General features: G+C 34.7%; 16 protein-coding genes, 2 long non-coding RNA genes and 1 other non-coding gene across 30 annotated transcripts in view; 8 read left to right on the top strand and 11 right to left on the bottom strand.

Moving 5' to 3' along the window:
* Nucleotides 1-14,711: 14,711 nt before the first annotated feature.
* Nucleotides 14,712-15,768, bottom strand: LOC110604897 (G-type lectin S-receptor-like serine/threonine-protein kinase SD2-5). The gene has a single exon (XM_043952666.1). It carries the CDS (start codon nucleotides 15,733-15,735, stop codon nucleotides 14,713-14,715), a length of 1,023 nt encoding a protein of 340 aa, XP_043808601.1. The 5' UTR covers nucleotides 15,736-15,768; the 3' UTR covers nucleotide 14,712.
* Nucleotides 15,769-19,096: 3,328 nt separating this feature from the next.
* Nucleotides 19,097-44,261, bottom strand: LOC110605574 (protein STICHEL-like 3). 3 transcript variants are annotated; one of them, XM_043952664.1, is made up of 8 exons: nucleotides 40,998-44,261; nucleotides 39,697-39,916; nucleotides 38,744-39,307; nucleotides 37,817-38,399; nucleotides 37,498-37,561; nucleotides 37,080-37,192; nucleotides 20,567-20,572; nucleotides 19,097-19,109 (listed from the first exon to the last, which is right to left on the bottom strand). In XM_043952664.1, the coding sequence occupies exons 1-6, from the start codon at nucleotides 43,059-43,061 to the stop codon at nucleotides 37,100-37,102; spliced, it is 3,588 nt and encodes a 1,195-aa protein (XP_043808599.1). In that variant the 5' UTR covers nucleotides 43,062-44,261; the 3' UTR covers nucleotides 19,097-19,109; nucleotides 20,567-20,572; nucleotides 37,080-37,099. The 3 variants fall into 3 exon arrangements, with proteins under 3 accessions (XP_043808599.1, XP_021599887.1, XP_043808600.1); XM_021744195.2 differs by lacking the exons at nucleotides 19,097-19,109; nucleotides 20,567-20,572 and having other exon boundaries at nucleotides 36,839-37,192; nucleotides 40,998-43,143; nucleotides 43,714-44,261; XM_043952665.1 differs by lacking the exons at nucleotides 19,097-19,109; nucleotides 20,567-20,572 and having other exon boundaries at nucleotides 36,839-37,192; nucleotides 40,998-43,038; nucleotides 43,714-44,260.
* On the bottom strand, nucleotides 20,570-21,574 carry LOC122721214 (EP1-like glycoprotein 4). Its single transcript, XM_043952430.1, has one exon. It carries the CDS (start codon nucleotides 21,572-21,574, stop codon nucleotides 20,570-20,572), a length of 1,005 nt encoding a protein of 334 aa, XP_043808365.1.
* LOC110604983 (G-type lectin S-receptor-like serine/threonine-protein kinase SD2-5) lies at nucleotides 25,505-29,935 on the bottom strand. Its single transcript, XM_021743263.2, has one exon. It carries the CDS (start codon nucleotides 28,185-28,187, stop codon nucleotides 25,665-25,667), a length of 2,523 nt encoding a protein of 840 aa, XP_021598955.1. The 5' UTR covers nucleotides 28,188-29,935; the 3' UTR covers nucleotides 25,505-25,664.
* LOC110605165 (U-box domain-containing protein 17) lies at nucleotides 30,316-33,120 on the bottom strand. The gene has a single exon (XM_021743521.2). It carries the CDS (start codon nucleotides 32,590-32,592, stop codon nucleotides 30,439-30,441), a length of 2,154 nt encoding a protein of 717 aa, XP_021599213.1. The 5' UTR covers nucleotides 32,593-33,120; the 3' UTR covers nucleotides 30,316-30,438.
* A 1,701-nt stretch (nucleotides 44,262-45,962) lies between the features above and the next one.
* Nucleotides 45,963-49,651, top strand: LOC110604475 (ER lumen protein-retaining receptor A). Of its 2 annotated transcripts, none has more exons than XM_021742649.2 (6): nucleotides 45,963-46,240; nucleotides 46,557-46,822; nucleotides 47,519-47,634; nucleotides 48,956-49,029; nucleotides 49,128-49,191; nucleotides 49,287-49,651. In XM_021742649.2, the coding sequence occupies exons 1-6, from the start codon at nucleotides 46,150-46,152 to the stop codon at nucleotides 49,321-49,323; spliced, it is 648 nt and encodes a 215-aa protein (XP_021598341.1). In that variant the 5' UTR covers nucleotides 45,963-46,149; the 3' UTR covers nucleotides 49,324-49,651. The 2 variants fall into 2 exon arrangements, with proteins under 2 accessions (XP_021598341.1, XP_043808643.1); XM_043952708.1 differs by having other exon boundaries at nucleotides 45,984-46,240; nucleotides 46,648-46,822.
* Nucleotides 49,652-50,248: 597 nt separating this feature from the next.
* Nucleotides 50,249-53,226, top strand: LOC110605601 (protein transport protein Sec61 subunit alpha). Of its 2 annotated transcripts, none has more exons than XM_021744231.2 (7): nucleotides 50,249-50,408; nucleotides 50,570-50,936; nucleotides 51,265-51,492; nucleotides 51,605-51,959; nucleotides 52,037-52,164; nucleotides 52,339-52,474; nucleotides 52,664-53,226. In XM_021744231.2, the coding sequence occupies exons 2-7, from the start codon at nucleotides 50,593-50,595 to the stop codon at nucleotides 52,901-52,903; spliced, it is 1,431 nt and encodes a 476-aa protein (XP_021599923.1). In that variant the 5' UTR covers nucleotides 50,249-50,408; nucleotides 50,570-50,592; the 3' UTR covers nucleotides 52,904-53,226. The 2 variants fall into 2 exon arrangements, with proteins under 2 accessions (XP_021599923.1, XP_043808642.1); XM_043952707.1 differs by lacking the exon at nucleotides 50,249-50,408 and adding an exon at nucleotides 50,440-50,456.
* Nucleotides 53,227-53,622: 396 nt separating this feature from the next.
* LOC110605603 (ubiquinone biosynthesis O-methyltransferase, mitochondrial) lies at nucleotides 53,623-67,196 on the bottom strand. 2 transcript variants are annotated; one of them, XM_021744233.2, is made up of 9 exons: nucleotides 66,903-67,196; nucleotides 66,445-66,534; nucleotides 65,527-65,605; nucleotides 65,346-65,423; nucleotides 64,681-64,729; nucleotides 64,085-64,134; nucleotides 54,254-54,403; nucleotides 54,018-54,106; nucleotides 53,623-53,938 (listed from the first exon to the last, which is right to left on the bottom strand). In XM_021744233.2, the coding sequence occupies exons 1-8, from the start codon at nucleotides 67,181-67,183 to the stop codon at nucleotides 54,062-54,064; spliced, it is 822 nt and encodes a 273-aa protein (XP_021599925.1). In that variant the 5' UTR covers nucleotides 67,184-67,196; the 3' UTR covers nucleotides 53,623-53,938; nucleotides 54,018-54,061. The 2 variants fall into 2 exon arrangements, with proteins under 2 accessions (XP_021599925.1, XP_021599924.1); XM_021744232.2 differs by having other exon boundaries at nucleotides 54,018-54,098.
* A 7,347-nt stretch (nucleotides 67,197-74,543) lies between these two features.
* On the top strand, nucleotides 74,544-76,270 carry LOC110604684 (protein GRAVITROPIC IN THE LIGHT 1). The gene has a single exon (XM_021742951.2). The coding sequence runs from the start codon at nucleotides 74,763-74,765 to the stop codon at nucleotides 76,158-76,160; it is 1,398 nt and encodes a 465-aa protein (XP_021598643.1). The 5' UTR covers nucleotides 74,544-74,762; the 3' UTR covers nucleotides 76,161-76,270.
* A 2,218-nt stretch (nucleotides 76,271-78,488) lies between these two features.
* Nucleotides 78,489-81,948, top strand: LOC110605705 (nuclear pore complex protein NUP98B). Its single transcript, XM_021744354.2, has 5 exons — nucleotides 78,489-78,619; nucleotides 79,297-80,253; nucleotides 80,794-81,257; nucleotides 81,361-81,430; nucleotides 81,505-81,948. The coding sequence occupies exons 2-5, from the start codon at nucleotides 79,308-79,310 to the stop codon at nucleotides 81,546-81,548; spliced, it is 1,524 nt and encodes a 507-aa protein (XP_021600046.2). The 5' UTR covers nucleotides 78,489-78,619; nucleotides 79,297-79,307; the 3' UTR covers nucleotides 81,549-81,948.
* Nucleotides 81,904-81,977, bottom strand: TRNAI-AAU. The gene has a single exon. It is a non-coding gene; the product is annotated as a tRNA-Ile (tRNA).
* Nucleotides 81,978-85,941: 3,964 nt separating this feature from the next.
* On the bottom strand, nucleotides 85,942-87,396 carry LOC110604896 (precursor of CEP14). The gene has a single exon (XM_043952790.1). It carries the CDS (start codon nucleotides 87,258-87,260, stop codon nucleotides 86,955-86,957), a length of 306 nt encoding a protein of 101 aa, XP_043808725.1. The 5' UTR covers nucleotides 87,261-87,396; the 3' UTR covers nucleotides 85,942-86,954.
* Nucleotides 87,397-90,808: 3,412 nt separating this feature from the next.
* Nucleotides 90,809-92,483, top strand: LOC122722294. 2 transcript variants are annotated; one of them, XR_006349255.1, is made up of 3 exons: nucleotides 90,809-91,631; nucleotides 92,213-92,317; nucleotides 92,393-92,483. It is a non-coding gene; the product is annotated as an uncharacterized LOC122722294 (long non-coding RNA). The 2 variants fall into 2 exon arrangements; XR_006349256.1 differs by having other exon boundaries at nucleotides 90,815-90,984.
* A 79-nt stretch (nucleotides 92,484-92,562) lies between these two features.
* On the top strand, nucleotides 92,563-95,979 carry LOC110604457. 6 transcript variants are annotated; one of them, XR_006349254.1, is made up of 7 exons: nucleotides 92,563-92,678; nucleotides 92,795-92,916; nucleotides 93,088-93,165; nucleotides 93,637-94,023; nucleotides 94,113-94,284; nucleotides 95,062-95,481; nucleotides 95,664-95,979. It is a non-coding gene; the product is annotated as an uncharacterized LOC110604457 (long non-coding RNA). The 6 variants fall into 6 exon arrangements; XR_002486236.2 differs by having other exon boundaries at nucleotides 93,088-94,023; XR_002486241.2 differs by having other exon boundaries at nucleotides 92,795-93,165.
* A 215-nt stretch (nucleotides 95,980-96,194) lies between these two features.
* LOC110605611 lies at nucleotides 96,195-97,272 on the bottom strand. The gene is made up of 2 exons (XM_021744244.2): nucleotides 96,729-97,272; nucleotides 96,195-96,618 (listed from the first exon to the last, which is right to left on the bottom strand). The coding sequence occupies exons 1-2, from the start codon at nucleotides 97,020-97,022 to the stop codon at nucleotides 96,601-96,603; spliced, it is 312 nt and encodes a 103-aa protein (XP_021599936.1). The 5' UTR covers nucleotides 97,023-97,272; the 3' UTR covers nucleotides 96,195-96,600.
* A 2,633-nt stretch (nucleotides 97,273-99,905) lies between these two features.
* LOC110605148 (ras-related protein RABA1d) lies at nucleotides 99,906-105,631 on the top strand. The gene is made up of 2 exons (XM_021743498.2): nucleotides 99,906-100,328; nucleotides 104,940-105,631. Exons 1-2 carry the CDS (start codon nucleotides 100,108-100,110, stop codon nucleotides 105,373-105,375), a joined length of 657 nt encoding a protein of 218 aa, XP_021599190.1. The 5' UTR covers nucleotides 99,906-100,107; the 3' UTR covers nucleotides 105,376-105,631.
* A 3,125-nt stretch (nucleotides 105,632-108,756) lies between these two features.
* On the bottom strand, nucleotides 108,757-110,339 carry LOC110604387 (probable WRKY transcription factor 65). The gene is made up of 3 exons (XM_021742528.2): nucleotides 109,987-110,339; nucleotides 109,703-109,852; nucleotides 108,757-109,536 (listed from the first exon to the last, which is right to left on the bottom strand). The coding sequence occupies exons 1-3, from the start codon at nucleotides 110,121-110,123 to the stop codon at nucleotides 109,026-109,028; spliced, it is 798 nt and encodes a 265-aa protein (XP_021598220.1). The 5' UTR covers nucleotides 110,124-110,339; the 3' UTR covers nucleotides 108,757-109,025.
* Nucleotides 110,340-112,631: 2,292 nt separating this feature from the next.
* Nucleotides 112,632-113,517, bottom strand: LOC110605679. Its single transcript, XM_021744325.2, has 3 exons — nucleotides 113,339-113,517; nucleotides 113,094-113,243; nucleotides 112,632-112,997 (listed from the first exon to the last, which is right to left on the bottom strand). Exons 1-3 carry the CDS (start codon nucleotides 113,414-113,416, stop codon nucleotides 112,737-112,739), a joined length of 489 nt encoding a protein of 162 aa, XP_021600017.1. The 5' UTR covers nucleotides 113,417-113,517; the 3' UTR covers nucleotides 112,632-112,736.
* A 12,157-nt stretch (nucleotides 113,518-125,674) lies between these two features.
* Nucleotides 125,675-127,055, top strand: part of LOC110629211 — a 6,625-nt gene continuing 5,244 nt past the window's right edge. The window contains exons 1-2 of the mRNA XM_043952429.1: nucleotides 125,675-125,732; nucleotides 127,029-127,055. The exon at nucleotides 127,029-127,055 is cut by the window's right edge and continues 246 nt beyond it. Coding sequence (XP_043808364.1) covers nucleotides 125,675-125,732; nucleotides 127,029-127,055 — 85 coding nt within the window. The remainder of the gene's footprint in view (nucleotides 125,733-127,028) is intronic.

Below are 127,055 nucleotides of genomic sequence, written 5' to 3'. Positions count from 1 at the left end.
GTAATCAAGACCCATCTGTTGTGTAAATCCTTTCGCAACTAGACGAGCTTTGTAACGCTCAATATGCCCATTGGAGTGCTGCTTGATCCGATACACCCATTTGTTTTGAATGACATTTGCATTTACTGGTCGTGGCACTAGTATCCATGTTTGATTCTTCAGCAAAGCTGAAATTTCTTCTCTCATAGCATCACGCCATTCCTGCTGTTTATTAGCCTGAAAGAATGTTTTTGGTTCCTGAAATGACACGAATTGAGCAACAGAAGCATACTTCCTATTTGGTTTTGGGTTAGTTCTTAAAACCATATGATGTGTTCGAATTTGAGGAATAGGAGAAGCCATAGCAGTTACAATCTGTAAGCCTGTAGATTGTGCTGATGGGGAAAGTGTTTCTATAAAATTTTGATTGTGAAATGGGGAGAAATGCTGAACTGGAGTATGTGGTGAAGAAGGAGTAAAAGGAGAATTTGTACCTGATGTAGGCGTTGGTGAAGAGGACGATGTACAAGTTACTTGCAGCCATGTTGGATCCGTCTGTGGTTCGGCAATATTAGTGGATGCAGATAACTTAGAAAAGGGAAATTCCTTAGGGACAAACCGAACATGTTTTGCCAAGTATACACGCCCTATAGTAAAATCCAAACATCTATAGGCAGAATGAAAAGGACTTTGCCCAAGATATACACACCCAGTAAACCTGAAATTGAATTTATGCTTATTATAAGGACGTAACAATGGGAAAACACTACACCCAAAGGGTTGAAAAGACAAGTAATTTGGGTCTTTGGAGAACAACTTAAAAAAGGGTGAAGTTTTATTCAAGACATCTGAAGGTAAGGTGTTAATCAACATAGTGATGGGAGCGGGTATTAAGCGGAAACAACCCAGATCCGAAACACATATCAAGGGAAACTAAAAACATAAATATTAACTGACCTCTTGAAGCGCAGAATCGCTCACCGGTCTTTGTTCCTAAGATCTTGGAGTCACCCACGATCTTCTGCAGTAACCCTAGCTATCTCTCTAGAAAGTTTTTCTGAGTGGGCAGAAAAGAATAACGCAAGCGTCTTTTCAACTTAGGGTTTTTCTTATTTATATTCTTCAAAACGTATTTTCCATAGGAAAATAACATTTAATATAAATAAATAAATAATAAATTATTTTATTAAAATAATTATCAATTACTTAAATAAAATAATCCATTTATTATTTAAATAAAAACCCTATTATTCCAAACAACTAGGGTACTACAGGGACCGCAGGAATAAAATAAATTAGGCCACTAATTACAATAAGAACCTATGTAGGACCAACATATTCTTATTATAATTAATCAAGAATTATACCACTAAAAATTCATGATTGAACTCCTTATTTATTTTACAATTCCACAACATAATAATATTATGTTCTCCATGTTAAGATTACTGATGCTGTTATTTAAATAACTCACTGACAATTTATTTAAATAACAATACAACTTTAAGATTGTCGCTCAACTTATTTCATGTGTCGGATTCAAAATCCACCTGCAGGGTTTACACAATGAAACCTTATAAGCATACTTAAAGTGCATCATCAATCTCTAAATCGAGACATGGATTCCATCATTAATTAATATTTCACAAACACAAATTATCTTTGCCCAATCCACCGAGAATATTATTCCAATAATGAAACTCACCCTTTAATGAATCAAAGCACAAGATAACAAATGCTTGCTCATATTAAATTAAATCAAGATTAAGAACATAAACTATATTTCTAATGTCCTAGAGAATATGTTTAATAGCCAGTATAAACATCCATTCTCTATTTGGTCCAATTAGATACATACAAAATGTACTAATCACAATTATTGATCATATGCTGAAAACCAATTTATTTAATGCAAAAATCTAATTAAATACATAGATATAATTGTCAATAGAAAAACATAAAAACTATACTATTACATTTGCATGGTTAATAGTATATCTCTATCAATCTCCCACTTAGACTCATAACCATGCATCAATTATTCTAACTCCTATTCCTTCTACATGACTGTCAAAAGTCTTTGCTGGTAAGCTCTTTGTAAAAGGATCAGCCAAGTTGTTTTCCGATGCGATCTTTGTCACTACCACATCACCCCTTTGAACTATGTCACGTATCAAATGATACTTTCGCTCAATGTGTTTTGCCCTTTTATGGCTCCGTGGTTCTTTCGAGTTTGCAACTGCCCCGCTATTATCACAATAAAGTGTAATAGGCGATTGCACTGAAGAAACCACACCTAGATCCATAAGGAAGTTTCTAAGCCATACAGCCTCCTTAGCAGCCTCAGAGGCTGCTACATACTCAGCTTCCATGGTGGAATCAGCAACACAAGTTTGCTTAATACTCCTCCAAATTATGGCTCCACCTCCTAAGACAAAAACATTTCCTGAGGTAGACTTTCGAGAGTCCCTATCAGACTGAAAATCTGAATCTGTATATCCAATGGGTATAAGATCCTCTGACTGAAAGACTAACATATAATCCCTAGTTCTTTTTAAGTACTTGATTATATGTTTGACTGCAGTCCAATGTTCTCGCCCAGGATTAGACTGAAATCTGCTAACCATGCCAACTGCAAAACAGATATCAGGTCTAGTACACAGCATTGCATACATGAGGCTTCCAACTGCTGAAGCATAAGGAACTGCCTTCATGTTCTCTATCTCATCAGGTGTCTTAGGACACTGATCCTTAGATAGAGTGATTCCATGTCTGAAGGGAAGAAATCCCTTCTTGGAATCTTGCATGCTGAAACGAGCAAGAATAGTATCAATATAAAGTGCTTGAGATAAACCAATCATTCTTTTCTTGCGATCTCGCATGAGCTTGATCCCAAGAATATGAGCAGCTTCTCCCAAATCCTTCATATCAAAACGCTGGGATAACCAATCTTTGACAGAAGTCAACATACCAACACAATTCCCTATAAGCAGAATATCATCCACATATAGTACCAGAAAAACAACTTTATTACCATTCCATTTCTTATACACACAAGACTCATCATGACACTGATCGAAACCAAAAGTTTTGATCGACTGGTCAAAACAAGTGTTCCATGACCTAGATGCTTGTTTAAGCCCATATATGGACTTATTCAATTTGCATAGCAAATTTTCTTGTCCACTTGTTATGAAACCCTCTGGTTGCTTCATATAGATGCATTCATCAAGACTCCCATTTAGGAAAGCTGTCTTGACATCCATTTGCCAAATCTCATAATCAAAATGAGCAGCAATGGATAGAAGAGTTCTAATAGACTTTAGCATGACAACTGGCGAAAAAGTTTCCTCATAATCGATCCCTTCTTTTTGAGTAAACCCTTTTGCAACAAGCCTTGCCTTATAAGTTTGCACTTTACCGTCTATACCCCTCTTTTTCTTATAGATCCACTTGCATCCAATGGGTTTAACCCCTTTGGGTGGTTCTACAAGTTCCCAGACTTGATTAGAGTACATAGACTCCATCTCAGATTTCATAGCTACAAGCCACTTATCAGCATCTTTATCTTGTAGTGCTTCATCGTAACATGCTGGTTCGATATTCACTTCTTCAGGGATTCTGTCAAATGCTTCTCCCAAAAGTGTATATCGAATCGGCGGTCGTCTAATTCTCCCACTACGACGAAGTACTACATTTTGTGCAATCTCACCTTGATCTTGCTGTGGCTGTAAGGCCAGCAAGTCAATGACTGGTGGTACTACATCCTGGTCATGTTCTAGAGTGTCAACATGTCCTTCATCACCCACAGGCAATGAAATGTCAATAGCTCCAACATGTTCTTGCTCATGTAAAGTTGGATCAACATCTGCAATTTCAGTTCCAACATAACTCCCACTACTTTCGGGCTGTAGTGAAATGTTGGGTGCTGAATGTTCATGCAGAGGTCGATCTACTGGTCCACTAACATGTCTCCCACTACGTTGAGGTAATGGAATGTCAGCTCCGACCATGGATGGATCAGGTTGGTTTTTAAATGGAAAAGTTCTAGTTGGTATATTCTCTCCTCTCAATTCATACAAGGCTAACTGACTTTTGGGAATATGGTTTCTAATATAGTCTTCCTCAAGATAATGTGCATTAGTGCTAACAATGACCTTTTTATCTTGAGAACTATAAAATAGACCACCTTTCGTTCCTCTAGGATATCCAATAAAGAAGCATAAGTCTGTTTTTGAATCCAATTTATCTGCTTTCCCTTTCAGCACATGGGCTGGGCAACCCCACATCCGAACATGTCTTAGACTAGGCTTTCGCCCAGTCCACAGTTCTGTAGGAGTTTTAGGTACTGACTTAGATGGAACCAAATTCAAAATATATGCTGCTGTTTCTATTGCATATCCCCAAAACGAAATAGGCAAATCTGAATAACTCATCATTGATCTAACCATTTCCATAAGTGTCCTATTTCTCCTTTCTGCTACACCATTCTGTTGTGGCATACCAGGTGCAGACAACTGTGAGGTAATTCCTTGTTCTGTTAAATAAGCAATGAATTCCCTAGAGAGGTATTCGCCACCACGGTCAGACCGCAATGACTTGATATATTTTCCATGTTGTTTCTCCGTTACTGCCTTGAATTCTTTGAATTTCTCAAAGCATTCAGACTTACGGCGCAACAGGTAAATATACCCATATCTTGAGTAATCATCTGTGAAAGTCACAAAATACTCAAAACCACCCCTAGCTTGGACACTCATTGGACCACACAAATCAGAATGAATCAATTCAAGCACATCACTAGTTCTATTACCCTTTATAGGAAAAGGCCTCTTAGTCATTTTACCTTCTAAACAAGATTCACAGGTTGGTAGTGCCTCTACTTTCAATGAACTCAATGGTCCATCCTTGACCAACCTAGAAATCCTATCTAAATTAATATGACCAAGCCTTAAATGCCACAAATAGGTATGACTAAAATCAATAGGACGTTTTCTTTTCAATGAAACAATGACATCAAAGTTATTAATTTCAGAATTAGGAATTTGCAGTTCAGGTGAAACTTTGAGAATAAAAAGATCATCAATCATTGAGCCAGAACATATCATTTGTTTTCGAAATTTAATAACGACTGAATCATCATAAAATTCATTGAAACAAACCGAATATCCATTCTTGCTCAAACTAGAAACAGAAATCAAATTCCTTCTAATAGAAGGTACATATAAAACATCCTTCAAAACCAATGTTCTTTTATTCTCAAAATTCAAAGAAACATTTCCTATAGCTAGAACTGCAACTTCTGTGCCATCTCCCAGAAAAATGCTTACATCTCCTTCACTTAGCTGACGAGTTACCTGAAACCCCTGCAATGAATTGCAGACATGATTAGTGGCTCCAGAATCTACACACCATTGGAGTGTAGTCAACACCGCTAAACAAGTTTCAACTATCAGCATATAGAAAAAAGATATACCTTGCTTCTTCTTGGCTAACCAAGTTGGACATTGTGCCTTCCAGTGACCAGGTTGCTTGCAGTGAAAACACTTGCCCTTAGGCTTTTTCACAGCACCATCTGCATTGGGCTTAGCCTTGTGAACATTTTTCTTCTTCTTACCCTTTTTCTGGGCAGAAGAAGAACCTCGCTCAACATTAAGCACAACAGGTTGAGCTCCTTGCTTAATGATAGTCTCAGCAGCTACCAGCTCATTCAGCAATTTAGACAGAGTAAAATCCATCTTATTCATGTTATAGTTCAGACGAAACTGCTGAAAACTGGCGGGCAGTGTGTTCAAGACCATTTCTATCTGTGTAGTCTGGTCAACCACAGCACCTAGAACCTCCATGTCATTCAGAAGACTCATCATCTTCAAGACATGAGTTCTAACAGGGGTTCCCTCTTCCATTTTGGAAGTAAGAATCTCCCTCAGTGCATTTTGCTTGGCCGCACTAGTTTGGTCTCCAAACATCTCCTTGAGATTTGCTAGCATATCATAAGCTGTGTCCATCTTCTGATGCTGATGCTGCAAAACATTTGACATAGAAGCCAAAATGTAACATCGCGCCATCTCATCAGCTTTAACCCATTTCTGGTAAGCCTTGGTGTCCTCCTCAGAGGCACCCTCACCGGGTTTTTCAGGGCACTCTTCATTTAGCACAAACTTGTACTCCTCAGCAGTAAGTAAAATGTCCAAATTTCTTTTCCAGTCAACATAGTTTGAACCCTCAAGTTTGTTTTGGGTAAGGATGTTGGCAAGGGGACTGAATGATGCCATTTCTATTGTAAGATTATGCATTAAACAACAAAAAAAAAAAGCATATCAATAATAAAAAAAAATAAATTTAAACCAAAAATTGCACATTGACAACAATGATATCAAAATTCACATATGCATATCTAAACATTCATGAATAGTAACCTCGATGGGAGAATTCAACCAAACACATGTTATGCATATTATAATAAGATAAGACCAGCACATACTACTCGATGGGAGATAACATGCTTCTTAAATAAAAATTAATATGTGGGAAAAAATTATATCTAATTCATGTCCCCAATTAATTTATTCAGATGGAGAATTAAATTAATATAGACAAATTAGACTAGCTCAGTAATTATATTAAAACATGACATCTTCCGATGGGGAAGAAATGCAAATAATCACAACTAAAAAGTAATAATTAACACCCACAAATTAATTTTAATATAATTAAAACTTTAATTAAAAAAAATTTAATTAAAATTCATTATAAAGTAAATTTTGCAAAAATAATAAAAATAATGGGACCATTTTGCAAATAAAATTACACATTTTGGACTTCAAAGTGAATAAAAATATATATGGGTCTTTTAAAAAAATATAAAAAAAAAGAGCACCAAAACAGAAATTCGGCAGGCAGCAGCTTCTTCTTCACGAAGAAACCCTAGCCGCCGCCGCCACTTCCCTTCAAACTCCATGGCCGCCGTCTGAAGAGCTTCAACCGCGCCGGACCAGGACTCAAGCGGCTTTGCGACCACCGCCCATCCACTCCAGCACCTAGAAGCTCGCCAGCGATCCAAGCCAGAAAACCGATTGGTATTCTTTGCTGCCGTTTTCAAGTTCCGGACGTCAAACCAGTCTACCGGCGACGAGCTAGCGAAGGTTTGAGGCCTTACGCACCGCCTGCCGACGACGAGACTCCGGTTTCACGCCAACTCACCTTCTGTTCTCTACTGTTCATTCTGTTTCCCTTTTTTTTAATTTAATATTTAATCACAACAATTCGTTTTTCCAGATTTTTAATCAAAAACGATTTAAATTAAAACCAGTATATAAAACAACAACAATCATGTTTCAATCGCCAGAAAACATCAAACGAACAACATGATATTAATGGCAAAATGAATTTAGCCACCCTGTATGGTTTCGAAAGGCTCTGATACCAATTGATGGGAGCGGGTATTAAGCGGAAACAACCCAGATCCGAAACACATATCAAGGGAAACTAAAAACATAAATATTAACTGACCTCTTGAAGCGCAGAATCGCTCACCGGTCTTTGTTCCTAAGATCTTGGAGTCACCCACGATCTTCTGCAGTAACCCTAGCTATCTCTCTAGAAAGTTTTTCTGAGTGGGCAGAAAAGAATAACGCAAGCGTCTTTTCAACTTAGGGTTTTTCTTATTTATATTCTTCAAAACGTATTTTCCATAGGAAAATAACATTTAATATAAATAAATAAATAATAAATTATTTTATTAAAATAATTATCAATTACTTAAATAAAATAATCCATTTATTATTTAAATAAAAACCCTATTATTCCAAACAACTAGGGTACTACAGGGACCGCAGGAATAAAATAAATTAGGCCACTAATTACAATAAGAACCTATGTAGGACCAACATATTCTTATTATAATTAATCAAGAATTATACCACTAAAAATTCATGATTGAACTCCTTATTTATTTTACAATTCCACAACATAATAATATTATGTTCTCCATGTTAAGATTACTGATGCTGTTATTTAAATAACTCACTGACAATTTATTTAAATAACAATACAACTTTAAGATTGTCGCTCAACTTATTTCATGTGTCGGATTCAAAATCCACCTGCAGGGTTTACACAATGAAACCTTATAAGCATACTTAAAGTGCATCATCAATCTCTAAATCGAGACATGGATTCCATCATTAATTAATATTTCACAAACACAAATTATCTTTGCCCAATCCACCGAGAATATTATTCCAATAATGAAACTCACCCTTTAATGAATCAAAGCACAAGATAACAAATGCTTGCTCATATTAAATTAAATCAAGATTAAGAACATAAACTATATTTCTAATGTCCTAGAGAATATGTTTAATAGCCAGTATAAACATCCATTCTCTATTTGGTCCAATTAGATACATACAAAATGTACTAATCACAATTATTGATCATATGCTGAAAACCAATTTATTTAATGCAAAAATCTAATTAAATACATAGATATAATTGTCAATAGAAAAACATAAAAACTATACTATTACATTTGCATGGTTAATAGTATATCTCTATCACATAGCACTCTGCTCAATCGCATAATTCCAGTATTTTAAGGGTAAGAAGGCATGAGCTAAAAGAGTTAGACCAGTATCTACAAGATGCCGAATTTTTCTTTCTGCTGTACCATTTTGTTCATGAGTGTATGGACAAGCTATCCTATGTACAACACCAGTAGCTTTAAAATAGTAATTCAATCGTTGGTATTCACCCCCCAATCAGAATGAAAGGCTAAAATTGACTTGCCAAATTGGCGTTTGATAAGCTGCTCAAACTGAAGAAAGACATCATACACCTCACTCTTATTTTTCAAAAAATAAACCCATGTAAAACGAGTGTAATCGTCAATAAATAGAACAAAATAACGATGACCCAAACTAGATTGCACAGGTGCAGGACCCCATACATTTGAGAAAATAATATCAAAAGGCTGTTGACTTGTATGTTCTTTTGACACTAAAGAAAGACGAGACAATTTGCCTAATCGACAACTAGAACAAGGACTCAACTCAGTATCAGAAACTGATATTTTATTGTGCCTAACTAAAGCAGATATCTTGTGATAGTTTGGATGACCCAACCGCCGATGCCAATCGTCCATTGAAGAAGCTGCTGAAACTTGATTTGCCATGGGAGGTGGCCGGAGCTGAGTTAACTTGTACATGCCATCTTCACTTGGGCCTTGCATCAGTGTGTTCTTGGTGCACTGGTCCTTTATTGCAAAATAATGAGGCCAAAATTCAAAGAAAACAGAATTGTCAGTAGAAAATTTTTGGACAGAGAGCAAATTTTTTGTAATGTCAGGAACACATAAGATATGATTGAGCGTGAGTTTGCAACGGGAATTGGAAACAGAGCCATTACCAGTGTGTGAAATCTGCAATCCTTGTCCATTGCCAACCAATAATTGATCATTACCTGAATACTCATTGATGACATTCAATTGTTGCGGATCAGAGGTAACATGATAGTTGGCAGTAGTGTCAGGGAACCAGGAAACCGAAGCAGAATCAGCAATAGAAGGAGCAGTCGGGTAAGGCATTGTGTACACCATATTTGCATTAGGAGCTCTATAAGGCCGAGAAGGACAATATCTGGAATAATTGCCATTAGAATAACCAGATTGATTACCATTGTTATTATTTCTAATAGGACCACGATAAAATCGCCGGCGGCAGTTCAAAGCAGAATGATTTGGTTTGCCACAAATTTGACAAACCACCTTATTAGACTTCGAAGAATCATAAGACATATGAGCAGGAGCAGTAGCATTCGATCGAGGTGTAGGTAAAAGTGGAGCAGTAGAAGAACGCGATCGAAGACTTAAATTTGCCATTGGTTGATGTAAATTATTAAGAAGCATTTCATGTGCAACCAAATGACTATGCAGTTCAAAAAACGAAACTGGTTGAGGACGAAGATTAAGATTGGTGATAATAGAGTGAAATTCAAACCCAAGATTGCGATAGATTATCGCATTAAATTCAGCTGGAGAAAGTGGTCGTCCGGCTGCACCAAGCTCATCAGCAAGGGATTTTGCTTTCTTCAGATAAGCAGAGACTAGAGATCATTTTTCTTGAGCTCTTGGAGTTCAATATGTAATTGAAGCTGGCGATCTTGAGATACAGCACCAAATGCATTGGCTAAAGCTTCCCAGACAGCATGGGAAGAGGTAAGACCATAAACAAGAGAATATACTTCTTCTGTAAGAGATGCGAGCAGCCATGAGTGAAGCATCTGATCTTTGTTGAACCAAACCGTATATGCTGGATTTGGTATAGGGGTGGCATCTGTAGCAGATGTGGGTATAGTTTTAGAGGGAGCTGATTCAGAACCATCAATAAAACCATTGAGACCTTGAAAATTTAGAATCGGTCCAAACTGGGTTTTCCAAGCTAGGTAATTATTGTCTTTTAGTTTGATGGAAAAAGAAGAGGCAGAGGTAATAGTTGAAACAGAAGAAGAAGAAGAAGATGAGGATAAAGGAACAAGAGCCATAACAAATGAATTATAGCGGCTCTGATACCATGTACAAACTAAAGAGAATTAGGTTTTTCTATATATTTCGTATTGAATAGTACAACTCTGTTTATACATCTCTGTATACAGAGTAGTTACAAAGGATAAGTATAAGAGTGTAAGACTATCATTAGAATACAACTAATACAGCTATTTAGTAACAAATAATATAACCAATATTATCTGTAACAAGTAGAAGTAATCTTTCCTCTTTTCTGGGGAATAAAACCCACAAGCAAATCCAAACCCATACTGAGCGTTTGGTCTCTCGTTGGACAGGATTATTTGATTGCTCCCAATAGTGTCCTGATTAATGGTTAGGGATGTCAGGCGGGCGGGTTTTCATGGGTACCCGATCCGTCCAAATCCTATTAGAACGGATTTGGGTTTTTATAAAACGGATTTGGGCGGGTTCAGATTTGAAAAATTTTACCCGTTTCGGATTCGGGTAGGATTCGGAATTAAGTGATCGGATACCCATTACCCGAACCCGATTACCTATATTAACAAACTAACCCTAATCACTCATTCCATTTTCCATTTTGCTGATTCCATTTTCATTTTACCTCTCTCTCTCCCTCGGCACCTCTCTCTTCCCTTCCCTCTCTCCCCACTTCACTGACTGCCGGCACCCCAATCGGCATCGGCACCGGCGACGTCTCCTTTCTCTCCTCGGCGACGTCTCCTTTCTCTCCAGTCAGCGATATCTCCTCTCTCCGGTCGGTGACTTCTCCCACAGTCCCACTTTTCATGGGTCCCTCTCTCCCCACTTCACTGACTGCCGACACCCCAATCCGCATCGGCACCCGCGACGTCTCTTTTCTCTCCCCGGCGACGTCTCCTTTCTCTCCGGTCAGCGATATCTCCTCTCTCCGGTCGGTGACATCTCCCACAGTCCCACTTTCCACGGGTAACCACATCTCCCACACATCTGACATCTCCCACAGTATTCTCAAAAAGAAAAAAAAAAAAAAGAAAAAAAGAGTGGGTCTTATTATTTTCTACCCTGCTCCCATGTGTCCGTTCTCTGATCCGTCGTCTCTTCTTTGCTTCCTTTCCTCCGGTAACCACATGAACATTGAAAATAATAATAATAATAATAAGCATTCATATTTTTTTTTTATATTCTGGTTGTTTTTCATTTTCTTTCTTTTTTTTTTCTTAATTTTTAGTATGAATTGCTATATTCTTCATTACTTTGGATTTATGAATTGTTATATTCTTCATTACTTTGGATTTTCAAATTTCTCTTGAATGTCAGTTATGGGTTTTGTATATTGCTGATAACAGTTTTTGCTTCATTCTTTTTTAATATGTATAATGATGGTTGTGGAATTAAATTCATGTGGTGTATAAGAAAAGGAATATGAGTATCCATATCTTTAAATTTTTTATCATTGAATTGAATTAAAAAAAATTGGGTTCGGTGTATTGTTAAACGGATTTGGAACGGGTACGGATAATAAAATTAAAATACTAAACAGATTTAGGATGGGTTCGAAAATTTTATATATAATCGGATTCGGATTTGGGTACCCTCAATTTCACGGATACCCTACCCGTTTACATCCCTATTAATGTTCCATGATGTGGGCAGCTTTGTCGTAGGAGAGTAAAGACTTTGGGCTTGTTGGAAGCATACAAAGGATAAGATGATCAAAAGCTGCAGAAGCATAACAGCTTTCAAAGGCCACACAGCCATGGGTTTGTGTCTTCAGAGTCCATGCAGATTTTTTTCTTTTTTTTTGTTTTTTTTACAGAAGTCATGCAGACTTTGACTCGCATCACTTAGGTCGCTCTTACCCGACTCACAAGTGATGCCAACACGTAAAAACTTAGAGGAGGCTGTTTAAGAATTAAGGGTGAGATCGAGTAGATCATATTCAATTTATTAAAATATTTTAAAATTTTGAGTTGAAGCTCAAATTTTAATATTTAATTTAAAAATTAAATATTATAATTAAATTTAATTCAAATTCATGAAAAATTCATTTAAAATTAAATATTATAATTTAATTTAATTTAATTCAATTTAAAAAATTTATTTAAATTAATAACGAGTTTAATTCAAATTTAAGTTTAAAATCTCAATTAAAAAATTTATTAATAAAATTTAATTAATTTAAATATTAAAATTTTAAAATAAAAAATTAAAAAGATATTTTAATAAAATTAAATATAATTTAATTAAAATTTATTGTAATTAAAATTTTAATTTAAAATATAATAAAAGTGAAATTTTTATTTATAAAAGAGTTTCGCTCTTTTATTTTCATAAATTTTACTTATTTTTATAAATTTTATTTTTATAAGTTTTCGATAAAAACGTTAATTCAGTAATTTTACGTGGAATAAAAGTCGTTGATTCAGTAATTTTATAAAAATGATTAAAATTTCTTTTAATATTTTAACTTCAATTCACGATAAATGATTAAAAATTTTTTTATTTATTTTTATTATTGAGATTTTAATATTTAAATTTTTTATTTTTTATTATTTAAATTTTAATTTTTAAATATTTATTTATTTATTGATAACATTAAATATTATTTATTATTAAATATTAATTATAAAATTTTTAATTAATTATATAAAATATATTTAATATAAAATCAACTATATAATATTATATTTAATAATTAATTATTTAAATATTTATATTATATGAAAAAATAATTAAATTATATATAATAAATATATAAATTTATATATAAACAGTTTATAAAGAAACAGAGGAAGTTTCTATTTAAATTATATAATTTTAATTAAATTTATATAATTTTATTGTTAGTATTAATAAAAAATTTTATATAAAATTTATTAATATATTATTATTGATTATTTAAATATTATTATTTGATTATTCATATATTATTATTTATTTTTATTCAAATATATAATATATATTAAATTATTTTATATTGTATATAAATATAAAATATTACATAAAATAAATATATTAATATAAATATAATCAATTTAAATTATATAATTAGATATATATATTATACTTAAATTGTATTAATAGAATTATATTGATTTATATTTAAATTATATAAAAAATTTTAATTTATAAAACTAAATAAATAATATTAAATAAAAAAATAATCCTATAAATAGGTATATAAAAATATAAAAATAATAATAATAGTAATTTATTAAGAGATTTAATAATTTAAAGAGAATATCTACGTAAAAAGATATATAGTAATAAATAAATATATAAACTAATAATATAATTATATAATTAAAGAATGAAAATATATAAATTAATAATATATATATAATAAATAGATTAAGTGATTAAAAAAATTATAATTAATTCATTGAAATGGGTATAATCAAATCTAATCGAACCTCTTAACGAGCTTGCTCGATGAGATTTTAACAAGTATGTTTATGAATATTTTAATAAGTTTACTCAACGAGTATCTTAACAAATCTATTTACGAGTCTCTTAACGAGTCTGCTTATAAATTTTTTAACTAATTAGCTCGTGAGTCTTTTAATGAATTAGCTCATAAATTTTAACGAGTCAAATACTATTGAGTTTAAATTCAGCTCTTTTAATAAATGAGTCTAAAAATTAAATTTGGACTCAATTCATTTAAAAATTGAATTGAATCCGATTGAATTTTTATCGAGTCGAATTTCGTATAGTTCACAAATAGTTTAGTGCGATTAACGCTGTATTAAAAATGGACAATAAAATTTAAATGTTATAAATAACTTTTTTTCAATATTTAAAAAATAAATAAATAATGTGATTTTTTTAAGAAATAAATGAAATGGTGAAAAAAAAAATTGAAAATTGATCATAAACTAATATTGTATAGTTGGAGTAAAATTTTTTATAAATATTTAATTTAATTCATTTCTTTTCTATTGAATTTCTCATTTAGAATGGAATTTATAAAATTTTCACTTTTAGAGTAGTCTTTCTCTACATGCCAAGTTGCCAACAGCAGCTCCAATTGAGACATTGAAAATCACCGATAAACACAACCGATGAATTTTTTTATAAAACATCCTGCACTCCTCAACACAGCTTTTCGTTTGCAAGTTAATGAGTCGGTTCTAATTTCCAATTTATAGAGAAACATACAGACGAAAAAACATAAAGCATAATAACAAAAAGAAAAAAAACAACTCATTTTTCAAGAGTCTTCTTCACCTGGGTCCTGATAGAAATGATGGCAAGATTTCTGTGGCAGTAGTTTCCAACTCTGTCTCTCTTGTTACTGCAGCCAGTATCGTTGGAGTATGCATGTTGTAATCTAGTTCAGCTTCCACTTCCATTGTCCCTTCCAAAACCTTAACCACCATTGACATGGAAGGCCTTTTCTTGTAATCTCTTTGCAGACACCAAATTGCAAGCCTCATAACCTTTACAACCTCTGAGCTATGTGATTGCATACTCTCCCCACGTCTGTCAATCATATCTATCAGGCCATCGTCCATTGCCTTTTTCATGAGAACAGGGAGTAAATGCAATAACTCCACTGGCTGAGACCTGTCCACATTTTTTCTTCCACATACTACTTCCATTAGTACAACCCCGAAACTGTAAACATCTGCCTTCTCTGTCATGACTGAACTAATCAATTCAGGAGCAATATATCCGGGGGTTCCTCGCATTGTAGTTGCGACCCGGCTTCGATCCCTGTCAATCAACTTAGACAAGCCGAAATCTGATATCTTCGCATGTAGATTTGCATCTAACAAGATATTTTGCGGTTTGATATCTAAGTGAACTATTTTCTTTCTGCACCCTTCATGGAGGTAGGCCAATCCCTTGGCTATGTTTAGAATAATTGTCTTCCTACTAGGCCAGTCCAAAGGAGGTTGTTGTGGCTGAATACAGAAAATCCATTTGTCCAAGGATCCATTGCTCATGAACTCATAAACTAAGAGCCTGTGCAGCTTTTCGACACAGAATCCAATTAATGTCACCAGGTTTTGATGATGAATGCTACCAATAGTCTTGACTTCAGCTAAGAATTCTTTCTTCCCTTGGCCTGAGGATTCTAGACACTTTACTGCAATCTTCTGTCCGTCCTGCAAACTTCCTTCAAAAACTGATCCAAACCCTCCTTGTCCAATCTTTTTCTGGAAATTCCCAGTTGCTATTTTCAGTTTTGCATAAGAAAATCTTATGGGCATTCCTGATATTTGATCCAAGTATTCTTCCATTTCTTCAGCTCCATCTCCTTTTTTCCTCACAAACATAATCCTACACCCAACTATTACACCCACAAGTAGGTATTAGATAACAATACAGCTGTGATTAGTTATTGTAGATAAGTCTCTTCTGTAACTGAATAGCTTAGAGTCTTATCCTTTGTATTCTATAAATACTTATAATTATAGAAGTAATATACATCGAGACTAATATTCTATAACCATTTACATGGTATCAGAGCCCTATTAGGTATCAACTCTTTCCTTTCTTCTGTTTTTTTTTTTCCCTGTTCTCGTTGTCTTCGTCATGTCTTCCAACACAACATCCCCTTCTCATCCTGCCGAGTCTTCCACCCAACCTGCTGTTTCCAATTCTTCTCTCCATCCATCTTTTGGAGTTTCTAATATTAAAAATTATGTCAATGAAGCTCTCAATTTCACCAACTACCTTCTCTGGCGTTCTCTCATTATTCCTGTTTTACAGGGTTATGATGTGTATGATCACGTTGATGGTTCAGTTCCTGCACCACCATGTGTATTAACAAATTCTAATGGTGAATCTAAACCAAATCCAGATTTCTTATTATGGAAACAAATTGACCGTCTCGTTTTATCTTGGATTCAGGCTACTCTTAGTCCTGATATATTGCGTAGTCTCATCAAACCAAATGTTGTTCTTACTGCTCAGCAAGCCTGGGAAGCTATCGAAACTCTGTTTCATGATCAAGCTCATGCAAAACTTCTTCAACTTAAAGCAGACTTTTACAGCACTGTTAAGGATAATTCTACCATTGATGAATATCTTCAGAAATTAAAAACTGTTTATGATTCACTCTGTTCTATTGGTCATGCTATTACTGAGGATGACTTAGTTATGCAGATTCTGGATGGTTTGCCTGTTGAATATGAAAATGTTGTCATCAATTTGACGGGAAAGAAACCTCTTCCTTCTTTTGCGGAGACACGTACTTCTTTATATCTTCAGGAGTTGCGATTGCAAAGTCGCGCAAAGAAACAATCTCAGCCAGTTCCAAATCCGGCAAATTCGCAGACAGCGTTAGTTTCTACTGAACGCAATTCTTCTTCCAATCAACGAGGCCGTGGAGGTCGAGGTCGTGGTGGCCGTAATTCTGGTTACTATAATAACAATGGTGGTGATTCCTATGGCAGAGGGGGTCGTGGTGGTCGTTCTGGACGAGGAGGACGTGGATATTATTACAATCAATCATCTTCTATGTATCATCCTGGATCCAATTTTTCAGGTTCATACAATGGTGTGCTTGGTCCTCGACCCACTGGTTTTTCTTCACAATATGCTGGTTTTCCACCTCAATCTGCTGGTTTTTCTCAACCCACACAGTGTCAGATTTGTTTAGAATATACCCATATAGCAAGAGATTGCCCACATTTTACTCGTTCTGGACAATTCTCGGGTGATCGTTCCTTTGCTGCGGTTCAATTTCCTGAACCTGTGCATTCTGCGTGGCTACCAGATACAGGTGCTACTTCCCACATGACACCTAATCCAGGTATACTGTCTTCGTGTCTTCCAACTCCCGTTTCTAATACTGTTGTGTTTGGTAATGGACATTCTCTTCCTGTCACTCATATTGGTTCAAATTCTTTTCCATTACCTAGTCGTGATTTACTTTTAAAAGATGTTCTTGTCGTCCCTTCTTTAACTCATAATTTAATTTCTGTTAAGAAATTTGCTCGTGATAATTCCTGTTCAGTTGAGTTTGATCCCAATGGTTTTTGTGTGAAGGATCTCAAGACGCGGACTCCACTTCTCAGTTGCAGTAGTCCAGGGGACCTTTATGAGTTCTCTCCTTCTTCATTTTCGTCTTCTTTGTCTGGTGGTTCTACGAGTCTGATTGCTTCGGCAAATTCATTCGAGTTGTGGCATCGTCGTTTAGGACACCCTAATTCTTCCATTTTGTCAAAGTTATTTCGAACCTCTAGTTTTAATAAAGTGTCTTGTACTGCTTGTCGATTGGGCAAGCATACTAAGTTGTCGTTTTCTCATTCTCATGTAAGAGCTTCGGCTCCTTTTGCATTAATTCATTCTGACGTTTGGTCTTCTCCTGTTTCATCTTTTAGTGGCTATCGATATTATGTGGTGTTTATGGATGATTACTCTCGATATGTGTGGTTATATCCTTTAAAACGAAAGAGTGAGGTTTATAATTATTTTGTTTCATTTGTGGCTTTTGTGAAAACCCAATTTGGTGTTTTGATTCAGTGTTTGCAGTGTGATGGAGGTGGCGAATACATTAGCAATCATTTTCAACAGTTTGCTTCTAATAATGGTATCCGTGTGCAATTTTCTTGTCCATATACGCCACAGCAAAATGGCGCGGCTGAACGATTACATCGCACATTAATAAATATGGTCAGAACTTTGCTTACTCAATCCAATTTATCTTTGCAATTTTGGGTGGAGGCTGTGCATATGGCGGTACATTTACATAATATTTTGCCTAGTGAGACATTACAATTTAAATCTCCTTATGAACAATTACTGGGTAAACCGCCTTCTTATACTCATTTACGAGTTTTTGGCTGTTCTTGTTTTCCTAACATAACAGCAACAGTGTCTCATAAGTTGGAAAATCGCTCAATTCATTGTATTTTCCTTGGGTATCCTGACACTTACAAGGGATTTCGTTGTTATAATCCGAAAACTGGCAAAGTGATTATTTCTAGACATGTGTTGTTTGACGAACATCAATTTCCCTTTTTACAGTTCCAGCAACATGTTTCTGCACAACCAGCAGCTTCTGTGCAACGTGGCTTCCATCTTCCTTCATTTCCACGGCAAGTACCATTGTTACAAAGTTGTTCGAGTAATAATAGAGCTCAGAATCAGCAAGCTGTTACCGTACAGGACTGCCGTTCTCCTGTTCATTCAGAACCAACGGATACTGGAAATCAGTCATCTGCGGCTCATTTCGATACCACCAGTCCTGCTGTTGCGGATTCTACACCTATTGTTCCTAATGAAACAAATAATGCCTTGACTCTTTTTCCTGCAGATTTGGCAATTACAGGTACCTCAACTCAGACTTTGCATCCCATGCAAACTCGTCTCAAAGATGGGATTCGAAAACCAAAGAAAATTTTCTCCTTGACTGCTCATGGTGATCAGAATCAGATTTTGCCCGAACCTAAAACCTATACAGAAGCTCAAAGCCATCATGAATGGAGGAAGGCGATGTCTACTGAATATGACGCATTATTGCGCAATCAGACATGGAAGTTGGTCCCTAAGCCATCCAATGTTAATATTATAGGTTCGAAGTGGGTGTATAAAGTGAAACTTCGATCCGATGGAACTCTCGAACGGTACAAAGCCCGTTTGGTTGCACAAGGATATGCTCAGAAGCCTGGATTGGATTATGATGAAACTTACAGTCCGGTTGTCAAACCAACAACAATTCGGACTGTACTTTCTCTTGCTGTTTCGAGACAATGGCCGGTGCATCAACTAGACGTCAAGAATGCTTTTTTGCATGGGGTTTTGAAAGAAAATGTCTATATGAAACAGCCACGGGGATTTATACATCCTGATTTTCCAGAATATGTATGTCAGCTTCAAAAGGCTCTTTATGGATTGAAGCAGGCGCCGCGGGCGTGGTTTGAGCGTTTTACGAATTTTTTGAAAATGATTGGTTTCAAAGGAAGTCGTGCGGATTCCTCGATGTTTGTGCTGCGTGAGGGACACCACATGGCTGTGTTATTACTTTATGTGGATGATATAGTATTGACAGCATCGTCCCAAACTTTGATGAGTCGGCTATTACAGGTTCTTAAATCGGAATTTGCTATGTCTGATTTAGGAAGTTTGCACTATTTTCTTGGTATATCCGTAAAGCAAAATTTGGATGGGTTGTTTTTGCATCAATATAAATATGCAACGGATTTATTAAAGAGAGCAGGAATGGAGATGGCTAAACCTGTGTCAACACCAACTCTTAATGAGTCCTTGTCTTTGTCATCAGATAGTGCTTTACTCAGTGATCCACAACTATACAGAAGCCTTGTTGGTGCTTTACAGTACTTGACTTTTACTCGGCCGGACATTGCTTTTGCTGTTAACCAGGTGTGTCAATTCATGCATAATCCAAGAGAGAAACATATGCTTGCGGTAAAGCGAATTTTACGATATGTCAAGGGGACTGTACATTATGGTTTGCAATTTTATAAGGGTGGTTCGCAGACTTTAACAGCTTATTCTGATGCCGATTGGGCAGGTTGCCATGATACTCGCCGGTCCACTACAGGTTTTTGTCTCTATTTTGGTAAAAATCTGATTTCTTGGTCTGCCAAGAAACAGCCGACTGTTTCACGATCAAGCGCGGAAGCAGAATATAGAGCAGTAGCTAGTACGGTGGCTGAACTGACTTGGATTACTAGTTTATTGCGTGAGCTTGGAATACAGCTTGAAGAGCCACCTGTGGTGTTTTGTGACAACATTAGTACTACATATATGTCAGCTAATCCCATTCAACATGCACGAACTAAGCATATTGAATTGGACATTCATTTTGTACGCGAAAAAGTCATCTCTGGACACCTACAAGTTCATCATATTGCAAGTACTGATCAAACAGCTGATGTGTTTACTAAAGGACTTTCTGGGACACGTTTTCGTTTACTAAGAGACAATCTATGTGTTATGCCACACATTGATTGAGGGGGGATATTAGATAACAATACAGCTGTGATTAGTTATTGTAGATAAGTCTCTTCTGTAACTGAATAGCTTAGAGTCTTATCCTTTGTATTCTATAAATACTTATAATTATAGAAGTAATATACATCGAGACTAATATTCTATAACCATTTACAGTAGGAAGCTTCCAACAGTTGATGCTGCTATTATTTTGTAACGCATAGCTGATGTAGGAGAACCTCTTGCTCCACCCGCTCCATTAATTACTTCTTGTCCTGGAGCTATTCCAATCCCGCTGTAATTGGCAATTTTGACGAAGGCATAGGACTGCCGATTATTTCTTTGGTCTCCATCATATATAAGTGAAAGAACTGGTGAGGGTAGAAAACAATTCCCATGTGAATAATTGTGGAGATGCTGAAAAAATGCAACTTCGCAAGAACAGTTATTCAAGCATGCTTCTTTACAGCTCTCCATGTCTGTTCCTTTAAGAACTGCGGAGTCAGGGTCGACAAAACTAAAATGGTAGACATCTTTATAGGGAACAAGAGATTGAAACTGGGGAGTTCTGCATAGCGTTGGATTTATCTCTGCGCATCCAGGAGCAGAATAATCATCTTTCCCTAATCCAGCAGGACAGGAGCAGTTTTCCCCTTGATTTGAGCAGAGCATCAAATTACCGCAAGTAGTTGGATATTCACATTCACTCATGTGCTCAGCCAACATATCATCAGTGAAGAAAGAAGAATCATAAAGAATGAGATGTCCATTTGAATTAAATTTCATGAAAGGCATTGTTATTTCATTACTATTGGCGACTGTCTTGAAAGGAAATGGCTTATGAGGTGCAGATGAAGAGAAGTATAAAGAAAGAGGACCTGTACCAGTTGTGGAGTGCATTAGTTCGATGCTTTCCATGTTCCCGTCGAAAGCTAAATATCTAAAATACATCTGAGGGACATTAGCTTTGTAATAGGCAAATAGACCTTGAGATGTAACAGAAAGATAGAAGTTTCCCTCAGACATATTGGTTTCCGAAGCGTAAGCTGACAGCCTCTGCCCTTTCACCAATTTCTGCCCAAGAAGCAGTGTATCCGTCGGATAATCAAAAGATTGCCAGACAGTCTTATTATTGGCATCATGGAGCACGAAGTTTCCTGTTTTCATCATCTTCATGCCCACCACAGATCTTTTTGATGTGTTTGTAGACCAAACCAAACTCCCATCTGCATCTGTCAGCACTAAATTTCCATCTGCAAGAAATTGTAATTTTGCATCCGCACCAACTGGTTTATTTCTGTTAGCTACCCATACATTCGTAAAGGAAGTAACGTCATCCCCAACTATCTTAACTATGGCAACGGCAAAAAAGAAGGAATCGTATTCGTCATTAGTAGAGTAAAATCCACAGGCAAAACCACAGTTCGAACTTGTGTTTTGATGAGGGTCGAAATCACTAAAAATAAATTTCTGCTTTAAAATAAAATTTGTGATAAGGATAAGCAGGGTCGATCCTCTAGACCGATAAATAGATTAATTCTATTCAATGAGATAAAGTAAAATAAACAAAATAAAATAAAATGGGGTTTTGAATATAGAAGAATAAATAAAATCAATTTAAAATAAGAACCAATTTAAATTTAAAAGAGAAAATTAAGATGAGACACATCCAATTAAAGGAATAATTTTGGTTCCAGTTTTTATGAGTTGATCACAGATACAAAATAATCTCAATTTAATTAATAAACCAGTTATAGATATCGAAGACGTTTCAGGCTCCTAAAATTTAATCCAATTATTGCATTAAGAATTAAAAGTAGCTAATTCTAACTAATAAACGCGAGGCGCTCGGTTCATTTAAGTTAGATTATACTATTCCTTAGGAATACCTTACGCAACCTAATTCACTACCTATTTCAGTTTAGTTAAACAATTACGGATTTAACTAACCTAAATAGAGTTTACCGTTCTATTAATTGAGCAATGGCGCAAAATGATATTAAGCAATAAACACAAAAATAATATAAATACTAATAATTGAGAAAATTATAAAATTACATCAATCTCATAACCCGTTTAACTGGAACTTTAATTATTCTCTAACTGAAAAGAGGAATTTAGTTACACAAATTCATGGCTAAAAATAGGAGATAAAAATAAGATGAGACATCGGATACATCAGAATGCCCCTTTTTATAGTGCTTTGTTTGTCAAGTATGTTTGTACCCATAACGCAGTCCATAACACAGCTCATCTAGAGTATTCTTTTATGAATTTGATTGTGGCCACCTTTTATCTCAGAATATAGATTCCAAATTGAATTTTTCTTGTTATCATCTAATTTTATCAAGATAATAAAATTTAAACAAATCAATATGTTTTAAACGAAATCAAACTCAATATCTAGATATTTTGTAATATTAAATATGCATAATTATGCATATTATCAGGTTTGATAAAATATTTAGTCTTCTATTGAACAGAATTATTCTGAGAGGAACAAAGGGTGATAGAATAGATAGATTACGTATGGACCATGATGTAGATACCTGTGCTGTGGGAAGATAATGAAACTGGGCATGTTGGAAGCGCGCGAGGGATGTTATGATTACAAGTTGCAGAATAGCATTCCAAAGGCACATACCCATTTTAATGGTGATGAAAATTCTACAATTTCTGAAGGAAAAAGGTGTGGATTCTCTGATTAGTACTATTATGTTATGTTCTTTCAGCAAGTCCAATTTTGTACAAGAAGCCTGCATTCCAGAAGAGAAGTGGCTTATTCAAACGCTTTTGTGTGGACTTTGACTTAAAGAGGTCCTTGGAAGCCCTACATACTTTTAATTTCTGGGAAGAATGGATTTTTCTTGCATATAGACAAACTATCTTTTTCATTCTGAATTATTTTTCCTTTGGTTTAGCATTATATTCTTGGAACGTAGGCAAGAAACCAATGACAAGTTTATGCTGCGTGGACTTAAGAGGCAACTTCCTGGAATGAAGGATAACTACTGGGCCCAGGATTCAAGCACTCACTCGTTTTAGAGAATTCATAACATTCAATTTGTGTTAACTTCTTTTCTTGATCCTAAATTTGAAACGTACAGATTTCTGGATACAGAGAAATACGTTTCGTATTCTATTGGACAACTGCTACAAAGTGATTTCAAAATTAATGAAATCTGAAGAATGACAAATTTGAGAAGAAGGTTGAATATTTATACCTATGTACTGCAATAGGAAAGCTTACATAAGATTCTCTTTTTTTTTAAGAAAAAAAAAAAAGATGAAAGAGAAGAATTCAAACATATAAGCAGCAGATCAGTACTGAACATAGATTTCCTTTTGAAATCTGTCAATACAATTTTAATAAATATCCCAGCTAAAGTAATTTGATATACGGGCTTTTTGTAAATTTGGGGTCGGGGCCTTTTTTATTTGCGATTTTGGGGTTGAGATTAAAGTATTTACCATTTTGGGGTTCGGCTGCCACGTGGCAGCCGAAAAGGAAGCCTGGCGCCTCTTTGAGAGGCGCCAAGCCCTGGCGCTTCTTTAAGAAGCGCCAGGAGCAAGCTGGCGCTTCTTAAAACTTTTTTTTTTTTTTTTTTTTTTTATTTTTTATAAATGTAGTCTGGCGCCACTTAAAGTGGCGCCAGATTTTTTTTATTTTTAAATTATTTTTTTATTTTTTAATTATTAATATATTATAATAAAATATTTATATTATATTAATTTTTTTATTTATATTATATTTTTATAATAATAAATATTTTTTATAATTTTAATATATTAATATTTAAAAAATTTTATTATTAATATTTAAATAAAAAATTACTGGAATTATATTTCAGGATTATAAAATTGATATTATGTTGCGATTAGATGGATAAATTTTTTTATTATTTTAATATATTAATACAATAATTCTGTAATTAAATAGTATCAATATTTTTATACAAGTTTAATGGTATTTCATAATTTTACAAAATACTAAGACTAGTTATAAATAATTATTATATTTTATAAAAATATTTTTAATATGTAAGAATACTATAAAAATTCAAATATTAGAATATTAATATATTTATTATTAATATATTTATTATTTATGAATATTAATATAGAATATTTTTAATTTTATAAATATGGAGGCGTGGCGCCGCTTAAAGAGGCGGGAGCCTGAGGCGGCTGGCGCCTCTTTAAGTTACTAAAAAGTAAATTTTTTTATTATTTTAATATATTAATACATTAATTCTGCAATTAAATAGTATAAATATTTTGTATATGTTTAATGTTATTTTATAACTTTATAAAATACTAAGCGTAGTTATAAATAATTATTGTAGTTATAAATAATTATTATATTATCTTATTATTAGATGTTATATGAGAATTAAGTTATTTATAATTTATTAAAAAGTTAATTAATTAATCTAATTCAAAGTAAATTAAAGCAAAAATTTAAGTGTTCAGACTACATACTAAATTAAAAGTAAATTTAGTGTTCTCTTGGTTTTAAAATTATTTATAACTAGTCTTAGTATTTTGTAAAATTATGAAATAACATTAAACGTGTATAAAAATATTGATACTATTTAATTACAGAATTACTGTATTAATATATTAAAATAATAAAAAAATTTATCCATCTAATCGTAACATAATATCAATTTTATAATTCTGAAATATAATTTCAGTAATTTTTTATTTAAATATTAATAATAAAATTTTTTAAATATTAATATATTAAAATTATAAAAAATATTTATTATTATAAAAATATAATATAAATAAAAAATTAATATAATATAAATATTTTATTATAATATATTAATAATTAAAAAATAAAAAAATAATTTAAAAATAAAAAAAGTCTGGCGCCACTTTAAGTGGCGCCAGACTACATTTATAAAAAAAAAAAAAAAAAAAAAAACTTTAAGAAGCGCCAGCTTGCTCCTGGCGCTTCTTAAAGAAGCGCCAGGGCCTGGCGCCTCTTAAAGAGGCGCCAGGCCTCTTTTTCGGCTGCCACGTGGCAGTCGAACCCCAAAATGACAAATACTTTATTTTCAACCCTAAAATCACAAATAAAAAAGGTTTCGACCCTAATTTTACAAAAAGCCCTTGATATACTAGGTCAATTGATTCCAGTTCAACTTGAATAAGAACTAAAGAACTATTACACAACATAATAAACAGGACATACATAAACTAAACAGGTGAAACAAGAAAATTGAAAGCATGAAATTTCTCAGCAGGACTTTGTTCTTCATCTGGGTCCTGATAGAACTTCTGGCTCTGGTATAGTTGAGGTGTCTAACTCTGCCTGTCCTCTTGATGCTGCCAGCGTTGTTGGACATTGGATGCTGCAGTCTACATTAGTTTCCACATCCATTGTACCCTCTAAAACCTTAACCACCATTTCCATAGAAGGCCTCCTGGTAAAATCACTTTGCAGGCACCAAATTGCGACCCTCATCAACTCCACAGCTTCTGATCTATGCAGCCACATATCTTGACAGCTTTTATCAACCATGTTGATTAATCTATCCTCCTCTACCTTTTTCATGAGAATAGGGAGCAAGTGCACGCACTCCTCAGGAAGCGAGCTATCCAAGATTTTTCTTCCACAGATTGTTTCCATGACTACAATGCCAAAGCTATAAACATCCACCTTCTCTGTTATCACAGAGAGAAACCATTCAGGAGCTAAATATCCAGGAGTTCCTCGTATCGTTGTTGCCACTTGGCTTTGATCCTTCTCTATCAACTTACACAAGCCAAAGTCAGATATCTTTCCACGAAAGTTTGCATCCAACAAGATATTTTGGGGCTTGATATCTAAGTGCACTATTTTCTGTTTACAATCTCCATGAAGGTAGGCCAGCCCTTTTGCTATGTCCAGGATAATTGTTCTTCTAGCCTTCCAGTCCAGAGATGGTTGCAGTGGCTTCTCATGGAAAATCCAATTTTCCAGTGACCCATTGCACATGTGCTCGTACACTAGAAGTCTATGCAATTTTTCTGCGCAAAATCCAATTAGCCTCACTAGGTTGAGGTGGTGTATGCCTCCTATGGTCTTGACCTCAGCTAAGAATTCCTTCTTCCCTTGGCCAAAAAATTCAAGACGCTTCACTGCAACTTGCTCTCCATTCTCCAGATTTCCTTCAAAAACTGACCCAAACCCTCCTTCTCCAAGCTTTTTCTGGAAATCATGAGTTGCTATTTTCAGTTCCATATAAGTGAATCTCCTTGGCATCTCTGAAAGTTGATCCAAGAAATCCTCCAAACTTTCCTCATCATCTTCTTTCTTTCTAAAACCCAAAAACCAGAAAAGGCCAGCTATAAGGCCGACCAGAAAGAAGGTTCCAATAACTGAACCTGCTATTATTTCACTGTGAATGGATGAAGAACCACCACTTTTGCTCCCTCTTTCTTTTGAAACTTTGATGAAGGCAACCGACTGATAGTAATATCTTCGCGTTCGACCACGTATAAGTGTAAGAACTGGTGATGGAAAGAAACAATTCCCATAGGAAAGATTGAGATACTGAAATAGAGCCACCTTACATGAACAATTTTTCAAGCATGCCTCCTTACAGTTCTCTATGTCTGTTCCTTTAAGAACTGCAGCATCAGGGTCACTATAAGTGAAATGATATACATTTTCATAGGGGAGAAGATATTGAGATTGTAGATTGAGGCACGTGGTTGAATTAATCTCTAAGCATCCTGTTCTGCCTCGAGCATCTGTGACATTATCCAGAGCAAACCCTTTTGGACATGAGCAACCTGCATATGAGCAGAGCCCATAATTACCACAGGCTGTTGGGTAATCACATGTATCTAGAACATCTGATAAGGCGTCAAACGATTCGTATTTGTTATCATCATAAATCATGAGATGCCCATCAGGTTCAAATTTCATATAAGACATGTTTGCATGATCAAGAGGGCTTGTAAACACTGGATTTGGGTTGCTAGACCAGGATAGAGAAATAGAACTGGATGTATTGTAGTTCAGCTCTATGCTTTCTACCATGGCAGGAGCTGAGAAGTTGAAGTACAATTGGGGGACATCAGCGTTGTAGAAAGCAAATAAACCATGAGAAGTTACTGAAAGATAGAAGCTACCCTCAGACCAATTATTTCCTGAAACGCTAGCCACAAGCTTTCTGCCTGCCTTTAGTTTCTGCCCAGGTAGTAATGCATCAGTTGGATAATCAAAAGACTCCCAAACAACCTTGTTTTCGTTATTGTAAAGTACAAGGTTTCCAGTTTCCATCATCTTCATACCTGCGACAGACATGTTAGATGTGCCAGTAGACCAAATCAAGGTTCCATCTGCATCTTTCAGGACCAAATCTCCATCTTGAAGTAATTCCAAGGTTGCATTATTTCCCACTGGCTTATTTCTGTTCGCTACCCATATCAAACGGCCAAAAGACAAAATTTCTTGTCCAGAATTTTCACTTTTTGATATCTTGGCTAACGCAATGGCAAAATAAGTGGGATTATTTTCCCCATAGTAGGAATAGAATCCACAGGCAAAGCTAGCAATGGATTCAACAACTGATGTCCCTTGGCTTCTGGTTGTTTTAGCATTTGGTTTCTCATTCAAGAGAATTATTCTAACAGAACTAAAGGGAGATGGCAGGGAGAGGTTATTGTTGGTCCACCTTGCAGGTACTTGTGTTGTGGCATGATATTGAATTTGAGCTTGTAGGAAGTATCCGAAAGATAAGATGAGCAAAAGCTGCAACTCGGCGAAAAAGGAGTAGAAAGGAGCCATGAGTTTTGTTAGCTAATGAAAATTTATTTCAAAGGAAAGCATATCGATGGTCTTCTGCCCGTTAATTTCTATGCATTCTGCAAAAGAAACAAATTTCTATGACCTGATTCAGCCAGCTTTTCCTGCCAGTCATTCGAGGTTTTTTTTTTTTAAAAAAAAAATCGACGACTTTGACTTGGAAGTTGGAAATTAAGCATCCAATCCAATCTAAAGGTACCAAGAAAAAAGAGACACAGGCTATCGATTCAGTCCTCACAGAAGACTTGGAAAGAAGAAACCTGAGGTTGAAGTCCTAGCATTTTAATTTCATCTCAGTTGATTGGGTTTTAATAGTTTAGTTAGTGTATCTTCGTATAAATCTCTAAAGAAAATTCTCTGTTTGAGCAACTTCTGCTTCTGCTTTTGTTCTGTTATTCAAAGACATTTCTCTTCAGCAGACTGCAGTGCATGTTCTATTTCATCCTTAATTAGGCCCATAGCAATAGTATCAGGCTTGCACCTTCCCCATTGTTATTGGCCCATTTCTGCAATTCTTTCAACTCTTTAAAAAATCAACCAAATTGATCTAACGCAAACCTTTATCAATGGCAATCTGTGCCTGACAAGTTCCAAATTTGACTTTTTTTTTTTTCGAAATTGAGATCCGGAATTGAGGAGTAGAACACTTAAATTTACTCAGATGTATTTACTGTCAGACTAAATCTATGAATCTATGAGTACAAATTTGACTCTCTATTTATTAATTATATATTTATCATTTTTATGATAAAAATTGTTTAAAAGAAAAATTAAACTCCCATTATATAATCCACTAATTATTATTTAACATATCAAACCTTACTCTGAATTTTTTACCCATTTGTTGCATCACAAAGCTTAATGTGCCAATTGCTAACATAGTAAAAAAAATCTCAAAGCCACCACACTTGAAGTCTTCAACAAACAACAACACTATATACATAAAGATTATTGAAGACAAGATGAGGCCCCATATGCCCATTTTTCTTCCCATGGGTTGAGTGATGAAGACGAGCTATTCTTGAAATAGAAAAATGGGAAAGAGAAAAAAATCAAAAGGAAAAGATTTGACAAATTAATTTTTTTAACTAAAATAAGCAAATTGTAATTGCTGTACTTCATATAAGCTCAACTACTAGCCCATATATATTTATAAACTTAAAAATTTTGCAGCCCTAGAGTCTCTAATCATTTCATTGGAAAATGGTCTAACTGTGGATGGCTGGATGCCATCAGTTGTGGGGATACCCCACAAGACAACACATCACCATTACCAAAACTTCCAATTACAAGAAGATTCTGATCAATCTAGTCCATTCACTAGAAAAGGAGACAAGGCATGGGTTACCATGTCATTCATTCTTGATAAATGAAGATTATGGAGACATGAGCATGACGATATGGCACTTCCCTTCTTTGGTGGTAGGGATCTAATAAGGCAAAATGAGTAGTGACACCTCATTAAAAACTAAATTCTTGGTTCATTTATTTCAAACAAGAAGAAGAAGAAAAGGAAAGTAGGTCAATCATTCATGAGACCACCACTAGTTCTCTTTCTTCTGAAGAAAATTCCATTCCTAGAAAAAATTTCATCTCATTGCCTTTCCTTAGAATCCCTATAAAGTAAAGTGCTTTCATGAGTTAAAAAGAAAAATGAAATGAGATGCCTTCTTCCAGAACTTTTCAAAAAACAGGAATGCTGATGAAACTCCTTTTTGACCTACTAGATTTGATAGATGATGCCTCTTTTCTCTACATTTCAGTTAAAAACTTGTAGAATCTGGCCAATCCCATTTGTAATCTCATCAATTGGTAAAATTACATGTAAATACTTCCTTACTTCTCAGGAGCCTGTTTTATTAGCACTGCTTCAGAAATCAGAAAAAAACAAGATGCATGAAAAACCACCATTGAATATGCTTTCTGAATACGCCAATGGAAGTCCGACCAGCATAATTTTGGATGAATTTTATTCAAGTTTGCATATCAATAACATATGTTCACATTGAATCATTTGTGTTTGGGTGGTCTAAATTACTGGACATTACATGTATCTGAGCTAACAGCTCAATAACACTGGTCATTCTTGCAAAAGAGGAGAGATATGGAGTTTCAGTAAAACTTTCTCTTTTACCATCTAATTTCAATGAAAGAATTTGTAAATATCACCAAGGGAAAAAAAAGAAGGGATACATATAATCATGGTAGACAACGAGAAGGCTGTTTGTTACCACTACAAGACGGGTACTGAGATGGACATGGCCACTGAAACATCACCAACGAAACTTGAATCTCGATTTGTAGCAGAGTTGCCAGCAAATGCATATCCAGCACCTAATCCGCCAAAATGCAAGGCATAATTCTCACACCTTTGAAACACTCTAGCAAGTGATGCTGCTTTTCTTCTTGCTCGCTTTGTACCTGTGAACAGCAAAGTCTGCAGCAAACCAGCCAATGCCGGTGCACGGAGTACTCTCTCGGTGGCAGCTGCCCCGCCACTCCTGCACAACTCAAGCAAGGCTGCAACAGCATTTTCTTTCCCTCTTGGAGTCCCACACCGCATCATTCCTATTAGTCCTGCAACAGCCATTTCCTCCCTACCCACTGCTTCTGCTCCAATTGGCTGCCTCACAATCAAAGCCAGTGCTCCTGCTGCTTCCTCAGCAACCCCTTCATTTCCCAGAGCCCCTACTAGTGCTGTAACAGCCCCTGCCTCAATCATTTTCACACAATTTTCTGTATGAGTTGACAGATTAAACAATGCTGTGACTGCATCCTTCTTCCCACGCGGTGTCCCCACTCTCAACAGTCCTGCCAGAGCTTCCACAGCCCCTCCCTCATCTGCTATTCTCTTCTTGTAATCGTGAACTGCTGATAGGCTGAACAACGTTGCTGCTGCATTTTCCCTTGCCTCTGTAGTGAGTCCAAACATTAATACTTCGACAATAGATCCTAAGCACCCTTCTTCATCCATAATGCGGCTTTTGTTCTTATCATAAATTGAAAGATTAAGCATTGCTGTTACAGAATTCTCTTGCGCCACTGGGTTTGAAGATGATAGCAGCTGGCAGAGATGGGGAATCGCCCCAGCTTCAGCAATGAAAGCACGGTTTTCTTTTCCTGTTTTTGCTAACAAACGGATCTCACGAGCAGCAATAGTCTTTGCACCTTGAGACCCATTTGCCAGTTGTTGAATGAGAAGGGTCGCTGTGGCTCTGTTAGCTTCTATCGCAGCTTTGCTAGGCAAAGTTGCAGCAAAAGCCTCTGCAGATGAATCTGTGTTCTCCGGGGGCTCGCAGGCGATTCCATGAGCAGTGCACCATTGTACAATCAAATTCCTCAAAGCCCGATTGGGGACAAGACGGGTGTTGGTGAGCATTTGCCCTGTCTTGGGGCACGTAGAATGCCCATCCTCCACCCATCTAGATATTGAACTTCGATCATATGTCTGTCCTGTAGAAACGATCACTGGATCTCGCATCAAATCCAATGATATTGGGCAACAAAAATCCTTCGGTATGGTGATAAAAGTGTTTGCAATTTCTTGAGTAATCAACCTTTTTCTTGGCTTCTTCATGCTCCCAAATTGCAATTCCACCTCATTTGTTTCAAACCCAAAAAGCAAAAACCTGCAATACCGTGTTATTGCAACAAATCCATTAAGCACCGAAGCCGACGGTTCAACATCTCCTTCATGATTAACAATCTGTTCCTCCAAGAACTCAATCTCGGTTCTGCAACTCTTGGCATCCCTTATCCCCAGACTATCTACAAAGAACGACCTCAGCTCCACCAGGCCAGGAATCCTCCCATTCTCAAACTCATCAAGAAATGAAAAGAGCCTAACCCGCAAAGCTTCATCATTCTTGTCAATATATAACCTCGCCTTCCTCGTCTGCTTTTGCATAAGCTCAATCTGCTCCCTGACATCATCGCTCAATTCATGATCGTCCAATGGAAAGACGTCCAAAAGGGTGGATATTTCCTGATTCACATCATGAAAATGCCCCGAAATGGACTGGTTCTGTAGCAGCAGCCATAGCTTGCTCGATTCCGCACAATAATTTAGCAATATCTTGGAACGGTACAAAAGCAAATACAGCTCCTTAAAACAAACAACCGCTGTGGGAGACAAACAGGTACCTGATCCAGAATCCCTCAAATACTCCAACAAAACACCGAAAAGCTCAATCTTCCGAATCAAAGACCGCGAATTCTTTCGCTGAAAGAAAAACGATGTGCCCGAGAAACAAGACACCAGCTCCGTTGACACCGATGCCAGGGTTTCTACAAGGGTGACATCGGATAAATCAACCGGAGCCAAGAACGCCTCCAACGAAGGAGATCTCCGCCGCCGTAGAGACGAGAAAATTGCAGCTGATGCCATTAGAAAGCGCTTGAATCAAATGACTCCAAAATTTAGATCTAATGTAGAGATTTTGAAGCAACAAAAGCCTGTTTATCTGTTTTGAATTCTATATGAGATCTCCTGAGCTGCAAAATCTCCTCGTACAAGGAAGTGTCCGCTAATGTTTGAAATGAAAAATGAAAAGAAGGGGAAAAAGAGAAAGAACAAAAAAAATGGCTTACTCTTCTTCTTCTCTTCCTGATTATTGTTGTTGGGGTTGAATCTATATGGTCTATACAAGAGAAAAGATGGGATTTTTAAGAGAGAAATGGCGAATCCGCGTTTTGGATAGACGGAGAGAGAGAAGGAAGAACCGAAGAAGAGAAGTAAAAGGGCAAAGGGACTGAATTTCCTATGACTTCAGTTTTTCTTTTCCTTTATTTTTTATTTAATTTTTTTTTCTCTCTCTCTCTCTCTATCTCTGGAGGAAAATTCAATGCAGTTTTCGAGAAAACGACATGTATGGCTTTCTCTGATTATCATCCAGGTTCCTGTCCATTCGTTTCTTCTCCTTTCTTCCACTCTACTGTATGCAGACGCAGAGAAATTTATACATAAATTTTCTCTTATTTACAAAGTTTCAATCTTTTCGGGTTCTTCTTCCATATCCCCTCAGATTTAGCTGCCCTTTTTAGTTTTAGGAACCTCCGAATATTTTTTTTTCAAAAAAAAGTCTTTTTTTATTATTATTAAGACAGAATTAGATGGAAAATGCGGAATTTATGTACATTACTGTTGTATTATTTTGTTTTTATAAGGAATTACAACTCATGATTTGTTGTTTTAAGATAAGCATAATCTGTAATTAGCAAAGTATTACGTGTACATAGAAGATAGATACAAAAGGTGTATAATCACCGTACATCCATCTCTATACTGTATTATCATTACACTTTTATACGTATATCCGAACGGGATACGCTTTTTGCTATTGTATTGGTCCTATTTTTCTGCCTTTTATATAATTTAATTAAAAAAAGGCTCTAGCTTTATAATGTTGGTAGTTTTATTATAGGTATTTTTTAAAAAAATTAATAATGTATTAAAAATAATTAAAAAGTTATTATTTTAAGTATTTTAGTGAAAATAAAGAGAGGAGAAGGGATGGCATTGGATTTGCTTGGAGGGTTGACTAAATGAAAATAAAAAGCAAAAGGCAAAAGGGCATGGGGAGGTTGGACCCACGCGAATTTTAGGGCGCGTAGAGACTTGAATGAAAGATTAATTAAAGTCCAAAGCACAGTACTCTCTACCTGTCAGTGGCTAATTTTTCCAGTTTGACTAAAAATATTGTCCAAAACACAAGTTGACTTGACCCGCTTTTTTTTTTTTCCTGATAATAATAATAAGCTTAGCAGAAAGAAAACTCCAAAACGCAGAGCATTTAGCATTCACACGCGCACATTGTCGGGCTTCGTTTCGGTGACAGCCTGTGAGCATGGACTTCATATTGAGACCCAGTGATGGCCCTCCACGTGTACTTTTTTAAGTTAGAGAGGATCCACCGGATAGTTGGTATGCAGCCGTCCCTTCAGGGTTTGGGGCAGAACGTCTTTATCAGTTAGGCCGTTAACGTTGAATTTATTACCGCCTATTTTCACCCACCCTCAGTCTCGCCCTCTCACTGATTTCTGTTCTTTTTTGTTTTTCCATATAATCTATTAATAATTAATAAAATATTTAATTTTGAAGATCGTTCCTTGTGATTTAAGGATGATCAATGGAGTACACGCTTCCACCTGTCTTGTGTTCAGAATTCCCTTGTTAACACGTTGCAGGCACGCGAATGGTAGGCGTATGAAATATTTGTGACGGCTAGGATGACGCCACGTAGCGCGGTCATCCCAAAGACAAGTCAAAGAAAGGGACTTGACGGTGACGATAAGACCACCGAATTTGTGTGGTGTTTCACGATGGAGTTTCAGAGCAAGACTCCAAAAGAAGCTCGTGATACGACCGCCATGTGTAAACGTTGATTGCGTACGGCTAATGCCGGCTGTTACCGCGTAAGCATGGCTGGCCATGGATATGAAACCTTCAAAAGCAAGGCATTAATTCTGCATTCATGTAATAACTGTGAACTCTTTTGTTTTTTAAGGAAAGCTATCTTGTTGATTAGGAATAGAGGAGGGTTTTGTGGGAAGGGAGGCTAATCCTTTAGCTCATAAGCTTGGTAGAAAGTTTTTATTAGATATAATTTTTTAATTATATATAGTGTATTTTGAGAAAAGAAATTAAATGGTTGCAGTAATATTATTAATAATTGATAGGTAGCATATATGAAAATTATCAAGCAACTTTTTTAATTAACTCTATAATAAGAATCGTTTCTTATCCACTCATAATTTTTTTACTTTTATTTTTTATTTTGATCATATTACACTTTAAAATTTATGAATTAAAATTTTTATCAATAAATTATATAAAATTATAAAAAATAATAAATAAATTAAAAATACTATAAATAATAATTAAAATAATTGTAATTTTTTTAAAATTATAATATTCAATATTATGTTATAAAAATTATGTATATGTGTATGAAAAAAATATTTTTTTTATTTTTTAATTATTAAATATAATATATAATAAATTAATAAATTTTTATTTTATTAATATAATAAATTAATATATACCTTATTAGAACAGTAATAATTAAGTATATTTTATTAAATACTTAAAATATATTTTTTAAAAAAAAACATTTATAATTTTATTATTGCATTAAAAAAGTCAAGAGATGGATTAACATACAAACCCTTAAGCACCTTAATTGCTTGATTTAGCCTATATATCCCTTTGTAAGTGCACCGACCAAATCCTGTTAGATTGCCATGTTTTTTTTTTTTTTTTTTTTTTTTTTTGAAAGGTTAGATTGCCCTGTTTGATTGGAGAGATTAAATAATAATAATTATAATTATAATTATAAAGCCACAGTTATAAGATTTTGCATCTTATGCTGACACAATCTAGTAGCTCTCTAGGTTTTAGGTTATTACAGTTTACCTAATCCACTGGTTTAATTCAAAAATTTGTTGGTTAATGATAAAATTAAACAAATGTCTACCTGCTACCTTATCCCTGCGCAGCTCTAAGTTTATAATTGTATAAAAAGCCATGATTTACTGCTTTCCTTTAATATTTTAAAAAAAATCTATATTATTTATATTTAATATCCAGAAAATAAGATTTACGGTACATGTATAATCTTAGATGGAGAGAAAAACGTTCATTCTCTTTTATTCCTTCTTTTTTCGTCTGCTAGTGATTTCTAATCGCCTTTCTTTTACAGTGCCACTTATCTCTGTTATTTAGATCCGTACGTAAGGATGTATCAGAGTCTCTCTCCACGCCAAATCGTCATTTAATTCTTCCCGATAAGCATGTAGACAGGGCTACAAAGTGATCGGGCTTGCGCTTCTTCCTTATATCACATCACCAGACTAGACTTCCTTCAGAAGGGCTTGCGGGCAAGGTCAGTCCGACCTGATTTTTTCAATTGGGCTGAGACGCACAAATGTGAGTTGGTTTACTTTAAAATAGACTTGATGGGCTTTGAGCCTGTCTTTTTCATTAAAACCTGACCTTATTAAATCAGTCCAACCTGATTTCTTAATTGGACTAAGATACGAACCGATTCACTTCAAAATGGGTTTAATGGATTTTAGACTTATCTTCTTTGTTAGAGTTTAGCCTTGTCCCAAATATAACAGCCCCGACTGTCATCACCCTATTTATGTACAACATGCCACAGTCCTTCTATTTTTATTTATTTATTTTTCTTCTTTGCTTCTGTGTGAAGCACCTTCTAATTTACAAAGGAAGATGCACCTTCCATTCCAATCTTCCAAAACCATGGGCATAACCACAAGCTTCCCACCAGAATAATCGGTTGGCTATGAAAAATTAGCATCATAAATAAATAAATATATACATATAAATAAAAAGATAAGTCTTTTTGCAAAGTTGACGCTTTTGAAAAAGGAAAAAAAAAAAATTATTTTTCAGAATTCCATCGCTTTCCGAATTCAAAATGGCCAACCACGGTGACTAATCGTACTTTATTTATAGACTAGGCCAAATCAAGTCAATATTTTTAGTATTAATTTACTGAAAATTTTCTTTTAAATAGTTCCATTTTTAAAATACAAATATCTAAATATTAATAATAGCAAAATTTAAGGAATAAATAGTAATTCACCAAAAAAATAGTGTCTCTCAGGTATGAAGGAGGAAAAAGAGAAGAGGCCTAAGATTAGTTAATAACATAAAAGATTGCATGAACATAAGAAAAAAAAATCATTAAAAGAAACTACACTGTCCAATACTTTCCTACATTAATCTCAATGGTAAGAAATATTACACTTATTCAACAGGAAAAACATATGTATGAACCACTAGCTATGACCTAACAAATGGCAATAAAATGTCTAATTACAAAGTAATAATCAAGAAGTTTCTCTCTGAAAATTCATCTTCTACCTACCTACCTTGGAGATTTTGAAGAGAGGCACTTCCCACAAGACACAAGCTTCAGCAGTGAATTTGGTCTTCTTGTACTAATTTTCAAACGAGAAAGCTGCATACAAGCAATTTCTTCTCATCAGAACACGTCAAAATAAGTGTTTATCTTGGGAATTTCAACAAAATGCATACAACATAATCAGGAAAATCCACTTTTGCAGGCAAGTAGCTTTTAATTTCTTAAGTTGACAGAAAATGAACAAGAAGTTCACACTGATGCTTTTGCAGAATCTGAAATTGTAACTAGCATCTTTACAAAAGGACATGGAAAACAATAATTAGTCATTTTCTCAAGCACAAAGGTGAAGTTTAGGAAAGTCACTGCTATTTGATATCGTCCAAAAATCCTTCCTTTATTACCTTTCGTCGGGTTGCTCTAGATGCTTTCCAGCATAGCAAGCTTCGTGATCTAGGTTCTAGTCTCCTGTAATACATACAACCAATCAAAGAATTATGGGCATACTCAGGAACACAAGAAATGTCTCATTTGAATATACAAAACGAGCTTTCGCACTTGCATAATCTTTCGGTATAAGGTTAACTTACTGAAGAGATATATGTTCTTAATACTATTTGCTGGAAGAGCTCCAGTTACCTTTTTTAGCTAATTTAATTTGTTAACTCCAAATTTTCAGAGATGACTTGACAATCTGGGATAAAAAACACAGAGAGTACGTACAAATTTTCTTGTTCAAGCTTTTCAGCTATAGAAACCGCTTTACGATTGGACCATCCAGTTTGCTGTGTACAGCCTTCTGCTTGCTGAATTACATGAGCAAGGGAAACTTTGCTTCGCACAAGGCTCTTACTCGGACTTTGCTTACCAAGTTTCCTTCTTTCTGACATAGAATCGACGCTACATGTCTCATATGGAACTGCTGAACCTCCCACTCGTGCATGCTGTAAACTTCTTTTACTAGATTCTGCATTGTTGTGAAGTCCATTACCCTTGATTTCCCTGGGAGAAGCTGGTATTTCGACAATTTCACTCCTCCCTGCATAAAGAGATTCTCCAGCCCTAGGCATTCTGCTTCCGGTAGTAGTCTCTTGCTCTTGAGCCATCTGAGATGAAACCTTCCTTGAAGCTGGTAACATAAGAGGTGCATGGACCATACCACTTGTGTCTTTATTTGATTCACATCTGATTTCAATGGTAACTGGCAATCCAAGAACAGAGTCAAATGCTTGTAAAATATGCACCCTAAACTTCTCTGCCTTCAATTTGGTGAGATGTGAACTGAAAATCAACTGCACAGTTGGAGCTGCAAAATGGAATGATTAATTTAAAAGACAACAAGTTACAGTTATTTATGCGACAGATATGCAAACACCAATATGATAAGAACAATAAGGGAAAAAAAATTCAGTACTCTTTCATACATACACACAGAAATATGTCACAGTGAGACATCCCATAGATCAAATACCATGACGGGAAGTGGCTGGAAAGATATGGGAATCAAGGGAGGCATTAAAATAAAAATAATGACAATTTTTGGTAAAATAAAATGAATGACATGATTTGAAGAGTGAATATGTACACTAAATTTTGATTCTGTTGAACAAGTCATGACTCAATTAACTGCATAATGTACATCAAAATTACCTGAACCAAAACTGACAGAGATGAGCTTTCCTTCTCGGTACAAGAACTCTCTTATACAGTTAAACTGAATCTTCCCAAGTACCTCTAACCAAATTTTCTCACATCCTTCACGGCTTTTGGCCGACATTTGCCTGCCATTCACCCTAACTGTGTCAGAAGATAGAGCAGATGTCCACTGAGCAGCCATCACAGTTTTCCCATTTCTTTTTCTCTCCATGTTAGGCCCACCTGATGCAGCATTGATGTAAAAATCACCAGAAGTTCTAGCAGAGTGATTCTCCAATCTAACACGTGTTGACAAGCTTCTCTCATTATTAGGCATCTCAGCTAGTTCACAATCTTTCTTGCCTACATCTCTTCCATTTGCGTTCTTTAGTTTGATAGGGCTGTGATTAAAACTAGTTTCCGTAGAAGAACTAGGCAGCATGTACTGTTGATCAGGAGCAAGTTGAAGCAGTGCAGCTGTTAGCCACATCAATTTGTCATTTGACATTCTAAGTTGTTTTTCAGCCTCTGACAAAGTTTTCAGAGCTTGACGCAGTCTTTCCATATCTTCTTTGGACACTGGAATCAATAAATTTGTTTTGTCAGTTTCATAAAAAGGATGATAATCAAATGCGCACATTCAGCTCTTTTCCTTTTTATTTGTTTATTTATTGGGGGAAGGTGTAAGAAGATGTATTCAACAAAGGCATGTAAAAAGCTACATAATTTCACAAGCCCAAATGTGGACATGAATGACTCTTTACAAATCAATTGAGGAAGATGAACCATTTAAAATATCAAATCAAAGCAAATATGCATAAATTTTCAAAGGTGAGGAGAAGGAAAATGTGACTGATATATTGGCTAGAACACCTGTAGAAGAAAAGCACACAAGGGATTAAATGATTAAACCCCTCACATTGCAGGCGTATATTCAATTAATTGTCGCTAAAAGTTTTTTAACTCACACGGTCTTTGTCGAAAAAACTTCCTTCTATGTCTTCCTTTAGTGAAGTCATAACTACCAGCAACAATATCAGTGATAATTGTAGCAAGCTGTGACATTAAAGCTAATGGCTCCACCCCAGTTTCCATTATCACTCTTAAATTCCTCACAGTGTTCACCGTGTCTGCAGATAATGCTAAATCAAGAAGATCCACCAATTTTTCATCAGAGATAAGCCCAACCTGTAAAAAGGACCAGCAAACTGTATTCAATGGCCATGATACTTGGACTTGATACAAGTATATGTCCAAGAGTCGATACTTGCCTATTTTTCAAAATTTTCATTTCCACTAATTTGAAGTGCAGAAGTGTCATACCAATGTCCAAGTATCTGAAATGAATGCTTCAGGCTAAAGTAAATGCAATATATGGTAAATGAAGACTTGGTCATCAGTCTGGATGGCAAATGATGACTTGGTCATCTCTCTGGACCGAGATCATCATCTTCCATTCACGTGGGAGAGGGGAATTTATTGACCAGAGAAGGGACATCTGGTAGACCAAAAGCATTAAGCTACCAACTATAAAGTCCTTAAAGGGCATTCAACAAAAACATTATATAAAGCAACAAGATTCCATGATTCTAAGAAGCTCATAATCCATCATGAGCAGCATTAAGACTTAAAACCGACAGGCCTAATGTGTTTAGAGGCAACAACAAGAGGCAGCAATAATTGTATTAATGCAGCAGTCATGCAATGATCAACGAATCAAAAGAGAAAGAATGGCTAGTGGGGTTGGGATAAGGCTTGAGCTCCTACTTTAGTAAAAAAGTTAAAAGAAATCATTAACTCTGGTGACCGAGATTATATTATCTAGTCTTTAGCTTGCTTGGTCAAGTATCTTTATCCAAAAGGTGAAATTGAACATATCCTACTTCATCAAGAAATGATCAAATATCACCTGTCTTGAGAAACCTTAGAATTTGAACTGCAGTAATTAAATTTATAAAATATGCTGAGTTGCAGTGCCTTGCAGTTCAGGTTGGTATATGTCATTTGCTTTAAAGCGTAATATTGAATTGGCAAAATGCTAGAAAATTGATAAAATTCCAGTTCAAGGATTAAAAATGAGAAGTCAGAAGCTACATCAACATAAGCACAAAGATTCACCGATCATGCCGAATATACATAAAATCATGCATGCACAGCAGGAACTATTAGACAGCACACTAAAAAAATCTGCCAAAAATGTTGACCAATCCATATGAAATCAAATCTTTTAAAATTTTAGTTCCAGTCATAGGGTTGAGAAAAGCCTTACCAATTCTTGAACTACAGGAACAGATATCTTCAGACCAAGCAAACTTAGTTGTTCTAGAGTCATCTCAGCATCCCTCAACGATCCATCTGATCGTGATGCAATAAGTTTTAGTGCATCCTTATCAATATCTATATCTTCATTGGAAGCAATCCACCGCAAAGTGTATACAATATCTGCATCTTTCAGCTTTGGGAAAAAAAATTTCTGGCACCTGGATATAATTATATGAGGCAAAACATTAAGACTTGAGCAGACAAGGACAAAAACTACACGTCTGGGTGCTCGATCAATGACCTTTGAAATGGCACTCCAGCAGTCAGAGGACAGAGTTTCACAGTCGTCAAAAATAAAAACTCTGAACTGCGAGGGCAGATGAGAAATAATCATGTTGTCAAGCAGATCCATAATGCTCTCAAAATCAACATTACTGACTGGACCAACTTCCATTACATTTCGCCTCTTACCCGTATCATGTGCTATGCAAGAACTGCAATAGCCACAAGGCTTGGGGTGTTCTAAAGATCGACAATTTAAAGCCCTGGCAAATATGCGAGCGCATGAGGTTTTTCCAGTACCATGAGGCCCATAAAGCACATATAGCAACCCAACCTTCTTTCTCATGACAGCATTGGAAAGAGCTTGTGCTACCAGATTCTGTCCCACCAGATCTCTGAAAGTTCTTGGCATGTATTTTTGAGTCAAATTTTGATGCCTGCAATTGTGGTTTTGCCCAAGCTTGTGATGATCACCAGATCTAGCCTCAGAAGCAAGGTCAGAATCAAAATCTTTTTTCAGTAAATGATCAGCATATATACCTAGTTCTCCAGAATAGTCATGCACCCAACCAGCATTATCAGGGCTTACTAGGGATCCTGAAGCCTCAACTAATAGAGGCAGCACCTCTGCATCAGATTTAGTATATGAACTTGAATGATCAGATGCCACAGGCACATTCAGGCCATCTCTCTCATGGGAAGCCATGCTACCTTTCCTTAACCTTGAGTCTGACAGACCACAAGACAAACTTCTACCAGCCAAGTCAAGGAATGTTTTACTCCTATGATGAATCCTTGACCAATTCCATGGAATCCCGCATCCATTTCTAGGATCTCTTGAGAAATTTTGGTCCCCAAATTCTTCTTCTTCCATGTGGTACCTTCGTCCTGCTGAACCCTGAGCCAATGAATTTGAAGCAACAGATATTTCATTCTGACCACCAAAATCTCTAGAAGATGGAGTTGTCCTAGTTCTTCTGGCACCTCGGACCTTCTGCCTTTTCATTCTATTCATTCCAACATACCCATGAATGCCTCTCTCAGGTTCCTTACTAGTTTTCTTCTGTTGAGACCGTCTTCCATTAAGATGGATGTTAGAAGATGCCATATCACTATCCATTGGTACCTCATTCAGCTGCTCAGAAAGGGTTTTAATATGAAAATCTTGACTATGCCTTCCCTTTTGTATACTCTTTCTAAATTTAGAATCCAAATTCCCCAAAATAACATCATTAACCAAAACATTAACATCTTTGTTGCATATAGGGTCCTCATCACTACACAAAAGATCAACACTATTGCTCTTCTGACAAGATTCATCTCCCCTTAGTCTCCCGTCACCTCTAGCTATACTCTTGCTACTATAATCACTAATAGCTGCTGTCATATCATTTCCCCCAATAAGCTCACCAGGAACAACCTTTGATGGTGCTAAACTAGCAAAGTGTTTTGAGGTACCTGACAGCCTCCTACCTTCCTTTTGACTATCAACACCAACTGACCTTGTACCTTCCATAATTGTGGCATCCTTGTCCCCTTTCTTGGGAAGTAAATCAACAATAGAAGGTGAGTGGCATGAAGGAGGACTGGCAGAAGGGTCCCTCAATGATCTGGACCTCTGAAGAACAATGAGGTCTCTCATTATTGACCTATCAGCCAGTATGGGGCTCTGTTTATGCATATGGTTTTTCAGATGAATACAATTGGTTAAATGGATATGATTGCGAAGATGATCACTGATATGACCATTTGCTTCCTTGAGAATCCTATTACGAACAGCCTTAGTCATGATCAGAAAGTAAATGCATATGGTAGCAGTATCTCTTGCCCGTTAACAAAATCAAGCAAATTATATTGCATTTTCCATCAAACTGTAACAGGTTCAAATCTTCAAGTTAGGCAACTAACCACTAAAAAAACCAAAATTCAAGATTTTAGAGATCCTCCAAAGCATTTATTTGGAAGAGTAGTGACCAGTTTTGCAATGATTACACTACAAATCCCCTAAGCTCCCACCCGAGTCCAAAAATAATCATCATTACCTCCAAAGGGCAGAGATCCATCAGTAGAAATGCAGCACTATTCCAAACCCATGAAACTAAATTCAAAATCTCAAACTTTTTTAAAGGCCCACACAGTAATATCATTAAGTCCTAATACTAAACCTCCCAGCTTCAATGCATAAGATTAATGGCAGAAAACCCTTCACTTCAATATGCAAATAATGTAAAAATAAGCAGCGAAGCACACCCAACAAGCAAAGGCTCAACCTTTTACCTTAAGGCACCAAAAGGGCCGAACTTTTGACAAAATGATCACAGAATGAACAAGATTTAGATAAAAAGAGCATGCTGCTACACCAAAAACAAGGATGCCCAAAGAGCTAAAACGAAGAAGCAGCAGCAGCAGCAAGAAAGATAAAAGGGAAAAACTGTATTCACCTGAAAATTCCCAAAAAGCAAAAACGGTCCGTTCAGATCATTAAGGCCACCAGATTAGATATCTCTCTCTACCTCTCTAGTCTCAGTCTCCGCCACCAACTTTACATGAACTCCCGAGGAGAAGAGTTGCGTTTCATAGAAAATGATTGTCCGAAAACCCACTAAGCAACAGAGTCCATTCTAGAGAGCCAATAAGCTATAGTGATATATAGATAAAGAGAGAGAGAGAGTTCCACTCATTGCTTTGTGAAGAGTATGCTTACTGAAGGAAGTGAGATCTGAGAGAAAGAGAGACGCATGTAAAAACAGGACACACAGAGACAATAAAGCGGTGTCTCCTTTTGTTTGAGCATGCATGTGCAAGAATTGGTAAAATATTTACTAGTTTTTAAAAATATATATACATTTTTACATATTTGGAACTCTTATCTAATGTTTTTTGACATAGTATAAAATAAGGGAGGAAAACTGAAAACTGAGATTTGGAATGGCCGAATGGGGGACCAAAAGAGAGAAGAGGATCAGAGTCCGTTCTGTTCTTGCTCTATCCCTCTGTTGAACTAGCCGTTTTTTTGGTACTCTTTTGGCTCACTCATTTAAAGATGATTCACACACACACACACAAAATAATAAATGCCAGGTGGTTGCAGATTTGGATTTCTTTATTTTTATTTCTCTAGCCGTTTTTGAGAAGTTATTCAAAAGAAATTTCAAATTAGAGGAAGAAAAAACAAGGTAATGAGAGGGAATCTTGACTTGGTTTCACTCTTTTAGTAGTTGCTTTCTTTTTCTGGGTCAAGACAAAAAGCCCAGCCTGTGGTGCACTGTGATTTTTATGTTTGGAACATTCAAGTTCATGCACATACATAAACACAGCTAAATTTGAATGAGCTCAACAAGCATTGAGATGGGGACGTTAAACAAGCTATTAATGTCACAATTAGGACCAAGTTATTGTAATATGCGAAATGAAGCTCAAGAAGAAAGATTATGAAAAGCTTTGTTAAGCTAAAGATAGAATCACAAGTACAGAGTTAAAGTATCTTGAAAAGGTTGGCAGTTGGCACTCGCACATGACTGAAGATGAAGCAAATTCCAAGATTTGCAATCAAATTATATATAAAAAGAAACTAATTGATCCATCCACAGTAGAATTTAGGAAATTGCTACTCAAGAGGTGATTATATCAATGACCCTTTTTCCTGAAAAAAGGCCAAAAAAGGTAATGTATCATTGAAGAGAGGTTCACAGTCACGTGCAGCCGTTCAGTTGATGATAAATGATGACATATTTTCAATAATGTTCTTGAATCCGATGATGCTTACTGATTCCATTTTCTAATGGGTTTGGCTTTTTATCCAGTTCCATTGATTCACCACCAGCTCTGCTGATTCTGAGCTCACCTTGCATACACTTTACCTCCACCCAAAGAGAGAGAGAGAGAGGGGGAGAGGCAACAGGCAGTTTTGGTTTCTGCCCAATCAACTGCATATGTCATTCCAATTCCAACTGCCAGGTCAGAAAATTTTCCCACTTGTACATTTAGGATGTGTAACAATTATGGCTCTAGTTTTGCCATTGGGATTGAGAATGGGTTGCATCCATATTCAGTCTGAATCTTGTTTATAAGAACTTGGGTTATCATACTAACTGCCTATCAGTTACTCGTTATTTTTTAAAAATTTTATAAACGTTTTTAGCTTTTTGTATATATATATATATATATATATATATATATATATTATTAGTTATATTTAATAATTAAATAATTTATATATATATATATATATTATATTAGTTATATTTAATAATTAAATAATTTTTAAATAAATAAATACAAATAATATAAAAAATTATTTTTTTAAATAAGCTGAAAAAATTGATTGAATTGTTGAGGTCGATAAACCGGATCAGAACCAAGCAATGGCAATTGGTTCCACATACGTGGAGGCAAAACACGTTTCCAAGTGCTACCGCCCCATCATCTCCTTCCCCCTTCTTATATACTCCACCTCAAAATTAATTAAATAAATAAAAATAAATAAATAAAAACAATAAAAGAATCTTTTTTTTTTAAATAAGCTGAAAAAATTGATGAATTGTTGACGTCGATAATCTGCATCAAAACCAACCAATGGGCAATTGGTTCGACATACGTGGAGGCAAAAGCTGTTTCCAAGTGCGACTGCCACTGCCACATCATCTCCTTCCCCCTTTGTTTTACACTTCACCTCAAAATTAATTAAATATATAAAAATAAATAAATAAGTAAATAGGAGCCGTTCCCCAATCCCCAGTTCATCCCTTCACGTTTCAATTCAATTTCCTTAGCTCTTTGCTTCTATACGCCCCTCTCTCTCTCTCTGTGTCTCTGTCTCTGATATCTAATAAATCCAAAAATTAGGGCAACAAATATTGTTCTTCTAGTTTTTCACCATGAATATCTTCAGATTCCTCGGTGATATGACTCATTTGATCAGTATTTTGATTCTGCTTCTTAAAATTTACGCCACCAAGTCTTGTTCAGGTAACAATCACCGCCGGCAGTGGCCTTTCACTTGCACTTTCAGGTTCCTGAAAATTTTGTGGGAAACTGGAAGAAAATGAGACGGAACATTTGAATTGCTTGTCGCGACATATAAACCTCATTTTCGCATTTCATATTATTATTATTTTTTTTTGAAGGAAAATAATAAATTGTATTGGGGTTAAAGTAATATCTGTGCTAGTGAAATTTGTAGTTTATGTTGTTGCAATTGCTTCGTGAATTAGGTAATTTTGATTTCATTATAGAAAACTGAGAATTCCTATGAATTCGATTTTTTTTAATTTTCAATTTTTAGGGATTTCGCTGAAGACGCAGGAGCTGTACGCTCTGGTGTTTTTGGCGCGGTACTTGGATCTGTTCACAGATTTTATCTCCGTGTACAACAGTGTAATGAAGGTGGTGTTCATAGCGAGCTCTCTTGCAATTGTATGGTGCATGAGAAGGCACCGTGTAGTGAGACGCTCGTATGACAAAGAGCTCGATACTTTTCGTCATTACTTCCTTGTTGCTGCATGTTTGGCTTTGGCTCTATTGGTGCAGGAGAAGTTCACATTCCTAGAGGTGACTTTTCTTGAACAGTGATCTCGTACATTCAACTTTTGTGTGTGTGTGTTTTAGGGTGGGGGGGGGGGGGGACTTGGAGCTATGCTGGAGTGCTGGAGTTAGCTTGTGTAAAAGAAGAATCTTTTGTGCTTCGAGGTTTCATATATGGGACATGTTGCTTGAGTGCATTTGATGGTGTTTGTTGCATGGATAACCATAGAAGAATCAAGGCCTAGTAACTTGGTAATCCCATATGAAAAATATTAGCTGTCTAAGAATCATTCCATAAAAGATAATCATAGTAAAAGAATTTGTATAAAAAGTCAACCAATTACGGATCATTGGTTATGGCTGGACATTCCAGCTGAACAATTTTGAATTAGCCACTTCATTTCATTTAGATGTCAAGAGTAAGGGGTGCTTCTAACTGAATATATGAAAAATAAATTATGGTCGGTGCACATGTATGCCATGCTTGACAGGAAGTAATGGCTTTAACAAACTAACAATAGCTTCCTTTAAACATCTTTCACTTCCTCTCATTTCCTAATGATTCTCCGCAGCAGAGACTTGCTAGTGCTGTTTTATAATTAGCAGCATTCAATTATTTTACATGCAGTTGAGAACACTGGTGATTCTATGTGTTCTAGCTCTCTCTTTCATTTTTTAAATTACATAAATCATCTGCTTTACCTTTTCTCAAAATTGTTGCAGGTCTTGTGGGCATTTTCAATATACTTGGAGGCAGTAGCGATTCTTCCCCAGTTAGTATTACTCCAACGAAGTGGAAATGTGGATAATTTGACAGGGCAATATGTTTTCTTTCTTGGGTATGTATATGCATACTTATGGTATAAAAATTGGTTGCTATAGAAAATGTTATAGGAGTCTTAACCATCTTTGAGTATGTCTGCAATGTGCATTCTGCATTCTGCTTTGTGTTTCTTGTCTTGAAATGCTACTGGAATTGTTTATTTGCCGATCAAACCGTTTAAAGGCAGTAATATACAAACATGAAGTTTCTTTCCTATTTGAAGCATTTCTAGCTAATACTAAAGCCACTCTTTTAATGGTTTACATTCAAAATTTGTGGTTGATAAATTTCATTTTTTGAATGATCATACACACTTAAACATGCTCATGCCACCATATGTTAAACAAATGCCTTTTTTATTCTTGTATACGATGTGGTTAGAATATCTCATCTTCAATTTCACTGCGAATTGGCACACAAGATTTTACTATCTAATATTTATAACGTTTGCTTATTTATGTATAATTAGTTTCGAACAGGCTGAACGGTGTAAAAATGATCCCATTAGTCAACCTCAACTAGTTTAGGATTAAGGCTTAGTTGTTGTTATTGTTGCTGGCACAATCTTTGAGATCTCCCTCTCTATTACACCCCCCCCCCGAGAAAACGCCCTGAATTAGGCAACAGGGACCTTATCTAGAGTTCTTTTTTTTCCCCCCCAGAAATTCTACTTTGTGAATAGGTTCATATTGGTTAGATGAATTCCTTGGCAGGGGTTTAGAATTGATAACGTTGGTGAACTTGCAGAGTCTATTCATGTGATATTCTTTTTGTTTTACAAATATCTTTTCTCTCCTTGGTGCTATTAGCATGGAGATGGTTAATTAGCTAACTCTGCTAGATGCAAGGGTTAAACATAATTGAGAGAGAGTGGCGATGGTGAGCTTTGTTTTCCTTATGGCGGTGGAATTTTTGGCTTCCTAACTGAGCCTGAAACGGAAGGGAACTCTTTCCTTCTTATTAGTTTTCTGGATAATAATTATTTTCTATGTGGCATGCTCAAATGGTATTTTCCATCTGTGGTCTCTTCCACATAGAACTACAATTCACAATCTTTCTAAACAGAACAGAAGTCCTAGGGGAAAAATGTCTTTATAAGGCCATTAATTTTGAAGGAGGATTGTTGAAGGTTGGTTATTTTAGAATTAAGTCATCGTTATCTTGAATTGAGCAATCAATTTTTGGAACTTAGGCATTAAAAAATGTCAGTCTCTCTCTCTGGGGTTTACTTTAAGTGGTGCAAGAAATTCATATGCATGCCTTTCAGTGGACATGAAATGGATATATACCCACATTTTTTTGAAGATTAGTCACCAAATAATATGTTGTGTCTGCAGGGCTTATCGTGCTTTCTACATCCTCAACTGGATCTACCGCTATTTTACAGAGACACATTTTAGTCGATGGATATGTAAGCTTATTAAGATCAAAATAAAGAATACTTTCCAGCATTGCTGCTTTAAGTATATCTATTCTGACTTCTCCATTTATTTTTGTTTTATTTCTCAGCCTGTGTATCTGGTCTCGTCCAAACAGCTCTCTATGCAGATTTCTTTTACTACTACTTTATTAGGTGTGAATCATAATGCTTCTACTACTTTATCTTTGTCTTACACTCGTTATGTTGATAATATGACATTTTTCTTTTCCTTTTCTTTTTCCCCTCAGCTGGAAAAATAATTCAAAGCTTCAGCTGCCAGCTTGAGCCAGGCATCAATATGAACCTTCAAACTTCTTCAACTAAATCGCTGCTAAATTTAAGCAAGGTGGCTGGTGTACCATTTGTTCCAGTTGACATTGTATGAGACCATGAGAGTAATGTTACAATAGTTTTGACTAGGCTGGTGGGTTTGGTTGGAAATCCCATATTTATAGGAACTTCTAGATTAGATGAAACACTCATGTTGATGTAAGGTGCTAATTTTTTAACAGTACCAGCACCCTTCTGACGTGTCTTAAGATGTTTATTTGAGAAGGCAAACTTCAAATTTGACCGACATTTGATTGGATTCAATGAAGGGACATTTAATTAAGTGATGTGCATTTGCAGAATAGTTCCGTTCCATTATTTGGTTTTGCAAAATAGTTTCATTAGCCCCTTCTGAATGCCTTGTCGATTGAGCAAAATGACTGCATTATTTGGTTGACTGCAACATTTGGGACATTGTTTAAGCAGTTTACAGCTTGCAACAATCTAGGATCATTTGGTTTACTGTCCAATTAATCAACATTACCATTAGTATTGTATGAAGAATGACACTCTCCAATCTAATTATGTTAATTGAGGAGAGAAATTATCCCATCTCTTGGTTACCTGTATGACATTATGTATTCTTCAATTTGGACTGCAGTTATTATTAATATTTTAGTACTCCTTGCTGGGAAGGAAGATAATTTCTTGAATTACTTGTCAACCGACTAAATTTAGCAAAACATTAATAAAATTATATCTGTGAAAATTTAAAAAAAAAATCATTATTTTAGTGTTTTTATCTAGGAAGACATTTTAAAAACCAAACAGTCCAGATCCAGGCTGAATAAACACGAGGAAGGAGGGTGTTTAGTTAACAAACTGCATAACAGCCGATACACGTGTCATGATTTTATTGGCCTTTAAACGTGGCAGGTTGAGCCAAAATTACTGAAAATAAGATCAAATTAGCCTTCTTTACACTTTCCCGCAAGTGAGATTTATTTTCCCTCCCTGTACTCGATCTCTCCGTCCCCATAATAAAATCAAGGTTCAATTCTCCGCTTTCCCACCCTAAATCCACACATCTCAAACAACTCGTAAGTTCTACATTTTCTTTTCCGGATAATCGATCTCAGGTTTTTCAAGTATTGGATCCTTTAGATCTAGTTTCATTTCTCTTTGTAATCACTTTTTTTTTTATGTGTGTGAATCCTGTTCAATTTCTCTGGATTTTAACTCGTATGGATCTGTTTTGTAGGTTGTTTGATTTGAGTAGTTGAGATGGGAGGAGGATTTAGAGTGCTGCATCTGGTCAGACCGTTCCTTTCCTTTTTGCCTGAAGTTCAGAGTGCTGATCGGAAAGTTCCTTTTAGAGAGAAGGTCATATATACTGTTATTTCTCTCTTCATCTTTCTCGTGTGCAGTCAGCTACCACTTTATGGGATACACTCTACCACCGGTGCTGATCCATTTTATTGGATGCGTGTTATTCTTGCATCCAATCGTGGGACTGTAATGGAACTTGGGATTACTCCCATTGTTACTTCTGGATTGGTGATGCAATTATTGGCTGGGTCTAAGATCATTGAAGTCGACAACAGCGTTCGTGAGGATCGTGCTCTCCTGTATGTTCTTATTTGTAATTGATTACTTCGAGTTTGTGTAGTCAATTTCTTTGTTTTTTTTTCTCTTGATATCCGATCATTTAGAGTTCATAACAAAAACATGGGGTATTATCAATTATTTTTATATTCTTTTTTTGTCTACCGGAAGTAAAGATTTATGCTGCTGTCTATCTTTGATGCACATTTGAAGTTTTGTTTATAGTTTCAGCTATGATTTGCATGAACATTCTTGCTTTTCTTTTACGGGGGGGGGGGGGTCTGCAGTAGGCTTTTAGCTTTTCAGTTAAATTGTATGTAATGCATCTTATTCCTTTGGCCTCTTTTGCAGAAATGGAGCCCAGAAGTTGTTGGGCATTCTGATAGCTGTCGGTGAGGCTGTTGCTTATGTGCTATCTGGGATGTATGGTAGTGTCAGTCAACTTGGGGTTGGAAATGCGATACTTATTATCATTCAACTATGCTTTGCTGGAATTATTGTTATCTGCCTTGATGAGCTCCTCCAGAAAGGATATGGTCTTGGTTCTGGAATCTCCCTTTTCATTGCTACCAATATTTGGTAGGCTTCATGCTCTTTTTTCCCCACTGCACTTCCAGCATCATTTTTTGGGACTGTGTTGCGATCCATGAAATTTTGTTGACACAATTATTTTGTCTTGGTATCCATGCAGTGAAAACATAATATGGAAGGCATTTAGCCCTACAACTATCAATAGTGGCCGTGGAGCTGAATTTGAAGGTGCTGTTATAGCTTTGTTCCATTTGCTGATCACCAGGACAGACAAAGTCCGTGCTCTTAGGGAGGCTTTCTATCGGCAGAACCTTCCAAATGTTACCAATTTACTTGCTACGGTCTTGATCTTCCTTATTGTCATCTATTTCCAAGGTTTCCGTGTGGTTTTGCCTGTGAGGTCAAAGAATGCCCGTGGGCAACAAGGCTCATATCCAATTAAGCTTTTCTACACCTCTAATATGCCCATTATTCTCCAATCTGCTCTTGTTTCCAACCTTTATTTCATCTCTCAGGTATGAATCATTTTTGTCTTGGGTGGAAGCTTGTTTTTGTTGTTGCTAAGTGTATAACAATCTGTGCTACTATACAGTTGCTGTACAGGAAGTACAGTGGAAATTTCTTTGTCAATCTGTTGGGGAAGTGGAAGGAATCTGAATATTCAGGTGGCCAGTTTGTTCCAGTTGGTGGTCTGGCCTACTACGTCACTGCTCCAGCAAGGTGAAGTAGCATTTGTTTCCTTATCATTTATTTTTATTGTGTTTCTTGTTTGACAATTGTTGGAGGTGGGTTTGATGTTAGGTCCTTACTTTTCCCTTTTTTTTTTTTCCTTTTTGGCTATGCTCCGTCTTGCACTGACATCATGCTTTATCTATCATTTCATCATTATTGCAGCTTGGCCGATATGGCAGCCAATCCCTTCCATGCTTTGTTCTATCTGGTTTTCATGCTTTCAGCCTGTGCTCTATTCTCAAAAACTTGGATTGAAGTTTCAGGGTCTTCTGCCCGAGATGTGGCTAAGCAGCTTAAGGTATATCAAGATAGTTTCATTATCTTAAATGCATTTTGCTATGAATTGATCCTGCTTCCATAATTTTCTTTTCCAATGTAGTTATAAAATAAGTGTTCCTTAACTTGTTGAGGTGCTAGGATTAATCTATCAGATATAGACACGCCACATTTAGTGTTTAAATTTGTTTTATTTATGCTGGTTCTGCAGGAACAACAAATGGTTATGCCAGGACATCGTGATTCAAATCTACAGAAGGAACTGAACCGCTACATACCAACAGCAGCTGCCTTTGGAGGAATGTGCATTGGTGCATTGACGGTTCTTGCTGATTTCATGGGAGCAATTGGCTCTGGAACAGGGATATTGCTTGCAGTTACAATCATATATCAGTACTTCGAGACTTTTGAGAAGGAAAGAGCCAGTGAACTTGGCTTCTTTGGCTTCTAAATCAATTAGACTGTTTTAGGTGATGGTAGGCGCCTAGGTGGTCCTCAAGGTTCTGGCTGTTTTAGTGGAGAGATATAAAAGGATTGACCCTGTTAACCCAAAATACCTAGGGATGGAGAATATACCGAGTTAGTGACTTCATTATTTCTCCTTTCATGTGACCTTCATATGTAGAATCACCTTCAGGAAAATGATTGGACAAATCTTTGGAAAGGCACCGAATGCAGTCCCATCTGTTATTTACTGTTCATTTGCCCTAGCATTTGAGGGTTGATAATTTGAAATTACAATTGAGAATCCATCAAACAAATGTTTTTGGAATCTGTCTTGAATTCTTTCTTGGTCGTCTTTTACCAAATTTCATTCTGAGTTTTTGTGACGCGTGCCGGCGCAGAAATGTTTTCACGGTTGTTTGTGGATGACCCGAGCCTTGTACAATTAGGGTATGGTTTTATACCCCTTTTTTTGGGTAGCGCAAAACCGCCATTATATGTTCTATCTACGAACTCATATTTAGATATTCAAATTACCGGGGGATTAAATTTGGAACAAACTAGTAAATTCCATAGATGTTGATGCATTGGTATGGGAATGGGTTTTTGATGCCATTTCTGTGCCGAGGAATCGCGAAGCCGAAAGCCTTTCTTCAGACACAACAAAGAGTACAAAACTCTAATGTGCAACGAATAACGACACGTTGTAGATTTGACTAGGGCAGTTAAGCATCGCGTTCTGACATTTTTTGCTCTGAAATTACAGTTAAGCAGCGCATATACAAGTGATTAATTCTTCGTTGTAACTTGTGAAGCAAAATCTATATTTTTAATCAATCTTTCTTATTGTAAAATTTGCTCTATAATCTAATCAAAATTTCTAGAAATTACACTTCCAGAGTGCAAAAAGGAAAAGCACAGTTGCCTAGTGATCTCTATTCGCCACCTTTGTACCAAAAGCGATAAAATTTACGCTGATATCATCAGATAGAGACCATCGTCCGGTCAAGGGGTTGTAAACAAATCCAGCCATTTCTTTGACCTGGGCAAAAGCAGGAGGACCAAAATTACTACATTTCGCAGTGATAAAAGAAATGAAAGAACACAAGTAAAAGTCTTACGTTGATAAAAGCACGTTGTAGGATCAATACTAACTCTTCAGGAGTCAGGAAACTTGACCACTGGTGCGTCCCTTTGGGAAGCTGCATATCTATTATTAGCAATTCTATAAAGCAATACACTAAGAATAATAATATCACAAAATCATAACTTTGAAGCAAGACCAAGCACAAATACAAAGCATATGGCCTTCAGTAACCTAGAACACAAGAATGCAGATACAAGTAAAGAGTCGTACCCAATGGAGAAGGTACTCTGCTGCAACAATGGCTGTTGCATATGATCTCATAGATCGGTTAATTGTTGAAATCACAGTAGCACCACCAGGATGAGTTAATGCTGACAGAGACTTGCAGAATTCAGCAGGATCTGCTACGTGCTCAATTACCTTGAGTGAAAATTTATGAATTGACAACAAATTTAATGCATTTCAAACCAGTTTGAAACATGTTAAGAGGCAAAGTTAAGCACACTTGTGTTCCACTTCCTAGTCTTTGTAGTTAATAGAATACGCTTGGACAAACTACTCCACAACAATACACAAATCTTTATGCATCAAATCTTAGCTGATCTTTTACACAATCTCAAACGTAAGTTTGCAGCTATCACAACGTCTTCCTATACAACTTTTGTAAAAATCAACAACCAACTTGAATATTACATAAATTGAAGTATAAAAGCATCATTAATATGACTCGTACAACAAGTGAAAAGGATTTCATTTTGAATATTGCAACATAACCTCTCAATTAAAAACAAAGTTCCCTTACTGTCCCCAACATCATAGCCCAAGCATTTGACGCAAGATGACCTTGAAATTCAGAGATCATGGATTGGCTTGCTGAGGCAAGTCAGGGGTAAATGATGGGAAAGAAAGTTCGAATGGAGAACTTTTGGCTGGGAAGGTGTCACATATTATCGAAGGAATAAGAAAAGAAATAATTGAATGAGTAGATTGGAGAGAAACTCTGTTGAGGGAACGTTGAGAAAGTTAGTTTGCAGCCTAACTGATTTCTGTATAAACACCAGCTGAAGACCTTTATCAGCGAGGATGAATAAGAATTCAATAATTCTCTTATACAAATAGAGGCCCAAAGACTGATTTTATTGGGGGCCTTAAAACAAGAAATTACAAGGTTTACTCTAGAAGGAAAAAGAAACTGATGGAGCCGTTGAAAGAAGGAGAGCAAGACACTTGGCAAAAGTTTGTTACGGCAGGAGATTCCATTCCCACTTTTAAGGAAGAGAGGGAGGAGAATGAAGGCATCTTTTTTGGAATATTTGATTTTTGTCTCGAGAAGCATTTTTCTTGCTGACTGAGAGAGGCACGGCTCAGGTGAGTTGCTACACGGGATACTGATCCTGGTGGCTGATTTTAGTCTGGTTATTTTTCTGTGTTCCTCATTGTATTACCTTGTTTCTGTTGAGTATTTTGTCTTTCGGAGTTGGGTTTTGAGTGGTGAAATATACAAATAACTCTTATATTTCTCTTCTTCACTCCTTTACTCTATCATTTTTTGTCCGACCTGTCGGATCCTCATATGACTAAGACGAGAATGGAAAACAGGATGGAACAGGTAGAGGGGAGTGTGGAACTATTACAAGAAGCAGTGGCGGCGACTAAGCTGGGTCAAGATCAAAGTCGAGCAGAGCTAGAGCAAAGATTCAGCAGATTGGAAAGCATGATAGCTTCTCTCGTAAAGGGAAAAGGGACCGCTGAAGTAGGGGTTTCCTCGGGGCAAACTCCAGAGCAACAGTTTCAGCTGAATACTTCAGCCAATAAGGCCATATCTCGGCCTCTATTGTTGGAAGATGCATTCTCAATGGCGAAGAAGATGGAAATGCCGGATTTCGATGGGACAGATCCTGTTGGCTGCGTAGCACGATCAGAACAATTTTTCGAGATACAGAACATTCCGGAAGAAACCAAGGTTCCTCTGGCCTTGGTCAGTATGGAGGGTGCTCCGTTACACTGGTTGCGGTGGTTGCGGCAAAGAAATCCATTACTCACATGGGAATAACTTAGGGAAGAGTTTATGCAGAGGTATAGTGAAGATCTCTCAGAAAACCCTTATGAGCATTTGAGGGCTCTCAAGCAAGTTGGTACCGTGGTAGAATACGTGGATGACTTTGTGGCTCGGGCATCCCTAGTTCTGGATGTAACGGATAAGCAATGCCTGGGATTTTTCTTGAATGGATTGAGGGAGGACATACGGCTGCGGCTGCAGTCGCATGAGACCACCGACCTATATAAAACGATGAAGTTGGCCAAAGAGATTGAATGGCAGCGTTCATCATCGAGCAAGGGGAAAAGCATCACGTGGGGAGCTAATGTGATGAGGCAGAAGGGTTTTAGCCAAGGTTTGGGCCAGGGCACTGTGGGTCCTCAGTTCTTAAAAGGCTCGGGTGAATAACAAAACCAACAGAAGTGGGATGGGCTACCTTCTAAGCCCCCAAATAATACGGCCCATTTAGGGAACAAAACCCTAGCCCAGCCTTTTGGTGGAACCAAGGCGCCGATCACTCCCGTCAAGTCCAGAGGTTCTCGACAGTACTCTCATCAGGAGTACCAGGAGATGAGAACGAAAGGATTGTGTTTCAAATGCCGACAGCCATACTCTCCTTTGCATGAGTGTCCAGGCAAAACATTAAGGGCTATCATTGCTGCGGAAGAAGAGTTATTCACGGAGGAGAGCGAGATAACCTAAGTGGATAAACAAGAAGAAAGAGTGATGCTGGCAGAAATTGATGAAGCCAATTTCTGTAATATGGAGTTACCGATGTATTCGGTGGGTGGAATCCAAAGGCCGAAAACGATGAAGTTCAAGGGCTCGATAGGGGCACGAGAGGTGGTGATACTCGTGGATAGTGGGGCGACACAATTTCGTTTCAATGGAATTAGCGAAGCAAATGGACTTTTCCATTACAGAGACTCTTGTTTTCAAGGTGAAGCTAGGCAATGGGTGTCGGGTTCCTTCGTCAGGACTCTGTGAGTAGGTAGAGCTAAAACTCTCAGATTATAAAATTGTAGCAGATTGTTATCAATTTCCCTTGGGAGGTGTAGATGTAATTCTCGGAGTTGCATGGTTGGAGACTTTAGGGGATATCCAAGCCAATTGGAAGAAATTGACGATGAAATTTCAGTCGGGAAGTCGAAAAGTTTGTTTGCAAGGAGATAATTCTCCGGTACGGACACCGGCCTCACTCAAATCAATCAAGAAAACTAGCAATGTGGATTTTGCAGCAATTCTGTGGCCTAAGGACATTCAATTATCCACGGGAAATATAGGAAGTCATCTTATGGAATCCCAGAAGAAGGAATTACATAAAGTCCTTGGCAGCTTTGCCAAGGTTTTCGAAGAAATACAAGAGTTACCACCAGAACGACAGTCGGATCATTGTATTCCTTTGCAACCGGGTTTGGGTCCAGTGTCAGTAAAACCCTATAGGTATGGCCATACACAAAAAGATGAGATAGAGAGATTGGTGAAGGAGATGCTGACTGCTGGAATTATACGGCCAAGTTCAAGCCCTATTCTATTGGTAAAGAAGAAAGATGAAAGTTGGCGAATTTTTCTGGACTACCGGCAGCTAAACAAGGCGACAATACCAAACAAGTACCCAATCGCAGTTATACAAGAGTTGCTTGATGAATTATTTGGTGCAAAGTATTTTTCTAAATTGGATTTGAAGTCTGGATATCACCAGATTAGAGTTGCTGCTCCAGACATCCACAAAACAACATTTAGAACCCATTCGGGTCACTACGAGTTCTTGGTGATGCCGTTTGAATTGATGAACGCACCAGTGACATTCCAAGCTGTTATGAATGAAATCTTCAGACCATTACTGAGGAAGTCAGTGTTGGTGTTTTTCGACGACATACTAGTTTATAGCAAAAGTTGGCAAGCTCATATGTCACATTTGGAGCAGATGCTAAGAATCCTTCAGGAACAACTACATGTGAATGGGAAAAAGTGCTTAATAGGAAGGACCTCTGTTGAGTATCTAGGACACATGATATCTGAGAAAGGGGTGGAGATGGATCCTGGAAAGGTTTCAGCCATAGTTCGATGGCCAATACCGAAATCCATCAAAGCAGTCAGGGGGTTCCTCGGGCTTACGGGGTATTACCGAAGATTTATAAAAGGCTATGGAGTATGGTCAAATGGCACAACCTCTCACTGGGTTATTGAAAAAAAAGCATAGTGGTTGTTTTCATTGGAACGAGGAGACACAAAGAGCTTTTGAAATGCTTCAAAAAGCCATCATCTCAGCGCCTGTACTTGCAATGCCAAACTTTCAAGAGTCTTTTGTGTTGGAATGTAACGCATCCAGAATGGGAGTGGAGGCAGTACTTATGCAACATCACCGACCCATTGCCTATTTCAGCAAAGCCGTCTCGGTAAAAATCATGGCTCATTCGACATGTGAAAGGGAACTCATGGCAGTGGTTATGGCCGTTCAACATTGGAAGCCTTATTTGGTGGGTCAGCGAGATCAAAGGAGTCTTAAACATTTGTTGCTGCAAAAAGCAAATACTCCCGCTCAACAGTACTAGGTTTCAAAGTTAATGGGGTATAACTTTATGATAGAGTACAGGATAGGACAATCCAATAGGGCGGCAGATGCCTTTTCACGAAGAGAAGAGGAGATCGAACTGCTTGCACTAACCCTTCCTCAATGGGCGGACCGGGAACAGATAAATGAAAAGGTGAAAAAAGATGAAGACTTGAGGAAAATCATTACAGAAGTAGAGAAGGGGAGCACCAAGTATGAGAATTTCTCTCTTATACAGGGACGATTGTATCACAAGGGTCGGTTAGTGATACCAGCCAAATCTCCTTGGATTAGTAAATTGACACAGAATTTCATTCTTCTAATCAAGGAGATCACTCTGGGCCTATCGGACATACCGACGGGTGGCATCAAATTTCTATTGGAAGGGAATGATGGCAACGATACAAAAATTCGTAGCTGCCTGTTTGGTTTGTCAAACCCACAAATATGAAGCACAGAGCCAAGCAGGGTTGATACAACCACTTCCAATACCAGGAAATATTTGGGAAGACATATCAATTGATTTCATCACAAGACTGCCGCGTTCACATGGGTTTGACTGTATACTAGTAGTGGTGGATCGTTTATCTAAGTTTGGCCATTTTCTTTCTCTTCGACATCCCTTCAATGCGAGGGGGGTAGCAGAATTATTCGTCAGGAAAATAGTTAGATTATATGGAATTCCAAGGTCAATCATCAATGACAGGGACCCTCTGTTCTTGAGCAATTTTTGGGCTGAGATTTTTCGATTACAGGGAACTAAACTGAAGTTCAGTATGACCTATCATCCTCAAACGGACGGCCAGACGGAGGTATTGAATAGATGTTTGGAAACACACCTGAGATGTTTTCGTCGAAATAGCCTAGAGGCTGGTCGAAATGGGTGTGCTGGGCAAAGTATTGGTACAATACCAATTTCCAAGCTGCAATTGGTAAAACACCTTTTGAGGTAGTATATGGGAGGCCTCCACCTAGCTTACAACATTACCTTCCAGGGGAGACAAAAGTTGAAGCAGTCCCACAATATTTTGTGAATGAGATGAAATATTGAGACGGTTGAAATATAACCTGCATAGAGCTCAACAAGTGATGCAGAGGAATGCCAATAAGCATCGACGTGACATAGAATTTGCTGTGGGGGATCATGCTTTCCTTAAGCTAAGGCCTCACCGTCAGCAAACCGTAGCTTCAAGAATCTGTCCAAAGCTATCTGCTCGGTATTTTGGTCCTTTTGAGATCTTGGCCAAAGTAAGCACCGTTGCTTACAAGCTTAAACTCCCAGCTAATTCAAGGATTCACCCCGTTTTTCATGTGTCTCAACTAAAAAGAGTGATAGGAAGTCATTATGTGACAGGGGAAATACCACCACAATTGGAGGTTACTGAAGGTGACATGGTGGAACCAGAACAAATCTGCCAATATAGAAAGATAGGAAAGGATACTCAGCAAATCCCTCAAGTCTTAGTGAAGTGGAGAGGAAAAGGAGTGGAAGAGGCGATTTGGATGGACTTGGCAAACTTCAAGGGTCAATTCCCATACTTCAGCCTTGAGGACGAGGCTGTTTCTCAAGGAGGGAGTATTGATACAAATAGAGGCCCAAAGACTGATTTTATTGGGGGCCTTAAAACAAGAAATTACAAGGTTTACTCTAGAAGGAAAAAGAAATTGATGGAGCTCCTAGCAGGTAATCCCGTTGAAGAAGGAGAGCAAGACACTTGGCAAAAGTTTGTTACAGCAGGAGATTTTATTCCCACTTTTAAGGGGATAACTCTGAGTTTTTGCAAGAGGCGAATTTGTCCATCCATGCTTTAGAAGGTAGCCAAGGCAGTGACACTAAGGCTGATTGAGTATGTTAATAACCGACAACTCTTGATTTTAGTTGATAGTGGTAGTTCCCACAATTTCATGGATTCCGCACTGGCCAAACAACTCAATTCCTATTGTTACAGCTCCCCCTTCTTCTGTTAAAGTACCTTATGGCAGAAGGATAAAGAGCAATGGAACCACCTGGATTTCTCTGGAAGCTTTTTGGTTTCTCATTCGGTTTTAATTTGAGGCTACCGCCTTTGGGAGGATTTGATGTTATTCTAGGAGTGGATTGGATGAAGGCCCATAATCCAATTTTATTCGATTTTCAGCAATACACACTCACCTTACAAAGGCGGGATTCTGGTTTTCAAATTCAGCTGCTGGATTGCAGTAATGCTATGAAGTTGACACATAAGCAAGGCATTGATTTTAACTCTCCCCTGTTCTCAGTGTGTTTATCTCAATTTCAAGGCTGTGAAAAGATTGAAGAGAGTATACTTGAAGAATTGCAGCAGTTGTTACAGAAATACAGTCCAGTGTTTGCTGTACCTAAGTCTCTGCCTCCCTTTCGATCTCATAATCATGTCATTCCGTTGTTGCCTCAAGTTCAACCCGTTAACATCCGGCCTTATAGATATCCTCATTTTCAAAAAGCAAAAATTGAGAAGTTGGTAGCCGAAGTGTTGCAGAATGAGGTAATCTAGCCTAGCACGAGTCCCTTTGCTTCACCTGTTTTATTAGTAAAAAGGAAAGATGGGCCTTGGAGATTTTGTATTGATTACAGGCGGTTAAATGACATCACACTGAAGGACAAGTTCCCAATTCCCATGATTGATGATCTTCTTGATGAACTTGACGGGGCTAAAATCTTTTCAAAGCTGGATCTTAGAACCGGTTATCACCAAATTCGAATGAACCCAGCAGATGTCCACAAGACAGCTTTTAGAACCCATATGGGCCATTATGAGTTTACTGTCATGTCATTTGGCTTGACTAATGCCCCTGCCACCTTCCAAGCATTAATGAATCACATCTTCAAACTTTATTTAAGGAGGTTTGTCTTAGTTTTTCTTTGATGACATTCTCGTTTACAGCTCTTCTTTGGAGGATCATTTACTACACTTGGAGCAAGTATTCAAAATCTTAGCAAAACAACAGTTTTATGTGAAATTGTCTAACTTTTTTTTTGGCAAGTCTGAAGTTGAGTATTTGGGGCGTATTATCTCAGGCAAGGGGGGTTTCTACAAATCTCAGCAAAGTGGCAGCAATGGTTTCTTGGCCTATTCCTAAGAAAATTAAACAACTGAGGAGTTTTTTGGGTTTGACAGGGTATTACCAGAAGTTTATTCAAAACTACAATATTCTCAGTACGAGACTTACTGATCTTTTGAAAAGAAATGCACTTAAATGGACTATGGTAGCTGAAAAAGCATTTGTACAGCTTCGAAAGGTGATGTCTAAAGCTCCTGTTCTAGCACTTCTTGATTTCTCTAAACCATTTGCGGTGGAAACTGATGCAAGTGGAAGTGGGATGGGGGCTTTTCTTCAGCAGGAAGGTCATTTGATTGCATTCATATCTCAAGCCTTTGGTCCTAATACCAGCAGCCTATCAGCCTATGAAAGGAAATTATTGGCCATCACTTTTGTCGTTTCCCAGTGAAGACATTACTTGGAACAAGGACTATTTTTCATAAAGACGGATTATGAAAGCATTAAGCACTTACTTGAGCAGAAACCGCATACCAGCTTACAACTGAAGGGCATCTCTAAGTTACTTGGGCTTCAATATAAGATTTTATATAGAAAAGGAGTTGAAAACAAAGTGGCTGATGCATTATCTAGAAGAAACAAAGCGAAAGTATATTTCATTGCTATACAGTCTTCCATATAGCCCCTGTGGATGTGCAATTTACTCAGTAGCTACGAAGGTGACAAAGCAGCCACTGAAGTTATTCACAAACTAGTCATTGACATTACTGCCCGGCCTGGTTATTCACTTAAAAATGGACAGTTATTCTATAAGGATAAGTTGTTTGAGGGATCGAAGGGACCTTTAAGAGATCAATTACTCGCCTTGTATCATAGCTCTTATTTAGGGGGTCACTCAGGGGTATATGCATCCTATATCAGGCTTAAAAGGCACTTCTTTTGGCCTGGTATGCTGAAGGACGTTATGGAATGAGTGAAGAGATGTGAGACTTGTGCTAGATGTAAGATTGAGCATTGCCAGCCTCCAGATCTGTTGCAACCACTTCCAGTTCCTTTTCAGGCTTGGCGGGTGATCACTATGATTTTATAGAGGACCTGCCCATTTCAAAGGGATCGAATACTATTTTGGTTGTCATCTGCAAATTTACCAAGTATGGACATTTTATTGCACTAAAGCATCCTTTCTTTGCTTCCATCATAGCTCAAGTATTTTTGGATAATGTCTTTAAACTTCACGAGCTACCAGCTTTCATTATAATGGAGCAGGATAAGATTTTCACTGGTTTATTTTAGAGAGTTGTTCAGAAAATTGGGTACTAAGCTGGCCTATAGCTCTGAAAATCACCCTAAGACCGATGGCCAAACTGAAAGGTTGAACAAGAGCTTGCAAGGGTATTTGAGATGCCTTTGTTATCGGCAACCCATTCATGGGCTAAGTGGTTACCTATTGCTGAGTGGTGGTACAATACCAACCATCATTCAGCTCTGAAAATGTGCCCTTTTGAAGCCTTCTATGGATATCATTCCACTTCTTTACCTCTAGTTCAGTTGTAGGATGTTGCTATGGATGGGGTGATTGAATTTCTTCGGACTAAACAACATATTCCCAACTCATTCGGGAAAATTTGCTACAAGCTCAAAATCGAATGAAGCAATATGCAGATAAAAAAGGAGTGTAGGCAGTTTGAGGTTGGTGATTGGGTGTATTTGAAATTACAGCCGTACAAGCAAACTTCCTTAGTCGTTAGAAAAAAATGGGAGAGGGCTCCACCATTGTTAAAGACCTGCCTAGTTTTGAGGAAGATGAGATTATCATCGAACCTGAGAAAGTGTTGAAGACAAGGGTATTTTTAGAGATGGACAGCAGATTCTCCAAGGGTTGGTCTACTGGTCTCAATTGCCAGCTGAGGATGCCACTTGGGAAAATAAGTTTTTTTATCCCGGCTCAATTTCCTTTTTTTCACTCTTCTTGGGGACAAGAAGATTCTCGTGAGGGTGTTGTCACGTATTATCGAAGGAATAAAAAATAATAATTGAATGAGTAGAGTAGAGGGAAATTCTGTTGAGGGAAGCTCAGGTAACGCTATATTGGTTGAGAAAGTTAGTTAGCAGCCTAACTGATTTCTGTATAAATATCAGTTGAAAACCTTTATCAGCGAGGATGAGTAAGAATTCAATAATTCTCCCTCTCTCAATTCTGTTCTTTTCTCTCTCTCTCATCTATTCTGTTTCTTCTCTTCTCATCTCTATTCTCTGTTCTCTCCTCATCTAATCTCTTTGCTACTTTCACCTACGCAAGTTCACTTAGATTTATGACAAGAGGCTAAGACTAAAGACTAATCATCTGGTTTTCTTAACAATTATATCAGGATAAAGTTCACAAATATGTGAAGAACACAGACATATGAAATGAATCAACAGAGATCTATATAATGAGACTACAAGCATGCATGATTTAAGAGAGAGAGAGAGAGAGAGAGAGAGAGAGCACCTCTAGTGCAATCACAGCATCAAACATCTTTTGCTCCTTAACAAGACTTTCTGTCCATCAAAAGGAAATATTGGATAGAATATTAATGGTAATGCAGTTTAAAAGTTCGATCAACTTTTGAACTTTTGGTTCAAATTACATTCTTTCTGAAACCATATACTTTCAATGAACAGCCTGTTACTTGTATGGAATACATAGAAGATAAATACCATGGGAACTTCAAAGGAAATATACGTTCTATTCATCGTACACCAAGAATTGAAGCATGTTAAGTAACCCAAAAATTGATTATGTTTATTGACTGATGCATCCCACAGCAGGGGAAAAAATACAGAGCCAATAATTACACCATTTAGAGAGAGTTCAAAGACAAAAGTTGTATTGAGTGGGGAAATTTAGGTTAATCTATCTGAAGAAGGAGAACATTGAACTAGGTGGATAACTGAATCTCAATGAGAAGACAATACCCAGCATCCACACATACAGATGGAGCAAGTTTATGAGACCAAAAATAATGTCAGTTTGAAACTTTGATTGTGGAAAGGAATAGAAATATTGGAAAGCTTGACCTACACAAGAAGAAAATTTGCATGTACCAGCTGTAGTGCAACGGTAGTCAATGGTTGAAGTCACTGGGTCCAATCCCTGTGCAAATAGATAAAAGGTATAAATATTCTGAATTGACAAAATAAAATAGCCATTGAATAAAAACTAGTAATTCTCAATATAAACTTAACAATTATTTCAATCGAGTCAGATGGCTTATAGAAATAGATGAATTTATTGGAAAATTGGAATTCAGGAATTATTGGCAATACAAGTAACATGTGATCAAGGAGATTATAATGAAAATAAAAACAGATGGCTTATTGACTGTTTTCTAATTTTACTACAGTTAGTTGCATTTATAAATGTGTCATGGGATGGGACCCTATAGGGCCCATCTTTTATGGAGATTATCCTTCCTCATCCCTTCCTGGAATTAAGTAGGGATGAATATGCAACAGAACAATATTCTCTGGTACTGCAAGCAGTCCTCCTACCAAATCTGCACCATTCCATCCCGTGACTATCCAAGTCCATGTCCTAGCTATAATACTAATAAGTGATGAACAAGCCACATTGGTTGTAGTAATATATGCATAGAAGGTAGGATTTCCCAAAACAAATTAAACTGAAACATCATTTTAGAAAATAGAAATGATGTAACTTTCAACTGAAACACATATACACACAGTAGCTAAAGGTATGAAATGAATACAGCATGAAGGCGAGCTATATTGATATTTTTCTCCAAAGCGTCAATGCCCGTTACAGTTGCTCCCATTCGAGCTAAAGGCTGAAGAAGCAAAAGAAAGAATAATGAATATAACAGGTAACATTTGTTATCAATAAGCAGAAACTTCACAAATGCTTGGGTATGAAAAAGAGTGATAATATACCTCAGAAAGAATTCCTCCACCACAACCAACATCAACAATTTTTAGTCCTTCAAAAGGCCTAGACACATGTGGATCCTTCCTGAAACAATTCAAATTGATAAGCTTTCACGAATGGTGCAATAAGAAAGCCCTACCACAGTTATAAAATTAAAGTCTTGGCATTCATATTTATATTCCAAACAATAGAAAAAGTATTTCCGCTGCCAGTGCTAATTTACAACCTTTTTCTTGGGGCACAGTTATGTGGCATAAATAGATAAAGAAAAATACTCATAACTATTCACAATTACATGTCACAATTTTTTAAGGCTTTCACATCTTATGACACAGTATTACGTTTATTTAATCATGAGAACCTGCTTTAGATATTGGATGCCAGAGAGTTAGCAAGAAATACTTAAATTAGAAGCATAGAGATAGGCTCAGCCTTATAAACTCATGAAGAAATATTCATACATCTTCTCAAGCACCTAATGAAGTTGAAACCAGAAATAAGACCATTAAAAATACCCATGAATTTCATTCTCCAGTTCCTCAAAAAGCATTACAAACCCTACACTCTACCACAAGCATGATTGCAACACTCTTCAATCAAGTCAGTAACTACACCTTTTTTCAGGATCATATTCCAGTTACTCAGCCTAATTTGAATCCTTAATCTTAGATTGATATCTGGAAAAACAATAATTTTAGATCTTCATTCTTTGATCCTGACATACCAATTGTAGAATGGGTTCTACTTAAGACTATTTCCAACCCAAGCACCAAATAAGCTTATTTGTGTCCACCAACCATAAAACTGGCCAAGTTAAGTTCTTCCAGACATTCCAAAAGAAAAAGGCATTCAATATTCAGGCCATGCGAGAAATAGTAAACATGAAGCAAAAAGGAGATATGAGCAATGTATAGGCAATCCACCTGAAATGTCGACAAAGGGTGGAGCGAATAAAAGCAAGTCTAGTTGGATTCATCGCATGCAACGGTTTAAATGGCCCTTCAGAATCCCACCTGATTGCAATAGTATAACAAAAAATATAGCCTGTTATCAAAATGTTGTATTTAAACTGAATATTTAATAGCAATCATATAAACATCCTAAAATTGCTCTGTAGAGTAATAAGAAGCAGCTCCATTTCCTCATATTTATCCGAAAAATTATAATAACGCATGCAATGTCAAATAAAAAGGGATGCGAACTTCACACTGGAGCTTGTGTGTTCATTTCAGTTCGTGAAGATCAAATTAAGAAAGAAAATTACAGAATCAAAGAAACAACCTATTTTGATTGAACCAATGGAGAGAACAAATATACTAGAAGATTTAAGTAGTAAACAGCAAAAAAATGAGGAAAAAAGAAACGAAGCAAGATAACTGACCAGGAATCAGCAATGGCTGAGAATTTAGCAAGCTCGAGGTCCTTCAAAGATGATGTCGGTTGTGATTTATCGTGAGTAGTCTTGCCATTATCAGGCGGAGATGACGGAGGAGAATGAGGAGGAGCTGAAATTGGATGGTGAGCGAAGAGTCTTCTGGTGGCATTGAGGAGTGGGTTAGGGTTTGGTGCTATTTTAGCATCTCGAATTGATCCAACTCGCATCAGCAGCTTGGAGGCCATGGCCATGCTCTTCAATAGCAGAAGCTGCGTTAAAAATATCATTTAGGATATTTTTCCTATTTTCTATATTGTTTAAAATATTTAGAAAATTAATAAAGAAAAGTTAAATCATTTTCTTAAATTAAACTACAATCTAATCCTTACAGTTTAGTAAAACTTTCACAGTAATCCTTATATTTTAAAAAGCTATCATTTTCGGTCCTTGCAATTTTAAAAACAAACATATTGGTTCCTGTAAAGCTAGAATTCCTTTATTTTGTTCATAAATTTAATTTAATTTAAAGACATACAGTAAATTACTCCTTTTATTTATATAAATAATATAATGATGGTGAATTAATTATAATTTTTAGAAATAATATAAAAAAATCATATAATTTTCAATAAAATAGACTATAATGACCGTCGAATTTTCTATATTTTGAGTAAAGTTAGGTCCTAAAGAAAGACGGAGGCTCAAAATCCATCTGGTTATGGGGCAGGTAGGATCAATGGTGAGTACATATCCATCAGAAAATAACCTAGTCCTATCAGTATGCGCGTCTGGGAGAATTAAATAGTCGTATGATATGAAGAGGTGTTCTGATGCGTCTATATATATGAATCTGAATGACAACACCATAGGAAAAGGGATAAAAGAGAATGAAAGTCTTTTTGTCTAAAAAAACTTATACAACTACTACAAATTCTATTTTTCCAGATTTCAGGACTATGTTGTAATTTATACTATATATATATATTTTTTTTAAATGAGGTTCAGGAGAAACCAATAGTAAATCAATTTATTGTTAAGTTTAATGATAAAGACAAACTATCTGATATGAAAATTAGAAGAAATTGCATTGCGAATCCTCATCTAATCTGTAAGTATTATATTACCAATAATTTTATTGATAATCCTCCCTGCCTGCTTTTCGTGATCTTTCAAAATCAATGGATAAACTTTTAATATTTTTCATATATAAGTCATATTTCCTGGAACTTGTTCTGAAAATCCTTTTCCCACTGTTTTCAGATGACAGGAAACATTTCCCTGGAAATGAAAATTATATAACCGAAACTTTCCATAAGCTTGCATTGGAAAATTTATCAATCAAAAGTGATGGCGAAGTTGATGGATATATATGCAAATATGGCTGATGGACGACACAGCCATGCACAGGGAGATTTCTAGGACTGCATTTTGTTCAAATTTTCTCGAGAAAAGAGAATCAAGAACAAATCTGAACTGCTATTCATGAATTAACGACAACTGATACCAACGAGCTTTAGTTCAGCAGTATTGGAGTGTCTCTATTAAGGGGGGAAAAAATCATGATAATGAGTCCAAGCTTGTCAAAGTCTGCCAATCTGGAAGATCATATGGTAGAGACCCACTATCACTTCTTGGAAGTCGTATGTCAACATTAACAGTTCGTGCAGAACTTGTCTTTCTCTTAGCTTGTAACTCATTGCTTGTTTCCACCAATGCGCTTTAGATCATTATTATTAGAGTAGTCTCTAAAGTTTGAGTTGGAACCCCATGGGAGCAAATTATACCAAAAAAAAATTGCTTGTTTGTGATGGAATAAAGCTTCACACTACGAACTGATGTTCATCTGCTGTAGATTTTGGTATTACAGCACAAGCGACTCCAATTTCTACTGTTGTAATTAAATATTATTTTTTCCCAGATCTTTTGATCACTTTGATTTGCTTTTAACTCTCAGAATAAATCAAATGGATGCACAGGAATGATAATAATCCTAGAAGTATATAGAAATTGTATGCATAAAAGCAAAAGTGCTAAAGAATGTCTCATGGTCTAAAAGTGCTGCGAAGATAACTTGATTCACACAACTCTTAGGCCTTATAGCATTTATCATTCATCCTTCTACTGATCTAGACTTTATTGCCTTGATCTTGTTCGCTATCTAACCTTTATTCTTTGTGTTAAAAGGACATGAAAGAGAAAGAAAATCTGAAAACCTGCAGCAGCAATTCCAGCAGGTTATTGTTATTGACTCGTTGGTATACATCAAAATAATGTCATGTGAGACCATTAGCCTGCAGCCATGGATTGGGACCTGACGTTTCAGAGTACAAATTTAAACAGTATATATAGCCAACGACTGGGACCCTTCTACAGTAACATCATAGCCGTTGGATTCCATTATCTATTATTGGACCTTTGTGCTTGGCAAAGCTGAAAAAAGCTGGTGGTACCAACAAAGTATACAAATTGCATTAGCTGGCTACTAAGAACAAAGATGGTCCATTGAAGTTGAAAGCACGCACAGCAATTTTCATTTGCAGTCTCCTTCGATCTCAATTGCAAATATGAACTCAGTTTTTTGAAGGGTATGTTGATATTTTGAAGGTTATACAGTAAGTCCCACTTGGGCTTTACTTTGGATTCTCTACTTTTTCTTACGATTAATCCCCTGCAGTTCCACTTTCAAGATTTTGGGCATGATCTTGGGTAAATTTTTTTTACTACCAAGGCATATGTGCACTCATCTAATAAATTTTTATTGTTTTAAATTTAGTTATAGAACCTACTGTAATTTTAGCTAATTTATATATATATATATTTATTAATTAGATGTACACACACATTCATATAAAAATTATTCTTATATATGTCTGAAGAATCGAAACTTTTCTTTTTTCTTTTACTTAATATAATATTATAGGGTGATTATAAAAAAATTAAAAGTGATAAAGGCGATTCTACTTTACCCTAATGCCATTTGTAATTAATCTTTACTTACTTATAAAAATAAGTAATTGTGATCAAAGCAATTATCCGGTCGGCTAGGTTATGGCATCTTATACTTCTTTTGTGGCCAATCAGATTCTTAATGTGATTTTTTGCGGTCGATTGATTTATCTCTTAGGTGTTTTATTTCTATTTTGTTTCTCTTTCTATTTGTTTTGGTTTTACTTTATATTTTAACCATGATTTTCTATCTGAATATTTAGAAATATGATTTATTTGATGTATTTTGGGTGTAATTGAAGTTTGATGATCAAGTTTAATATATATACACTTATTTCTATTTTACGTATAAACTATTTTCATAGATATAATTACATTCTATTAAATTAATTGAGTATGTACCCGCAATACAAAATCACTAAAATATCATATGATTCTTGAATAATCTCATTTTTCAATTATTCAACCATTTCATTTTACCAAGTTCAATGTTAGTCAGATTAATCAACATTTATATGTTTCGATGTAACAATAAGATGTTATTTATAATAAGTAGTTTTGTTGGTTGGTTAATTGGTCATATTTTATTCATGAAATGGGTTGGATTGATATTAGTCTGGATACAGCAAAATAATTCTATTAAATCTAATATACTCGTTGGATTTTTTTAGGACATTTACCATTAAGTGATTTATATGAATCATTAATCTTTTTTTCATGGTCTTTTTTCATTATTCATATGGATGCTCTTCCAGTTGAAGATTCAACATATTGTACATTATTTAGTCGATAAGCAAGTGATGATGCCTAAAAATAAATAATTGTTGTGTTGTTCAATCTTATAGATAAAGTATGATCAACATGTTACATTTCTTAGAAGACATGAATTTATATTAAAGGAAAAAGATAGCTATGTATTTGGAGAACATAATTATAATATGAGTAATGATACATTATAATTTGTCTTCCTCTTGAATTATACGTAATCATCAAGGAGAAGTATATTAACATTATTGATCATCTAATTAGTTAATCTAACTTCAGTTTCTTCCTGTCAAAGCAAGGTTCATTCATCTTTTATTTTGCCAAATTTTTCATACACTAAATTTAAAATAAATTTATTACTATATGATAAAATTTTTTATAAATTTTATAGTAGTGTTTAATTATATTGAGAGTGGAAATTAATTAAATAATAACACTAAAATTATGTTCTCCCATTTATGTTGGAAACTTGTGGCAGATGTGATTTCAGTGGTCCCCGTATGATGAAATAAATCTTTCCACAATGCTCTTCAAGAAGGTTCATCCCCAGAGTTGGCTGGAATATACAAGATTTGTTTTAATTATAATTTTAAATAGTTTTAACATTTTACAATTAAAATATATATAATAATTCAATATAATTGTGTCTGATGAGCTTTTAATTAATAATGGGTGCCTCTAAAACATGACAAATTTTAATTATTAAGAGCTAAAAAGCTGCATGCAGTATTTGTTTAAATTAAAAAAAATTAATTAAATTTTATTAATTTAAAATTTTAGTTTAATTTTTTATTTATTTTAATTTAATTTAATTTTTAATTTAAAAAATTTCAGTTATTTTAATTCAATTTAATTTTAATAAAAAAAATCAAAAAACTAAATTCAACTAATTAATAATAATATATTATTTTCAAATGATATAGAAATTAAATCATATATGATTAAATTTTAAAATATTAAAAATAAAATATAAAAAATAAAAAATTTATTAAAAATTTAAATCGATTAAATCGAATTGAATCGAATCAAATTGATTCGATTTAATCGGTTTTTAATCAAAATTAATTCAGTTTGATTTTTATAAATATTAAAATTTTAATTTTTAATTTATTTAATTTAATTTAATTTTAAACTCAACCGATCGAATACTCACCCCTTCACCTTAATATCCTCGGTCTGCTATTTTTTTTCCACCGACCATTTTCCTGTTTAGCTTGTAAGCTTAGCTTTACGCCATGGTTCATCATTATGTGGGAGTCTCATGGCAAACCAGCTTGTCCCATTTTCCAAATTATGCTCAACATTTCAACATTCATAATTATTATTATTATTAAACTTCGCCTTTAAAATACAAATTTTTAATTTAATCTCAGTGCAAAGGTAAAAGCTTTATTTTTTAAATAATTATTAATTCCCAGTTGCCTCTGGACAATGGACATGGGCATGGTTGTGAAGTTGTCCCTTATTTCAAAACAATATTTAGTCACTATCTTCTTTCGGCCATGTCTTTTTTCCCACCATTTTCTTCTGTCCTTTCACTTCTTCTCTTTGCCATGTCTAATAAAAGAAAAATATATAAAAAAATATATATTTATTAATAATAATAAATATCTCTGATATTTATTAATCATGATATGATATTTTTTTATATTCTTTTCTTAAAAATTTATGCACATGCATTTTCTCTACCTGTCTAAACAATAGAGATTATATATATATAAAATATTTATAAATTATAAATAAATTTAAGATAGATTTATTATTTACTTGAATATTATCATTTGTCAGTTCCTGTATTTTTTAAAATTTATTAAAACGTATTTTTTTTGTCAATAAAATAATTTTTCTGTTTTTTTTTTATTAAAAATAAATAAATGATGGAGAGAAAATATTTTTAAAATTCAATTTTATCATCAAATAAAATCTTTTATTTAGTTCTTAAATATTATTATTAATAATAAATCAGTTCTTATATTTTTTAAAATTTATTAAAATATCTGTATATTTTTTCATATTTATTAAAATATTTTTATTATTTCTTTAAATTAACGAAAAAGTCTCTCCCAGTAAAGAAGAATAAAAATAAAAAGAAAAATAAAAATAAAAAGAAAAATTAACAGAAAAAAAGAATGTAGTAATTTAATTTTTTATTATATTTCTAACAGCAGAAAGAGAAAAGAAAAAAAATTAAACTTTTTAATAAATTAAAAAAAAATAAAATTAACTTATTAATAATAATAATATTTAAAAATTAAATTATAAATTTTGATAAATTTAAATGATGTGAGAGCATTGAATACGTTCACAAGTGAGGCAAGACGAGTGAATCACATTCTTAAAAGAGTTTAGCTGTCATGTGTTCCTTCTTTAATATTGCTGGACAGCCAATGTATAATTGCTATTATTAATTTGTTGCAGCAAAGCATTTATTAATCATACCAACGAACATTCTGATTTGCTCATTTCCATTTAATTTTACATTCGGTAAAATTATTATATATATATAATGTTTTTATTATATATATATAATGTTTACGTACGATGAAGAAATGTATTTATACTAATTAAGCCGAAACGTACATGGTGAACCTCCAAGGAGGAATGTACGACAAGTGCACAAAGCTTAGAGTTACGGTCCACAGTGAGCAGTTTGGGTCACAGCTCAATTTTCACCACCAGGATTCACATTTTCACTTGATTACTCTGTTAATTCTGGCCCACCAAAGATTCCAAATATGACAAATCACTTGACCTCTTACGCATGTCCATTGACTGTCATGCTTAAAATCACAATCTACTGTCAATGTGTACCTCTACCTGTATACTTCCATTTTATTTTTATATTGCCATTAAATTACGTTATCTGTCAATTTTTATTTTAATGAAAATATTATATATTTAATTAGTTTTATAATAATAAAAATGAATAATTTTAAATTAAGTAAATAAAATATAAATTATAGCATAAAAAGAAAATATAATTGAAGTATATATTATTTTTTTAATTATTAATAAATAATGTTAAAATAATGTTTTTATGTGTCCCACTAATTTTAAATAAAATAATCCATCCATCATATCATCATGTGCTCAAAATATTAAAACATTACCTATTTCGCATTTATGGGGCTCCTCAGTCTGTAGGTCCAAGATTCTGTTGGAAGATATTATTATTAAAATTAATTAAATAGTATTATCAATTAAATGTAATTTTAATAATTTTTAAGTAATTTTATTTAATACTATTAAAAAATAAATTTAAGCAACATTTACATCTTGCAAAAAATATATATAGTTTTATTTGTACGTATGCTAAGAAAATAATAAATAAAAAAATTATAGTAATGATTTTTTTTATTTTTTAAATATATTGTTCACTTATACTATTCTAATAAAATTAAATAATTTTTATATTTTTAAATGATTCTGTTTATTTTAAAATAAATGATGTAAACTTCTTCTTTATCAAATATGAAAATTTCATTCGTGTACTTTAAGAAAACTATGTCATAATACGTTATTTATACTAAGTGGTAATAATTATGTCGTTTTAAAATAATACTTTAAATTAAATACTTTTAACTAAGAATATATATATATATATATTATTAACTTGAAATATAATTAATTAAGAAATATTTAAAATAATAATTTAAGGAAAAAAATTTTATTTTACTTCTACCATTACCACTGAGTCGATGAAAATAAATAAATTCAAAACTAATCGAGATTTTGAATCTATTAAATGAGAATTTAGCTTTTTAAATGATTGTGTGACAAAAATAAATAAAATGAAATGCCTATATATATAAATACAGATATAGATGGTATTGTAATAGCAGCCAGTTATGAAAGAGAAAAATAAATAAACGAGAGATAGGAGATATGATATAAAAGAAAATGAAAAAGAGTGGTGGATTTTATTTTCCCGCCCTTTAAATCCATTTTTATTTATTTATTTATTTATTTATTCTCTTCTTTAGACTTCTCTGGCTGCGATCTGTTAGTCAAAAATCTTCGAGTGCTTTTTCTCATCACATAACAGTCACTTTCTTTCTTTCTAATCTCCATTGCTCAAAATCTCTCTTAGAACCTCTGTTAATCAAAATCACCTTGATTTTTATTTTTTTTTTATGACCAAAACCACACCCACCAATGGAGACAATCAAATGCAGATCAATCCCCAGCAGCAACAAGAGCAAGCTTGCAAGAACTTTCCAAAAAGTCATAAACCTCAAGACTGCAACAAGAATTGCTTCCAATAATGGAATTGGGATTTGCATGCTCACCCCACACAACAAATTTGAAGATGATCCAACCACAATTTACAAATCCCATAATGACAAGAACAAGGAAGATTCTAAAGCCAAGCGCAAAGCAGTATTGGATGCATTGGTGGCCAAGATATTTGCAGCCATCACCGCCATTAAAGCAGCTTATGCTGAGCTTCAAATGGCTCAGAATCCTTACAATAGTGATGCTATACAGGCCGCAGATCAGGCTGTCGTGGAAGAGCTCAAGCTACTTTCTCAACTTAAACGAAGCTTTTTCAAGAATGATCTTGATCACCTCTCTCCACAGGTTACTCTCATGCTTGCAAAGATTCAGGAGCAACAGAGCTTGATGAAGACTTATGAGATCACCATCAAGAAACTGGAAGCGCAAGCTGAGGTTAAAGTTTCAGATGTTTCTTCTCTCAAGAAGCAGCTTGATGAATCCATTGCATTTAACAAGTCTCTAGAGAAGAAACTGAACGCAAGTGGGCCTTTGTCGATGTTTGATAATATTCAGTTCTCAATCTTAAACACAACCCACTTCGTTCAATTCCTGCATTCTGCTCTGAGATCCATGAGGAGTTTTGTAAGGTTGATGGTTCGAGAAATGGACGTTGCTCATTGGGATATTGAAGCAGCTGCAAAAGCAATCGAACCTGAATCCACTTTTGCCAAGCCAACCCACCGTTGCTTTGTGTTTGAATCATTTGTGAGCAAAACAATGTTCGAGGGTTTTAACTATCCAAATTTTATGCTCCCAAACGAATCTCCACCGCCGATGGAACACCACCGCCATTTTCACAGTGGTGAACACTACTTCAATAAGTTCAAGAACTTAAAATCAGTGAACCCAAAACACTATTTGACCCAGAATCCAACTTCGTCCTACGCAAGATTCACAAGGGCAAAGTATCTCCAGCTTGTTCATGCAAAAATGGAATGTTCTCTGTTTGGCAATTTGAACCAGAGGAAGCTAGTGAACTCCGGTGGATTCCCAGATTCCGCTTTCTTTACAGCTTTTCTTGAGATGGCTAGGAGAGTGTGGTCTTTAAACCTTCTGGCCTTCTCATTTGGTGAAAATGTTAGTATTTTTCAGGTGAGCAAGAATTCCAAATTCTCTGAAGTGTATATGGAGAGTGTAACCCATGAATCTTTACTAGAAAGTGACAGTGTTGACACCGATCTGCGGGTGGATTTCACGGTAGTTCCCGGGTTCAAGATCGGTAAAACTGTGATACAGAGTCAGGTTTATTTGTCGCCGGCAGTATCTCTCCGGTGAGTGAGTTTGTTGATTTTTCTTATAATTTTTGCTTTGTAGTATAATTTTTGTAATATTTAATACTTATAACAATAATAAATGATTACCAAGTTCACGCGCTTCATGATTAATTATTAGTTTATTTATATATTTTTAAATTATATAAATTTAAATATTTTTTAAAAAATAAATTATAATTTTTAACTTTATGATAAAAATAGTTTAAAATGTGAGGATAAATTTCAACTAGAATTCGGATTTTCCCAAAAAAAAATCGAATTTTAGGTTTTTCAGTGATTTGAATAAACGGGTAAGATTTTTCACTTAAAGGTTCTGTTGATTAGACGTTGGGGCGCGTGGGTGCATGTACTTGGTTACACGCGGCAGCACTGGCATCTGGACCCACACGTGAAAGTGGCCGTAGGTGTGTGGGGACAGCAGCTGGTCTCAGTCTTCGTTATGATAGACAAGGAAACGCTGTGAAGACATATATATATAAGAAATTATTTGCTACTTATTTTATTAGAAGTTAGTTAAATATTATAAGAAATTATTTTTTATAATTTATTCTCTATATCTCTAAATATTAATTATTATTAATTAAAAATATTAAAAACTATACTTAAAATTATTATCGAATAAAATCTCAGCAATAAAATAGTAAAGAGATTCCAATATTGATTTGATGAACAGAAAAGGGTGAGAAATGTGTGGCAATGGTGTATTGGTAGAATATCACCAATAATTTATTTGTATAGTATAAGTAGTACCATACAAATAGCTAGGGCCAAATGATCAAACCTTTACACCCATCAAATGGCACGTACCTTTTAGTAAGGTGAGTGTGGGAGAAATTATATAATAAAATATTTGTAATAATTAAAATTTTATTTTAGTAAAATTTAATTATAAATTGATATTTGATTTTCCAACCAAGCCCATTACATCAATGAACCCAATGCCCACAGAAACACACACACCAAAAAGGCTCTTTAGGGCCTAAACAAAGAAAAATAACCCAACATAAAACCTTAAAGGCCCATAACCCAATAGACCTGTGTACACGAACCAATAAACCGAAGCTCGTTGCGCCCCTCCTTTCTTATGGACTTTCGATTGCCCCTGCTGATAAGAACTTAATGAAGGATGTTTTACTCTTCTGGAAATAGGCACACCCTTTCAAACATCACAAAGAACATCGAATATCTAGAAGGATCAAGAGCTAAGAGAACGAAATAAGGTGAAATATTAAAAAAATAATTTATGTAATCTATTTTTAAAAAATTTATTCGTTCCGAGTCACAGATTTAATTTAATAGTAAGTTCACCCGAGTAAATTTAAGAATTCTCAAATTCTACTCTCTCAATTTTCAATTTTCATTTTAAAAAAATAAAAATTTATTCGTTCAATTAAAATTTATTTAACTATACGTATTTATTATATTTAAATAAAAAAATTTTATCATTTAGATTTTTTATATAAAAAATTTATTAATTGCTTCATTTGATTTTAAAAAAATATATTAAAATATTAATAAAATTCTAAAACATATTATAATTAGTCATTAATTAATTAGTTTAAATTATCAAATATTTTATTATTTAATTTTTATAATATAAAAAAATTATTAATTATTTTTTAATTTTATAAAAATATATATTAATTAGCTCATGTATATTGAGAAAATTTTAATTTTTTTATTTAATAACTAAAATTAATAAATAAAATAATTATTAAACTTTTAAAATCTCAATTAAAAACTGAAAATTAATTAATAAATTTTCCTATAACCAAATAATAATAATTTTTTAAATAAAGTGATTTTGCCATCCTTTCACAAAATTCTTCCCTTGATGGCTGCCCATCTATATGGAAAAAAACTGCATCTTGGTCGCAGAATTATCTTCAATAATGCCGTTGCATAGTCAGATTTAATTGATCATAACTAATTTTCAACGAAATGTTTGGATTCTGGGAAAATTAATTTTTCCCTCAAAGTTAATCTTCAACCTCATAAAATCATTCATAAATTTCATTTTTTAAAAAATTAATTTATTTCATTCTAAATGATAAAATTAATAAAAAATAATTAAATAGATATTCGGTTTGATTTTATTTGTAATAATTTATTATTTTTAATTTTTTTTAATGTTTAAATTATAGAATAGTTATTTTTTTTAATTAAAAAATATTTTCAAGTCTATTAATTTTTTTTATTGCGATCATTTTTCCAAAAAAAAGACGTCCCTCTATCCCGTAGGATTTCATCAGCTTTTTAAACTCACTGGTTAGCCAAAGCTATAAATAGAGAAGAGAACGCCTTTGAAAATTTGAAATTAGGAGGGAAACTTCATAGAGAAGTAGAAGATAGGATTACTTGAAAAGATTGCTCTTCTTGACGTTGTAGATTCACCAGAGCTCGTTGCCATTAGCGATCAAACTAAAACTAGACTTCCGGTTAGAATCAATCTACGTTCAGGTCAGTGCAACACGTTTACTTTGTATTCCTTATCATGTGAAATCTATGGTTCTTGATCTGGTGAATGTAACATGTTCTTTTTGTATCTTGATGATATTCAATCTGTTAGAACCAACATGTTTTTGAATTCCCTTTTTATTTACTTGCGATTGTCGTCATAGAATCTATGGATGATTATTGTTGTGGGGAACTACATGGGCTTCTTTTAGTAACTTTACCCAGTTTGGAATCAAGAATTTGTCAAGAAATCAATTATTTTTTAATCAATTCTCTTATTTGGAGGAAAGAATTCAATTCTTTTTAATTGAATTGAATTCTTTTCTTGGAAAATGAATCTTTCCAAGAAATGTGATGCAGTAATATGGAAGTGATTGAAGGTTGGAGGTTCCATCAGAAAATTGTGAGCAAGAAAAGTAATTCAATAAGTAGTAATTTGACTAAATCACGTTCCTTGAAGAATGATTTTACTTGTTAGTTGTTACCCTGTGAGGATGAAAACCTTCTTCTTCTGATATTCTGATATTGAAATGCTTGGCATGAGTAGAAACAGTTCCATCTCAAGATAAGATGCTTATCTTCTGTTCTCTGAACCTCATGCTGAATTGGAGTTTTTATGGTCATTATCTTTCATGCCCTCCCTCAAGTAAAACTGACAGTGAAAAGTTGTTATTTTTAAGGATCATCCTCTATGATTCCCACCGAAATGGTTAGTTCAAGTCCAACATCAAGTGCATTGAGTGTTCCAGTTCTTGATTCATCAAGCAATCTAGCACTTACTAGTAGCTCAACTCCAGCTATCTCCGAGTCTACTTCTGCATCTGACATCGGGTCCTCAAGTTCTCCAGAATTTGGCACATCAAGTGCTCCAATGTCTGATGCTTCAAGTGATTCCACATTTACCTTTTGCATACTTCCTCCTCTCTCTGTGTGTCCTACATCTGCTTTCGGGTCCCCAAGTCCTCTAGCATTTGATGGATCAAGTGCTTCAGGGTTTGGTGCATCAAGTGCTCCAATGGTTGGTTCATCAAGCACTTCCGCATTTACTTCAAGCTCAACTGATCCGGAATTTGGTGAATCAAGTGCTCTAGGTTTTGATATATCAAGTGTTCCAATTTTAGGCACAACTCCTGTCTCTTGTCAGTCTATTTCGGCATCTGCTTCTGGAGCTTCAACTTCAAATGCTCCAGCGTCAGCTACCTCAAGCACTCCAACAATTACTAGCAGCTCAGTTCCTGCCTTCAGTACTTCTGCATCTCCTTTTGGTGCCTCAAGTTCATTAAGTGATCCAGAATTTATTTCTAGCTCAACTTCTGCCCTGTGCCAAACTACTTCTACGTCTGCCTTTGGAGCATCAAGCGCTCCAACATTTATTAGTAGCTTGAACCCTGCCGTCTCTCAGGCTAATTCTACATCAGCTTTTGAGGCTCCAGCATCTGGTGGTTCAATTGCGTCAGGGTTTGGGAGCTTCACTGATATTGCATCTTTATCTACTCCTTCAAATACCCTTCCTTTTGGCTTTTCATTTGCCACTCCAATATGCTTCGATGGTTCTAGTGTATCTGCTTCTACATTGGGTAGCTCCAACATATCTGGACTTGCTTCATTTGGTTCTGGAAAGCAAGGTTCCCCGTTTGGTAAGTATTTTTCCTAATCATTTGTGGTAATTCAAATTCTTAATTTCTAATGTTTTATAGCATTCCAGAGTAGTAGGAGCTTTAGAAATTAATTGATTTTGGAATTTTCTGTTAAACTATGGCGCGGGGGCACAGAAAAGGACAGGAGAATTTGAATATGATGGTTTTGGATCTTCAATTAAAACATAGGGGAAGTAGAATATCAGCTTACAATGAAACAGCATATGAAGATGAGTTTACCAACAAATCTGGTGATAATAAATTTATGTCTATAACAGCAATGCCTTTCTACAAATATATAAGTTTAGAAGAATTAAGATGTAAGGACTATCAATTGGTACATGGAGTTATGCTTCATCAGTAGGTCACCCTGCCTTTCCATCACCTAGTGAACACTCTGATGAGACATCCATCTTCATATTATTTTTCAATTAGAATCGGCAAATTTTGTTTCCCAGTACTTCATGATATATGAATACGTTCTTGGATTGCGTGGGTTTTACAATCTGCATTACAGTGACTCCTCTCTTTTACTTGCAGCTGGCTATAGATATGATCAAGCTGCCGGCGGTATTACATATGGTGTTTCCACCAGCAACCCTACAAGCTTTGGAGCAACATCTACAATTCACTCTTGTCCATTGCCAGCATCTTTTTCTTCTTCTCCTCTGCTCTGTTCATTACCTTCTGGTTCATCATCTGCCCAGGATCACACACAGGCAACTCCATCAACTATTCCATTTGTAAACACAACATCATCTCCTACTGGCATACTACCTGTCCTGAATGTACCAAATATCCAATTATTCCCATTACCTCAACTTGTAGCACCCACTTTCCAGCTGACAAATGCAGTTGCAGGACAGGGTATTTCATTTGTGCATGGTATTACGCCACAGTCTTACACATTGGGCATGCCTATTGCACCTGCGTTTGGGCAACTGGTGTTTACAAGCCTGCCGCTGCAGTATCCAGGTCATGTAACCGGATCTGGACAAAGCATCGTAAGTATCCCAGAGTTCTATCATGGTTACATTCGACATATTCTCTATGTTGGTCCATCGACTTCAATGTTGGGATCTGAATAAATGCTGATTCTGCTTGCAGGGTCTCCTGGCTCTTCTTCAGCCTATATGTGCGTTTTCTGTTGACAACAGTGCACAGTCACCACCATCAGGTACCTTGAAGAAGAATTTTACTGTTTTCTAAACCTACTTAATTTGGACTTTGAATTGAACGTTTTAATTTCAGGTGTTGGTTCTGGGACACCGACGGGGACAAATGGGAGCAGTTGAAGCATTTTCAGCAGGGTATTTGTGATCAAAATTTTCAACTTTCCCCACTTGACCTGAGGAGGCAATGTTATTAAAAATTTTGTTATCATAGAAGAGCTGCTGCCATGATCTAGGAAACCCTTTATTACTGCTTTCAAACCTCTATAGTGTTTCTTCAATAGGAAATCTCCAACTATGGATCAATGACGTCTAATAGGCTTGCACTAAAAGTTTAATATCGTGCAAGATATTGATAGGTTAAGGCTTCTGTAAGACCGTAGGAGAGTAACCTGGTCGATATTACAATGTTCAATGCCATCCCCAATTACAAGTCTGGAAAACAAAATTCACCTAAAAAATGATACTAACATGAAAATGGCCCATGCAGGTCTCGAACCTGCGACCTTCGCGTTATTAGCACGACGCTCTAACCCACTGAGCTAATAGGCCACACATTAAAATGTTCAACTTTTATATTTATATTCACGTAAAACCGCCAATTATACAGAAAATATCCTACATCTAAACTATATTCATCACAAAATTTTTATATGCATTAAGCGTAATAGTGCTAATTATACTTTTTACGCTGGCGGAGCCAGGCAAGGGTAAAGAGGATCATGGGTCCACTTAAAATCTTTAAAACTTTTAGGGGGTATTTAAGTAATTTTATGATTAAAATTTTATATATTTAGAAAATAGTTTTTATTTCAAAATTATTCAATTAAAATATTTTAAACTTATACTCTTTAGTATTTATATCAAATAAACTTTTAATGGGTTTTACCATTTATACTATTTAGTTCATATATTTTTAGTTATACATATTATATTATTTAATTTTCTTTTATTTTTTATTTTTTCAATTAAAAAAATTTATTTCTCATTTTCAAAATTTTAATATTTCACTCATTATCTAATTTAATTTTGCACACCATTTTTATTATTAAAGAAATATTTGATATGAATTAAAGTAGGATTATATATCATAAGAGTAATACTTAATCTTGTAATAAAAATTTACACTCGATTAATATATCATCTTTGATAAGTGCATCTTCATTACACTATATCCTCTACAATCTGAAATGAATTATATTAAATTAAATGGGTTAAATTTTAATCCTCTAATTTATTTTATTTCTCATTTTATTATATCAAATATAAGAAAGTCAATAGATTAATGATATAATCTCAATTTTAATATTGAACCAAATATCATAATTCTTTTTTAAGGATTAATTATTATTCTATAAAAGAATTCACTATTAATCTTATTTTAACCCCACACTAGATATACTGTAAGAAGAATGATCATTTTTTTTTTCGATTAAAATTATATGTTAAATTAGAAATAATAAATTTTAATTTTTTTAAAAATAAAAGTGTTGAACGAGTAATATTAAATTATTTAATAAATTTTATAGACTATTTAAATTTTAAAAAATAAAATTTAAAACTATAAATTATAAATTTAATAGATAATAGATTAAATAATTTAAATTTTAATTATTATAATTTAATAATATTGTTTTATTAACTTTTATAAATTTTTTATAAATATGTAATTATTTCATTTTTTTTGTTTAAATCGGATTTCCTGAATTGAATTTATTGCATAAAACTTAATAAAAGTACAAATTTAAATAGAAAAGAATAGAAATGACGAAATTATAATCTACACGCAGAAAACTACAACGTAACTTGCAAATTTAATTTTGTCGTTTTGACGTGAAAAGAGAATAATGGGACACTGTAGGCACTGCGTTTGCGAGAAAGGAGAAGAAAGACAAGTGACTCATGTTCCACCTTCATTTATTTTTGAAGTCTAGCTAGCTAGACATGATGAGAGGCAAATGAAAAAAAGTTCGTAATGGTATATATATATAAAGGCCATCAACCCATGTCACCTCGCCATCACCTAAGCTTCTTGAGTATAACCCTAGTTAACCCAGTAGCCAACATAGTGGAAATGGTTGCTCCATTCAATCGAAGCGTTTCATTGTTATGCAGTGTGCTAGCAATTTCTGTGCTTGTAGTAATGGCAGATAGAATCTGTGCAGCTCGCATCCACTCTCCGTCTCTATCTGGTGTAGTATTAAGCCGCAGTTCTGTAGGTGGATTTACAGTGGATACTACAGCTCAGTTTTCATCCATGCTCAAGGGAAGGAAGATCATAATGGTCCCTCCTTCTGGTCCAAGTCACGGGGGTAATTGATTTTCATCAGTTATCTTCACTACCAATCCCTGGAGTTGGTAATTCATCACATGTATTAATATTTTAAATTTATATAGCTTTGTTTTCACTTACATGTATGCGTTTGTACGTATTAATTTATATAATATAGATTGAATTTATATAAACTCGTAATATAAAATAAATGTAAAACTATATAATAAACATTCTGAGATTTAATAATTTCTTAATAAAATAGAATTATAATTCTGCAATTTGTGAGGGTGGGAATAGAGAAGATGGGTAAGTTGGTGCAAACCCAAATCATCAATGAATGCAAAAGTTGAAAGCGTGGCAAATTTGTCTTCAACACAGAAAGAAAAAGTCGGCTTCTCTGAAATTTCTCTTTTTTTTTTTTTTATTTTTTTTAAATTCATTAAATTATTAGTATATTTAACATAAACTCTATTATATATAAAATTTAGTACTCTGAATTAATTTTTATGTCTAAATTTACTTACAACTAATTAGAGTATATATAATTAATATATAAATTTTTATGCCAATATTAAATTTAATATTTTCAACTCATTATCATACGGGATTGAACTTGAAGCAACATTTGTCTAAATTTTACGTTACCTTAATATTTTGTTTCAAAATTATGACAATAACACCACTTTAGCATTCATATAAGTATAGTATTAAAAATTATAATAATTATTTTTATATTATAAACGGTAATTTTATTCAAAAATTTAATAAGAATAATTTATGTGAATTGATGTACTAAGATCCAATAAAAGTGAATTCAATGTGAATTTTAATTCATTTTACTTGATTCGTTTTCTATTTATTTTCTTATTCTTTTTTTTTTTATTTTCTAATGATGTGTAACCATCGTTTTAGGTTTATTTTCTTCTCATAATCACGTTGACCGTACATACGAATATTCTGTATTATTTTCTGTTATTAGATAACCATTTAATTATATCTTATACCATGTGAATAATCTCGAACTTTAAAGGATTTGTTGTTCCACGGAGTTACAAGAATAAATATGGTTAGACCTTCCATGTGTGGATTTAAATTCAATTCAGCTCGTCAAAGTGAAATTTAGACTTACATATGAAGTAGATATATACATTGGACCTTAATAAAATTAAGATATGCTTTTTTCTACACGAACACAATCAAAGCCGAAATATTCAGAGAGTACGAATAAACATCTTAAATTTAATTTTTTTAAAAATTAACGCAATATACAAAAAATTATCTTGAATGCAATTTCTATAAATTCAAAATATATAATTATCAATTTTTTTATAAAAAAAATTATATAAAATTTATATTAATATGTTTTAAGTTAACAATGGACATGGTCCACTTAAAAATTATATATATTGGTTGAGAAAAATCACTATTTATTTAATTTTAAAATTAATTTGAAACACGAGTGGACATTTGGGGAAGAATGTGACGCACGTGTGGTCCTGCCTCCATAGTCAAACTGTCAAAGATTTGCAATAGGCCGTTCACATGATGCCTTGACAAGTATTTTCAAAATTTTTTCACATGAAAAAATACACAACCCGTGATGAGTAAGGCTATATAAGTAATTTTTAAAATAAATTTATAGAAATTAATAAACTTTATTTAATCCTTACTCAATATATATCCACTGTTTATATTTTTAACTAAATTAGATGAATCATATTACTAAAGTATTATTGAAATTAATAAATAGGGTTATATCAATAAGTTAAAATAAATTACCATATATAAAATAAATAAATTATCATTCTAAAAATATAAAATAAAATACATTCATAAGCGTATGTAAGTATATCTGAATAAATTTGAAAGATTTTATATTTTAATTTTTTTAATTTTCATTTAAAAAAATTATAATTTGAGATGGATAAAAAAAATTCATTTCTCTATTTTCTTTTAAAATAAGAAATAAAAAGGTAATTAATATTAGAAGAAGAAACTCTATTTTACCAATTACTTTTTATATTAATTTTTTCATAGGTGAAGTTATTTATTTATTTATTTTCAAAAAATTCCAATTTTTTATTTTTTTTCCAGTTGAGGGAGGGAAATCTATTAATTAATTCTAAATTAAGTAATAACATCAAACAATTGTATTTTCTAAAGAAGTAATTCAGCATTTTTGAAAAAAGAAAGAAGGAAACGTTAGGTGTTGAAAAATATGGTGCACTTAATAGTGAGGCTAGCGAATGTGATGGATGGTTGCAAGAGGAGAGGATCCATTAACCTAAGGAACACGTGCAATTAATGCTCGCATGATTTAGCTTCCTCAAAGTTTTTTCCCATGGCGGTTTGTGGAGCCCTTGTGTTGCCTTAGACAAATGAGACTTTTGGTTCCAACTTTTTATTTTTATTTTTTTCCCCTAAAGGCAAGTGAAGGGGAATGAGGATTAGGGTTTGATCATGACACATCCAAAGATTCAACTAAATGCAATTTTATCAGTTTTTCATCATTATTTCTTCATATCATTTAGCTAAAAAGATTTAATTAAAAGAGAAAGGGAAAAAGAGAAGCAGAAAAGAATGAAAAGGGAATGAAAAGTATGTGTTGAATTCATCAAGTGATGGGGTTCGATGAATTAAAAAGTCAAGTCTAGCAGACGGGCGGCAACCATGTGTGGAAGAAAAAGCAATTAGCAAAGAGACGTTCTCCAACTGATCTTAGAAAATCAGTAGGCCTCATGTGTATGCTATTGAAGCCGCGTCAACGTTGTTGATGGTGATGTCTGCAGGGAGACAAGTTTGTTGCCTGAATTCAGGGACCATTTTATCATGTCACAGGCCAATCAATTTATTCCAAACTAAAATAGATTACAGTTCATATTTGCACTCACGAGTAAATCTGCGTTGCCATGATCTGGGTTAAGTAAGGACAGATCTGAAAGTGGAAGTACATTGCCATGCCAACACAATACATGCAGAAAGAGTTCTGGAATACATAATCCATTATCAATCTCACTTGACTCAATCAACTGTTTAGCAATATATATATATCATTCATTTTAAAAGGGATACACACATATAAATCAATCCCTTGTAAGAAAAAGGAAATTTATAAAAGAGAAATAGATCCTTAGTATCTATTCAATTGTGTATACATCTGAGTCCACAGGGAAAAAGAAGAAAAAAAAACGAAAAAAATTATCAAAACTGTCGAGAAAGATAAGATACTATAGGTATTTTCAAGAGTGAGAGTCTTAGTGGCCAGCACCAGGGCTTGGAACAGACTGTAAAATACGATCGATGCTAGAGAGATGTCTCTGGAAGAGCTGCTCATTATCTAATGTGGTATGGCCCTTCTTGCTTGGAGAAGAAGATGAAACTGTACCCTTTGGAAGGGCACTGGAAATCAAGCTCGCAAACAGAGAAGAGACTGTAATGCTTCCCACTTTGTTATTGTACTCCTCCGTATTACTCATCAACAGCTTCCTGCCCTCGGTATTTGACGCAAATGTGATGACGGCTAACAAGAAAACGAGAGCCAAGGCAGTAGAACGAGCCATAGATGTTGCAGAGAAGTTGAAAAGAGAGAAAATGATATCTGGGTTTTGTTGTTAAAGCGTAGCTGAAGCAGAGAAAATGTAGAAGGAGATGGCTTTATTAATTGTAGTGTATTTTCGTAGTGTTTGTTATGGAGAGTTGGTGTGGTTTTATACACAAGCAAAGGAAGCTGTAGAGAGAGAAATTCAATGCTGCCGCGTGACGGCTAGAGAGAGAGAGAGAGCTTGGAGATGAAGTTAGGCATGGCCAAGTCAAAGATTTAAGAGAGAGAAAGTCATGTGAGTACTATATTGTTTTTTTCTTTTTTAAATATATGCAAGAACTTAAGAGTAAAAATGCCGCGTGGAGGTTAAGCTAGTCGTTGGGTGACAGTCGCCGGCAATCGTTCTCTTGGTGAATCACATGCACCGTGGCTCTCTATTTCCAAGAACCTGCATATCTCCAAACCCATCAAGGCTTAATTAGGTAGGCTTCCACTTCAGTGGAAGAAGCGGAAGATAGAAGCCTTTTTGGTCAAAATCTTCGAGAGCTGTCTTTACGTATAAATTTAGCTGTAAAGCATCATATTGGTCATCGTCGCAACAGGGCAATGTCGAAAGAGTCAATTTACACTATGAGAACATTTCAGAAAATGAATCAGTCGGCATTTGTCACCATCTTAATGGAACTGCTCGAACAACAAATCTACTAGCTGAGAACAAAAATTTGAATATTTTTCTCTTATAATTTTCCATAACCCCATCATCAACCAAGCAAGCAAGCTAATACAACTGGCTTGCAATGTTAGTTAAAAAATAATAACAGTTTCCATAACGCCATAGAACCTTCTTCACAATTTCACTCTTTCTATTCGATTAACTTTCATAATCAGTAATCATTGTCGGATAATGGAATATTAGAGATCTTTTATTTTTGCCTCTGACTTAAATGCTGAAATAAAAAAAATCATGGCCGGTGAGTGGTCACGGTGGACGAATTCCTGAAACGCGTAGGCAAGAGGCTGTGGCAAAATGCACCTACTAACTGTCTTAAACACATGAAATACAAAATGAAATTATTTAAGGAATATAATTAATAATTATGGAATATGTGCATGCATGTAATTGCCCTACTTAACCGGCAAACTAAAGCTTCATTATTATTTACAAAGTCAATATAATATTTAATTTATTTTTTCCAATTATTCACATCAGAACTTTTAGACCTCATATTAGTAATACTTAGAAGTAGGGTGTTCATTCGATCCGTTTAGTTTAAAATTGAATCGAATTGAATTTAACTGAATAAATCAAAAATTAAAATTTTGATATTTATGAAAATTAAACCGAATTGATTTTGATCAAAAATTAAATCGAATCGATTTAATTCGGTTCGATTTGATTTGATTAGTTTAAATTTTTAATAAACTTTTATTATTTTTTACACTTTATTTTTAGTATTTTAAAATTTAATTAAAATATTTTAATCTTAATATAATCTAATTTTTCTAAATTATTAAAAATAATATATTATTATCACTAATAGGTGTGATTCGATTTTTTAATTTTTTTAGATTAAAATTGAACCGAACTGAAATAAATAAAAAATTGAACCAAAATTTTAAATTAATTTAATTCGATCAATTTTTTTAGTTTGAATCGAATACTGCTCACTCTATTTAGAAGAATATATATTAATTTATTATTATTTTCTTAGTAGGATTAATTATAGGAAAAGTTTTGTTCATATTGCACTAAGTTAGTAAGAATTTATATTTAGCTAATAAACAATATACGCTTACTACTCATATTTAATACTCATGGTGTAATTCTTTAGTATAAGCAAGAAATTTTCTATATTAAAGAAATGTGAGTTTTGAAAGATTCCAAATTCCAAATGCATGCTCGCTTCATTTCCTTATTAGTTAATTTCTTGCAATTTTCGTCTTTTTAATTCATACACAGAAATATTTATAAATTTACAAATCTTAGAAATATTATTGAAAAAGAAATTCAATTTGATATGAGATCGAATTCCAATGACTGTCTTTTTAACAACTCTTCCTTCACTTCACGTGATAAAACCAAAAACAAAGGTGGATAAATTTGACTTAAAAACACAGTAATAGCCAACACGACCTATCTACGTATATATAAAAAAAGTTTCCGATAGGCGTAGTGGAAGAGAGGATAGGGCGATCACAGTATGGCGTGGGTTGTCGGTATGAAATTAATGGTGTAATAATAGAATACTGGTGATGTGGTGGGCAAATTTGTGAAGAAAAGACCCGCTTGAATCATTGATTGGTGTCAACAACTCAGGTGTTTATGTTTGGACAAAGAATTAATCTGTTGCCGCTACCTTTGAAAAAACCACTCCCTTTTCAACCCCCCTTTCATTTCATTTGCTCATTAATTCATTTCATGTAATATTAAACATTTGACTTTTGCTTCCTAAATTCCTTCCTCTATTTCTACTCCTTTTAATTCTATACACTAAATAGTTTTTTTTTTTTCAATCTCTTTTCGATAGAGGGTGACCTCTTTCTATTCTTTTAACTTTTATTTTTTGAGATCTATTTCATACTTGCCGCTAGTTAACCCTATCTCTTAGGGAAAAGAGGTTTCCTTCTCAATAAATGTGAGTTTCATCCTATTTATAAGTTTTTTTCTTTTATTGTACAGACTTAAATTTGTTAAGAGTTTTTTAATGAGTGCTTATAGCATTGTTGTTTATTCTCCAGACTGAAAGTTGCTTTGCTTAGTTCAGTAGTGGATATAGCAGTCTACTTTAGAAGACTTTAATGGAAACCGAGGATCCTGTGATGGTTATATGAGAGTGAGAAGTCAAGAGATATATCATATCTTCTTCAAATTTCGACAATTGGATTCTGAACTCTTTTGAAGATTTGTTGGTCGATTTCTAGCAGTTAGCTCTACTCTTTCTTTTTTTTGGGAGATTTGGTGTATGATTTGATTTTAGCCGTAGTATGCATGTGATGTGTTGATACTTCGTCTGTATGTCTCTCCTCTCTTCGTATCTGTATAGATGGTGTTTTTTGAGATAGAGCTCTAATTATTAAAAATTGAAGTTTACCGAGTGATACTGAGATTTCTAGAATCAGGTTCTTAAATTGAGTTAAAGTTGCGAGTAGTATTCTATTTAAGTCTTAGAATTATTCCTATAACAGGCTATGAGCCCTGTTGTTTTTAGATTAGATAAATTACCAACTTTTCTATATTTAAGCATTCAATCCTTTGTGATGTATTTCAGCCCATTGGGCTTTTTTTTCCTCTCATATAATAAACTCTTTTTTCTTTTAGAACAAAAAAGCTCTATATAGGTTTATAAAAACAATTTTTATGTAAAATCGATTTACTATACATTTAAAATATAAAATATATGAAGGTTGATGCAAATTAATGAAATGATATGCTTTTCACGGTTCTGAACATGCAATTACAGAAATGTGATTTGATTTGGGCTAACTGAGAAAGGTAGAGAAACCACAAACAGCCCATTGCCTCCTAAGAGGAACACTACAAAATCCAAGAGGCCTCTGGATTTTAAAAAGGAAGCCCACTAGTGCTTCATCAGTCGAAAGTCAATGGCTTTCCAATTTTTCATCGTCTTCCACTTGACAGTAGAAATTCTTAGCAGAGTGAGACTACAAGTGTGGCAGAGTTCAGCCTTGCATGGGAAATATCAACTACAAGTTTATAACTGCACGCTTCCAATAAACCTTGTGTTAGTAGCATCTTTCTTTCTATCCTCTTAAGCTGTTTCTCATCGCTTCCTTTTCAAGCGGGTGATTCTTCTTTTTTGCTTGCGTATATGGGTAGTGAGTGGCAAATTACGCTTATTGAAATTTGGACAATCACCCTCCATTAGACAATTTGTTGCTTAAATGCATGTTATCTTAGATTAGTTCATGCCTTAAAATCACTTGTCCAAGTTTTCAATGTGAAGTTTGTATCCATGTACAAATGCTTCTTATAGGGCGAACCATTTGATCCCAAAATCTGCCATCTTTGTCCCTTTCTTGAAATTGAAAGCTTATAGTTTTATGTCTAGACGTTTAGATTTTAAACTGAAATTGCTGCACAAGCAGTATAGAATTTCAGTGTTTCGTCTGTTCTATTTTTGATTCAGATAGGATTATTTTCACTTTATAACTTAAATCAACTACCACTGAAGGGTTCTTCGTCACCTGTTGATAGCAGATTTTCCAAACATTATACTCATCCTCATCTGCTATCCTCTCCACTACCTAAACCATTTCTTCAGATTATTGACGGACTGCAGGACTTTGGAAAGGTGATATCGGATAGAAAGCCCTGTGCTCAAACCGCTAGAGCTGCCAATTCCACTTATAAGAATTATTATTGCATTAGGTGATCATTATTCCTTCATTTGGCACCTGATTCATTTTTCAAGAAAAAAATTCAAATGAATTCTTACAAAATCATGCAAGATTTTAAGTTTTCAACTTTCTTTAGAATAAAAATCTTTTAAGTTAAAAATAATTGAATTCTTTCATTCAAAATAAGGAAATTATTAGAAATCAATTGAATTAAATTCTTTCTACCGAACGGAGGGTATATAATATTGGATATAGTTAAATACAAATAATTTTAAGGTTGGAGCAATTTCAATGGTGCAAATGCAATAACAGGATTTTTAGAAATTAGCCTTAACTGTGCATGAAAGTTACAAATGTTGTGAGTTTTGGCTCTAATCTATGAGGAGATATCCTCTGCTAAGCAATGTCATTCTGCATTTTCAATTTTTCAGCAAAACATGATGATTTTAAAATGATTACTTCAGCAGAAAACAATGATGGACCGTTTTTGCTTTATTTAATAATGCAATGTAGTGCATTAAATTAGCAAGTCTAATCTAATATTATAATTAACGTTAATATCTTTTCAACACCACCTTTCTGCATGTGATGGTTTCAAACTATGTCTTAAAGGTGATGGTACTAGAGATAAACTTATTATTCGTGCTAGCTGTGGTTGGGACTTGGGACGCTGTTGGTTATACAGCAAGCTTTGACACTGTTGAAGTTTGACAACCAGTAAGTCAGATCCTAACTTCCTTTGATTGCTGTCTTAAATAAATACGTGCTCTACCAGATTTGCTTTTTTTCCAGATACGGTTGCCATTTTCTTCTTTGAGGCCTACTAACTGTATGGGATGCTTTCTTCCATTTGATCATAGCAATATTGTAACGATGCAGGCATGTCATATGTGCTGAGGATTATTTATTTTTCTGCTTCATTAGCTTCTTGCTTTTTGGTCAATTAACCAAATATATTTTCAGCTCAGGTTCAGAAAGTCTGAATATGATTGGAAACTGAATCCAACTTTTGTGGAGGGCCCATTTCAGCTTTCATTATCAAGCGTAATTGCATTTATAATTGATCCTATAACTCCAGGTCTTATACTTCTTTTTTAAGGCTTAGTTCTAGCAGGGTAGTTTCTTTTTTTAACATCTTGAGTTTAGTGGTCTGCTGAATTTTTTAATTTTGGTTTTGGGTTTTGTCCATTGTAGGTTTGTACGCATGAGCTCTGCTGGAGTGACCAACCAGATCGTCTTGGCCTTGATCTCAGTAAAGAATCTCCAGCTGTACACTTGACAAGGAATTGGGTTTTATCCTAACTTTCAAGTTGAAGGTTTGTTATTATCTATGTATAAACTGTTTATGTCAATCTGTAAATTCTGTTGCTTCACTGAACTCAGGTAGTTTAATAATTTATTTGGAACTCGTAGCTGCCTGGGAAGTGCTGAGACTTCTTAATCTGATTTGTCCATTGACCACATATTTATTTTTCGTGGTTCATAAGGTCAACCTTATTATCCAGTTGGCAGAGCTCTAAGGAGAAGAGCAGAAGACTGAAGGCTATGGAAAAGATGGAAAGAAGGTTGTAAATATTTGATATGTTAGCTTGTGAGGATAAGACTATTAGGAATATGAGCTCTTAAGTTTACTGACGCTCCATAAAATATGGACAAAGAAGTCAAATTAATGAGAGAGGAATATGCACATGCAGAATGCACACTCACATGCGATCAAGATCTAGCTGATTACTTTCTTCCCACAATATTTGGTTGATGAATTTGTTTGGTTTCTTCTTGGATAATAGCATGCCATTGCTACTGTGTTTTGTGTGCTTATTTGGGGCAAATGTGCTAGGGAATATCCAAATTCAGGCTGATTGAGCTAATAGACTCTGAAAGTGATTTCCATCTACCATCAATATCTCAGTCTATAACAAGTCCAGCATAAATAACTTTCCTCTTTATTTCCCCCATCTGGCTAGAATTTGGAACTTCAGTATTCGGAATTATCTTATATTTTTCTCCCAACATACTGGCTTTAACCTTTATGACAGGGAGAAGACTTGGTATGTGATAGTGGCATGCCATATGCAATTGTAAGGTGTGCTTTAACTGAGGACCCTGCTGGAGCAGATCTCATTCTCGATCGGGAAGACAGTGTAACAGTATGGCACTAAAATGGAAGATTAACATATATTTTTTTTTGTTTATGTTCATTTAGATATGGCACAAAATTTTATAGGATAATATTAGGTGGTAGAGCTGAATATTCTTGGTTGTCATGGAGTTGCATTCTGGAAGTCATTGAGGTCGAATGATTGGCGTAGCCTCTGTTAACTTCAATCATTTTCATGATATACAGGGTAAAATATCAAGAGAAGAGATTTCTTAGATTTCTCCTGCTGCTACGGAAGGCCCATATGCATGTGAAGACATTCAAGGTCCCAACTGCTCTAGTTTTGAGCTAAAAATCATTTCCTTATGAGGTTTCAGTTTTGGACAATATTATGTATTTATGCTTCTTTTGCAGGTTATACGTGTGATCCCATTTAGCGTGATCCCATTTAGCGAACCATTTACACCTGAAAACCCACCTCTAGAGAAGGATTACAATGAATATCATAAAGCTTTGGAAGATTGTATTGCAGGGGAAGAATACTAAAAACGCAGTCCAGTTCCAGTCTAGTGCCCACAGACAGAAGGTGCGCTCTTATTATTAGCTATGTGAGTGGTAGATGTGATAATCAGATTATCACATTTCATCTACATATATAGGATATAACAAGCTGAATCAGAACTACTACCAAATATTGCAAATAAGGTCCTCATAACAAACTGTTACAGAGTAGGATGAATTTTGGCTCTGTTTGGTACTGAACTTCTGATTTGCAATAAATGTTGATAGTGAACTACTGCCTGTTATAGTTTAGAAGGTTTTCTGTTCAATATCATTAATATTTCCCTGCAATAATACTGAAAGCTTTGCATTATAGCTTGTGGGCATATTTCTACTTCTATGCTTTTTTTGCGTTGGTAGACTGACTTTACGCTCTGATGAACTGGAACTCACTAAATGTCACTAAGCCAATGTTTGCTGATCAGTAAATAAAAAGTAGACTAAGGAGCTCAATTTTTTGCATAAATTCTTTCCCCAAAGCTACACTTACTATATAGCAACTAGCACAGTTAGATCCGTAATCTATTGGTTCTTGCAGATCATACACCCTACAATTACAACCTGAGGTTTCTTGAGAATCATTAGGAAGGATAGCAAGACAAGAGATTAAGAAACTGGAAGCAATTAGGGATTGTTGTTGGAGTGAATGGGTAGAAAACACAGTGTCTTCATAAAATATTCAGAAAAATGACTACCCACAAACACATATTTTGTACATTCCAAGCTGTTTACATTGATTTCTGTGAATTAGAATGAAAGGGATAAGAAGGGAATTTTCACACATTGATTTAGATGTGATCAGGCATGGAAATGGCAAGGTTGATGGAACAGATGCTTCAGATGGTTCAGGTGCAGCCTCAGGCTTTATACCCTTGTTTAGAAGGCCAATGGTACTTACTTTTCCAACAAACAATGCTGTGTTCTGTGAGCATATTATTTTGGAAGCAAATGCAAGTGACAAAGGTAAAAACAAACGAAAATCAGAAAAAGACACGACACAGAGCATCTCTGATTCAAGCAATTGTATGGGAGCAGCTCCAGGCCTATCAAGGTTTCGATTCCACTGTTGAATTCCATATGCAGAAAAGAAAAAGCTACAGTAACTTTTTGAAGCTAAACGAGAAAGAGAGGAAAGAAAGGGACAAAGGGTACTCAAAACTTTATCACTCCACCTGATCAATGTTTCCCAGAAGAATCTTTTCTTTCTCCAAATGTAATAAAGGTGAGAAAATTTTTAATACAGAAATCTTTTTTTTCCAATCCAATTTCAATATTATTAAGAGAGGAGATGAACTCATAACCTCTACAACAGGGTATTTACAGTCAAATACTCCGTTATATAGATTATCAGCTTAAAAGCTTATTTTTCTGAGTAATAATTCGTTATCATTATAATATTTGCAGATCCTTCTATTGCATGGATTTATATACCCATTGCATGCAGGAGCTGTGATTTTGGAGTTTCTAGCTACTATTATTTCTCAACCTGGATTTGCACGTGATGTCCACGTGAGTAGTGGCTCCTTTAAGACTGTCTACCGTCCAGTTCGTGCTCAGACTCCGATCAAAGCCACTTTGGTCCCACTCAAAACCGAATAGAATTGAATGGAATAATTATATTTTAATTAAACAATGTTAATTTAGTCTAAAATGCTGTGAAATTTTCTTTTTAACCATTTTATTTACCCATATTATTTTATCATACTGTTTTTCAAGGGAACCAGACCACTCTACTTATGATATTATGTCTTGTAGTAAGCATGTACATTTGATATTTAAAATTAAGTTGGAAGAAAGTTGTCCTTTTGCGTTTGCATTTAATTCCCAGTTGGCAACTTTCCCTTGTTTGGGTTTCTGCAGCAAGTGAAGTGATATGCCCAAATCACCAAACCCAACTAGCTAGTTTCTTCACAAGTTTAAATAATTCCTTCCTGTTACCTTAATTAGAACTAATTTCATTTGTGCCTACTTGATAATTTAAGAAACATACTAAATAAGAAGCTACGTCACCTTTTTTTTCTTTATTTCAAAAAAAATTATTTATTCATTTATTAATCTCTTTATATCATATTGGAAACAAATGCAAAGAACTGCAGGAAAATTCATAGATGGGAAAACATCAAGTGGTTTTAATATATGAAAAGAAAGAATATTAAACTCAAAAGGGATACGAAAAATGGGGGGAAATTGCATGCAAATGCATGTATTCACCATGTATTAATTTACGTACGTCTATTAAAACTTTGACGCATACATATTGTTAAATAGAAATTAAGAAATTTTCAATTTCTTCTCTCCTTGTAGTGTAGCAGACCTCGCCATCTTTTTCATGCAGAGATATTCAGAAGCAACACACTGCCTGCAAAAGGCAAAGTTCCAAGAAACGAGATGAATCGAAGAAATCTCTCCAAGAAAATTAATGAAACAGTAGTAAAAAGAGAGACAAGGATTTAGTAGAGAATAGCATACATTACAGAAAGCTTTATGGACTCGTCGTCTATGTCGTCGTCGTCGTCGTTCATTAACGTTTCTGAGTTTTTCAAGCATCAAATCTTCGGTGAAAATCCGATCTGGGGAGATGAAGAAAGCACTTCTTTTAATGGGAGGAGACCATAATCCACTTTGCTCATAATCAAAGTCAAATTCACTCACATCAAAGAACTTCTTGAGAAGTTTATCTGATACAGACTTAGACACCAGCTGAATCTTTTGAGGAGACGATGAAGGAGAGGAGGAAGATGAAACTTGTTCATAGCTAGACATTTTGAAAACTCAAGAAAGAAAAAAAGAAGAAGATAACAGAAAAGTATGTTTGAGAAGAGAAGGAGACAAGGTTTTTAGACGCAATGAAAGTGAAGGTGGGAAGTTTGATAATGACGTTTATGGCTGTATGCAATCATAGAGAGGTCATGGGCTAGCAATATCCTTGCTTTAAATGTTGGATTCTAAGTGTAGGGAGAAGATGGTGACCATTTTCCTTTTAGCTACATATAAATTTTAGCAAAGAAAATTTTATATTATTGATGAGTTTGATAGACATGGTAGATTATAGTTTTTAGTTCAAAATTGATAGATCTAAAATGGTGGCCGGCGTTGGAGATCATTCTATTATTTTCAAGTCTATGGATGTCAACATCAATAGATATTTCCATAAATGTATAATTTGCATTAAAACTTGAATATGCTTGATTAGGCCATTTGGCTGATTAATTATGTTTCTCATGTTGCTAATTAAGATAGAATATTAATACATTTATTTTTCTATGGAATTTGCATATAGTGGAAAGTCGGACACAAAAACATTTAGAGAACAGAGACAATTGAAGAAAAAATAATTTTTTTTTATTTAATCTCCATATTATATAAAATCTATTAATTAAACCTTTTATTTTAAAAAATACTTTAAATATGTCTAAAATTTTTTAAAAATCTATTAATTAATATTTTTATTAATTTTACATTATAAATTGTTCCACTATTTAGTTTTTATAATTTAAAAAAAATTATTAATTAATCAGTTAATTTTACAAAAAATTTACCAATTAATCTCTCTATATTAAGAGTGATTAATTGAGATTCAGGAGATAAGATGTCTCTTAATAATTGAGATCCAGAAGACAAGACGTGGACATTTGGACAGTGATTTGATTTAGTGAGGAAATTAATGAATTATGACTAATTTAATGAAAAGTAAATGTTGAAAATAAATGAAAGTCAGTGAACTAGATGTTAATGTTTTTTGAGAGAGCAAGATGATGGTTTTAGTGAATCAGAAAACGCCCCAAATTCGAGCTATGTCAGAGGTATGTACTCCTAATATACTGATGTCTTTTGTGACATGTTTTATCGAATATGATTGAAAGACTTTTAAGAATTTTATCAGGCAACTCATTTAATAGCAGACAGTTGAATAATAAATACAAAGCCAACTAATTCATGCTATTGTCATGCATATTATATCGACACTGCTGCACATGCATCTAATACCTCATTGTGATACAAATTTTGAAGAAATCTATCTTTTTATTTTAGGTTTTGGCAAGGCCAAATATCGGTGGTCGGACCAGATAAGAAGGTTAAAAGAATCCATCTAAATCTTATTGATAAGTATCGCGATTTTAGTATATTTTTTATTTATATATTATTAAGAAATATTTAAAAAATTTTTTATAATATTTAATAGTTAAAATGAACTGTGCGACTAATTAATATATTATTTTAAAATTTTAAAAATATTTTATTGTATTTTTTAAAATTAAAAATTTTTATATAAGATAAAAGTTAAATAGTAATTGTTGGTAAATAATTTGATGAAATTCTTTGTAACCTAACTTAAGAGTGAGGTTTCTTACTAATTTTTGAAAGGCATGAATGGTTAAGAAATAGTAATTAATAATAAATAAATAGTGCAATGGTAATAATTCAAAGCCCAAAATGCAATAATTTTTTCACATGTTAATCTGAATTTCATCATATATAACCTATGGTAAATCATGATAATCAATATAAAGTAAAAGAGAAAATGTATCACGGGCCACCAGAATGTCAACGCCAGCAATTTTTCTTTTTTTTTTTTTTTCAAAAATATCGGAATCATTTTTAAATAAAATTAATATTCTAAATAATAATAATATAATATTCAATCCTTTGAACTTTTATTGAATGGAAAAAAGTAACTACAACTTTGAGTTAAGAATAGGGTAAGTAACAACAACTTTGAATTATGAATAGGTTCAACAATATTCGATTCAAATTAAAAAATATCAAATTAAATTAATTTGATAATTTTATTTGATTTTTTATTTATTTTGATTCAATTCGATTTTTAATTTTAAAATTTTCAGTTATTTTAGTTCGATTCGATTTTAATTTAAAAAAATTTAAAAAATTAAACCGAATCGATTAGTGATAATAGTATATTATTTTTAATAATTTAGAGAGATTAAATCATATTATGATTAAAATATTTCAATTAAATTTTAAAATACTAAAAAAAGTGTAAAAAATAAATTCAAACCGAACTGAATCGAACCGAATCAAACTGAATTGGAATGATTCAGTTTGATTTGGTTTTTGATCAAAATCAATTCGATTCGATTTTTATAAATATAAAAATTTTGGTTTTCGATTTTATTTGATTGGATTTGATTTTAAATCGAATCGATATAACGCTCATTCCTAGCTAAGAGAGGCATGGGTGGGCTTGGGCTTGAAATTGTTGCGAACTTGGACTACAGCGGCCTAACAAAACATATGAGGATGATCCATTGCCCAATTCCCGGTTTTGGCCTGCTTCAAAATATATTCAAACCATATATGGACCAATGCTAAAAAGAACAGAAAAAAGAAGAAAAAAAAAAGAAGGCAAGGGCCAAGTTACAAAATAATTTAATTTAATAAATACTCTATCAATCCATATTTCTTGGGTCAGAAAGATGAAGAATCTTTACATAATTACTACAATAACAGGAAGAAAAAAAGAAGAAGAAAAGGATCACCCACAATGGAAAAATGGTTAATTACCCTTCTTCATATACCTAAATACCCTCAAATTAAAGAGAATTGTATTTAGTTAACCAGCTTTGCTCCGGGACATTATGGTCATTTAGAGTCTTCTTCAAAAAGATCAGACCTTTACTTTCTTCAATTTCTCCTCTGGAATCCAGACAGGAGTCTCTCCCATTTCCAACTCACCTCCAGAGCAAAAAGGGTCAAAAAAACACACACTGGCTTTTAGATTTCAAGGGTTGATTTTTCCCTTTTTTTCTTCGAAGAAATATAAGACCCAGTCTCTATCTTGCTCTTCCTTTTATTTTCTTTTCTTTGAAGCAAAGCAAGAGAAGAGGTGATGGCAGGGTACAGAGCTGAAGATGATTATGATTACCTCTTCAAGGTGGTGCTGATCGGTGATTCTGGTGTGGGCAAGTCCAATCTGCTCTCTAGGTTCACTCGAAATGAGTTCAGCTTGGAATCTAAGTCCACTATTGGCGTGGAGTTTGCTACTCGCAGCTTGAACGTCGATGGAAAGGTCATCAAGGCCCAGATTTGGGACACTGCTGGCCAAGAGAGGTCTGTGTCCTTGTGTTCTTTTTTGCTTACGTGTTTGTTGATTTTGTGATCTGGGTTTTGTTCGTTGATCTCTGAAGACGCTGCTCCCCCCCCCCCCCCCCCTTTTTTTTTGGTTTTTGTGATCTCCATGCTTCGTTTATTTTTGGAATTGTTTCAGCTCTCAAATGACGACTTGGTTTTTTTGTTTTTTTTATCTTTTATGTGTTTGACACAGACTCTGCTTCTGTGATCTGGGTTTTCTGCACAGAATAGGTTTGGCATGTAAAATAAGCTTGTTCTGCTAGTTACTTGATTTGAAAAAAAAAGAAGGAAAAGAGAATGGAGAAGTGATTGGGATGTTGAATGTTTTGTGTTAATGTTGGAATTTAGGTTTGTCTATCGTGTAGGTTCACTTTGCTTTTATGACAGTGATCTTGATTTTAGGAAGTTTTGGATTGAGATTTGCGATGGAGACCAGTAGATCTTCACGGTTCATAGCTTATGTATGCAGATTATTTGTTTGATGTATGAGTGTTTTGACATTGAGTTGGGAATGAAGTAAAGGTATTCAAGTTTATCCTTTGGGTTGGTGCAATCTTTGGCAATTGTCAAGGGCAAGGAAGGGCATCATCATTATGGAGTCCATGCATTGAATCTGATATTGTCTATTTGTAAATCATACATACTGTAAAATCCGTAAATTGGTTGCCGGAGAAATGCCACTCATGCTCGTAATTAGTGAGAAAAGTAGGAGGATACAGTTAGGGGACCTAAGAACTACCTAGTTGTGCAAATTTTGTTTTTCCTTTTCTTCTGCGAATGATTATTGTTTTTTCAAAGTGAAGGGGGAGGGGGAGAGAGAGAGAGGATGTTAAGGGTTTGAATTACTCACTTCCTGTAATGAAGTAAGCCCTTGACCATTGGACTTTGGTCCCAGTGTTTAAATTAACAGCATTATCATTAATTTGTGCTTCATTTTCCTTTCGTGATCCCCAATCTGTCCTCTCTCTCTTTCTAAAAATGTACTTAACCACATGTACCATATAATATGTAAATTTACAATCAAGAGTAATAATAAACATAGACTTTGGGGAGAATCATCTATGCCCTGATCCCTACTCCAACTGCTGATGTGTACACATGTTAAATCATGGTGGAGTAAAGCATACACTTTCTTAATGGGAAACATAGAAAGGAAATTGAACTAAGCAAGCAAAGGTACATATCTGAGAAAATAAGCGAATGAAGTGAGTCGAAGTTATTTAACATTGTTGTGTTTTTATGTTAAATAAATTTTTTAGTTCACATGATTTAGTTTGGGGAAATGAAAATGTATTAAGAATTTGAAGCTCTAGGCCTGCACAGTAATCAGCAAGTAGTAGCATGCTGGTGCTTTTGCCTCAATCTCATCTCATCTTCAATACATATTATCTCATATTGAAATTTGTTTAATCTGTGTAGATAACCATTACAGATAAATGTATTGGTTAAAGTTCCTTTTTTCTTTACCAGTTCTATTAAAATATTATTTTCATTATGCAGGCTTGAATTTAATACTTTTATTTATGTTTCAACTCTGATAGTTATAAGAATAACTTTTCCTTTCACTTTTTGGTAATGGGAACATATTCCTTTGCATCAGATTGAAGTATTGACCCATCAATTTGGACATAATTTCATTGTTCTGAGGAATTATTCAGAGCTGTGGAGTGCTAGTATTATTTTTTATTTTTGTATTTTCTTTCTTGATTATTTTAGGTACCTTAAGAGTACATAGATCCTAAGATAGTTTAGGCTGAGTTAATAGGCCTCTCATTCTCATGTCTCAACTGTGAAGCTAACGAGCTTCATTTGTTTTGAAAACCCTTCACATGGGAAGATGAGCTGGTTTGCTGGTACAGTCTGGTGATGGTATGAAAACTTAAGATCTTGGTTCAAGATTCTGCAAGGTATTTAGCTCCATATGTTCCTAGTTCCAACTAGAATAAATAAGTGTTGCTATGTAAGATGCTGAGCTCCTGCCTTCTTAGCCTATTTGAGGTTCTAGACATGATAATTGTGCCTAGTCAAAAAGGCACTAATAGGCCAGGTTTTTAGGTTTAATGGACTACCCAATATGCTATATCTACTCCAATGTTCCATCTTTACTAACTGGGTTGACAGAGATGCAAAGAAGATATAGATGTATTATTCTGTTGTATTGATGATTTCAAATAAAGATAGAGCTTATGACATTTTATGCCATTATTGCCATTCTTGACCTGCAGTATTTCTAGGAATTGCAGAAAGCTTTCTGCAATACATTAGTGATAGCAAAGGTAAAGGAAGGTGTTTTGCTGCAGTACATGGCGTATTGACTATTTGAAATGATGGTTGTAATGAGATTGTAGTGATGCAAATGCACTCAAGAGCTAGACAGAAAAATGTGTTTAATTGTGTTTTGAGTCAATAGCAATGGCAGTGGGATGGTGATGCTCTGGTGGTAATGGCAAATAACAATAGTATAACAGAATGGAAGTTTTACAAGAGTAGTGATAATGGGCTCATATTGTAACTGCTATTATTTTAGTTGTTCATGGGATGATAAGTTATTGTATCCATAGGTTATCTCTCTCTTTTTATAAATATTCATGCCCATTGCTTTTCATAAAGGTGGATCCTGTTTTATTGAAGCAAGAGGCAACATTAAGGCAATGAGGAATCCTATTACTGTACTTCTAACTAGTTTATTTTACTGTATTATTTGCAACGCATACCCATTAAATAAAAAAAGCAATCAACAAAAAAAAGGAACAAAAGAAACATGCTGCCTGTGCTAGGTCCAGCGAGGAGAGGATAAGAAAAGAAGAAAAGGAGATAAAGGATGAGAGGCATACCTGTTAAGGGGGAGAGAGAGGAACAGGGGAGTTCTCCAACTGCATCTGCCTTTTTGAAATGGATGGAGAGGCTAAGGGTTTTAATTTGCTTTTCAAAAAACAAATAAAAACAAAAAGAAAAGAAGTTACTGTTACTTCACGTAGGCGCTCCTTGATTGCCTCTCACCAGGTGCCTTGCTGGGCTGGGGCACTCGCCTCCCTGCATCCAGGCAACGCGAGGATGCCTCTCCTTGCCTCACTTGGCAACTTTAACAATATTGTGGGGATCTCCCTCTTGGATGTGTGTTTTTTGAGAAGTAGAGTCTGAGCTGGTTTTGAAGTTCCCTTTTTACTAATGCGTGGATTATTAAGTTTTGGGAGTTGGATGTCTGTGTCTATCTATCCATATCAACCTTGCAGCACATGCAGGTTTTGGTGATATCTTTTTATTTGAGGTTGTATCTGTCTCTTCATTCTATCTTGGTTCTGTTTTTCCCTTGCTTTGCATTATTTTGAGTATTCAAGTATTGATCTCTGGAATTAAATGCAGGAAGGTCTCTTGGGGTGCTTTCCTCTCCTTTTTTTTTTCTTTTTTCTTCCAGAAAATACAAGTTTTATGAATGTTAATAGTTGGAGGGAACTAAATTTCAAAAAAAGCAAAAAAAAAAAAAAATGTTGGAGGAAACTAGGACAAATTTTATGAGAAAAATGGAGAAGGGTTTTGCTGCTCTGCCTTACACATCTTCAAGTGGTTAATCAAAAGAAACCCTGGGCAAGTCAACACCCCCCCACCCCAACACCACCCCCCCCCCCCCTTTTATTTTTTTCCTTTTTCCCTCTCTCTCTCTCTCTCTTTTCTGCTCTGCCTCTTATCTAGTTTCATCCAGACTCAGTATTTTATTCTCCGAAGACCTTTTTATTCTTCTGATTATGTCTTTATTCTGTACATTACGCTTTAAGAAATATTATGAAGTTTGTTCTTATAATCTCTGGGAGCAGGATTGCATGATTGGTTAATGGTTACTCAACTTCTAATCTCTATGTCTGTCAAGATGTGTGGTCTATGTTCTTCAATAGATACCACTAGTATAACTTAAACTTTTATTTGTTCTTACTGGTATAAATATTGTGCTGACATGTCATTGCTGATGCCAAAATATGCATGTCAGAACTTTTGAATTCCTGGTAGTTTATTTGGAATAATATTTGATGTATAATCAGGTATTTTTATTTAAAATAATATTTTATTTTTATTACTTAAATGAGAAGTCACGGACATCAGCTCATGCTTTCTTTTCAATGCTACTCATATTCAAGTGCATCTTTTATTTCTTAATATAATATTTCAAGCTTAATCACACATGATGTGATCCCAACAATTGTGCTGTTTGGAAGCCCGCAAATTTGCATGGCTGGGGATGGTTAGTGGGTCCCCAACAAAATTACTTCAACTGACTAGATAAGTTGTGTGGACCTGGCACAACTTGACCAAATGCTACTGGGTGAATGTGCATGGTTATTTAAAAGCTTTGAGAATCAATTTACACAAAAAAACTGTTAATTTTCTGCTTTCGATAAGTCTTTCTGGGAACTTTGGATAATTTGATGTTGCAATTCCCATATTAACTGTGGGACTCTCGAGTGTGCACCACAGAATTTTTAGAGTTGTCTGTTGTATGTTATGTTGTTTTGCTTTTAGCTACCATATACCCAAATACTATTAGTCACCCATAGCCTTCCAGTTCCCACTGTTATTTTGAACTTGTTTGTTCTATAGGTACCGTGCCATAACTAGTGCTTACTACAGAGGAGCAGTGGGTGCATTACTTGTGTATGATGTGACACGACATTCGACATTTGAAAATGTTGAAAGGTGGCTAAGGGAGTTGAGGGACCATACTGATCCCAACATTGTGGTCATGCTTATCGGTAATAAATCAGATCTTCGCCACCTTGTTGCCGTCTCCACAGAGGATGGGAAATCCTTTGCAGAGAGAGAGTCCCTCTACTTCATGGAAACTTCTGCACTGGAAGCAACTAATGTGGAAAATGCATTTGCTGAAGTTCTTACTCAGATCTACCGCATCGTAAGCAAGAAGGCTATGGAGACTGGTGATGAAGGTGCTGCTTCAGCTGTTCCATCGCAAGGAGAGAAAATCGACGTCAGTAAAGATGTTTCTGCTATGAAGAGAGTAGGATGCTGCTCAAGCTAGGAGTTTAGTCTGAATTAAATTGTGAGGGAGGATGGAGGTGGTTTGTTTTTGCTGCATCTGTTTTAAATGTACACCATTATTGTGTAAAATTTTCTCCAAAGATTCCCACAGAAGGATAGCTGGGGATTGATTTTTCAGAGCTTTTCCTTTTGACTGTTATTTTCTAGCTGACAAGGGAGCTTAATTAGGAACAAGTTATTACACTATTGTTTTTAAAAATAGTTCTGAGTGAAGTCTGAACCTGCATTAAGCTATCTATTCAGTTGTATTCATGTCTGGAATTACATTTTTCTGCATTAATTCACAGGTAATTGAATTTAACTTGCTTCTGATTCTCATTCTTTGAAGTTGCCATTCATTCTATGGGCTTCTTACCCTTTGAAATTTTCTATGTCATGATGACATTTAAAAATGAAAGAATTTGAATTATATATGTATAAAGATTGATTCAGCATATGCATATCCACGGAGAAGGGAATGGATCATATGATAGAAAGGAGAAAGGAGAAAGGAGATTCCTCTACCAAATTGCAGATGGAGACAAGAAAATCTGGTATTTTTAATAATAATAAGAGATGAATTAAATAAGAATCATGTTAGTTGTTGCTTAAACTGTTGGATCTTTATCTGTAAGCTGGCTTTGATTTGTTTTTAATACCACATATCCCTATGTCATTCCAGTGGATAACGAAGAAGAAGATGCCTCATTTCTCTTCTTTAATTTAATCTCATTAATTATCTGACGTTATGCTGACCTTGCCGATGACGCTGTGCCAACTGCCATGCTCTCAGATTTTTAGCTTTTCACTTTATTTATTTATTTAATACAATATGGTTCTTACGGCTATTTTCTGAAAATCTTTAATTAATATGTTTAAATAAATATTTTCTGAAAATTAATTGATGGCTTTTGACACTCATATTAACGTCCGAGTATTAGAGAAAGAGATAAAATTAAATCTATTAAAATTGGTTATGTAAATTTTTATTAACACATTATTCAATTTGTCATTAACTTAGATTGGACTGATCAAGAATTTGAACTCCTCAGAAAAAAATTTGATTGATTTAATGTGATAGGGAATAGCTCTTTTGATATGATAGAGAGGAGAAGAGTAAATTTAATTATATCACTACTCTATCAATACGGGTGCTGAAAAAAAATTAAATGGCCGTATAACGAGAATAAATAAACAAATACATCTATGTGTATTTGCAAAATGCCGATTATGTACTACTGAAAAATAAAAAAAAATAAAAAAAGAAAACGTGACTCTTTTAAACTAAAATTTTTCATATACGGAAAAGGCTTATTCTCTTAATTTCAAAACATCGATAATTATAATAATTTTGAGATTGATTAATTAATATAAAAATAGGCAATATCAAAGAAATCATGTGGGACTAAATATAATATAATATTATATGATATAAATTTAAAATATGCAACTTCACCTTGTGGAATATTAATTATTAACCAGCTATTATAAGGTTTTAATTATATGACCTAAAAGTCAAAACTTTATGGTAGTTTTATTTGAAATTGTGGTTTTGGGCAACCAATCATTTGAATGTCCACGTGTCCAAATCAAAAGATCCATTTATATCAAACTATATATGAAATCGATTTATGTGCTTTCTTATTCACAAATAATGAATTTTATTTTAATTTAAAAGATAACATTATTTAAATAAAAATACAAATATGTAACATATTATAAAAAATCGTTTAATCTAATTTGATTTAACGATTAAAAGTTTTTATTGATATGAAAAATTTTAAATTTGAATTTTCATACTTTTAACTTTTTATTGAAAAAAATAAATATATATATTATAAAAAAAATATGATTTGAACCTGCATCACGTTAACCATTAACACATTGCATCCCTCCATTAATGCAATGCTGTGTATAGGAGTTTGCCCCATTCCACGAGTCACTACTAAATTAATGCTCAATTCTATCCACCTACTCTTAACTTTTTTCAACCAGAACTTTATAATAATTTGGTTCATTTTGAATCAAATTGAATTAAAAAATTAAAAATTAAATTTAAAAAAATTAAAAATTAAATTAAATTATATTTTAATATTATAAAAATAATAAAAATTTTCTTTTAACAATATTTAAAATAATGTTTTTTTTTTAAAATATTTTTCTAAACTCCAAACTTAATACCAATCAAACTCTTAATTTTGGAATCGTCACTATAGATGAAATCTACTCATGGGCTAGTTAGCTATCTCCTATTCGTGGTTATTTGATTTGATTTTATTTTAATACTTGGACTTGATAAATAACTCGAATTTAAATCAGAACTTACTCGGCGGAGATGGTTGGTAGTTGGTGCCTCTATTGTCTACGATAATGCATACAGATTAGGGATGGCAACGAATAAGATATTTTTGGGTACTCAATCCGACCGAATCCTAATAAAATAAATTTGGATAGTTATAATGGGGTTTGGAACGGATTCAAATTTAAAAAATAATACTCATTGCGGGTTCGGATCGAATTCGGATTTTATGTACATGATACCCACCATCCGAACCCGTTTATATAAATAATTAATTTAATATAAAAATATATTTTACAATAATATTTATAATTTTTTTTATATATTTTTATTTAAAAATTTAAATTTAAATATTTTTTAGAAATATTAAATTTTTTAAATGAAAATTATTAATGAGAAATATTTTTTATATAAATTATTAATTAAAATATATAAAATTAAATAAATTCGAATTTTATTCGGATAATAATAATTGGGTTTAATATGAATTCAGATAGTTTAAATTAATTTTTAATCAGATTCAAAATGAATTCGAATATTAATAATATAAATTAGATTTGAATTCGGATAGTTTAATTTTTGCAGTTAACTGTTTACATTCCAAATACAGACAAAGTCTTTTTCGGCAAAAGGAGGCTAGATTAGCTGCATGAGTGGATACTAGCCAAACTCAATTAATTCTAGAAAGAAGATAAAAAGAATATTAAATTTTTATTTTTAACCTAAATTTAAATAAAATTATTTAATACACCGTCCTCAATTTATTTAATTTTATTTAAATTGAAAATTAAAAATTTAAAGAGTAAATTTAACCTTCTTTCTTTAAATTAATTTGTGGCTGTTCACACGCACACGTTTTCAACATAGCAAATATCATAACCCACTTGGCTTTCTATCCATTTTCTGTCAACCCTAAACTAAAATATCTCAAAATTATCACTTGTGTGCATTATTGATGACAAAGGGTTGGGTTCTTCATTGACTATAATTAATTTTTGGATAAGGACAACCATGAAATTTCATATAAAACCTACCTTGAAATCAACTAAAATCATAAATTTAAAATTTTTTTTATACAGTAAATTGAAAATATATATTTATATCCATTCTGAGACGGCAAATGCTTCATAATTACAACAGGATCGCGACAGACTTCAGAATTGGACTTTTATTCACTTACTACACTGAAATCAAGGGAAAATGGAAATTAAAAACAAGAATTAAATTAACAAGAAATGAAAAACAAGACTAGTAAATTAGAAGAAGAAGAAAAAAATCCTGTTTTGTTATCTTGTGGAGCACAAAACGTCCACCTTTGAATTTTATAACCCGCGTGATGACAATGTGAAGTGTCAGCAGATCTGGACTTGTGGGTCCACTCCACGGTGGTGCCTGAACACCGCCGAGCATTCCGGCAGCTCGCCCAGATCGGCAAATAGGGATTCATCCTCTTCTCTCATAGGGAAATACATCGCCGCTTCAGTCCCTGCCGTGCTCCTCTCATCCGCAAAAATGGGGCTCTCAAGGATTGTAGCAGAGGTGGTTTCCATTTCTCCAAACCAGCTAAAATCATCTGTACTAATAAGTGAGTCATCTCCAAGATCAGTGAACTTTTCCTCCGGTTCAGGTTCGGGTTCTGGGTTTTCAGGTTGGGGGGGTGTGGAGATTTCGGGCTTGACTGTGTTGGTTTTGGTGGAGGCGTTACTGTGGTGGTGGTGATGGTGGTGCGTCTTTGAAGGAGGTGGCCAAGGGTGGTTGTGTTCACAAGAATATGTGACCACTAGCATTGATGGGTCCACACGGCTCCTCTCTATCTGTTTTCTGGCTGGACAGCCCTTTGAACTACTACATCTGTAGTATCCTCTACAAACAACAAAAAATTCAGACACAAAACAGTCTGATCAGTGTCTGTCTTTGATCTAACCGTGTTTCAGAATTTTCTACGTCAACTAACATTCTCGATGAAAATGAAAAATCGATTGGAAGAAGAAGCTGCAATGAATATTAAATATAGATAGAAGATAGATACCTAGGGTAAGGGGAGCCCTTGATGGGTTTCTGGCCGTATTTTCTCCAAGCCCAAGAATCAGAAGGCGGCGGAATAGTCTCGCCCTTGAGCCGTGACCCTTCTACGTCCTTGATTGGCACCGAGATTACTCTTTTTTGAATCGCCCGTTTGCTGATAAATCCAAGGTACAAATTTTTACAAGCAAATCCTACCAAAACGATGCTATAACCTACAGCTCTATATATTAATTTACTCTATTGTATGATCTCTCCAAATTGCGACCAAAAACTTATAATATCACATACCTTCTTTTTGGGGAAGACATAGAAGTCATCTTCATGTCGTTAGGGAAGCTAGAATGAGGTGAGTCAGGACCACTTTCTGTATAATCGTTCTCTTCTTGATCAGTGATTAATGGGTTCGTGTTGAACTTGCTGTCCATTAATTTGGACTACTGCACAAGCTCTCCGAGAACCAAGCCAAAGCTAATAAACTTGCACACTTGCCGGCGAATATGGCGATCAAAATGAAGAAGAAGAAAAGGAGGAGGAAAGAGAGAGAGGGGGTTAGGTTGGTGAAGTGAGGAGGAGGAGAAGAAATGGGAGAGAAGGTGGAGAAAGAGAGGGATGGCCCTTTAAAAAAATAGCCGCCATGTTGACAGATTAGCTTTTGTCATTTGTTTATAGAGGACGTGCAAGCTAATGTGTGTTTAATCTCTTAAACTAAAATAAATTTATTTCCAATTTGAAAATGACTTGATTATTTTTCAAGCCCACTGATTGGGGTTCTTATATTAAAATCCTGAGTACAGTTCATGTCAGCTATATAATACCATCTCCCCCCTTGTCTTTTTTACTTAGATTTATTAATTTTCCTTAATTATTAATATTCAATTTATCAGAAAAAGAAAAGAATTGATTCAATTGAATAATAAAAAATAATTATATATATAATGATGCGTGAAGTAATGTGATTTTGACAATTTCTCTACTACATGTGGATGGCTTTTCATTAATATCAAAGCTACAACTAATTATATATAGCTAATTTATACAAAATAATAATATTAATTAACTATAAAAATTATTTTTTTATATGAAACTATTATTTTATTATAGTTAATAAAAAAAAATAATTTCCATATCTCTGACTTCCATCAACTACGGCAACTTTTGTGCTATTCTGTGCATATGTTTATATTATTGCAGGCTAAGACTATACATTTTGCATTTGCAAGGAACAGAAACTTCCTCATGGCTTCCATTTGGGAAATGTACTGAATTAAATGCCAACATATGCTTTTTTAGCAAGATATATATGATTCATTTTCTTATTAATTATATAATTATATATTGTAGCAGCAGCCTCAATGAAATGTAGTTCACATGTTGTTTTCTATAACATATTTTTTAAAAAGCTGAATAAAATATTCAGAAAAATAAAAAAATACTCATTAATGGGTCCACATCAGATCAGTTCGGTTTAAAATTAAATCGAACAGAATAAATTTACAATTAAAATATTAAAATTTTAGTATTTATAAAAATTGAACTAAATCAATTGTGATCAGAAATTAAATCAAATTGAACTGATTTGATTCAATTTGATTTGATCGATTTTAATAAATTTTTTATTTTTACACGTTATTTTTAATATTTTAAAATTTAATTGAAATATTTTAATCTAATTTAATCTCTCTAAAAAAAATATACAATTATCACTAATCAATTTGATTTATTTTTTTTTTTTAATTTTTTTTATCAAAACTGAATTTACTGAAATAAATAAAAAATTAAAACAAAATTTTAAATTAATTCAGTTTCAATCAATTTTTTTTATTTGAATTGAATCTTCAAATCTACTACGAGCACAAAAGTTTCTTGGTTTATAAAATTAATTTCCATCCTCAGAGTCAAATCCCATGAGTTCTTTCATCACAAAGGAAAAAAATTAATTTTTTTTAATTTTTTTCACTCAGTTTAATAATTATATACACATTAACTTCAGATAGATAAACCGATTTTTTTTTCTGTTAATCATAACTATTTTTTAAATTATTTTAAATTAATTAAATAGTAAGCAGTTGTTCCACAAGTTACTTGGTTGGCAAGGAATTGTGAGAATGAAATTTGAAATAAAACCAGCTGGATTTTGCTCAAGAATTCGCATTTATCAAGCTCTGTATCATTATAAGTTTGTCTCTTTTTGTTTTATTTCCTTTAATAATCAATTAATCTTGCAAATTAATTAATTATTTATTTCATGTCCCCTTTATATAATTATAAAAAAAAATTCTATTAATATGTTAATTTCCATTTATATTGTTTTTATAATAATATTAAATCGGTGGTGAAAGTTTACTGTGGATTACGGGTCGATTTAGCTCTTACCAATAAAAAAAAAAAATGAAAATCTAGCATTTCTTTATTGGATGGGTCACATCAAAACTTAAACTATAGCAGTGGACGGTCAAGATGATTTCGACATTGAAGACTATACATTATTTTTTTCTTCGTGATCTTGATGTGTGGGACCACTTCTTAATTAATCGTCGGTTTCAGTTAAAAACTATCCACAGACTTTATGTAATAATCGCCCTATTACAATCTTAACCCTTTCGTCGACAATTACAATGGTGTCCGTTCTACCTTCTAGAAAGGAAGGACTCAGATGTTTATTTACATTTACTTTGAAATCAATAACTAAATTAATTATAATTTAATAATATTTACAAATTATAAATTTAATTATAATCAACAAATAAATATATATGTCAATTAAAATAAATATTTATAATTTTAATTAAAATAAAATAATAAATATTCAGAAGTAAAAAAAAAAAAAAAAGCACAAATATTTTCTTGCCACTTGGTAGTATGGCCGTATGGGAATGACAGGCTGTGTGACCTTTTTTTTTTTTTTTTGATACAGGAAATAATGCAACTAAGAGTAAAAGGAACAAATGGAAAATATATTTCCTTCTTAGAAGAAAATGACAACAAGGGATATGCTTCTACAACAGAACAATGCCTTAAAATTAAAACAACAGGAACCTTTATATGCTTCTGTTTGCTCTTTCTACATGCCTTTCCATAGCCTGAAGAACAGCTTCACTAACATTTTTCACATCCAGATCATGTTCTTCTTCAGCTACAACAATGACTTCCATGGAAAAGAAGAAGTTGCATGACACTCTAGCATGCAACACAATTAAACCCATCTCTTCAAACACCTCTAGTATTGGAACCAGATTATGTCCTCCCTTCTGGTGAATCACCTTTATCAGAAATCCTTTCCCAACTTTCTCAACATTCACCTATATGGAAGAAACAAAATGTAAATTCTTCGGCGTTTCTTCTATGTAAAAAATGTAACAGCATGAAGTGGAAACAACTAGATGAGATACAGTTACCTTGGGTAAGTATTGGACCTGCTTCACCAGGCTCAAGTATTCTCTTTTGATTGCATCCAAGTTAGAAAGTTCTCTTTTGATTGCCTCCAGCTTGAGTGTGAGCTTGTAAATGTAGACAACAGCATCTGCAATGATAGAGCTTCTTTTCACCTTCACGAAAAACAGAAGAGAAAGTCAGCGTTAAACTGGAAGAAGATGAGGCAAATATATGTTAATTAAACAACGGATGAGTTTGAATATATTACAGATTTGGAGCAGGTGAGTGTTCTTAGAATGTGAAGCTTTCTGCGCAATGCAACTCTTCTTTGCAGCCTAGACACCATTTCTTCTGCTTCTCTATCTTTCCCTGTTTGTTTATTAAATGCTCAAGTGAGATAATGACACAGCAACTTGGCTGGCTTTTATAGCATAAGAATGGGAGAGGCCAAGTCAGGGATGTATTGGGATTTCGAATTGCCAAAGATCCTATCCTCTTGTCTTACATGAAAATGGGAACTTAAAAATATTAATTAACATGAAAATAAGCTGTAATGAAGTAAGACACCAGTGAGGAGACAAATGAAGAATAGGGTGGGGAGTTGTCGGGTGTGGTGATGGGTCCTAAACAAGCAATTAAAGCCAAAACAAAGGAAAGTGATCATGGGAATTGGATAACGTAGTTGTCGTATTGGGTGTAGAGTTTTGTAAGAGTTGTGTTATGGATGTGGGAAATGAAATGAAAAGTTGATGATCACAGACGACAGTGTTCTCAGTGATATTTTTGAGTCAGTGATGATGGGGGCATTTGGAGTTGCAGAGAGGGTTCACGGGCCTATCGTTTGGTTTCAGTTTGTCTCCCATTTTGGCTAGTGGCCGTAGGTCACATGTTCTGACATTATAAAAGAATTACAATCTCTGTTTTATTCTTTATCGTTACTTTTCTGCTTGTGCGTTGTTTGTCTGAGACATTTCATGTCATATGGCCAATGCCTATGCCGATGCCATCCCTTCACTAGCAGCCTTTCCACTTGAGACAAATCTAGCTGCGCTGCTTATAATTCTTTTTACCTTCTTCTTCTTCTTCTTTTTCCACCTTTTTTTAGATTCATATCTTTTCTCTTTTCATTTTCCCAGAAACTTGACATTGTATATTCAGACCAAAAGTTCACTAACATGAAATTGTTCAACATCCTATTTAGCAAGCAAAACGGAGAGAAGAAAATGGTAGCAAGAGCGTCAGGTGAATTTAATGACAAAATCACACAACATTACCCAAGAGACAACGGCTGCCAATTTTCAAATTTTCTCATTCTCCTTATTTATAATTATAAAGGGTAAGTCTTGAGCAATTTATAAATGACACATTATTTAAAATTATAATAATTTTTATTTCACGTATATATAAAAATATAATAATTTTATTCGATTCAATAATTAAAATTGAAAAATTATATATGTATTTCAATTTGATTTCGATTTAATCTTGATTTAAGTAAATTCAATGAAAAAAAATATTAAATTAAATTGGATGATCAAGTCAAATCTATACCCATGTGCAGGGCTGCAGGCACAAACATAGCAAGGCAGACAGAGAGGGCAATGCATGCTGGATTTTGGCAGCAGCTTTACAATTTTGCTGTGTCTCCCATGAGCAACATTCTATTAGAGCAAGAGCCAAGAGGGTGACTTGGGGCCCGAGGGTCCCTCACTTTGTCTGAATTTCTTGATCTTTGAAATTTATTACAAGCTTAATTAGCTTGCCTCATCCCTTTTTATTTGTCTGCTTGTGCTTGACATCTCCCTATCTCAATTTTGAGGAAACTGGCTCTCCTTTTTATCATTTTCGTGTCTATTTGTTGAAACTCTTTTGCCTTTAATCTTTTCCTCTGTGGAATCCTGGTTTACCACAGGCCTATTGCAGCACTACCAAGTAAATTACGGCTTAAGCTCAAATTTGCCTGAAATTCGAAAAAATCTAGAAATTTAACTTTATTTTTTTTTAAAATGTTTTTGAGATGAGGGAGTGTCGTTTTCATGAAGAGAATCTCTTTAAAAGCTTTAAGTTTTATTTGTTTTAAATTATAATGAGCTCATTATGAGACAATCCAACAAGGAAAAGTAGAAGAAAAGAACAACTTACTTTATAATTGGGAACATGCTCATAAATATTGAACTCACTATCTCACCTAAAGAAAAGAAAAAAAAAAAAACCTTTCGTATTTAGTTGAAGAAAATAAATTTTTATTTTTTAATAAATTTATTAAATATTTTTAAATTTTAACAATGTTTATTTATTGTATAAATTATATACTATAGTTTATTTTATTTATTAATTAACAGAATTTAATTACTTTCCAAAATCTTCTAGCCAGCGTAAGCGTGCGAAGTCTGCTATCAGTGCAGGTGGAACTCAAGCTACAGCGACCATGACGAAGATCAATTGATTACAAGCGCGCATTCAACGACATGAATCGGATGGTGCATCCAAATTCCAAAATATACCCAAACCAATCAACGCCATGCTTGAAAGAGGTTACCGAGGCAGAGGACGAAATGGGTAGATGAGAATTCCGCATATCAAATCCTCTGCTTTCTCTTCTCTTCTGCCTTTTTTGCGTGTTAATGCTGCGTCTTCAATAGCTCAGTAAACTGCCAAGCCATCATTGAAAAAGGTTGAGGTTAGTGTGGCTTACCCATTTAAAGTTTTAGAGCTTTGACAAGTCACGGATGTGAAGGGTCAAACTTTAATAATAATTGCTGCTTCATATTTTGCATGCTTAATTCCAGGCTCCTTATGGTGGCTTTTGACATCCATGAGGGGGAACTAGTGCCAGTAGAAGATAAAGATATGAAGAACATGCTTCATATCTCCCACCTTAAAGTATCTTTCAAGGGAGGACTACTCCCTTTTTTTCATCTTTTTCTTTTCTGCATTTTCTTTATAATTTCGGTATATAATAAACGTAAAGTTTATAAAAAGAGATTCTCAGTGATAAACTACAGTCCATCATAGAACTATGTGGCTGAATGAAGTGAAATATTCTCCATGTTGTATTTTGACTGTACAAAGTTGTTATGATATACCTCCTTTCTGGGTGCAATAGTAATGTTATTGAGGATTTTATTTCAAAAGCTATTGACATTAATATGTTGCAAAGACAATACCTAGAATTGAAACGAGTATTATAAGCCTTATCAGACTTTATTAAGAACACTTCCAACCTTTATTATAGCCCAAGCTTCATTAGGAATTCCCTTTGGCTCAACTTTTATGAGGAACTCAGTTCAACTTTAGGGAATAAAGTGCTAGAAAAGCCTTCAGCTACACAATGAAGGCATTGTTCCGGGGTTTATGCTTCCTCTAGGTTGGCATAAATAACAAGCTTCTAGGCCATGGTTCTGTGACTTGGGCTGCAGTTGCATTACAGGGCAAAACCTCCATTGGCATGCAGCCACACTAAGATTCTCTATCCTTGTTGTGCATTCCTATAGTGTGCTCCATGCCAAAGGAGATTTGCCCGGCAACACTTCTGCAGTTTGGCTTGTCAGAGTGAGATGCAGTCTTCAACTCTTCATCAATTGCTCATTAAGGTGCTTCACATTTTTCTTATGAAGACAGAGATTGATATCATTGTATGATTCTGTCTATGACATTGATTGGTAAATAGAACTCGGTGCATTGTATACTCATAATTTTAGTTCGGTTATGTGTGAAATCCCTATATATATGTATGCATATCTGCTTGTGTATGTGTGTGTGTGCGCATTAAGAAGCAGTTATGAAAATGCATAACTACAGGTAGCACTGAAGGTACTCATCCCAATCTAACACTGCACATGGTTTAAACATTTTTACTTTGTACTCGAAAATTTTTTATCATTTGTCTTTACTTTGCATGGTCTTGAGTGATTAACAGAAAATATGTTTTCTGCTGTTCACAGTGCATCTCTGATAAAGAAGGGTCCCTGCTTTGCAAGGTTCGCAGACATTATTGCACACAAGAAATTGTTCCGTGCCACATAACTCAGCTATTTGCTTCAGCTACATGTCATAGATTTAGTAAAAGCAAGAAATACTCCATTCGGCATTTAACATTAGAGAGGATAGCATAAGGTGGATAATAGATCAAGCTGAAAGTTTACCCGCAGTGAATCGGATTCTATCTCAGATTTAATACTCATCATCTTCGGGATGGCTTAAACACATGGCCCTCCAGTGTGACTGCAGCGAGCAATGCTTAACTCTTGTCCACTTCTGCCATGTTGTCAAACTAAAGGGTTTGCCTTGTGAATAATCCATGGCTGGTGTATGATCCATGATAATCATGAATACAATTTCGTTGCATGATTAATATTTTTTTATGATGAAAATATTGATATCCATAAAAATTTAGCATGACTACATAAACTAAAACCTGCATACAAAAAGAAGAACCCTCTGATCCTAGCAAAGCCATGTTAAGAGAACAACCTGGACATCCTCAAAGATACAGCAAAAAGTCCAAAAAACAACTAAAAACCAGCAAACACAAAGACTCAGAACAACATACAAGCAGCTCAAAGCAACAAATTATCACAACTATGCGATAAAGTTTATTTCTCTTTAAAAACCTTATTTAGCTGATGCATCTGCTGTCCAAATTGCTTCTCTAGGAGCCTGATTGATGCAAAAAGCAGGGAAAATTTTGGAAAGATTAGGAATAGAATTGTGCACAAGAACTGATCTCCAAGCAAAACTATCATTCAAGAAAACCCAAGAAGCTGCTACCAAATCAGATTCAATGTCAGTCTTTGGAGCAAGAATATTGAGTGCCTGACAAAGAATGAGACTGGCAGAAAGGATTTCGTAAAGATCAACAATGATCTTCTTAATGGAGGACACATATGTAAAGATACAGTTACCATCTGAAATTTGTAGTGTTTTGTTTTATGCTTTACAGTTAAAGATGGTTGTTCTATCCCCATTCCTCTATCAATTATAACCACTTGGGTTTATAAAACTCGTAGATTTGTACAGAAGGATTTTCGAATTCTTTAGTTCACGCATCGAGGTCTTACAAGATCCTGATGTTCCACCATTCTTAAGTTCAAAGATCATGAATTTTCTCTTTTCATTTATGAACCTTTTTTACATTCCAAGCAGTGATGAATATCATTCAACAATCTAGAGCAGTTAATCGCATTTTCAATGATAATCCTTAACCGCTTTTTAGCTTCTTTCTTCTTCCTCTTCTTCTTCTTCTTCTTCAATGTATAAAGAAGGAACAAAACGGTGAAATTTAAGAAAATCATTCCTATTCTGTGGTGGATTATTTGCCCGTCGAACTAGTTGCTTGCTGTTGCGAGAGGCGTTGGAGTTTGTTGTGATGAATTGAGGTTGAAACTGGGAGACGAAGAGAAGTGTCCACGGTGAAAGGGTTAGTAATCCTCTCTCTTCTTAGATGATTGTTCATTTCATTGATAAAATTGCATCGACTCCTCAATCCTTTCTTTCAAATTCAACTTCAACTTTTGGGCATATAAGAATCTAGAAATTGCAAAAACCATTTCATTAGAGTTTACTAAAACTTCCATGTGGCTAGGGTTTCCCTAATTAAATATTCCAGCTGTATCTATGATCTGCCTGCGAGTAAGATATCCTGGAAATGTGTCTGCTTCAAGTTGTCTCTTCAACCAGAACCATCAGTGCCTGTGAACTTAGACTACATCACCAACCAGTAAAGAAAGAACACAAACATATGCATAAATATTGTCAACATCAGGGGGGAAAAAAAATGGAAACACAGCACCTTGGGCAGTTGAACATGGCATGCATTTACGAGACAATTGTGTAATTAGTAGTGTAGTTGAATAACAGGGCAATTCTCCTTTGGCAGCAATCAGTTTAGCAGACTGGTTAACAGCAGAATACCAAATTCCTGCCAAAGGAGAATCGCACTGATATTCTTCACTACCCTCTAGGAGTAGGACATGGATCCTCTTGGAGCTTCCTCCTGCGCCTCGCAAATTTCCAGGCACTTGAATTGGCAATTTATTCATGCATTATTCGCACATTAAAATGGATATTCGAGCAATGAAATTAATTGGTATTATCCTGCGGATCAAACTCCAAAGCTTGTTCTTCCACTAATTCTGAACTGTTTCCATCATGGTCCCCCTTCACTGGATATGGCTATATTACTTTTTCTCATGCATTGGTACGTAGCTTTATGCATGATATGCACTTATGCATACAATATAAAGAAGGAAAATCTTATTTATTGTGAGATCAATGATGAGTACGTACTCTGGATATGTAAATGATGAACTACTTTTTTGCATGATCCATTGGCTTGTCAAACTGTGGACAGAAAACATATACAAGAGAACATTTTTAAGGATCTTCCCTTATTGTGCAACATCTCCTGGCAAAGATAAACCAGCTATATTGATTCCCATCTTCCAGAAGATGGTGATAAAGCCAGCTCATGCTTTTATTAACTTAGCTAATGTTCATGATAAATACCCCATAAGAACAAAATTTTTGTATAGCTTAGGTACAAGAATGCAAGTAAAACTCCACAATAACATTAATGGACATTATGATATTTTTATAATTAATAAAAATATTCGATCTAAAATTTCGTACGAGGATGCTTTAAGGATAAGAGAATAAATTAAAGGGATAGGAGACATTTCACATATAATTTTCTATCAAATACATGTTACTTAGCAACATGGGAAGCATAATAAGTAGATATACTTTTTGTATTGAAGCTATAAATAGCTAGTTTTTTCTTATTGTAAATCCACAAATTTGACATGGTACTGCAGATGAATTGCTGAGCAAGTCTTCTCTGTCAGATCACTGATATCCACCAACCTACATTTGCTATGGTTGGTGGAGTCTCTGCCAAAGGAGATTTGCTCACCATTTCCACTGCAACTGTTTTCTTGTGATCCATCATGTTTGTTTATTCCACCATTCTCAAACATTGATTAAGACTCAGGAACTGAGGCCTGCATGTGTAATTTCTTACAACTATTAATTGCTTTTCTCACATATTACTTCATTTTTTTTTTCATTCTTCATGCTATAGTTTATTTGCCTTTTCTAATCTTTTGTCCACTAATATAAAGTTTTCATATATAATTAAAAATTTTAAAGGCTGGCCTTAATTGTAAATCGTAGTTATTTCTTTTTTCATATAAGCTAGCTTGTGTTGTAACGACCCAAAAATCGGACCGCTACCGGCGCTAGGATTCAGATCGACTTAAGGTCGTCGGAACCCGTAGCAAGCCTATTACGCATCCTGTGTACCTGGTAAAATCCCATACACAAACATACATTTTTATAAACATTTTTAAACTTTTCATATTCCAAGCTCGATCTGTTCATTTATTCATCGTAAACTGTAAACATAAAACCCACATTAGAGCTCTCATCAAATACTCTAGTATAGTTAACATCATATACATCAAGTTTGGATCAATATAACTCATTATAAAACTTTTACATAAAAACATGTTCACTGGGATTTATCAAAAACATGAACTAGGACAAATCACAAATCTAATCCATTGTATAGTATATGTCCACTACTAATCTATTACATAAGCTTATATCAACCTCTAGCCGACTTCCCGCTCTATCTCTGATCCTGCAAACCTGGGGTTAGTAGAAAGGGATAAGTTACAAGAGTCCAGTGAGCAGAACCATAAAAACAGTTTAATAAATATATGCTTTCATGAAGTGCATCACAACACAAACAATACACATCAAGGATGGACTTGTCACCAGTAACCCCCTACATATCCAAATAATGCCCGGCCCTCAGGACTTCCTCTTAAATATAACATAACATGTCCAACTGTGCTAGGGGCGTAGAATGGGCAAGCCCTGGTCTTTCCCTTACATCATGCCAGGGGCGTAGAATGGGCAAGCCCTGGACTTTTGTATCCGTATCATATCATAACCTGTTTGAGGGCTAGTGGGTCATCCAACATCCATCCACACCAACAGTAAAATTATGCAATGCATCATATTCATGAATTCTAATGCAAACATTCTATAAACATGGCAATCGTGATGCATGAACATGCTCAAAAGTTTGACTACTTAAAAATAGTAGATTAGTTTAGTTCTACTCACCTCTGGCTGACGCTTTACTGACACTGGAGCAGTTACCTCACTGCTGGTCTCTACGGTCTCTCGGGTCCGATCAACACAGGTGGACTCAAATGAGGGACCAAACATACTCTAACAAGACTCTAAACATCTCCCCAAAAACCCCTTAAAACATCATAAAACATGCATAAGAAACAAGCAAAGGAAGGCTGGGCAGGGAATTTTCGGCGGCACCTTCGGCAGCCGAAGGTCCTCTACAGATCCGAAAGTCGGGGTCCTTCGGGGCAGGTTCGGCGATCGAAAGTCCTCCATAGATCCGAAAGTCAGAGACTTTCGGAGGCGGGTTTGGCGGCTGAAACTCCCTTCCAGATCCGAAAGTGCATGCTTTCGGGGGCATGTTAGGCGGCCAAAAGGCTGCCTCCCATGCAGGTTCAGCTGCTGAACCTTGCTTCGGCGGCCGAACCTGGATTCTCTAGAATGGCAGAACCCGATTCCGTCTCATGCATTTCAGCCCCGAAACTCTCAAATCCTCACTTCCAACTTCCTACAACATGCATACTCACTCCAACATGTAATAGGGGCATAAAACTAACTTAAACCCCAACAACAATAACAAAAACATCACATAGGCATACATTGAACAAAAACCCTACTGCTCTAGATCCAACCATTACATGCATTTTTACCCCTTAATCCTTCATAAAACTTAATTAAAAACATAAGAGAGGCAAGGATCTAGGCTTACCTCTAGGAGATCAAGGGTAGATGCGACCCCAAACTTGGAGATGAGGAGAAAGGGTCTCCAAACTTCAAAATCTTGGATTAAGCTTAAAATCTTCAGAAACAAGATAAAAACTCATAAAAACATTGAAGGTGTAACGATCCGGAAACCGGACCACTACCGGCGCTAGGATCCAGATCGACTTAAGGTCGCTGGGACCCGTAGCAAGCCTAACATACAACCTGTCATACCTGATTAATCCCATACATGATCATACATTTTCATAAAAATTTTAAACTTTCCATCTACCAAGCTTGACCTGTGCATGCACTAGACTGAATACATAAAACCCCATACTAGAGCCCTCATCAAATGCTCTAGTTGGGTCAACATTATGTACATCAAGCTTGGTTTGCATCACATTAATAAAAATATTTCATAAAGGTCATGTATCAAAAGGGATTAACCATAAACTCTAGGGTCAAGCACAATACTAATCCTCAATACAAATTTGTACAATATCTTATATTACATTACATTATCTTTCATGTCCACAACTAACTATTATATGTACTATGCCTTTACTCTTGCTAACTTCCCGATCTATCCTGAGCCTGTAAACCTAGGGTTAGGGGAAGAGGGTGAGCTACTAGAGCCCAGTGAGCAAAACAGTAAAATAATATATTAAAACATATGCTTTTATGAAATGCATCACATCACAAACAAATCACATCAAGGATGGACTTGTCACCAATAACCCTCTACATAATCCAACAGTGCCAGGACGTAGAATGGGTCTCTGGTCTTTCCCTTAAACATAACATGTCATAACATTCCAATGTGCCAGTGGCGTAGAATGGGCCTCTGGTCTTTCTCTTACATCATGCCAGGGGCGTAGAATGGGCCTCACTGGACTTCCATACCGTATCATCATCATCATATCATATCGAGGGCTAATGGGTCATCCAACATCCATCCACAACAACATCATATTATGCAATACAACATATTCGTGAATTCTAATGCAAGCAACCTAATATATCTCATGGCACTCGTGATACATGAATATGCTTAAAATTTAATTACTTTGAAACATAAAAATCCATTCTACTCACCTCAGGCTGACTCTAAATAGACTCTGAAGCAACTATCTCACTGTTGGGTTTCTCGGCTCCTCGGGTCCGAACCTACACAGGTGGACTCTAATGAGGGACCAAACAAACTCTAACATAACTCTAAATATCTCCCCAAAAACTCCCTAAAACATCATAAAACACTCATAGAAAACATGCAAAGGAAGGCTGGATAGAGCACTTTCGGCGGCAGGTTCGGCGGCCGAAAGTCCCTCCAGAGCCGAAAGTCATGCACTTTCGGGGGCAGGGTTCGGAGGCCGAAAGTTCTTCTAGAGCTGAAGGTCACCATCCTTCGGGGGCAGGTTCGGCGGCCGAAACTCAAAGCCGAAAGTCCAACTTTCGGGGGCGAGTTTAGGCGGCCAAAACTTGCCTCCACAGGCAGGTTCGGCGGCCGAACATGGCTTCGGTGGCCGAACCTGAGTTTTTCCAGAATGGCAGAACTCGGGCCTTACACACACATTCAGCCAACCAAACCTTCTCAACACACAACCAACTATTCTAAAACATGCATATACACATTTTCAAGCATATAAGGGCTTAAAACTAGCCTATACCCCAACAAACATCACATTAAGCATATATTTATCATTTAACTCACATAAACCCTAACATTTTACAACTACTCTAAACATGCATCCAACACCCTTCAAACCCCTTAAAACTTACTTAAAACATGAAAGAAGGATAGGATCTACTCTTACCTCTTGAAAATCGAGAGGAGAGGCGATCCAAACTCGGAGATGGGGAGAAATCGAGCTCCGGAGTCTCCAAGCTTTAAAATCTTGATCTTAGCTCAAAAATCTTCAAAACCAAGTTAAGACTTGTTAAAACTTGAAGAGATTGAAGGAAAAACTCAAAATCAACCAAAGGAGGGCAGAATCTCATCTTTGCCCGAAAATAGAGAGAGAAAACTCGTCCATTTTCGGACAAGGGCATTTTATAGGTGGTTGGCCAAACCACCTTCGGAGGCCAAAAGAGCTTCCGCAAGTCACCAACGTTCGACTGCCGAACATGAGGTTCGGCGGCCGAACCTGACTTTTCCAACCTTGGTCTTTTCTTTCAAAACTCAATTTCTTTCTTCATTAAAACCATAAAAACATATAAAAACATTCTATAAAAACATAATTTTACCCTTCTAGAGGGTTCCAACATCTGAGATTCCGCCGGAAAGCAGGAATTCCGATGCCGGAGTCTAGCCGGGTATTACGGATTTGAAAGAAAATCATAAAATCAACAAAGGGGGGGTAAGAACTCATCTTTGCCCGAAAATGGATAGAAAAACTCGCCCGTTTTCGGACTGGGGGCTTCTTATAGGTGGCTGGCCAGACCACCTTCGGGAGCCGAAAGAGCTCTCGTGGCAGCACCACTTTCGACGGCCGAACTTGAAGTTCGGCGGCCGAACCTGGTGTTTTCCCTCAAACTCTTTTCTTTCATTTTAAAATTTTAACTCAAAATCAAACAATAAAACCATGAAAAACATTTTATAAAAATATATTTTACCCGTCTAAGAGGTTCTGGTATCCGAGATTCTGGATTCCAATAGAGATTCCATCGGAAGGTTGGGATTCCGACGCCAGAGTTTAGCCGGGTATTAATGACCATTATTTATAAGAATGGTAGTTAAGGGACTATATTGTAATTTTACATTTCAGAGTTTGATTTTAACACACTTATAAGTTATCTTATATTCAGGGATGAACCCAAGAATGAAACGTGAGTGTCACATATATATAATAAAATAAAATTAATTAATTTGAAATATAATTACTAATTATTATAAAATAGCATTACTACAAGAATGAGTACTTAAAAAAATAATAGAACTAAAATATTTAAATTGGGGGCTGAAAATAATAAATAGTAATTAAAATTTACATATTTAAAAAGTTCAAAGAATTTGATTCAAAAAAAAAAAAAAAGTTCAAAGAATTTTTTTTTTATTTAAAAACTACAAGTAACTATATATAATACTTAAAAAGAGTATAAAAATTCAAGAATCGATTATTTAAATTTAAAAGAATTATAAGTAAATATAATAATAAAAGAAATTAAAAGATTTCAATGCTTAAATAACATTTTCAAAATTTAAAAAGGTAATATATATGATCAATACTCATTTTGGCTCATATAGCTGACGAAAACTAAGAGTCATGAAGCACCATTTGTGATCTCCTGTATTATCTTTAGCTTAATTAAACATAATATGATCAAGAACAAAGATCGAACTGTGTACTGACAGAAATAAAAACACCTTATCAAAGAGAAAGGGAATTAAAGAAGAAAAAGAAAGAGGATATGCGAAGAAACAGCAGCATATGCTGTAAGAGTCTAGCTGTGTCATTTTCCTTGAAGGTTCTCCTTTCTCAATCATGGAACTGTGGTCCTTTCTAATTAGCATATATATGATTATTTTCTCTTAATGTAGATAGCTGTCAATATAATATCGAGTCTTCTAAACTAAAGAAGAAGAAGAAGAAAAAGACCAAGCATGTTCTTTGGAATACTTTTGCTGGATTGATGCCTTCAATACCACATAAAAGCATAAAGAAAAAGTTTAATATTATTTATGCCTTACTTTAAAAATTAGTAAAATAATTAAAAAAAGGTTTTAATGTTTTGAGAGAGAGCTAATCTAGTGACAATGGGTTTGCCTTATGGTTTTTCATCTCTTTCGGATTTCAGTGAGAGTCTTATGGCCAGTAATGGCTGCTGCAGGAAGGAGAACGATTATAAACATTTCTAATATAATGGTGCACTGCATACATATACACAGACTTGAGTAGAGAATATGTACGTAGAATGCAACACGTGCATGAGTAGACGTAAAAACATGCAGCATTAGTAATAAAGAATTAAAGATATATAGAAGAAGAAGAAGAAGAAGATGCCAATGGATCTTCCTCATTCAATATGCTCTTAGGGCTTTGCTGTCTTCTGCTTTGGGAATGGTATCTAATTATTTGCATCGGCAAAAAGCGATGCCAATGTCCCTTTCAAGTTTCAAGTAATTTCATTCTGTATATTTTTGTCCCTTGGAAGAGTGAGAGGGTAGGGGACAGGGAGTAGCTTTCGCCCCCTCAAAATTATTAACATTTCTCATCAAATACAATTAATTTTTATATATAACAAAATATTGCTGTCTTCTTGCTCAAATATCTATGATTTTCCACTAAATATATGAACAGTTAATATAAAATATTTTAATTAATATTTATATATAACATTGATCTCTTCAAATCTTTTATTAATTATCCTCTTGGAAGCACTACAAAAATTGAGCAGATCACTAACGGACTTCACCAACGGATTGAAGTTCGTTAGTGATACTAACGGATTCACCGACGAAATATTTGTATCGTATTGTCCACTAACGGATGAAACGATCCGTCAGAAGTCCGTTGATAAAATACTAACAGACCATTTCCCCGTTAGAAATCTGTAAGTATCCGTAAGTGAATATATTATTTATTTAATGTAAACGTTTTTTCACTAACGGACTAATCATTCCGTTAGTGAATTGTGGAGCCAAATACACCATCCTAAATGAAAATTTTGCCAAATCAAAATCACTCTGAAATCTGAGCTTGCGTCCAACCTCTCGGTCGTTCACTGCCGCCGGCATCCTTTGTCCGCCGTGATCAACGGTCCGCCGCCGTCCACCGCCGACAAGTGCGCCCTTTCTCGGCATCACTGTCCACGAGTGAGCCCGTCTCTCTCACCAAGCTTTTCCTTCTCGACGGACAGTGTCCATGGGTACCCTATCCATCTCTTCATTTACCATTTTTAACACGATATATATTTATTTGATGTCATTCTTCTTCCATTCTTGAAGTCTGTTAGTTTCCTTGTAATTTTCATCTAGAGTACAAGCTGTCTAATTTACTGGACTGCTCTTTGTTCAGCTTAGGTCAAAGATTTCCGATGTTTTTTAATTTATCTTGAAATGCCGGGTTCTTTGGACTTTTCGTATCTTGAATTCTTTGTTTAATGCCAAGTGCACTTGAAATTGCCCGCAAGTGCAC

The sequence above is a fragment of the Manihot esculenta genome, chromosome 17 (assembly GCF_001659605.2).
Source record: "Manihot esculenta cultivar AM560-2 chromosome 17, M.esculenta_v8, whole genome shotgun sequence".
NCBI lineage: Eukaryota > Viridiplantae > Streptophyta > Magnoliopsida > Malpighiales > Euphorbiaceae > Manihot > Manihot esculenta.
The sequence above is the reverse complement of the archived record's forward strand: the minus strand, read 5'-3'. Positions and strand labels throughout refer to the sequence as shown.

Excerpts from the sequence above, each read along its gene's own strand:
- LOC110605705 (XM_021744354.2), top strand. The coding sequence starts at position 79,308 with ATGATTCCCACCGAAATGGTTAGTTCAAGTCCAACATCAAGTGCATTG. Across the intron at positions 81,258-81,360 it reads CCGGATCTGGACAAAGCATC|GGTCTCCTGGCTCTTCTTCA; the intron begins GTAAGTATCCCA and ends TTCTGCTTGCAG. Across the intron at positions 81,431-81,504 it reads TGCACAGTCACCACCATCAG|GTGTTGGTTCTGGGACACCG; the intron begins GTACCTTGAAGA and ends TTTTAATTTCAG.
- LOC110604387 (XM_021742528.2), bottom strand. The coding sequence starts at position 110,123 with ATGGACAGCAAGTTCAACACGAACCCATTAATCACTGATCAAGAAGAG. Across the intron at positions 109,853-109,986 it reads ATGTCTTCCCCAAAAAGAAG|CAAACGGGCGATTCAAAAAA; the intron begins GTATGTGATATT and ends TGGATTTATCAG. Across the intron at positions 109,537-109,702 it reads AAGGGCTCCCCTTACCCTAG|AGGATACTACAGATGTAGTA; the intron begins GTATCTATCTTC and ends TGTTGTTTGTAG.
- LOC110605601 (XM_021744231.2), top strand. The coding sequence starts at position 50,593 with ATGGGAGGAGGATTTAGAGTGCTGCATCTGGTCAGACCGTTCCTTTCC. Across the intron at positions 50,937-51,264 it reads CGTGAGGATCGTGCTCTCCT|AAATGGAGCCCAGAAGTTGT; the intron begins GTATGTTCTTAT and ends CCTCTTTTGCAG. Across the intron at positions 52,475-52,663 it reads ATGTGGCTAAGCAGCTTAAG|GAACAACAAATGGTTATGCC; the intron begins GTATATCAAGAT and ends CTGGTTCTGCAG.
- LOC122721214 (XM_043952430.1), bottom strand. The coding sequence starts at position 21,574 with ATGAAGATGATGAAAACAGGAAACTTCGTGCTCCATGATGCCAATAAT.
- LOC110605611 (XM_021744244.2), bottom strand. The coding sequence starts at position 97,022 with ATGTCTAGCTATGAACAAGTTTCATCTTCCTCCTCTCCTTCATCGTCT.
- LOC110605574 (XM_043952664.1), bottom strand. The coding sequence starts at position 43,061 with ATGACTAAGGCTGTTCGTAATAGGATTCTCAAGGAAGCAAATGGTCAT. Across the intron at positions 39,308-39,696 it reads GTTTTTTCGACAAAGACCGT|TGTCCAAAGAAGATATGGAA; the intron begins GTGAGTTAAAAA and ends TATTGATTCCAG. Across the intron at positions 37,562-37,816 it reads AAGCTTGAACAAGAAAATTT|GAGACTAGAACCTAGATCAC; the intron begins GTACGTACTCTC and ends TATGTATTACAG.
- LOC110605679 (XM_021744325.2), bottom strand. The coding sequence starts at position 113,416 with ATGGTGTCTAGGCTGCAAAGAAGAGTTGCATTGCGCAGAAAGCTTCAC. Across the intron at positions 113,244-113,338 it reads CACTCACCTGCTCCAAATCT|GTGAAAAGAAGCTCTATCAT; the intron begins GTAATATATTCA and ends TTTTTCGTGAAG. Across the intron at positions 112,998-113,093 it reads AGGTCCAATACTTACCCAAG|GTGAATGTTGAGAAAGTTGG; the intron begins GTAACTGTATCT and ends TCTTCCATATAG.
- LOC110604684 (XM_021742951.2), top strand. The coding sequence starts at position 74,763 with ATGGAGACAATCAAATGCAGATCAATCCCCAGCAGCAACAAGAGCAAG.
- LOC110605148 (XM_021743498.2), top strand. The coding sequence starts at position 100,108 with ATGGCAGGGTACAGAGCTGAAGATGATTATGATTACCTCTTCAAGGTG. Across the intron at positions 100,329-104,939 it reads GACACTGCTGGCCAAGAGAG|GTACCGTGCCATAACTAGTG; the intron begins GTCTGTGTCCTT and ends TTTGTTCTATAG.
- LOC110605603 (XM_021744232.2), bottom strand. The coding sequence starts at position 67,183 with ATGATATTTTTAACGCAGCTTCTGCTATTGAAGAGCATGGCCATGGCC. Across the intron at positions 65,424-65,526 it reads GTGGAGGAATTCTTTCTGAG|CCTTTAGCTCGAATGGGAGC; the intron begins GTATATTATCAC and ends TTGCTTCTTCAG. Across the intron at positions 64,135-64,680 it reads CTACCGTTGCACTACAGCTG|AAAGTCTTGTTAAGGAGCAA; the intron begins GTACATGCAAAT and ends TTTGATGGACAG.
- LOC110604983 (XM_021743263.2), bottom strand. The coding sequence starts at position 28,187 with ATGGCTCCTTTCTACTCCTTTTTCGCCGAGTTGCAGCTTTTGCTCATC.
- LOC110604896 (XM_043952790.1), bottom strand. The coding sequence starts at position 87,260 with ATGGCTCGTTCTACTGCCTTGGCTCTCGTTTTCTTGTTAGCCGTCATC.
- LOC110604475 (XM_021742649.2), top strand. The coding sequence starts at position 46,150 with ATGAATATCTTCAGATTCCTCGGTGATATGACTCATTTGATCAGTATT. Across the intron at positions 46,241-46,556 it reads CGCCACCAAGTCTTGTTCAG|GGATTTCGCTGAAGACGCAG; the intron begins GTAACAATCACC and ends TTCAATTTTTAG. Across the intron at positions 49,192-49,286 it reads TTTTACTACTACTTTATTAG|CTGGAAAAATAATTCAAAGC; the intron begins GTGTGAATCATA and ends TTTTCCCCTCAG.
- LOC110605165 (XM_021743521.2), bottom strand. The coding sequence starts at position 32,592 with ATGGCATCAGCTGCAATTTTCTCGTCTCTACGGCGGCGGAGATCTCCT.
- LOC110604897 (XM_043952666.1), bottom strand. The coding sequence starts at position 15,735 with ATGGAAGAATACTTGGATCAAATATCAGGAATGCCCATAAGATTTTCT.